General features: G+C 44.4%; 1 protein-coding gene, 1 long non-coding RNA gene and 1 other non-coding gene across 6 annotated transcripts; 2 read left to right on the forward strand and 1 right to left on the reverse strand.

Moving 5' to 3' along the window:
* Positions 1-31972: 31972 nt before the first annotated feature.
* On the reverse strand, positions 31973-45156 carry NR2F2 (nuclear receptor subfamily 2 group F member 2). 2 transcript variants are annotated; one of them, XM_072950714.1, is made up of 3 exons: positions 44507-45156; positions 36216-36743; positions 31973-33457 (listed from the first exon to the last, which is right to left on the reverse strand). In XM_072950714.1, the coding sequence occupies exons 1-3, from the start codon at positions 44547-44549 to the stop codon at positions 33183-33185; spliced, it is 846 nt and encodes a 281-aa protein (XP_072806815.1). In that variant the 5' UTR covers positions 44550-45156; the 3' UTR covers positions 31973-33182. The 2 variants fall into 2 exon arrangements, with proteins under 2 accessions (XP_072806815.1, XP_006211570.3); XM_006211508.3 differs by lacking the exon at positions 44507-45156 and adding an exon at positions 38305-39398.
* LOC107034285 (uncharacterized) lies at positions 43162-98658 on the forward strand. 3 transcript variants are annotated; one of them, XR_012064741.1, is made up of 7 exons: positions 43162-43896; positions 81142-81304; positions 81474-81584; positions 81698-81779; positions 82148-82331; positions 94682-94851; positions 97102-98658. It is a non-coding gene; the product is annotated as an uncharacterized lncRNA (long non-coding RNA). The 3 variants fall into 3 exon arrangements; XR_012064743.1 differs by having other exon boundaries at positions 43162-43659; positions 81474-81779; XR_012064742.1 differs by lacking the exon at positions 97102-98658 and adding an exon at positions 95919-96179 and having other exon boundaries at positions 81474-81779.
* A 12712-nt stretch (positions 98659-111370) lies between these two features.
* On the forward strand, positions 111371-111443 carry TRNAV-AAC (transfer RNA valine (anticodon AAC)). Its single transcript has one exon. It is a non-coding gene; the product is annotated as a tRNA-Val (tRNA).
* Positions 111444-144179: the final 32736 nt, after the last annotated feature.

A 144179-nucleotide genomic window follows, 5' to 3' on the forward strand; every position in this document is an offset into this window, starting at 1 on the left:
GAGCTCCAGGGAAAAGCATCGCCTTGTCCCATGGCTCAGTTCCCTCTCCATCCAGCCTGTTGCTGGCTGGCTAAACTTAGCCAGGGCTCTTAACTTCCCTGAGGCTCAGTTTCCTTAGCAGCAAAAGGGAGACGACAGTAGCACATCTGTCTGGGAGTTGTGGGGGGCGGGGTGCTGAGGCTGTAGAGAGAGAACCCAGGTAAGGTGCTTAGGCGGGCACCGGGCTCCTGCCGCACTTCAATCTTCTTATTTCTATTTTTGTCCAGGTCTTTTCCTAAAGAATCCTTCTAGCTGGTGGCAATCAACTTTGTTGCACAAAGGTTACTACTCGGCAAAAATCACTCCTGAGCAAGGTCTAGAGATGGGAAGGTCAAAACTGCAAGGATGTGGATTTCGTCAGGACCGCGGGAGTGGATGGAGCGCAGTGGTGGGGCGGGAGCCGGGCGCTCAGGAGCCCAGACTTGGCTGCGACCCCAGGTGAAGGTTTGGGGCAGGGGGTGTCTCACGCCCGCCAGACCCACCCAGGCCTTGCTACTGACCATGGCAAGCAGAGCGAGGTTTTGCCCTTGACGCCTTACGGCGCTCTGCAGCCCCGTCTCCCTGGGGCTCCCGCTTTGCCCTGACCCTCGCCGCCGTTGCCACGAAGCCGCCTAGAGAGGCAGGCGGGAACCTGTTCTGTCTCACGGATGCCAATGCGCAAAGCGAAAAGCCCGCGGTTCCCGGCAGAGGAAATTGGGTCCCTACATGGGCAGATGATGGGACCTGCTCTTTTCTCCTGCCCTCACCTGAGCCTTGAAGCAGTCTACCCCCAGCGTTCCCAGAGCCGCTTTCCCCGACACCCCAACCTTTTGGCAGCTACAGGAGGCCACCGGAGGACCAAGAGGCAGGGCATCCTCCTCATCCCGTCTCTTAGCCACATATGAAAGGCAAAAAGTTAGGTTTTGCCTAAAAGTTGACTTGGTGGGGGTGTTATGTGAGGGTGGGGGTGGAGATGAATACACCCCAGCTCTCAGGACCGCAGAGCACATGCTGGCTCTCGTTGCTGGATGCCTCCAAAAGCAATAGACTTTTTGACTCCAAAGACAACTTTATGTCTAGCAAGCCTGGAAGAATAGGAAGCCCGGAGGAGAAGAGGACTCAAATGAGGAGTCACGTCGATGCACGTGGTAGATGCCAAGCCACCCCCAACCCACCCACATCTTCCTCTCATCGCCACCACCTTGCGTGTGCAAGGACGCACACAAACACACCACTTAGGTGGACCCCAAACTAAGGCCATAAAGCTTCCCCACCCAGTCGCTGAGGGCAGGACTCCACCATGCCCCTTCTCCTCCAAAGCGTTCCTCCTTCTAACTTGTTCTGCTCTCTGGTTTCGGCTCCAGTACCCCCTGGACAGTCCTTTCAGCCTCACTGATTTTTGCCCCTCACTGGGCTGGGGGAATCCCACCGTGGCTGCCAGCGTCTCAGCCTTCTATGGTGGAGCTGCAGGGATGTGACTGAGGATGTTCCAGCCGCAGGGTTATCCTCCCCGTCCAGTGGGCTGGCCCCTGCCACACTCTGCCCATCTCCCAGGGCACATTCCCCAGGAAGCACATTCCAGCCTCTAGTCCTCGCCTTCCCCTTTCCCAGCCTTTTTAAACTAGCCATGGTGAGCTCACTTAGGGCCATAAGATGGGAAGGATCCCCTGCACTCCGTCCCCCCTAACCCACTTCTCTCAACCTGCTACTCTCCTCGAGACAGCGACAAAAACTGCGCTGAAGGCTGGGAGACCCTGGGAGTGGAGGGGGACACGCATATGAATAAAGTTTGCTCTCTGCACCTAGAAAGCTGTGTGGAGCCCAGGAGAGGGGCCAGCATGGAGTGAAGGGTGCCAGAGACAAGAGCTGGCCCTGCAGCCACGGTCACAGAGAGGACACTGCTGCAGGGTAGGGGAGGTTCAAGGAACAGTGGGACGGACGAGCAAAGGTGCCGTCGGCCGAGGAAGGAGGCCAGAGGCTGTTGCCGAGAGACCGAGGTGATGAGTCCTGTAGCCTCTGAGGTTTTGCCCCTGGCCCCCAGGGCCAAAATCCAAGGCTGGGGAGGTCGATCAGAGTCTGAGTGAAGTCAAGGAGAGCACAAAACTGGACATCTCAGTATCGGGCCCCAGACTCTGGCTCCTAGCCCTGGGCAGAAAACTCTCCTATTTCCTCTGGGCAAGCAGGTACCCAGAGAGGCCAAGCCAAGGCTAGAGGATGGGTGAAGGGAAGTGGCGCAGTGGAAACGCCCAGGGCAGCAGGCAGCATCGGAGAATCCAAATCCAGTGGAAGAGTGAGGGTAAAGGCCTTGGTGGTGCAGAGATGACTCCCCACTGCATATTGATTCTCCCCGTTTCTGCAATCCCAGGTCCCATCCTCATCCCTTATTCAGTTTCAGCTTTGGGTTCTGTCCCACTTGGGGTCCCAGGCATCCCCAGAGTTTCTGGTCTAGGGACGTCCACTGCCTGGGATGGACTCGTCAGTGGGCCGAGTTCCTCCAGCTCTGCCCCAGGGGCGTGTAACACGGTGTCGCTAATCCTCCTGGGACAGCTCTGCCTGGCGGTGGCTGGCACAGCAGGAGGAGGACAGGCATCCACAGACCGCGCATGCAACTTTTTTGAGACGCATTGCTATCCCCTTGAAAGGTGTTATAACAGCAATTCAATTACAATAAATGGCACACCGCATCCCCGCAGCTGGAAATTCAGAAACTAACTGGTGGACTGGTGTAAAGGAATGCCGCTAAACACACACTGCTTCATTTCCCTCTCCTCTAATTCCCCCTCTTTCCATCTTTTCTCCGCTCTGTATCAATTGTAGCTGGACCACAGGTTAATTAACTCCAAAGAGCTTAGTCTATCTGGATAGAAACACACTGAGAAATTGGCAGGAGAGCCGAAAAGCTGGACATGGGGTCCAAAAGATTGCTTGAAATTCCCCGCGTTTCCCTCCACCACTGCAGCTCTTGCCTTCAAGGAACAGAATTTTAGTCCCTGGGGGCAGGCAAACCACCTGGGAGTGTGATCAACTGGGCGTGCGTGCCGTGATGTGGAAATCCCCATGTCTGGGCTTAGATCATGGAGTCTCATACCGAGAGATGGTGCCTATTAAATCCCAGCAGGCATAGTCTGCGGGCACCCAGGGGGACGGACGTCCGGTCTGCTTCTGGTGTGTTGCCACTTTGAGTTCACTGGACACACTCTCCATTTATGTGTCATGGCACGTGCATTTCAGACTGAACTTTAAAGAGCGGTCCATGAAATCAACAATGTCAACAAAAAAGAGGCAAGGTGATGGGAGGATGGGGGTGGCAGGCGGGCTGAGCTGCCTGCCTTCTGGGATGGCACTAACCACGACTGTACTCCGTATGTTAAAGTCTAGAGGCAGGGCTGGAGGAGGGAGGAGCCCCTCACCAGTCAGTCTGGTATTCATTTAAATAAAGGTAAAATTAACATTCTCTCCTTTGAAGTTAGAGAATGGATGGCTTATAAGCAGATTTTATTTAGTGGATATCATATCAAAATGGGAAGAAAGAAGCTGCCTCGTCTGGAGCTTTTAGTTCCAGGATGTTTTTTAAAAGCATCATTTTAGAAAAGGCCAAGACCGCAGCGTGGGGGTTCCAGTGCTTTCTCGCCGCCCCGCAGGGCGGGCCTCTCCCAGCGGCCATAGGAGGTTTCCAACCCTGGAAACGCGGTTTTCCACCCCAGTGGTAACACAGCCGGAAGATGCCTACGGTCGCCCCACTTCTCCCCACCCAGGACTCGGCTAGGCCCGGAGGTGTTTTCACGTTTCACTCCTGGAGAGGGATTAGAACGGGGCTCCGGCGGGCCGTGGGCGCGCGGGGTCCAGCGTCCCCGAGCCCCCCGCCTGAGCCCCACGCCTTCCCTGCCCTGGGCGGCACCCCCCACCGCCGCCCTGTCCCCGGGGTCCGGCAGCTGCGAAGCGGGCCCCACTCGGGGTCTCCGGACTCGAAGCCGGCCAGGCAGAGGCGCGCGGGATCCAGCCCTGGGTTTGGCCCGGGATGGCCAGGGCTGATCCCAGAGCAGAGCACTCTGTGCCCGCGCTGCTGTAGACACACCGAGCTCCGGCCCATGGGCTGCCAGAAGCGTCTGGGTAGTTTTCGGTTTTGTTTGCTTTAAAACCTAGAGGCGCGGGTTCCGTTCACGCTCCGTGAAGCCTCTGAACTCCAGGTTGCAATTCTCCGATGGGCCCTGACTTTTTGCCCCCTCTTTCTTTCTTTCTTTTAAATACGGCGAGAATAGGATGGCGAGAGGAAGGTTACTCGTGTCCTCACCTCCCAGGGCTGGAGATGCTAGAAAACGAGGACCCGAAGGTCACCGGCAGCCTGTGATTTGGAATTGTCGCCCTGGTCCGCGCCCCAGGAGTTACTAGTTAAGAGGCTGCGGGAGGGGCATTCTGCACCCGTCCCTGGCCGGGTCCCCCGTTCCATGGGTTTCACCTCCCCTCCTGGCCCCAGGAAAACCCTCTGTTGTGAGCAAAGCGGGTGGCCCGGCCCTCAAGATCGCATAGTTATGGTGTTTTTTTGGTTTTTGTTTTTTGTTTTGTTTCCCCTGGAGCCTCCTGCCAGCTCTACATTCTGCAGGGAAGGTTACCCCAAGACCTCCCACGTTCCACTGGAGGAACCTTAAATCTCTCTCCCGCCTGGTTTCGGGGGAAATCGGGGGCACTCGGCGCCTGCGGTGGCATCGATCTTAGCCGAACCCTGGCCCGGCTGCGCCGCCACCCTGTTGGGGCCCGGAGCGCGGCTCCGCATCGGTGGCGGCAGTTTCCGGTTGGCCAAGGGTCCCCCCCTGCCTCCCCTGCTCCCTGCCGGTTATCCCGCTGGCCCTTGTTCCCTCCAAGCGTTTCTCCTGGAAGCCAGGACAGGCCCGACCGTATTCACTGCACAAACCCCCACCTGCCTCACTTTTAAAGCCCAGCTGGGGGCCTTGGTCCCTTGCAGGAGGGAGAGAGCGAGATTGAGAGCCCAGTGAGGGGCCCTCCTGCAAAGACAAGGCTCCCCTTCGTTTTCATCTTTGCCCAAGTTTTGAAAAGTTATACTTAGGACCTGCTCTCTCTTCTTTCACTGTGGATCTGGACAAAAACAATATTGAGGAAGCCGATCTGAGGGTAGGGGCCGCCCTGCAGGCACAGGGCCGCTCCCTTCAAAACTTCTGGGGCCGGAAGTTCTGCCCTGGTGACTGAGGTGTCTGCAAAGGCTTAAATGTGAGACTCCAGGGTCACGCTACTCCCCCATTTCTCACACACACACACACACACACACACACACACGCACATACCCGCCTTCCTTCTGGAATCACCAAAACTGGGGCACCAGAAGCCGAGTTCTCTCATTCGGCCTGGCCCGGGAAAGAGCTGCAGCAGCTGAGGCCCGGCCAGCCGGCCAGGTGGCCACCCAGCCACCCGGGTTCTGCCACTGCACCCCGACTCCCATGTGCTGGCAGCAGGTGCCCCAACTGGCAGAAGAAATCAAGGATTTGAACTTGTAAAACCAGTTAGAACAACTCTTACACTCTTTCCGTCCTGCCCACCTGTTAAAGAACACATGTTATTAACGATTTGAGTCGACAATTCGGGGAACAGAAGACATTCTTTATTCTGCTCTCCTCCACCACTATGGGGTCCCGCCCCAGGAAAGACCTCTTAATACATGCTCTTGAGGGAAATTCTCAGGAATCCAACTTTTGCTCACCTTGGCCTCAGACTTAATGAAACTCAACTATAATTCAGATTATTTCCCAAAAGCACCTTGTTGCTTAAAATAGCTAAGTAAAAATTAAAACTGGCATAGTGATGATCAAGAAGTCCTTTTTTATTTTTCTGCTCTTCCTAAAGTTTCGTCAGACCACTAGAAATCCACTTTAGATGATTCCCATTTTGGCATAATTGGTGTTACTTCTGGTGGTCGGAAAAGTCTTCCACAGCCCTGGCTGTCAAATCAGCTTCTTTGAATCTGCTCAGCCTGGTCCCATTTCAGACTTCCTTAGAACTTTTCTCAAAGAAACGCCTTCCCAGCGTTTTATTTTTGCTTTTATTTTCTTCCCCCAATGGATCAGTCACAGAGACAATTGATTCTTCTGTGTCCTGTCTGAAGCAGAAAGTTTGACATCTTGGTGAGGGGGAGGTAGACAAAATATGAGTGAAGATTCAATCCCATGAAATATGAAGCAGCCAGGCCAATCCCGGTTTAATGGTTCAAGTTGTGTGTGCATGTGTGTGTGTGTGTGTGTGTGTATGTGTATGTGTGTGTCCTTTATCTACCCAAACTTGCATACACTTGTCAGTGGTAGGAATTTTTAAGTTAATGTATGAACGCAAACTGAATGAGAAATTATCTGAATAATCTGGGTAAATGAAGAGCAGATCCAGACCTAAATGTCCAAGAGTAGATCACTAATTATGTCACCCAAAACTGTATTGAGTTCTGGTCCTATGCTTGCTAGAATAAATCCTTTTTCTTTCTTTTATGGGAAATAAGACCCTAAATTCCTTTCAACTGAAAGGAAGTTTATGAGACAAGATGCAATTTTCTCTTTCTTTTCTGACAACTCTGTCATCCAAAGGATCACAGCCATGTCAGGGTGTCTGTCTTGGAAAGAAATAGAGAGAGAGAGAGAGAGAGAGAGAGAGAGAGAGAGAGAGAGAGAGAGAGAGACGGCGCACTGGAGGGAGAAGCATTGCAGCCCCTGGCCATCTTTGCATCAAAATTTTCCAGACCTCTATATTTGATTGTGATCCCACTGATCTGAGTTTGAAATGCGAGCGGAGTGAAGCCCCTAAGCCTTCAATCGTGTGAAATTTTCAAAAGATCTCTAGAAGCAATCTCAGGCTGCCTGACCCCTGACAGGCGCCGATCCCTTTATTCCTCTCTCTGCCAGCACTTCATTTGTTGGAATATCTTTCAGATTTGCACCTCCAGATGACAAACCTGAGTGTTTATTATGTGTACATGAATCGGAAATCGTCAAGCCCGCACCAAAGCACCATCTTAAACATAATATTTAATTTCCCAGCCTAAGTGCCCGCTGCTTTATTTGCTTTTCATTAGCTTAAATATTTTTTCCAGGTCTCCTCATGTGTCACTTTGATATTTAGATGATTCTCTCTTTTAATCATCATTTCCCCCCTTGAAAAATAAAGTCCCCTGCCGCCCGCGTCGGTGGGGCTCACGCGGCAACGCCACTGGGCGGCGGGCAGCGAGGCCGCGGATCGGTTCGGAGCTCGGGGGGGGGGTGCGCCTCTCCGAGCGGAGTGGGGGCCCGTGGCGTTACAGAGAAACGCTTGCTGTTGAGCCGGCAGCCAGGGGTGGGTCGGGACCCGTGACTGCCCTCCCATCTCATTCCACATCTCCTCCTTTAAGCTCTTTTAAATTCCTTCTGGTGCTTTTTAAAAACAAAACAAAACCTCAGGTGGCGTGGAGAGGTTCTGCGTGAGCCGCTGGGGGTCGGCCTCGCAGGTGACATCTCTGATTGTGGGCTCCGGGTTTAGACATTTTCCCCAAATTAGCAAGGCACTGCTGCCTTGGCGTCCCACCCCACCTCGGCATCCCCTCCCACCAGCCTTCCTGTGGGCCCCTACATCCTGGGGCTTGAGGGCACCAGAGGGAAAGGAGATGTGGGGGAGGGCTTCTTGGGAGATGGCTGCTTTGTTAAGATGCCCTCCGTCACGTAATTTCGCGGAAAAGATTTTGCAGGTTGCCTGCCCCTCCCCCAACTTCAGCCCTAGTCAGGGCTTTAGCGTCCAACCCGGCACCCAGGTGAACTGAGCTGGCGCGGAGACGCACCCCACCCTGCATGAGCCAGAGGCGAATCGCCACCCACAAGCCCAGTCTCAGGTCGGGAGGTGGTGGGCTGAAGCCTGAACACCCCTCCCTCTGCATTTGGATGGGCCGTGTTGCTATGATTAACTTATTAAACCCCCTCGTAATTATTTTAATTTGACTCGAAAAAATACTTTGGGCGGTGTTGCGATGTGTTTGTATTTATCCATCCCCCCCATAAAACCTGTGTTAAAACAAATGTTACTTTTCTCTCTCTGTACATAGACCCTCCCTTTTTGAAATAGACCGCAGGGACTGCCATTAGATCGAATGGCAAGTCTTTATGGAAAGTGTTTTGCATAATTACATACCAAAGCCAGAACAGTCACCTCCACATTTTATGGGTCACAAACCATCAACAATTGCCACATTATTGTCCACGAAACCTTAGTCCCTTCATTGATGGAGCGGACTCCACTGCTAATCTAGAACGGGAAAGGATGGAAATTTCTTCTAATAAGAACCCGAGAAGATTACGTCCCTGCTGACAACGTGTTTACATATAGTTATAAAGTTCAGAGGACCGACGAGGAGACGAGAGGAAGTCGGACTAGGCCTGATTAAGAGTGGAGCATCAGTCTAATATAGATAGTGCATCAAAAGGGGCGCCTGAATGCCTCTCCCCTTTTCAGATCCGACCCCTTCCTACCTTTGTCATGCTGTAATTAAGATATTCTTATTTAGACAGACAGCTTCTCTGGTAACTGAATAATATTAGCTCCTTTGATGTCAAACTTTTGACAGTTATCACACCAGCACTGGGCAATTTAGCACAAATGCCCTCCTTTAAAAAAAAATAGAAAACCCCCATCGGCTTTGAAGAAATCTAATAAGTGCGATCCTTATCACCAAATGATCTAAATCGCCGCCGACAGGCCGCCCAGCTATAAATTACATTCGGTGTTACATAATGAAGCCGAATTTGGGTTTTAGTTCATTGAAGCAGTTACTAGTGGAAACTGGGGCGGGGGGCCCACAAGTCCTGTGTCCGCATTCCTGACCCTCAGAGCCTCTGTCGGCTGTGGGAAGAAAACCCCGCAAAGTCTGCGAGGTCAGGGCGGGGATGGGGGATCCGGCCGCCACGCGGGCAGGTGCGGGCAGAGCTCATCGCCCTCGCCCCAGCTCCAGAGTGTCGGGCAGGACCGGCCATCTATTCGGGATGACACTTCGCCGTGGCTTTCTGAGCTTGGCCGCCAAATTTGGGATTTGCCAGATGGCAGGATTATCTTCGCGTCTGTTATACTATGTGTGTGTGTGTGTTGGGGCGGGAGGAGGATGGGGAGTGAAGGCAGGGAAGTCCAGAGACCGCGCTGGTTCCTTTAAAACACATACACATTCTCTCTTCGCCCACTCGGGCTGTCGCCTCCTGGACCCTTCCCCGTGCTCTTGGCATCTCCAAGCCGCCCCGCGGCAGGCAGCAGGAGGGATCCCCGCCACCCCTGCCCACATCCCTGGACCCGGGGCCCGGGGCCCAGATGCGAGAAGCGGAGGGGGATGAGAGAGCCTACCTCGAAGGAGAAATGGCGGGGAATGGGAAAGTTGGAAGGGAAGGGGGCAGAGAGGGCGGGTTAGGAGGGAAGAGACTGTGACGGTGACACCTGGAAGGCATTGTCCTTGCGAGCGACACCTGTCAATCTCCGCTCCGGGGTCCCGGGGCCGAGGGCGGGGAGGCCGCGGGTCTCCGCGGTGATGTCATCGCAGAGTCCCTTCCCGGCGGAGGGCGGGGAGAACCGGGAGGGGAGCAGAGCCCGGCGGGCTGGGAAAAGGGTGGGGGAGGAAAAGAGAGAAAATAAACAGAAGTCGCTCTCGCTCGCCGCGTCCTTTGCTCTGGATTTACATGGAAATCAATAATCCAACTTCAGTCTTATTTCTAATCTTGAATGACCCATCAACTTGCCTTTTCACTGGGGGAAAAGGAACAGGGTTCCCACATCCTATCCCACACAGCCCGCCACCCCTGGGAGAGCCCCGTTATCCCAAAAGCCTCGAGGTGACTGACCCTCCTTCCAGACCCAGCTCCCTCTTTTCCTGGAGGCTGTTCCAAGCTGGAGGCTTCAGGCTTAAGGAGGAAACACTTGGGGACGAGTCGTGAAAGTCCTGCGATATTGCAGGGGGTGAGGGGAGAGTTAATTAACGCCGGGCTGGCTCAGCGAGTGGGAGAGGGGGCGTCGGCGTGGGTGGGCGGGCCAGGTCGAACGTGGGGGTGCGCGCAGTAAGGGGGGCGTGTGATCAGGAGGCCGCAGACCGGAGGCCTCGGCTGGGGTGGGGGAGTGATCTTTGGTGGCCTCCGCGGGGGCTGCTGAAGTGCCCCAAGGATGCTCCTGCTGGTCCTGGGGAAATTCTGATCTCCTACCTACTGAGCTCCCACCCCCACCCCACCGCACTCTACTGGACTCTCCCTCTTCCTATTCTTTTCGGCCTGAGCTAATTAGCAACCTGCCAGCGGCCTGATTTATGGAAACGCTCAGGCGGGCGGAGACGCGCCGCTCGCCGTGTCCGGGCTGCCTCCGGGCGGAGCGGAGGAGTCGTCTCCGCCGGCCCCCTCCGACGAGCTTCCCTCCGCCCGGCCGGAAGCTGGAAGTTGCTATCCGTGCTCCCCACCCTCCACCCCCGCGGGTCCGGACGCCCCCCGCGCCCCCCGATGCCCCAGCCTAGGACGCTGCGAGCCCTGGCGCCAGCGGGGCGGGCAGGGGGCGGTGGCCGCGCAGCCGACCGCGGAGTCCCGGCCGCCGGGTTCCAGCTCTGCTGACCCGGAGGGCGGGCTGGGCGCGGGGAGAGCAGGAGCCTCGTGCCGCGGGTGCGGCGCCTCCTTTCCCACGTCCGGGTCTGCGGAGAAGGGAAATCGACCCGAAGGGGGAGGGGACGCTGCACGAGGTCGGCATCAGGCCCCCAGGCCGCGAGGAGGCGTCGCAGGCCAGTGCGGGCCGAATGGAGCCACTAGCCCAGCTTGCCCCCACGTCGCTAGAGACTGTCCCCGGGGAGGGCGTGGTCCTCCTCACTCTGCCTCCGCCTCACTTTCTCCTGGGTCTCTTCCTCAGAGTCCCCTAAGTCGGAGCCTCCAGACTAGAGTCGAAATTTCAAGCTGGGGGCATGTGGGGCCACAGACCATCTCCAGAGCCACCGGCCAGGCACTTCGCCCCAAACCCTGGCGCTGTCTCCTCGCGTTCCTGGGGTTGCTCTCGGTGGTCCCGGGAGAGAGGAAGCAAGAGGTACTTCCCTCTGTTCCCAGTTGACCCCAGAAGTGAGGATGGAGAGGGAAAGGGGTGGAGGGCTCACAGGACAGCGTGCACAGGACCTGTTGCTGATGCTCCGGCAGACTGGCGCCCATCCCGGAGAACGTAAGGTTCCCGAATTCTCCAAGAAGCAGTGTTGGAGGTGGGGAGCATAGGAAAAGGGGAACACCTCTGTGCCCTCCTCGCCTTGGAGAAGTGTTGGAGGAAAGATACCCTAGCAGACCCAGGGGGCCAGAATCCCTGGACATGCTCCTTTAGGCTCAGGGTGAGATAGGGACATGGGGTTGAAGTCACTGGAAGGGGACCATTCCTCCAAGGCTGGCTTTGACCAAAGTTGCAGTTATGGGGAACTTGAGATTTCAAAAAAAAACAACAACAACAAAAAACAAGACAAAACAAAACAAAACAGAATGTGTCAAGTTTATTTTAAAACACCCCACTAGTTCACCTTTCTTAAAAGCCATATCTGGACCCCCTGACTGGAGGCAGTAGAGAATTAAGACCCTTCTCAACACAAGACCTCCAGATGCCTATCCTAGTCCTTCTTTTCCCCTGTGTTTCCTCTCAGATAAGGGTCATTTGATGTCACTAAGAACCTAAAGCACCCCTCCCCTACAGGGTCCTTGGAAATTTTAATTTCCTGCTCATCCTCCTCACCTACCTCCCCTCCCCTGTCTCCTTCTCCAAGGGTTAGTAAGACTGAGAGTCAGGCAGGCCCTGGTCTTTCCTTGCCTGGCCGAGGAAGTTGACACCCTCAGCCAGGTGGGAGCTGGGCTGATTGACCATCTATATCATAGCATTCAGTAACCCCGGATGGCGGCCCCTTTGAATTTCCAACTGTTCTGAGGGCTGGGGTCACCTGCCCAGACACACGCTGGTGGTCCAAAATCTGCAGCCGAAGTCCAAGCTGAAATGGAGACCTGCACCCTGCCAAACATTGCCTTCAGGCATTACAGGTCTCAGGGCCTCGGGGAGCCCACTGATCCCAAGACATTCACAGGCCAATTTCAGGACCCACAGCCCACACAGCAAATCCTGGCAGTCAGGCGCCCAAATAATATTCTTCGTTCATCTTTTTCAAAGTTGATTTATAGCGATCGACAGGTTAAAGCCTCATCTGACTTCATTACTTTTAAAAGCTGTCTATTTCACAACTGTCACTTTTCATCACTTACTCAAATAAATACTTGAAGAAGTGAATTGGAAGAGACTTTTAGATCATGTTTATAATTCTTGGTCGCCACGTTAACATTCCTAGTGACCTGACCTTCTGAGTTTCTGTAGACTCTTAAACTGGGCCGAAAATTCCTGCATTTATACCAGAAAACTTGAAGGAAGGTGAGGCGGCTGGAAATACGGACTAGAAGTGGTGCAGCTGGCGACAAGTCAGCGACCAGCAAAGCTTCCGTGTGGCGGTGGCAGCCAAGGCCCAGGTCGGGCACCCAAAATCGCTGGGTAGAGGGGCAGCTCTCCAGGCAGGGCGCTCAGGTGGATCTAACCACTGAAAAGAGGGCTCAGTCTCATAGCCGCAGGTGTTACCCGGGTCCCACAGAGCCGGGCACAACCCCACAAGGAAGTTTGTGCAGAACGGAAATGCTGTTCAATGTGACTATTTATTACCATTATTATTTCTAGAATTGTTTCCCAAACTGGTTGTAATGGGCCCCACAACCACAGGTTGTGAAAAACGTTTCCTCCTCGTTGTCTTTGACTTCGAGATTGTGAGATACACACGGAAAGCGAGTGTGGAAACGAAATCGTATGGATGAAAGGACGTTCAATAAATCGAATTAGTTTCTTCTTCAATTTTGCTGCCTTTTGCCCAATGCTGGGTCTTCTAGGGCTGGTGTTAATCTCTCTCTCCCTCTCTCTCTCTCTCTCTCTCTCTCTCTCTCACCCAGCCACCCCCATGGAGCCAGCTCTCAGAAGTAGGCAAAAGAGAAAAAGAGAAGAAAAAGAAAAAAAAAAGGAAAGGAAAGGAAAGGAGAAATAAAAACCTATGATAACAGGAAAACTGTCTAGTATAGGGGACAAACTAATACCGAGTGTATTAGATTATCGTTCCTTTATTTTTTCTTAAGAGAAAGAAAAAGAGGAAAAAGGAAAAGAAAAAGGAAAAAGAAGCGAAGTCTGCCGAGCCCGGGGAGGAGGAGCTGGGCGAGTCTCGGGGTGATCGGGCCTGGCCTTGCGCAATCGGGCCGAGGCTGACCCCGCGCACGGTCCCCGGGCCCCGAGGGCCCCGCACTCTCGCGTCCGCCCCGCCCGGCTCGCACGGCGAACGCGAACTTCGCAGATTCCCCGGAGTCTCGGCGGCGGGAAGGTGCACCGGCCTGGGCCCCGCCGGGCTCCGAGCCGCCGCCAGCTTCCCGATCGTGGCCTCGCCCACCCCGAGGACCGGTCAGCCTAGCGGGTCTGAGCCCTCTCCGACTTTTCGCGCGGGGGCGGAAGGAAGCCAGCGTGAACGATGCTCGGGGGTCGCCGCCCCACTGCGGGAACGCGGCCGCAGCGCTTGGCGCCCGACCGCCGGGCGCGCTGCCGTACCCTGGAGCGCCACCTCGCTGCGGAAACTGGAATTACGCGGCCATGCCGCCCAGCCTCATGCAGCCTAACTTGACCGTAACCGGAGTTTTTCCTTCAGCTAAAGCCTAAGAGAAGCCGAAACGCACAGGCCTCCATCCCACCGGTTAAAACGCATTATGTGTGACCGACCTATCCCGCAATGACTGCACTGGGATAAGGGGAAAATAACAGGAGAAAGAGAAAAAAACATAGGTACAGTTTCACCAAGGCTAAACTATGACGCTGCTTTCATAGAAAAGATGAAATAAATGAGCGATGTCTTCTCGGAGGCGACGGGTTCGGGCCGCCGAGTGTTTGCGGCCACTCACCTGTGGCCCATGCAAATATCCCCCAATGTGGCGGGTGCTTACGAACTCATGCCTCCCCAACTACGATTTTTACCGAAACCCACTCATTCTGATCAGATGGACATCAGAGGGGCTCGGCCATGTTTGTCTCCAGCCCACTGGGACCCTGTACCCCGCAGCCTTCGGTTCTGCTGACAAAATAACCACAACATACGGCCTATAACCTGCACACCTACAGGCCGGTGAAAACCGCAAGGGCGAGAGATCAATCGCACAGCATTTCTCTCCCAGGTGCAGGCGGGCATTTGACCCTATTTTATCCGGTTGGTAGCTTCAGAGTTTTGCCCCACTCTTAAGCCCACACGACTGAAACTATACAGGAATTCAACTCACTTATATGTGGATTTGTTCAATTTATTTTCAAAGCACACTGCCCAGAGATAGGTGTTCTAAGTAAAAACAAATTTCACAAAACAAGATCTTTTCCTGTGAAGATTGCAAACATGGTGATAAAAGTAGTGTCTGTCTTGTGGTCCTGTGAGCATTTGTGTGGTTTCTTTGTTTTGAGGTAGGTACAGAACCTTTTTTTTCTAATGTGGTTTTGACTGCAAGTTTGTTTTTGCTTTTGTTTAAAGAGCTCAGTGGATCCTACATATAATGATGGCTGAACTGGAAACGACAGGGTAGGGGGAAAGTGTGCATGGGGCAGTGTATAAGCCCTTCTGCATTTCCCTGTCTGAGCAAACCCAGCATAGAGACCCTTCTAGAAATTTTGCCCTCCCTGAGTCGGCAGGGTGAGCTCTCAAAGGGGAAGCAGGCAATGGAGGAGAGCTCCTTCTGTCTCTAACTAGCACTCCTTACTGCAGATTTGCAGGCTCTCAGAGAGCCCTTGCTCAGAAATTATAGGGCTGCCCCAGGAAAAATAGCCGGGTTGGCGTTCTGGGTGGTTTGTCCCTTCTCCATCAGGGTAGGAAAGATTTCTAAGAGATTGTACAGGAAAGAGGCCCCAGTTTCCTAACAGGACTTGAGCGAGTATTCCTCATCCCAGCCAGTTTAATAAGGGGTGACCCCGCCCCTGGGAGCCTGGGGGCTTTCTCACCTGAAGGGATGCTAGGCTGCAGGGGAGAAGGGAGTTGCTGAGAGATCCTGGAAACTAAGAGGCAATTCCTGAGAGGGTCCAGGGGTCCACTGAGGAACAACCATAGAGACCGGGGACAGAAACAGAGGAGGGGAGGTCAGAGAAAATGATATATTTGAATCGATGTGCTTATAGTTTTGAGAAGTCTCTAAATTGAAAGGGTTTTTCTTCTCTCTCTCTCTCCCCTTCCTTGCCTCGCTCTTTCTCTTCCCTCCTTTCATTTCTCTCTCCTCCACCTTCTCCACTTCTCATATTCAGATTTTCGGGGTGGGGGGGTCCGCCGAATAATGCCTGGAGATGAAAAATGACTTTTATTGCTATTACACTTCCTACCGCAAGATGCAGTGCAAGGCGGCAGAGTTTGTATTACAACTATGTCACAATGTTTCACTGATGCAAAACATGTAGCCAGAGGGTGTTGCTAATGACTCCTGGATTAGAGGAGATTGAGACGGGGAGAAGGAGAGAGAGAGAACAAGAGAGACAGAGGAAGGGAGAAAAGAGAGGAATTTCATTAAAGGAAGAGGGGGGTCACATAGAATCAGGCCTAATAATCTAATCAGGATATTTTCAGAATTCAAGGTTCTTCCCACGCTTCAGAGTGTGAGCTAGCGAGAGAGCAAAAGCCTTCTAAATACCACAAAGGGTTTTTTTTTTGCATGTTAATAACTATTAATTATGTTTACAGCCAAAGTGACGAGCTCTCCTTTGGAAAGAATCAAACTTCGGCAAACGCTTAATATCAGATTAAAGGCTTTTCTAGGAGCCACCCCGCTTGAAGGGGAGTGGGGACCCGGTCATCACCCTGGGGTGTGGCGGAGCGCCAGGCCTGCTCCGCGCCCCCGCCCGCGGTCGTGCACACACTTGCACACCTGCCTGGGACGGCCTGCTGGGGCTCAGGGAGCCCACCGGGACCGCCTAGGCGCAGTCTGCGGCCTGGGCGCGGCCTCCGCTGGGTCTTGGCAAAAAGGTCCCTCGGGGATCCGAACTCCCCGGCGCCCTCCCCCGGGACCAGCTCTACTTAGGGAAGGTTTCGCGTTTCCTACCGTGGCCCGGGCCGGTCCCACCGCCCTGCAGTCCGCTTCTGCCCCCCGGGGCACAGCGAGGAGGGCATCCCCGGCGGGCCGCGGCCCTTTGAACCCAGGAGCCCCGGGCTCCCGGCCGGCCGCATGGAGCTCGCTCGGGGCCCGGCTGCGGAGCGGAGTGTGGGTGGCGGGTGGGGTGGAAGGGGAGTGGGGGAGGCGGAGGGGGTGGAGGGGCGGGGGCGGGAGCCGGGCGTTAAGCCTGGAAGCTTGGCTGTTTACCCAAACGATTTTCTTTTCAGGCCCGAGACGCCAATGAGACAAGATCAAGCTCCCCTCTTCGCAGTGTGTGTGTGTGTGTGTGTGTGTGTGTGGCCTCCTCCAAACGGGGCTTTGTGAATGGGGGGCTCCGGGACGCCGGCTGGGAGGGACCAGAGGCCGACCCGGGCACCAGCGCCTCCTCCCGGGGGCCGGGAGAAGCCAGGCGGAGGGCGCGGGGTCTGAGCGCACAGAAGGGCGCCCCAGATGCACACTAGTCCCGATCGAGGGAAGAGAGCGACAGGGACACAGGCCGCAGAGAGCTAAGGGCCGCGTCCCCAAAGGCTGAGCCGGGAGACGCCTGGTTGTTTGTGGGATGGGGAGGGGCAGAGGGAGGGGGAGAGAATAATATGAATCACATCCTCCTACCAGTCCCTTAATTTCCGATCCCTCCAAAGCTTAAACCTAGCTCCTTAGGCCACTGATTTCTTCCCGACTCTCTCGCTCGAGATCTATTAGCTGCAAATTAGGCCAAGGTTTTGGCGATTACGGTACAATGCAGGCCGCGTGACACGCGCCGCTGGGCCTGCGTCTGGGTCCCTCCTCGCGCCGAAAAATGATTAGAAAGCAAGAGGGGATGGATGGTCCGTATTGACAAGACATTTGTCATTTTTAAAGGGGTCCACATCCAAGAATATCAGTCAGCCCAGGGGAGTTGGAGGGGGAGGGGAGAGACATGCGGGGGGCGAAGTCCCAGTCGCAGCGCCGCAGGTGACCGCCGTCCTGGGCGTGGTTCCTGCTGCAGCTCCGGGGTGGAAACGTCGTTTGCAAAATAACAATATTATTAGTATTATTGATAATGAGAAGAATCAGGAAGGCGGGGTGACCTGTATTTGAGGTCGTAAGATAAAATCCGGCCTCAAGGAGTCGTACGTGTATTTAGTGGCCTGTCTCCGACAACTCATTTCCCTCGGCCCGGGCCGATTAAAGGCTTCCCCAAGGAATTGTTTCTGGAAGAGAAAGGTGTTATTTTGATGCTTCTGACTCAGCTACCACTGCTCCTCCTGTCTAGGCCTGCCCCCTGTTCCCCCCAAACTGCACACAGAAGGGTCTCTCCTTTTCTTGTTTGTTTTCAAAAAACAAACCACCACCCCGTTTCCCAGGAAGTTCTTATATAAGAAATTCCCTTCCCCTGGCGCTGACTGGGACAGGGCACATTAGGGACCAGCTGACACTTGCTTCAGGCTTCAATGTCTTCTGCTCATGGTGGTCCAGGCCTGGACAAACACGCTGGGGGAGGAATGTCAGGGCCTTGGGTTTTCTCCTGGCATGTTAGGGATGGAGGTCCGTGGCTTCAGGGCTCAGATGGGGGGCAGAGGCAGCTGGTGGGCACCTAGGCACAAGTTGGGGTCTTCAGGACTGCAGCTATGCTGTGGTTGGTCTGGGATAAACGTGGAGGAGAGAGGAGATGCTCACAGAGGAAACCAGATGTACTTCCTCACGATAAGAACCACAGCTAACATTTATTGAGTGCTTACTATGTACCAGTCATCGTGCCCACCCCCTTGCGAGCCTCCAAACCTGAGGACACACCATCATGGACTAGGGTAGGCCTTGGAGTGGGGAGGGTGGGATGGGGCAGGCAGGTAGCCAGCCAAGTGGGATCACATGGCTGGGGGTAGAGGTTTTTCTAGCCCGCAACGCGTTTTCTGCCCAGAGACTCGGGGGCGCTGGGGGCAGCCAGGATCCAGGCCAAGGCATCCTCCCTCCCTCCCTGCCTGTGGTCCTCTTCCCACATCCGGCCTGACCCGCGTGGCCATGCTCTGTGTGGGCCCCAGGCCTCTGGTCGGGAGGAGGAGGACCAACAAGTTCCAGTGCTGTTCCCATTTCTTCGCGCAGGAACTCCGGAGGCAAGTAGACTGGGCCGTGAGGGCCGCAAAGGCCAAGCCCCAGCCGAGGGCGAGCGCTGGGCGCGCCGAGTCCAGGCCAGCAGCCAGGCCCGAGGCCCCGCGTCCTGCGCCTTCTCCTCCCGCCCAGGCCCGGGCGCGTCCGCGTTGTTCCTGGCGAGGTGCTCCTCCCTCGCCGTGCCGGGGGCGCTGCACCGAGCCCGGCGCTCCCGCAGCCCTCGCGGCCCCGTGCGCATCCAGGGCAGGAGCGGGGCGCAGGCCGGCCGCCCCATGGCCGTGTTCGGGCGGCTCTCGACGCCCCACCCCGCAGGGATGCTCCAGCCTCCGCTCCGAGGCCGCTCCGGGAGCCGGAGTTCTGCTCCCTGCACCGCCTCTTCCTCCCATCCCCCTAAAGCAGGGGCTGAGACTCGCCGGTGACCCCGTGCCATGCCCCGCGAGGGTGGAAAAAAGCCGGCGCTGCGCTCTGTCTGGAGACAAAAGGCCTCCGCGCTCAGGCTCCTCCAGGCTCAGCCGATGCGCGTTTCGCACCCGCCTCCACCTCGCGGAGCAGGCGGGAGCAGGTGGAACTGTCGTTGTAGGGTTGGTTCCGAGTTGAGAGCCCTGCTTGATCCCAGAAATTGAACACCTCCGAGTCCAAGGGTATAGGCACGGCCCGGGGATCTGCTCCAAATATCAGTCTACCCCTAGCCTGCCCCGCTAGCCCCCACCCGGCCATCCTTCTATAAAGCGGCTTCCTCGTTGCTGGGTTTTGCTTCTGGTCTTACTGCAAATCACGTAGCAGCTAGGAAACGCTGGCTCCTGATGCCGACCCACAGAGGTTACTTCTTTCCCTAAAAACGACTCTGTTTTTCCTTCTTCTACTAGACCCGAGGGAGAATTCACTGGTTTTAACACTGGGGAAAAAAAAAATCTCTAAACTCTCTTTGGGTGCGAGATGCGGTGGGCCCGCGGAGTTTCCCGTCTCCCCACGCTGACTCCCCGCCGCACCTGGAAAGCTAGCCCTGCGAAGAAGAAATAGCTTTATCCTGCAGTCTATCATTTCGGTATTACAAATAACCACCGTGGAGCGAGAAATACCCCCGGCTTAAGAATATTGATAGATGATAGTAGCGATATTCACAATCGATCCTTTAATAGGCAGACGTCATAAATCATGTTCAATTCCCTGACAGCACAGTACTTCACTTAATAATATAATTAAGATTAAAACTCGAGAAGTATTGGAGGCAGCGGGCATTGATAGCTTCAAAAATGGTATTCTGGGTATGATGGTGGAAGGGAAAAGGATCTTTGGAAAACATAAACCCCCTTCCTGAAAGATGGGATTTTCAGGGTGCTCCAGCCCCGGGAACCCTTTTGACTTTTTCTGCTGTCCGCCTCCCCACCCCCCCCCCCCGCACACACACACCATTTCTCCCCACCAGTCATCCCCATCTCTGATAGGTGAGCTGAGTAGACCAGCTCTTCCTTAGGAACAGTATCTAGGAAGATAAGGAGAAATGGGGCTTGGCTTGGATGAATGTCCTGGGTTAAGGAATCCTTTAAAAATCCATTCCTTCAGCCTTGATCTGGAGAAAAAAAAATATTTAGGAGACCTAAGAAGTGAAGTCATTTGGGTATTTCAATGCAATTCATTTCCTCAACAATGTTTTCAAAATTACATATAAATCACTGACCACAGGTAGGTACTCCCAGCCACTCCCTCCTTGCAGTTTAACTGCCCTTGAGCCTTTCCAGCACTGCCTCCAGTCGGAATCATGGACCTCAGGATGAAAACCAAAACTTCACTTGAAGAGTAAAGCCAGAGGGGCAGGGTCCTATGCAGGGGTGATGATCTGCTTTGTGCTTCTTAAGTAGAGCTGATTGTAAAGTGCGGTGAAAATGATTTCAAAGAGCAGAATATTAATCAAATCAATCAGAGCTGACAAATGAGAAATATTTGAAAGTCAGTGGTAATTTACAACTTTGTTATTAGTTAAGAATCTCCTGCCTTGTAACAGTAATTAATAACACTTAGAGAGGCATGATTTGGAAATCCCCCTCCCATTCTTTTTTTATTTCCCTCTGTCTCTTAAGGAAGGAAAGAGAGAAAGGAAGCAAATGAGTGATCAGCAGAAACAGGAAAAACACTGAGTCGTTTGTGGGGAGAACAAAACTGGAAAATATAAAAGAAAGGGGAAAAAAGATAAGCCCCCTGGGAGGCCATCAGGAAATAAAGAAAATATAGGAGGAGGGGTAGTAACTCAGAAAATGAATTCTGTAACCATACCCCATGAGCAGGCTGGCAAAAGGTTGAATTTCAAATGGCCCAGAAACCCCATCAAAATGAACAGTGCTGCTAAAAAATCTTGAAAGTAGCTCAGCTCTGAATCAAGGCAGAGCTCAGGGCATTGTCTGTTTTGTTGTTGTTAACAATGTATTTCTTTATAGCCCAGGAGCAGACGTGTGCAGGCTCTTTCCCAAATTCCATCCCTGGAGACCCGACTGGCTTTCATGTTCCTGGTGTTAACTCTCTTCTTGGTCACAGACAATCCCCTCCCCCCCAGTCCTACATTGATTATTAGATTGTCTCAGCCCCCACCTAAACAACACACCAAAATAATGACTTGTTGAAAAACTATAAATCATTTCAGGGCCTGAGCTTGGAAAACCACTTCAGTCAACAGGCTTGCTGTGAAAAGGTAAAGAAATCCCCAACCTTCCTCTCTCTGAGGAAAAGCTGCTACTTCCCTGAACTTTTGTTAGATGGGGGAATTTTTCAGGTTGGTTAAAAAAAAAAAAGGATGAAGAGGGGAACAACTTTCACAAACTTTATCTGGTCTTTATTATAAGCCCGGGTCTTGTCTCATTGAGCTCAGTCTGGGTCTACAAAAGGTAGCTAGAGATTGAGATTTATTGGTCTCTAAATGAAAAGATTCATTTGATATAAGAGGTTAACTCCAAGTTCCTATACCGTGACTAGCTTCGGCAAATGCCTCTGTCGAGTCAGCACAAAAGCAGTTCAAAGAAATCTTAAAAACACACACAGATATAGACACACAAACACACTTGCCCACTTAAGCCGCAAATGCAATTCTCTTTTCTTTGTTGTTTCTTCTGTCATTACAAACCTCTAGTTTCTTTCGAGGTGGCTGGGATGGCTGGCTCCCCCAACGCACACGCAGCTGAACTTTGCCATTTTGTATCTTTTGCTTTTACTAGCAGTGAATGAAAGAATAAGGGGAGGGGGAGAGAAAGTAAAAGAGGAGAAGTGAACTAATTCAAATAAAGCAGAATACGTTTGTAAATGAGGTGCATGGAGGAGAGAGAGAGAGAGATGGATGGAGGAAAGGGGCTCTAGGATAAAAATAGGCAAACGGTTTGAAAATTGATGACATGGGTTTTCAGTGATGAGAGTCCATGGACCCAACAGGAACCTGGCAGAACGTAAGGTTGTGAAGAAGGGACCAGGAGAGAGAGCGAATATGCCAGAGACTTTGAGAGGGGAGCCGGGAGGAGACCCAGCAAGGACCCGAGATTCTGTGCTCCTCGGAGCAAACTATGGACATGCTAATGAGGGAAAATTAACCTTCGGGTTGGGTCTGTGACAGGGGCCCTCCACTGAATGCCTGACCCAGGGGCTGCAAGTCGCTTTGCTCTGCACCAGAGAAATGAGATAATCGCCCTGAAATCCACCAGCCTTGGTGCTCACGGCTCTGCCACACTGTTGGGGACACTAACCAGCAGCTCCTCCAAAGAAAAGGAGAGCAAATCAGAAGCAACCAGAACCACAACCAGGCACAGAGGGCAACCCTGTAGATCTGGGGTGAGGGGCACATTTGCTTAACTCAAGGCCCTCCAGTCTGGCACTTTAAAGAAAGAAAGGAACCGGGCCTGGGAAATGAGAAATATCTTCATCTCTCTGGCTCCAGTCTGTCACCAAGGCCCTGGATAACTGGGCCTCGGTGAGGCAACACCGGGGATAAATGGATTTTATCTCCAGGAACGTGGCCATTGGGCCAGAGGATTATTGCTTAGCCAGAGAAAATATATTGGGGGTCAGGGTAGGGGGGAAGGGATAAAGAACAGAGAGAAGTTGAGGAGGACACACACACACACACACAAACAAAAAAAGAAATTCAAAGGGAAAATTTTAAAGTGGCGTGGCTGGGGTTACCCATCACAGACATTGAGACATTAAAACACACACACGGGGATTTTATTAAACAAGCAAGCCAACAATTAACACGCATAAAAAACACATTTGCTTCCGCTGTCCTAGGGAAAGGGAATTTGAAATGATTGTGGGGTTCTGGGAGGGACCCTTCTTGGCCTCCATTGCTGTTCTCTCTCTATCTCAATCTGAGGGTTTTGCAGAAACCTTGACGTGCCCGATGGAAAAGGGGCCTCCCAGAGGTTGCACAGGGAGGACTCCCTGTTGGAGGCAAAGGGGTCAGGTTTCCAAGTAGAGACATCAACAAACCGCAATCTTAGTGACAGTGACAGCACAAAATTATGTTTAACGTTGCAAGGGGGAAAGGGGAAATATAAAATTAGCACAGAGAAAATGTTTCCCAGACCTTCCTCCCAATTAGGGCCACGGCCTACGGATGGGTACAAGGCGGGGTGGAAACAAGAGGCCAGACCCGCGAGGCCACAGCACTGGGTGGAGGCAAAGGTCGCTCCCTGACCAGGAGTCCTCATTGCCTGGGAGGAAAAGGAAGGCTTCTGGGGAGAGACTCCTGACAGCCCACCCTGTCACTTCACTAGGTTCAGAACCTTCTTTTGGAGAAGAGAGGATGTTCTAGGTGTTCCATCCTGGTGGAGATGACAGTTTAGTGACTGGCCTGCTCAGTCCCTTCAAAGGCTTTTACATCAGTGATGAAGTTGGTGAAGGGACAGCCAGCCTGGAAGGCTGAGAAGAAAACAGTGGGGGAGGGGGAGGGAGAGATGTGCAGACCCCTCCCCCCTCCTTTCGAGAACCAGGCTGCCTACAGGGAGAAGATGCTGGGGGAAGTAAGAACTATCTAATCAATTAGCAAGCCCTTCTTTGGAACTTGCTCTCAGCCCTGCCTCTGCTGCTCTGTACAGGCAGGCTGGACCCCACCACTCCCTTATGATGCCCCAGGTCTCCCTCCATAGGTGCACCCCTAGCCCCTGCCAGGGCCAAGGATGGGCAGACTGCCACCAGGTAGTCGAGGGGATTGGCCAAGAGAGAGCCAGGGAGATGGAGGCAGTGGCATTTTCAAGGAACAAGCAGTTTCTTTTCAATGCAGATTATTTCCTAAACTGCTTATTTAAAGAGACAGAAGTGAGAGAGATGAGACAGAGAGAGAGAGAGGGAGGGAGAATGAATCCCCTGTCCCAATCCTGTTGTGGTTATAAAGAACATAATTTTGCCTTTGTCTAGAAACCACTGTATTATTGTGGTTATTAAAAAAACCTGGCTTCCCTTCTTAGTATCAGGCAAGGAGAGGACTGATGGGAGAGAGGGTGAATGGAAAACTCATTTTAAAATAATACAAATTAAATGTATTTTAAAAAACTAAACCTGGCTGATAAAGGCAGGAGAGGAGAGACTGCAGTAAGAGAGAGAAACGAGCTGGAGGGGTGGATATAGAAAATAGTCCAATTTAAAAAAAAAAAGGCTAATCCATGCAGAATAACCAGGAAAAACAACCTGAGGTGGAATAAAGCAGCTACCATTTCCTAGGTGATAGGTCCATGACCTCAGGAAACATGGGGAAGCAGCTCTACCTTGGGGTTATAGTTTTACACTTCGATTTTTAGCAACAAGTATCAAAAGATCTGAACTAATTGATTGTCGAGTTCCTTGGCCTTTCTCCAAAGAGCAATATAGATTTAATTGTATGTTGCTTAAAACTCCATTTCTCGAACAGTGTGAAACATGTAATAAAAGTCATATACCGTATCAGAGATCCCCCCCCAACAAGCATAAATACCCAACTGACACTGGGAAATCTTAGCTAATACTTTTAATGTGTTAAAAATAAGCATCTAAGGGGGGCAGCCACATAATAAAATCTAAACTGTTAATCCATTTTAACTCATTCAGAAAGAACCTGCGGTTGAGGGTGGGATGTTTTGCAGAGGAGGGGGTCGGGGTGAGGACACCCCACGTCAGACAACTGACTTGTTCAAACGCGGTCCATCTAAACCACACTTCCCCAAAGCAAAGCAGGTTGTGGCCTTTCAGAAGACACCAGAATGATCTCGACCCGGGAAAACGGAGCTGAAAATTGCAGCCAAACAGCCTGGCCCGAGCTCTCATCTCTCTCCCCGAGGCTGGGAAGCCGGTCGGCGGCCGTCACTCTCCGCAGGCCTCAGCCCGGCTTCCTCCAGGGAGAGAGAGAGAGAGAGAGAGAGAGAGGGCTGGAGGCGGGCAGGAGCGCTCCAAAGCGGCGCGGCCAAATCCCCCTTCTGGCCCTCCCGGGCAGCCCCCTCCCTCTCCATTGTCCGCGGTTATCCCCGACCCCCAGCGGCTGTTCGGGTCCGAAAGCACCCGCCTCGCCCCCAATCCCGGCCCGGGGCATCTCCGAGAAGAGATGAGTCCCAGCCACGCCTGCGATTTGGTCCGGGATCGGCCGCAGCCGCCAAGTTCGCGGCCGCCATCAAGCCGGCGGCTGCGCGCGTTGCGGGCCGTGCCCTGGCGTGGCCACGCGGGCCGGCGGCAGGCGGAGATCTGTGAAAATCCACGTGAGCCGCCCCCTCCTCCTGCCGCCCGCGGCCCCTGACACGGCAGCATTGAAGCCGGCCCGGAGGTCCCCGAGGTCTCCGAGTGTGACAGTACTCAGCATAGCGGGTAGATGGCACAATTTTCTAACATTTAGAGAGAGGAACCCACGCTGGGAGCAATAAGTCCATTTAAAAGCCCTTTATTTAAAAGGAACAAAGATAACTGACAAGCGAAGTACAGAGACATCTCAATGAAATTTCCAAAGAAGAAAGAGAAATCAGAGGCCAAAGCAAATGCGGACTGGGCTTGATGGAACAGGCCAGCGCTTTCCTCCCCCTCGAAAAGAAAGATAAAAGACAAAAAGAAAGAGGTGGTGGTCACTGGGGTTTGTGCGCATTAATGATCACAGTCCAAACCAAATCTGAAAAATCCACAGCCACAGAAACTTTAAAATGGCCGGGTGGGCTCAGCCAGGGCAGGTGGAAGAGAAGCGGGATCTGTTTAGGGGAAGAGACTTGGAAGTTTTGCCTTCATCTTGGGAGCTACACCCTAATCTTGGAAAATAACCGCCTCTGCTTTGACTTGGCGGGGTCCGGGGAGTCTGGAGAAGGCGAGTAGCCGAGGCACCCGCTCTGGGTACCCTCGGAGGCCCTCCCAGGGCCCGGAGAACGAGGCCTCTGTCCTCCAGCCGCCTCCCCTAGAATGGTGCCCCAGGGATGGGCTGCGGGCCCAGTGAGAACCTCACGACCTAAGATTTGGTCAAAGCCTAGGTACTCAAGAGCCCAGTCGCAGACTCAGGAACAAATGCTACCCCTTGAAAACCAAGAGGGGCGCCCACTGATGTTGCCCGGCGAAGCCAAGACAGCCCACGCTTCGTCGTGTGCTGTAATACTGCCATCCTCCACTCCCCACCTCCAAACCTACAAGCCAGGTCCCCCACGCTCTCCAAAAGACCAGACCCGAAGGCCTAGAGGAGAAAGAGGAGGGGGCGAGAGGCCAGGATGAGGGCGGTGCCCCTCTGGTCCTCCCGGCTAGGCGCTGGCCCCGGGCGACCCTGGCCCGCCAGGCGGGCGGCAGAAGGGGCGAGGTGGCTAACGCCCGCAGGGGGTCAAATGATTGTATTTGGGTGGGTGCTCGCCGACATATTTGCTGAGTAAACCTCCCTCGCTGTGCTGAAGGCGAATCCCCGTTGATAAATCCATCATTACCGTTCGGATTCAGGGAGGCAGCCGCGCCACTAAATTCATCTTACATTTGTAGCGCTTTAATAGACATTTATTAAATGCTTTTAGAGAGAGGCATGGGGCGCGTGATTACATCCTAGTTATAGACAGAACATAAAGACCCACGTTAACACCCATTTGCAGGAAGGAAGGAAGAGGTGGGGAGAGGGTGGTAAGGCAGAGTGATGGAGGGAGGAGAGATGGGGCGGGCGGGGGCACAGAGCCTGGGCGTTATTAGCCAGGGCTGCCTGGCGGGGAGCAAGGCGGGAGCCGCGGGAAGTCTCCGGCTGCGAAGCGGAGAAGTCCCCGCTCGCCTCGCAGTTCCTTGGGCTTCTCCTTTCCCTGCACCCCGCCCCCCACTCCGAGTGGGGGGCTTGCATTCTCCGCCACAGCGCAAGGATGTTCCTGCTGCTTCCGCTGACCCTTTTCGGTCCCCAACCCCCAACTCCTCCTTCACTTTATTCCTGGCCTCTCCAACTGAGACTCTTTGGAGCAAACTAGGGAGAGAGGGAAGGGAGCCCCCGCACTTCTGGACCCCGCGAGAGAGCTCCTTTAAAGCATCCTTTCCGCCTTACCAACCCACCCCCACCCCCAAACCAGTTAGCTGGAGAGCTGAGCCAGGCCTCCCTCAACACAAAGCAGAAGGACGCCGTGGCCACGGGGCGGAATAGCCCGCCTCACTGCAATGGTTCTTTGGCCTGACACGCTCTGCTGGTGGATTCCCTCCTCCGCCCGGCGCCAAGAGGGAGCCAAGCCACCTTTGCACCTCCGACCATCATCCTGCCCGAGGACCTGCCCTAGGCTGGCCTCACGCCCCTCGACCTCAATCTCAGGGAGCTGGGCCTGCAGGAATGCCTGGGCCTCCAAAGGGCCTAACCCCTTCCTGAACGCCTCAGGGCCTCACCTAAAGGCCCAGTCCCCGGGCTGCGTCAGTCCTGCTCGCACCCTCGCTCCCCCGGGGATGCAGCCACCAACCCCGGCCGAGGACAGCAGCGGTCAGGGCTCCTGGCCCTCCCTGGCTCCTGGTAAGGAACACTTCCGCTATCTCAAAGTTGCCATAAGAAAATAAATACAAGTGACACTGTGCTGGGCCAAAGCTCATTAGTTCGTTGTCCAGGCCTAATAAAGAAACAGAAGCGCAAATTACAGAGTTCAGCTTCAACACACGCTCTGTCACCCGATATCAGCGTACAGCGAGCCTGATTCCAATTGCTCCGAACTTGCTGCGCAGTTCGCCCCCCACCCCCTCCTCGCGAGCAGGAGGTTGGGTGGAAAAATATAGTTCCAAAGGGGGTAATGATCATGCTTTTCCTCTCGGAAGCCTGCGCCACCTCATTTCCCATCAGTAATCCCAATAAAATTAACGTCGTGGCTGCAATTGAAAAGAGGAGGGCCCGCGACACTCCTGAAATAACACACTCTCCCCCAGCAAAAGGTAAAAAGCAAAACGGCCCTTTGTTCAGCTAATTAACGAAGGCCCAACTCCGAAAGCAGATGTGTTTGCTTAGCTAATCACAAGCATGTTTCTTTCAAGGAACGTCATTTCGAGGGGGCCGCTCCGGGGGATGGGAAAGGGGGACACAGCAACCCCCAGGCCCTCTCTGCCTCAGGGGTCCCTTACTCCAGACTAAGATCCAGAGGCTGAATCCAGGCGGCCCATCTCTCACACCTCTCTCCCCCTTGGTCCTACCCCAGAGGCCCACCAGGCACCTCAGCGCTTGCCCAAAGGCCAGGCCTGCAAGATGCAAGAGGGGGGAAATTAAAAGTTTTAATGACATAGATGCTGTATTAAGGCAGTTTTACAATTCACTTTGAATAAGACGCTAACTTATTACAAGTGTGTTATCAGAAGGACGATAAGATTTATAACTCCGAGTCAGCTTTTCGCTTTAATGACCATGGATGTTAAGGAGAGGAAATCTGTCCTCTATTAGAGGAGATGTGAGTCCCTTCCCTGTTTGGGGGCATTTACAAACGCGTCCAGGAGGGCAGATACCAAGCCCCTTTGTGTCTCCTTATGAAAAATTTTCCCTTTCCCCTTTGGCTATGAAACCGGGTCTCCTTGCTGGGTTAGCACCTCACTCAGCTTCTGAGCGAGAGCTTGGGAGAGAGGGGAAAAAAAAAAAGGAGAGAGAGAGAGAGAGAGAGAAGGAAAGGGAGATAGAAATGGGGATGGAAATGGAGGGGGTAGGGGTGTTTCTCAGTCCTCTGGTTCTCGCAGCAAAACTATTTCCCCGTCTTTCTTTGCCATACAAAAGATGGCTTTCCCCTAAACCAACACAGTAAGCAAACTTTAAAAAACTGGGGTCCTATTACAAACCAACGCCCAGCACTAACTGCTTTAAAATTACTGCATAATTAGATTTAGTTGAATTTCACCATTAATTAGGCAGCCGCACTGCGGGGAGCCTTTGAAATCTGAGAAAATGGGAAAAATCATCTGAAGCACGTTTTTTTTAAACCCAACTTCAATAAATCTTGACGAGGCCCGGAATTCAGAGAGTACCTCGCTCTCCTCCCAGGCTGGCTGAGGGTAAGGGTCTTCAGGCCTGGGCTGGAGCCGGGATTGGACGTAAGGGGCGATTTCCCCGTCGGCTGAGAGCTTGGCCCGGGCCAATCCACTGCCTCTCCAGCGACCCTCACAAGACCCTCTCTGGACGTCCAGGTCTGTCCCACGGCCGACCTCGCCTCCTCTCAAACCTATTAGATAAAGGGGATCCCCCGTGGCAGAAGCGCTCCTGTCAGGGGTGCCGTCCAAGCCGGCTCACACATTTCTAGGGCCTGCGACCACCCGCCCGGAACCGGTCCTCGGCCCCTGCGTACCCCCAGTCAGCCCTCCCCACGGAAAGCCAGCTTTCCTCTAACTTTGCCATACAAGACAAGCAAGTTGTGATCACGTCCTCCGGCGGGGATCGCGGCCCGGCCCCCATCCCCAGCTCCGGAGGCCCCCATCACAACCCCCAGGCGCAGCCCCTGCATTAATGAGAGCGAGAACTGACCGAGGTCTGCTAATAGTGGCCTCTCCCCCTCCCCCATACCATTTGAACATTTCAGATCTGTTGAGGATACAGACTTTTTGTAAATTGGTTCTTATTGGGAAGAGAGATTTGAAATAAACTCTCCTGGTTATCAGGGGGGAGGGGGCGAGGAGAGACGGGGACACTGGGTTACCAGTATGTTCCCTACCAATTCTGCTGCTTTAATTAGAGAATAATCGAGGATCACACTCAGTCGCCAGCAAGAGTTTAAAAGAGGGTTTTCTGCCTGCAGATGGAATGGCCTTTAGCCGCCCCCCCCCTTTTTTTTTCTTTTTGGTAACCAATGTGTTTTCTATTACCCGGCCCTGCCGTGCCTGGCAGCCCGGCGCTCGCGGTGCAGTGGGAGACGCCATGTTGGCTCAGCTCATAGGACCAAGTCAAAAGCGAGCTTCGAGGCAGAGTTTCACACGCTCGAGCTCCCCCTGACCGCCCCCCGCCCCCGCCCCCCGCCCGCCGCCGCTTAATGCACATCCCAGGAGTGCAGCTCCGCGCGCCCGGCACCCCGGACTTTCCGGGGGCGCTGGCGGAATTCCGCCGCACGTAAGTGGGGGGCGGGGGCTGGGGGGCAGGCACTTTTCCGCAGCTGCTGCCAACTCCAGGCCCCCGTCCCTGCAGCCGGCCGGATGCTCACCCAGCCGTCTCCGCGGAACCAGCCCCGGACGTCGCCCGCTAACTTTGAGCTCCAGCCCCTGGCGGCCCGGAGAGAACTAATGGAGAAAGGCCGAGGCAGGGCGACCGCGAGCCGAGCGAACGGGCTAGAATTCCCGCCCCCCCCCAGCTCAGGCTTCCCCCAGGTTTGTTTGAAAGTGGCGAGGAGCAGCGATCGCCCCTCTCTCTCTCTCCTCGGACTATTGTTGCATTTCGCGTCTAACTGGGTTCTCTCACACCCCCGAGCGCCAAGAGGAGGAGGGGGAGTGGGGTTGGGAAAAGAAATAAAGCGAGCTCAGATCAGATGGAAAAAAAAAAAAAAACAGCAAGGAAAAAGAGACACTTAAAGGGAAAGAGTCGCCATGTTTAGCAGCTTTTTTAAAGATCTCGTCAATTTCACACAGAACGCAGTCCCTGGGTCCCAGCCCTCGTCTTTTGTCCAATTCAGTCGCAGCAAAGATCTTTTGTTCTAACTCAGCGTGAAAAGAAAAACTTTCTTTAAATGCAATAAACTTAAACCAAACTCAAGACTCTAAACAGATCCTCCTCCGGCCACTCTAAACATATACAAGGGATTTTGTTTTAACCGTTTGAAAAATTTGGGGTCCTGTTTTTTCTGCCTCGCAGACCCCAAGCTCATTGCTGAAACTTAGAGAGAGAGAGAGATTTCCAACGTCTAGAACACATGCTTAAAGCATAATAAAACAGGGACTGTCTTTTGCTTTGAAAATCATAAATTATAATTTAATGCCAATAATAATTTACAACAAATGGCTGTTTACAATAAACTAACACAAAACAAACAAGGAAAAGGGCCTGTGTTTTACTTATTAGAGAAACTTCACACACTCACATAGATAGCACTTGCAAGAGGAGAAAATAAACCTACAAAACCTCGATCTAGAGGTCAGCGATGTTCTGTCATAAGAACACACTTATATGTATGTATGTATCTACAGAAAGAAGCTGAGGGTCAGATGGAGAACTCTGCTCAAATGCACAAATCAGACAGATTTTTCTGGTCTACATGTATTGACTGGAACTGAGTATCAAAGTTTAATACACTTTACAAAACAATCCCTTTTCTTTCCCATCCCCTTACCCACCCCCTTTTAAGATTAAACCACAACATAGTGATGCATGGTGGGGGGGGTGCTGGAAAGCCTCAATCAGAACAAAAATTGCAAGCTCCCACACACTGAGCTTCCTCCAAACCAGGAAAAGAGAAAGAGGAAAAAAAAAAGATTCCAAAACAAAATAGTGACTACTTCCAAATCCGCACACCCTATAAAGTTTCCTTCTTTCTTTCTTTCTCTTCTTTTTCTTAATTTGGCTTTTAAGGACAAAGGATCCCAAGAGCGGTACAGATTGCATCTACACATCTGAAATGTCAAAATGTCGATGTGTTTTTATGTACATAACTCCAATGGAAAAGATTCCCTTGACCTGTGGTCATGCTTTCACAGAATGAACGTATGGGGGGGGGGAGGGGGGGAGGCAGGCCAACTGCAAGTTATCATATATACATTAAAAATAAACCCTTCAGCCACTCTAAGCTATATCACTGAATTTTAAATCCTCTCAACAACCACTCTAGATGAGAACCACAGAATATTTTTAAAAATCACACCTACTCAAGGAAGAACTCCTTGCAAACAACTGCCTTCTATTTACAAGGCTGTGATTAGCTTGCTTGAAAGGTCTTCTGCATAACTGTCAGAAACGTACAAAACAGTATTTTTTCCTGATCATAAAATAGATACTGATCTCAAGATTTCTAATACTTTTCACAATACCTTCCCTAAGCAGGCACTTAAGTGTGACAAATATAAGGGCCTTTTTTTTTCCTGGAAAATCCATTTTTAATTAAAAGAAGGATTAGGTGAATGGGGGTGGTTTACTATATCAGTATGGCACTTCCTAAACCATAGACAAACCATTAACTTCAGCTCCCCCCACACACACACCCAAATTAAACAGGCAAATACACTAGTCTACCTTTGAACAAACTGGCTGAGGGGAGCAAACAAATTCAACCCCCCGGCCCAGCTCAGCGAGAGCTCACAGGGGCTTCTCCATGGAAAGACAGTGGGGACAGCCAAACAGGTTTCAGATATCAAATAATATTTTAATTTCTGAATACTTTCAATTTTCCTTGGAATATAACACACAAAGACTCGACCAAACAGTTCAGTTATTATAACTTTTACAGTATACAGAAATGTTGCACTTAAAAAAAAAAACCTTCAGTTTTTTTTTAAACACAAACTGTAAACTCTAAGATACTGAATCAATCACGTTACCTATAAGTGCCAACAGTGTTATTTTGTCATGCTGATTTCAATGGTATTTTTTAAAAAGGGAAAATATCAACAATTATAATACAAAGGGCTTGCAAATATACAAACAGATATAGGATTTTCATAACAATTCAAGAACTAAGCGGGACCCAATTCAAATTACAAAAGTTCACTTTTTATTCAAAACCTCAGCATGTGTCTTGGACACATTCCTTGGCTGCCAATAAATTCCACAGTTCATTCTCTTTCTTAAAATATTTTTAAAAAGCTAGGTTTGTCATGGTGTCTTTTCTGGGGGGGAGGGGGCAGGGGAGGGGAAGTTAAGTGTTGTATGTGGTTCCTCCAGTTCTCAAATTAAGAGTGCTCAACTTCACCTAAAATTTTTGGTCACCACTTGTAAGTGCGTTTCCATCATCTTTGAGTTGCCTTTTAAAGTTTTATGTCTTCCTATGATATTTTCATGGACTCAGTTTTAATTCTTGCAGAACATATATTTTAAGGATACACAGTTTTTAAGAAGCCAAGATTATATCAAAACTTATTATAGAACCACAGAATAAACTGGTTTGGAACCAGAAAAGTACAAAAAAGAACAGCTAGAGGTACATAGACACAGGACAATTAATAATTTGGAAAAAAAAAAAAGACTTACTTTCTCCATTCTGCTAATTTTCTCCCAATCTCCTTAAATGCACTTTAGCAATATTTTTCAAAAATTTACCAAAAAAAAAAAAGAAAAAGACTAATTTCCTTTTTATACAAAAATGATAAGGAGCAAGTTATTCTGACCGACACAGGAGTTTTTCTTTTTTAATGCATTCTGTAAAAGTTCATTTGACAGTCTTTTTTTTTTTTTGGAAATTCACAGTCCATTAAATTCTTCCCCTCTCTTCTTTTAGCAAACTTGTAACATCCTTTTATATCCTTTCTTAACAGAAGGAATTTAAGCAAACAAACCAGTCTTTTGCCTTTTCTTTCTCTCTGTTTCACTCCCCCTTCTTATTTTGATTTATTTATTTATTGAATCGCCATATACGGCCAGTTAAAACTGCTGCCGGACAGTAACATATCCCGGATGAGGGTTTCGATGGGGGTTTTACCTACCAAACGGACGAAAAACAATTGCTCTATGACTGAGGAAGAGACGGTGCGGAGGGAAGGGAGGCGAAGCAAAAGCTTTCCGAATCGCGTTGGTTGGTTGGGGTACTGGCTCCTAACGTATTCTTCCAAAGCACACTGGGACTTTTCCTGCAAGCTTTCCACATGGGCTACATCAGAGAGACCACAGGCATCTGGAAGAAAGTTTAAAAAAAAAAAAAAAGAAGAAGAAGAAGGACAAGGAGAAGGAGAAGGAGAAGAAGAAGAATTCAGTCATCAGATTAAGAGGTCTGAAATGGGTCACATGAGGTGTGTGTACAGTGCTCTGTCAAACTGCCCCGACCGGAGTCAGAGCAAATGCCTACATACTGAAAACTTGTGGGGGGGGTGGGGGGGGGAGGAGCAGCAGAGTGCAAGAGATGATCCTGGGGCATTTGCTTTGAAATAAAACACAGCTCCACGCATTGCAGGCTTTCCCTGTCCCAGTCCTCAGGCTGGGTCACTGAGAAGGCCCAAGCAAAGTGCACTGGGTGAATCTGGCTCAAGTCAGTAAACAGACAGACAGACAGATGATACCAAAACTGCCAGTGCTCCGCCCCCTCCTCCTCTGTAAATAATAGTTTGGCTTATAATTATATAGTTGGGGGGGGGCAACAACCTGGCCCAGCCCTGAGTAATGGCGCCCACGACCCAGCCTCAGATTCTCCCCAAAGAGGGCGACTCATTTTTCTCCAGTCTTTGAAACTGATTTAAGTGGCCCTTTAAAACTGATCTTGTCAGTTTAGCCTATTGAAGGGCAGCCATGCAAACTGTGATCTCTCTGTTCATTTGAGCTGTTTCTTTTCCCTCCTTTTCTTCTCTCTCCCTTTTTCTCCTACCCTCCCCACTTCATTTTTTTTTAAACCCAAGTCCCTCCAAGAAGAAACCCCCTCCCCGTTATCTTCAGGAAAACACTTTTCTTTTTCGGATACGTGAAAATACAATAAGTGCCTTTGAAATGAGAGGCTTCTCAGTGAAGGCGGTGCAGGTTGTGACCTGACCTTTTGGGGCTCCCCAGGCAAGACTGGGGCTAACACATGCATATTGTGAATCCTTAGAACAGATATTCAAAAACAGCCGACACCAAGTCCACCCCAAGAACCAGAAAACACAAGCAATCTCTTCATGTATGGATCTAGCACTATGCATGCATGTCTACAGACTGCATAGGTGTCTGTGATCAGGAATTAAAAGATCTGTTTGCATAGAATTCCTTCCCTCTACATCCTGCGGTCTCCCTCAGACTCAGATAACAGGAACCTTTATCTCTTTGTGAGGCAATTTGCATTTTCCACACAGGCCTCTACATTTTGCAAATTGTAAGAAACTAAACTATTAACGACAGTAGCAGGTATTTCTTTCCTTGAAAGACCAAGGGTAAGTCTAAGAGCTAACAATGATATCAAGAAATGAACTGCCACCCTGATGGTCTGGGAACGTGGGCTGGGTGCCGGCTCATGGGACGAGGGCAAGGGAAGAATATGCTTGTAGGTTTGCATCAGGCAAATGTTCTAGTTATGACAGGTCCCCTGAAAAGAACAATCCAGACCCAAGCCTCTGCATACAGCCCTTCCTTGCCCAGACACTGCCCTTTAATTGATTACCTTTGATTACTTTCAAAGGCAGATTTTGGGGTGGGGGGAGATTTTATGTGAAAAGCAACAATGTATGAAAGACAGTGGCTTAAGGATTTAGAACCCACAATAGATTCAGCTAAAGACTTGGGTCCCCAGATTTCCTTTCAACAATAAGGAAGAGATTGTGGATCTTTTTTGTCTGCCACCTGAACGACACTGCTCTCCTAGTGTGTCCTGATTACAGGCTGCAAAAACTGTGGTGGGTGACTCGGTTCCAAGTCCCACTAAGGTCCAAATGCATGTTATCCTGAAATGGGAACCCCTTCCCCTCTCAACCATGACAAAGGGATCAGCTGACAACTTAGAACAAGAATGTGGAAGGGGTGATTTCCACCCACCTGAGCTCTGCTGAACTCAGCCTGGAGGCAGCCAAAAGGCTCAGGTGTGGCCCAAAGTGGGAAGCCAGACACCTTCAAATATCATTTGGCCTCAAGAGTTAACTAATATTAGATCTATTAGTCACACGGGTTAAACTACCTGCAAACTAATTAGATTTCATAATTGCAGGCAATGATGGTTTTGTATCTCCAGCAACACTCCTATCCTGCCCAAGTTGGCAGACACTTTGGGTTGTCTGAAAATTGCCTTAAGTGTTTGCCTGGGCAGGGGAAGTGAGAGGCTGGAGTCTTCAAACCCCTGCAGACATTCTGAAGAGTTGGGCTGGCCCCTTTCTTCCTCTTGCCCCTTCCTGACAGCCCTTTCCCCTCTCCTGGCAGTCTACACTGTTTTCATGAAAATATGATTTTGAAAATTGCTGCCCTCAGGCTGGGTTTGCCTGGAGCTCCAACTCCTACTGAGTTAGCAGGCTAACTTCCTCCCCACCCCTCCCCGCAGGGGCCAACTTTCCCCTGCAGGGATGATACCAGGATGTTCCTGGGCCTAGGGGCATCTCCCAGAGGCTCAGCCAGGGTGACAGAGAAAGCCATGGGGCAGAGGAGATTCCACACGCTCAGCTGGCCCCACAGGCCTGGGCTAGGGCAAGGAGCAGGAACATGCCTCTGAGTCTGGCAGGAGGGGAGCAGGCCTGAGGCTTTTCCATGGCCCATTCTGAGAGTCTGTGTCCCAAGCATCCTTCCTGTAGCCCAGCCTTCCTCTTCTCTCCCCAGAACAGGCCTGGTGGGGCCCAGCAGCTCTGCAAAGTTCCCATTCCAAGTTGGCACTCAACAGTTTGGCTTTTTAAGGGGGAGGCTGGGCTCGCTCAGGGGGCTCCCAAGACCTTAGGCCCTAACTCTGAGCAAGGAGCGCTTGGGCATGAGAGGGCAGGGCTTCATCCTACCTGAGGTGAACAGGACTATGGCCTTCAGGCAGCTGTACTCGGCGGAGTCGACGTGCAGCGCTTTGAGCTTCTCCACTTGCTCTTGGAAGATCCGTATGTGGTCCATAAAGGCGACCACCCGGTCGGCGGACATGGGCGAGGCGTGGAGGCCGGCGGCGGCCAGGAGCGGGGCAACGTGGAGGGGCATGGAGCACTGTGCCGCATTCAGGACGAACAGCTCGCTCCAGGTGAGGCGAAGCAGGGCCACCTGGTCGGTGATCTGCAGGTCAGGGAAGAAGGGGATGTTCCGGGCCCACTCGACGGCACTGAAGAGCATCCGGGCGGCCAGTTCGCAAATGTTCTCGATGCCCATGATGTTGTTGGGCTGCATGCACTGGCTGCCGAAGCGCGACGTGGGATAGGGCTCGGCGCGCAGCAGCAGAGAAATATATCCGGACAGGTACGAATGGCAGTTGAGGGGATCCCCGTTGGTCAGCGCAAACTGCCCGTGTGTCGGCTGGGTGGGCGGCATCCTGCCCCTCTGCACGGCTGCGGGGAGGAAAGGAGACACTTCTCAGTTAATGACCAGTCTGGGTCCCCTGCTCCAGGCAGGGTCTGCCCCAGCCCGACCCCCACCTGACCCAGACCCTGGCGCCGCGCAGGAACAGGCAGGCCTGCCCCTCTCACCAGCGCGCCAGGGCCACAGACCTGGGAGTCGCCAGGAGCCCGGCAGTACTGCTCTCAAATCGCCACCCAGCCAAGCCCTGGCAGCCAGGGCAGCACACTTGCCTCGGAGGCCCGCTCCGGGCTGGGCGGCTGAGGACCCAGAATTGGCCACTTTGCCTCGGGGTCCCCAGCACGGTGGGCGGGATGGAGCATTCTGGGGACATCTTTCTTCTTTGCTGCTAAACAGCTGATATTTTTTTATTGATTGGAGGAGAGGGAGCGGGAGGGGCGAGGCTGGGGGAGGGTGAGACGCTTTTGCAAAAGACACAAGGGTTCACCCCGGACGGCCTGTGGCCACCCCGGAACGGGTTTCCCCCAAACCCCGAAGCCCCAGCCCCGTGGGCAACCCCCGGTGAGAGACGAGCTGAGAGCCGAGGTCTGGCGGCAGCCTAACCAGTGTGCTCGGAGGAAGAGAGACGGAGGGAGAGGGCGGAGAGGCAGGCCGGCCGAGGCGAGAGGAAGCTGGGGAGAGGCGGGGAGCGGGCGGCCGGCGCAGCCTGGGGAGGGCCCGGGAGGGCCGGGGAAAGCCGGCCAGGCTCGGGCACGAGCTGCTATCTGACGCCGGACGGGGAGAGCGGCTCTCGCAGAAACACAAAGAAAGCCCGGCGTTCGCTCGCCCCAACCCGGAGCCCGCGCCCGGCGCCGAGCGCGCCATTGGCCGAACACGGCTCGCGGCGCTCGGTGAATTTCATATCACAAAGACTCAACTCGCGCAGGGCGAAAGCAGCCGCCCAGGGCCCCTCGCCCACCCTTTCCCTACTCCCGATCGCGCTCTCCTCCTTTCAAAAGTGAAAGGAAAAAAGAAAACAGAGGTATTTTTTTTTCTTTTTAGCAGAATGTTAATCCACGGAGGGTCACATGAGCGCTGCCCGGGCGGCGGCGTTAATACGGCGAAGTGCATAAAATTGCCATTTGTAATTTGAACCTCCTGTACAAAAGTACAATCTCAGGGTTTTTTTTTTTTGAGAGGGTGGGGGCTGGGGAGAGGGGTGAGGAGGAGGGACATATGTTGAACATGCAGGAAAAACAAGGAGAGAGAAAGGGAGAGAAACAGAGGAAAGAGAAGTAAACCAGATTTTAAAACAACAACAAACAACAACACCCCATCCCCTGCAGAAAGGCGAACTCCAGTGAACTGGCAATCAATGCAAAGAAAATGAAAACAGCCCGAGGAGAGAGTAGAGGAGGAAATCAGTCGGCCAAAGCATGCGGATTTGGGGGTCTGGGTTCCAGTGCAGAACTTGCTTCTAGTATAAAACCCCCTTCAGCTGCAATACGGAGAGAAGAGCTTGGGGCTTCTGTGTCCTTACCCAGAGCAGGCTAGCCAAACGCACCCAGGGCCCCAGGACCCCAGGCGAGGGGGTTAGAAATGAGAGGCCGATACCTTCCCGTCTCATGCCCACTTTGAGGCACTTTTTGAGGCGGCAGTACTGGCACTGGTTGCGGTGGTGCTGGTCGATGGGACAGTTCCGGTTGGCGCGGCACGTGTAGCTCAGGTTCCTCCGCACGCTGCGCTTGAAGAAGCTCTTGCAGCCCTCGCACGTGAACTGGCCGTAGTGTTTGCCGCTCGACTTGTCCCCGCACACCACGCACTCGATGTGCTGCTGCTGCTGCTGTTTGTCGCCGCCCGGACCGCCAGGGCCGCCCTGGCCGCCGGCCGCCGTCTGGGCCGGCGTGCTGGCCGGGCCCCCTTGGCCAGGCGTCTGTGGTGTGTGCGGGGCGCCGGGCGGCGGGCCGGGCACGGGCGGCGCCTGCGAGGCCTGGCTGCCCTGAGAGCCTGGCACCTCGTCCTGGGGGTCGCGCCACGTGCTGACTACCATTGCCATATCTATGGGGGCCGCGTCCGGACTTCCTGCTCCCCTGGCTGCGGGCGGCGGCGGCTCCCGGGTCTCGGGCTCCGGCGCGCCGCCTTTTGTGTGTGCAAGGGTGCGAGAGGGCGCGGGAGGGCGCCCCGGGTGGCTCGGGGGCTGGTTGGATGAGGTTGGTTAGTTTTTCCTTTTTTGTTTCTGCTTTTGCAAAGTTTTGTCGATTGCTTGTCTGGCCCGGTATGTTTGTTTTGTTTGTTTCCCTCGGTTCAGCTTTGTTGCTTTCGGGGGGCTTTCCGCCGGGAGGGGAGGGGACGGGGCCAGGGGAGAGCAAGTGGGAGCAGAACGTGGAGAGAGAGGGAGGGGAGGGAGAGCTGCAAGTCGATTGTCTGGCTTCAAGACAGAAGTAGGAGGCAAAAAAAAAAAAAAAGATCTCTCCAAAGATCTCCCTCGCTCTCACTCTCTCCCTCCCTCTCTCGTTCACTCTCTCGCTCTCAGAGCTGGTGTGCAGCCGAGGAGTTGGAGTAGGAGGAGGAAGAGGAGGAGGAAGAGGAGGAGGAGAGGCGACTGTCCGGGGGCCAAGTCCAGGGCAGCCCACAGTCAGCCATTCAGGAAAGCCATCGAAATCAGGAGGACTAGGAGAGCAGAAGCGCCGGTCTCGGGCGCGCCCAGAGAGCCGGGCAGGCCGGGGCGGAGGCCAGCGGCCCGCGGAGTGGCCGGAGCGCTGCCCGGGTCCGGGGGAATCAGCATGAAAGTGGTCCGCGTCGGGCGCTGCGCGGCGTCGTCCTGGCGCTGGGCCGCCGCCGCCGCCGCCTCCTGCCCCCGGCGCCCGGCGCGCGCCTCGCTCGCTCCGGCCGCCGCCGCCCGCTTTCGCCGGATAGAGGCCGCTCGCCGCTCCCTGCGGGCCGCCTGGGCCGCCGCCGCCGCTGGAGCCGCCGCCGCCGCCGCCGCCGCCGAAGCCGCCGGGTCGGGCCCGGAGCCGCCGCGTCTAGCGCCGCCGCCGCCGCTGAAGTCGCTGCTGCCGCTGCTGCCGCCGCCGGAGCCGCTGCTGCTGCTGCTGCCGCCGCCGCCTCACACACATAGGGAAAGAGTCAACTCGCCGGCGGCGGGGGAGAAATGATAAAAGAGAGAGAGGAGGGCAGATCACCACCTAGAAGCACATCCTTCGTGCGCAGAGGGGGGAGAAAAAGACGAAGAGAAAGAATGAAAGAGGGGAAAAAGGCAGCACGGCACCCGGAGAAAGAAGGCAACTCGGGGAGAGGAGGAGGAGGAGAAGAAAACACACACGCGCGCACGCACACACACACCGCGGAGAGAAAAGAACAGAGAATCAAAGTGATCAAATATGCTAAAAAGGGGGGCGCGGGAGGGAATGCGATTTATAGGCGCCGGGGCTGGCAGAAGTGGCTTCTCCGCGATCAGCTCACTGAGCTCTCTATATAGTGAACTTTGACACGACTGCTGCAACTTAGCGCACGTTGCCATGGCGACGGCGCGCCTTATAAGGCAGCAGCCGGGGTTGGCCTGGCCAGGCGCGCGCGCGCCGCCCCCTCGCCGTCATTGGCCGGAGCGCGGCGGCCCCGCCATGGCGGCCGCGGGCTCAGCCCGGTCCTAGCGCGAGCGGCGTCGCGGCCGCGGCGCGGGGCGCGCGGGGGGCGCGCGGGGGGCGGGGAGGGGGCGGCCGTGCCGCCGCCGCCGCCAAGCGGGGGATGGGCCCACGCCGGCCCCGGGTGCGCGGCCACGGCTCTCTCCGCACCCCGCACCCGAGGTTTCCGCCCCAGCGGGGAGAGGAACGCGGCGCGCACACACAACGCCTCTTAAAGGCTCCGCGAGAGGCTTTGGATGGAATCGAGGACTTCGCCTCTCGCAACTTGGCAATGCCACGAAATCCGCCGCTCGCGCACCACCCGGGACTCCCGGCGCATCTTTGTGCCTACGGTGCCAGAGAAAGAGAAAAGTTCCCCTTTCTTTGCAGAGGGGTAGTGAGTGGGGTGGGGAGGTGCCTCGAACCGAGCTTGCAGGCATTTTCCAAACGAAAGATTTGGTCAAATCGGCGTGATGGTAGACCCTTCCCTTAATCAACTTTGGTCACTTGCTTGGTTTGGTGGCTATTTCTTTTTCTTTTTCCTTTTCGAGAAAAAGAGCCGTTCAGTGGCTGTCTTTTCCTTGTAGGGTTAACATTTCACAGGTATGTGGCCTGACATTTTAATTGCTCAAATAAAGCATCTCGGATGCTGAGAAGCAGAAGTAGACTTCGTCTCATTGTCATGACGCAATTAAAATCAATTTTCCTCAACTTTATCCTTTCTGGTTAGTTTTAGCTAACTCGCAAGCCAAGGTCCTGCCACACACCCAGTCGTGGTGAGAGGTGAAAAGACCTTTCTTCTCGCTGATGGCCAAGTGGAGGCAGCCTCCCAGCCACCCCTGTGCATACCCTCTGTACACACATGTAAGCGCACATGTATCAGATGCACATTTGTCAATGTATACAAAGACTTTAGCGACAGTGCTTCTAGGTCATAGAACAGTTGAGTACGACTTCATTGTTCCTCAAGTTCCTTTTAAGCATTCATACAATCATTAAAACACACCCAGAGATTCTGCCCCAAATTGGGAATAATACCAAGTACAACTCACAAGGACCACGCACAAGCCATATTCTACCTCAAGAGATTCATTGCAATGAGAACAACTTCATTGCCTGTGTCATTCTGCTCAATGTGCTAAAATCATCAAGCCGGTGGTGTCCCTGAATTCCAGGGTGTTTGGTTTGAAACATCAAACATCTAGAATTGCACCTCAGCACACACTATGTTCCAATGCAGCAACCTTTCTGTTCGATTGGGACCAGTTGGTGAATTATGATTATTGAACATTCATAGAACAAAACTGTGACTCCATCATACATGCTTTGCACCAAGAAAAAACTGTAGACTGGTAATCCAACCAGGTTTGTGAATAAGTAAGATATTTTATACAAAACACACTGCGCTTCAAGAAACATGAACACATAGAAAGAGTAAATTAATGACCACAGAAAAGCATCCTTGATAGTTTAAAAAAATCGACGAGATGAAGATTAAAAAAATAAACCATACATATCATTGACATTTGTAGACTGTACTTTGCATTCAATACCCTTTATACACGCAAGCAGAACACAAGGTAGGATCTAAGTGCAGATGGAGGCAGATAGGGGCTAGTTTTTAGGGAAGGAAAGTTCCTTCTTATGTTTCATTCTTGAAACCTTCTTAGCCTTTTACCCTTTCTCCGCTGAAATCACATATTTCACTAAAGCTGCAGGTGCTGGGATGATTTGAAAGTTGTTTAAAAAAAAAACCTATAGTGGACACTGAACTATCATAAACCTGGTGTGTAATGAGACTGCCACAGAGCGAAGCCAGGCTGAGAATTTCAGGTTGATTAGAGACACAATATAACTTTCTCCCAAAGAGGACAAGCAGGATGGAAAAGAAATCATTTCAGAGAAGGTTTTTTTTTCCTTTTCTTTTCTTTTTCTTTTCAACCTCTCTGATGCGAGGAATTGCTTAATGCTACAAATATCAGTAGATTGGGGGCAGACTCAGCAGAGTTGTGGTAGGGCTGGGGTTGAGACAGGAAATCTAATGAACATCCCCATCCCAATTTAATAGAAGATAAGAATAATTGATTATAGGGAAATCCTAAACTTGCCTTTAGAGTGCAGATACTTTCACAGCAAGATGACTTTTACAAACATGCAGTGGGAAAATTTTGAGGAGGAAGAGCTTCGTCAGTCCATTTAGAGATTTTAGGCATTTGAAGTATGCTCTGATGGCCTCAGATTTAAAATGTAGGATTTCCCAACCATCAACTACAGATCTGGAGCCTACGAGGCACACGAACACAGGGCTGCCATGAAGTTAAGAGGTGTTTTACTCTGTACTTTAGGATTCCTTCAGTTATGGGGATGCTATTAAAAAGCAAATAAATAAATAAATAAACACACCCCAAAACAACAACAACAAAAAGACCATATCAATTATAGTTAATATGATGGTATAGAAGAAAGAGGGCTGCAGACTGAGAAAAAAAAAAGAGGGGAAAATATTTTAAAATGTCTTCTTCAGAGATGTTTATTTTCCTTGAGTAAAACAGCTCTAAGTCTAAAAGATAAATATCAATATGTTCTTACTGTTTTTTTAAATCCAGCTCAGTTTTTTTATTGCAGATATAAATTTATTTTAATAAGAAGAATGGCGAGCTTTAATTTGGCCAGAGAAAGTTGGAAAAACATTTGTCTTACTGTAGGAGGAAAAAAAAAAAAGCCACCCAGGAATATGATTTTCTTGCAGAAAGTGGCCTGATGGCTGTAATTCTCCACAAATTAAATCACAATATGAATGCAGACCCCAGCAAATGCCGAGTTTAACTCTGAACTCAGTAGAAACCAGTTCTGTCCACCAGGATTCATTGAATTCCTCTTTCCCCTCAATCTAGTCCGTGTGTGTTTTTCTCTTCCACCACACTGGAGCTCCATGAATAGGGAAAGGGGCTTCCATTGTGTACCTCTGAACTTCCAAGTCAATGCAATTTTTAACCACTGGCTTGTGGTACTTTGAAAATCACCAGGGGCTGTCAGAGTTGGGTCCTCTGAAAAATTTACAGTGCTAAATCAGAGCATATGCTGGGAGGGAAAAAATTGCTTAAGATTGGAGCAAGTACAGTATCTGTCTGCCCCCTAGTGTAAGAGTCCTCGCTGCCTAAAATTCAACTTTAAAAGAAAAGAGCTCTTAAAGGGAAACGACTTTGTGCTCACGTAGGCATAGGAGAATGAAACTTCTGTACATTTTAATCTGAATAATTCTCCAGGATTTAAAATTAATTGGCTCTGGCTTGGTTGGACCGGACTCGGATCTCGCCACCTCTGCGTTTCCCGAGTCCCTGGCGGAGAGGTGATGATTTTTTTTTTTTCCTGAACTGGGTTTATGTGCGTCCCCCTCACCCCCTCCTCTCTTTTTCTTTCTCTCTGTCGTCTCTCTCGCTGGCTTTTTAAAAATGAGGAACCGTTCCTTGAATGTTCTGGACAGAGCACAGAATTGCTTAAGTCAGCCCGACGCGGTTGTAATAGACAGCAAAAAGGTAAACGTTTGCCTGCAATCCGCACGCCAGCTCCACCACCCCGCCCGATGGTGAGTACCCTTCTCGTCGCGATTCTCCTCCTAGCTTAGCCGAGCGCTCGCCTCCCCGAGCCGCGGCCGAGGGCGCCGGGCAGAGCTTCCCTGCCTCCCTGCCTGGCTGGATGTCAGTTGCACAAGGTTGCAAAATGCAGCGCAGAGGCAAATCGAACAGTAAATTCTGACACTTAGCGCGAGCCTAGCAGCTCCTTTGCTAGAAAACCGAGTCGTCTATTGCTTAGAAAAAAACATGCCTCTAGGACTGGTTTTTAGTTTGTTCTAGGGAAGGAAATGAGTTTGAGGAGACAGGACGAGGAGATGGGAGGCACCGCAGTCTTTACGCTTCGGTTTAATCATATTTTGGCAGCTTTGCAATTGTATTTTCCCTCTCTCCCCCCTGCACCACTTCTCCTACCACACACATGTAATAAAATATGGCAATGCATTGAATTGACTATCCCCCCTTCCCCGAACCCCTTAAACCACAGTCCTAGGCATTTCATACACGTTAGCAACCCGATTTTTTGAAAAACCCCAAGTCATCCCCAGCCCCACAGAGCACCAGGAGAAAAGTGAGAAAGGAGAGAGAGAGAGAGAGAAAAAAAAATACTGTAAGTAAACATACCAAAACCATATTTGCCTTGTTCAAGGTCCCAAACCGCTTGCATCTTCCTTCTAAACTGGAATAACTCTCCTTTAGTTTGGCGGGTGAAATAAACGCTTTGTTGGCCCCCTGAAAAGATGTGTCTTTGATAATTAAAGAGAATCTCCTCCTCGGTGTTTATCTAAGCGATTGTGCAAACTGATAAAAAGTAGGCACTAGCCTGCAGGGAAAAAGAGGAAAGGTGAAGGGAGAGATCTTCCACCTCAAGGAAGTGCTTCCCCATGTATTAGGCGCTCTCAGCCTTGGAAAGCCCTGCACAGTAACTTTAGAGAGACGAGGTTTCAGGGAGCTTTGTACATAGCTGCTGAGGAATGCAAGCCTCGCCTTTAAGAAAAAAACCCCCAAACCGTAGGTAGGAGATGTCTGGAGTGATCCTTGTCTCTCATCTCATTCCTTAGAAGGAAGAGTGCGTTGTTACACCTTGTTTGGGGCTGGAAAGACGAGACTTTAAAAACACCCGTCCAATTGAAAAAAATCTCCCAACTTAATGAGTTTAGTCGGAGGCTGGAGCAAACGGCTCAGCCTTAGCAGAAAACCGCCAACAACTAACTACAGGCGATATTGCAGAGCAAAGACGACCCAAGGCACAGCCAAATTCCACTGTTTGGGGTCGAGAGGGATGGAGGCTAATCCTAAAGCAAGTTGGAAAAAAACAGAGGTGGGAGAGGAGGGGGAAAAAGCAGCAGCCTCGAAGACTGGCAGACAGGCTTCCCTCACACGGGATCAAAGATAGAATTTGAAACAGGAGGGCAACATTTTTCCTAGGAATCTGTTGGAATCCTCATTTTCTACTTTTGACTCAAGTCACCCCTCCCAGCGATTTTCCCCTCTGCCCTGCAGATTCATGCCCCCCATTTTCCAGTTCCCATTCTAGAACTTTCCTGAAGAGGAAACCTATTTCTTTGGGGGGAGGGGTTCCCCACTTCATGTCTTCAGATAATGAATGCTTCATTCACCCCCTCCCTTCATCCACCTCCCCAAATGCATAAAGAAAGCAGGAATACAGTAACTGGGGAAAATTGAGAATAAACTATACTGCCTCTTGCAGTTTAATACAGTTTTAACTAATGGATTTTTTTGTTTTGTTTTGTTTTAAGAGAAGAATAATGGGGAAACACGGATCTTTTATTTTAGGAAACTGTTATGGTAAGATGTATGTCAGACTTGACAAATGGAACTAACGCTCTTCGCCTGCTTCTTGTCCTTGTCTTAAACAGGAATTAAGTTAAACACAGTGCTGAATGTTAATTACATGTTTACTGGCTAATGAAAATTACAAATGGTTTTGCCACCTCAAACAATGATGAAAACTCTGAAGACACTGTAATTATATACTTTGAGGGAAATAACTCAGAATATTGATCATAAGAAGTGTAAATCTTTTTTTAACTATTCATTAATACCATAAATATGGGCTACAGAAGTTTTTCCTTGCAGTTTGTCTCATCAGTTACACCGAGTGGATGGATGGTGAGGCTCCTCTGGGGAGGTGATGAACTCATTCTCGTATAGAAGGAGGCCACTTGTGTAACTGGGGGTGCCCCCCTCCCTTTCTCCCCTGCCCCCTTTAACCCCTGAAGAAGGTTGAGGGAGAGTTGAACAGGGGGGCTGGGCTCAGGGCAGGTGAAGGTGATCACAGCCCAGCCTCTTCCCTCCCCTCCCCTGCTCTCCTCTCTCCTCTCCCTCCTCCCTTTCCTGCTAGGTCTGATCGATGACTGCCTTCTCCAGCCAGGGCGGGCGCCTGTCGGATAACCTGGCGTTCGGGTCCTAATGGAGGACAACTCATCGCCACCCAGCCACGCAGCCCTGACAACCCAAATTCTCTTCTTTAGAGGTGGCTGGGGCAGTTCATTACAAAAGAAGAGAAAGAAGAAAAAAAAAACAGTTGAGGGTGGTTATTGGGTAAGGTGGCCTTAGGCAGCCGAACCAGAACTGGTTTCCCTGGGTTTGGGAGTAGAGAAATATTTTTCTGTTCTGTCTTAACTTTGGCCTGAGTTGTAGCTTTGCACTCTGCAGTGTGGCAGCCACTTCGATCTTGGGGGTCAAAGGTGAGGGCTGCACTAACCCTAAAAGGCTGGTCTGGCCTGGCCAGAAGGCCGAGAGGGGCGGAGGAGTGGGGGGGGGGTGGGTTGTCAGCTATACCGCCTGACGTGTTGGAGGGGGTGCCTGTGTAACCCGCACGCGGGGGGCACAACACTGAGGGCGGGTTTTAAGTGCAATATTGAGGATTTTTTTTAAGTGCTCTAGGCTTGTGGGACTGGAGTCCTCTTTTTCCCTGAGAATTCCCAAGGCACTGGTCTTTGTCTTAGAAGGAATGGAGTTTCTGAATGGTGTGAAAGGGACAGAGAGGGTCGCTTCAAATCGATTTTACTTGTCCTTTCTGTCTTTTCGGATCAACGCCCTTCAATGGGCACAGAGGTGCTCTTTCAACCAAAACCTTGTGCTACATTTTCTGCCTGTATTGGTGCTAAATACAATAAGCACTGGGCAGATTTTTTTCTTCGCTCTCCAAAGCGAGAAAGCACCCTAATTAAATTGTTTTATATGGACAGTCAAGACGGACCAATTAAGTATGCATTAGTATAAAGATATAGTCTGCAGATAAGGCGGTTTGGAAAATCACGTGTGGGACAAAGGAGAGGGCGCTAGCTTGGGGAGGGGTGGCGTGGACCAGCCAGGTCGCTCACCTCCCTCCCCCGGCCTCGGGGGAATTGCAGAAGCCCGGGGCTCAGGTGAGAGGAGGATCAGGCCCGCTAACAGGTGGGCAACAAGGCTGGAGTCTTTCAGGCCCGCGCCCCCGGCTGGAGAGCGGTGGAGCCCAGGGGTTAGTATCCATCACATATTCCTACGCGGACAAGGTAGCATCCAGGGGTGTAGGAAGGACCGAGACCATGCCGTGCTCTACTCCGGCTCGGGCCCATTGCCAGGTGTCTAGGTCCAGGGCGCGGCCCTGAAATAGGGAAAGAGTGTGCGGCCCGGTGAAGGCCAGGAGGACCAGGGGGCGCAGACACCGCCACTGCCGCGGCCGCAGCCCTCTGGCAGCCAAGATCAGGGTAGGAGGCCCCCTTCCAACTCCTCCAAGCTAAGCGCTTTTTCACTTCTAGAGAAACGGGAGCTTCTCTGCAAGGAAAGTAAAGTTCCCGCCCGACGCCATCCAGCTAGAGGGGCGTCGAGGACCGGCCAAACAAGTGGGGCAATGACCGAGGGTCAGTGGAAAGGTAGCGAGCAGAGCGGCTCCTCTTGGAGCTACCGCAGCTCTGGGCTTCTCCACCCCTCGGAGGTGTGGGCGGGCAGAGTGCATCTCACCCAGAAGGCGACGACCCCTAGAGCAGGGGCCTGGGCCTCCCCGCGTCGCGGCGCAGGGCTGTGATAGGTGGTCCCGGGCTGCGGGGGCGCGAGCTCAGCGCGCTGCCACAGGAAGGGCGCGCGGGGCGCACAGGGCGCCCTTGGTACGGGGCGGGGAGGGGGGAGTAGGGGCGAGAATTAGAGCCTGGGGAGGTGGCTGAATGTCAAAAGTAAAAAAGGTCGAAAAGCCAATTTTTTCCAGTGCGCTTTCGCCCCCCTTTGCTGGTTGCAGAGGCCGTAAATCAGCGGTCGGCGGCGAGGGCGGGAGGAGCCCCCTCGGCGGGCTCGGCGCGGCCCCGCCCGGACCGTGCGCACCTCCCGGTGGGCCCCGAATCGATCAGAAGCCTCGCTGAGGATGTCGCCGCACTAAATATTTACTGATCACACACAAATAGCCGGGGCTCGAACGATTTTCCTCTGTGAGGAGAGCGCAGAGAGAAGGGTAAATCATTTTATTAGTGTGGATAAAGCCCAGAGCACACTCCGGGCTGGAGTGTTTTAAGATGTGTCTTCAACGGGATGAAAAGAGTTAGGGAAATCGATACGGAGTGATTAGAAGCCCCCGGGGTGACGAAGGGGGCCGGGGCTTTCAGGGATTTGGCGAGGCTGAGAGGGGGGAGCGATCCTCCAGGGGGGCGGCCGGACCACCGCCAGGGAGCTCCCGGGCGCAGGCCTGCGTCCTTCCCTCCTCGACGGGCGACGCGAGGGCGGCAGCCAGCGGCCGGGAGTCCGCCGCGGCCCGGCTTGGCGGGGCCGGCGCGGGGCCGAGTGCTTAGGCGCCACGGGCTTCACGTCGCGAGTGGCAGTGGCTAGGTGGCCACGGGAGGGGATCGCAGGCCCGGTGTGGGGATGCTGGCGGGTTCCCCTACAGCGCGGGCTCTCCAGGCAGCCTCCTGGAGCAACGGTGTGGCCCAAACCGGTCGCATTTCCCCTCCGCCGCGCCCCGCAGCATCCTCGAACTTTCTCCTGGATGCATCTCGGCCCTTCATCTCCTCTAGTGTTTTTAAAGAGGACGCAGCGGCCCAGCCCTGCTGGCTGCGTCTCCCTCCCACCCGTCCAGTGTCCAGGGCGGCCGCCGGGTGGCGGAACCCGCTGCGGACCGCAGGGCGAGTGGATTCCAGGTTTGGGGCTCCTCGGCAGGTGGGAGGACGTCTGAGGCCAAGCAGGAAGGCAGAGGCGCGGTGACAGACACCAACGTCGGCCCCAGAACGTCTCAGTCCTCCCCAGGGGGGGATATCCGCTTTGGAGGTCTCAAGCCACACTCCAGCGAGGGAGATGGGTCGGTGGCCCCAGGGCTGGGAGCAGGAGCCTCAAGTGCGGAGGCGCAAAGGCTTGCAGGGCTCGCTGAAGTTAGCAAGGCTTTGGGGGGAGTTTGCTGGGAAGGAGAGGAAAACCTTCTCCCCAAACTCCAGCAGCCAAGTCCTGGCTCCAAAAATGACTTTTCACTCCTGGAAGCGGGAGCCTCGCTCGCTACTGCGAACAAACCTTGAGGTTCGAAACAGCTGCAAATAAGAAGGCACTAATTTCGGGGGGAAAAGGGGAAGCGCAAGGTGAGGAAAGGGAGGAATGTTTTTCGTTTCTTTTTCCCGTTCCCTCTCTTGACCTTTTCCTAAAAATTTGCACTTCCTGAAGAAACTGATAGTTTGCTTGCTTATTTATTTATTTATTTATCCTCTCCCCAAATCGCTCGATTTCCTTGGCAGCTTGAGGAATTCAGTTCATGCTGCCCTACTTGGCTCCTCGGTGCAACAGGAAATATAACTGCAGATCCAATTAACCGTTTTGCAGAAGGGAGAAGGGTGTGTGTGTGTGTGTGTGTGTGTGTGTGTGTGTGTGTGTGTTTTAATATGAATCCCACTGGACTGGAGTGGTGTGTTCAGGTGTGAGGCGATTGGTGCCTCAAATTCCTTCCTTGGTAATCCTCTAATTCCTGCAATGGAAGCTGAGAGCATCACTGACCTGCCAGGAGCTGGATCTCCATTAACCCTTCTTGGTCTCGGCCAGAGCGAAGGTTAACTACACTAATATACCAAAGGGGCTGCAGGAAAAAAAAAAAAAAAAAAAAAAAAAAAAAAAAAAAAAAAAAAAAGGAAGGACGGAAGAAGGGAGGGAGGCAAGGTAAATTCACTCTATTTGCAAGGATTTTAGAGCACTCTCTCTCTTTCTCTCTCTCTCTCTCACTGGTCCTCCCCCACCCCTACCCTTCACCAAAAGCCCAGTTTCCATTCAGGGAGACAACTGACTCATCCATCAAGGCAGCTCACTCCACAGAGATGGACTTTAGGGAATAAGAAAACAGTGTAGTGAAATATTTTCTCCCACTTACCTGGCCACCTAGCTCACTTTAAAAATAATTCTAACATCTATAGAGAATAGAGGGGTGGGTGTTAAAAAGAAACCACCCAAATCCTAATACATATTTTACCTTCTTTCATTTAAGTAAAAGCTAATTTAGAATCTTGTCAGTAGCCAAATTATAGCCATAAAATCTAGATGAGATTAGGAAAATACATTCTGCTGGTTTCACACCTGGTGGCATTTTAATGAGTATTTATGTAATAGCCATGTAGTCATGAGCATGAAGGCAGATGCACATGGGTGTGTATATATTCATATGGTGTTAGAAGTTCCATGATGGCGTAAAGGTTCATATACTCGAGCACTAGATAGAAGTTGTCACTCTTGTGTTCATGTCTGGCAGAGAACAGTGCAAAAAAAAAAAAGGAGTTTTGAATGAGTTCTTTGGAATCACTATTGTTGAAATACAAGCTGAAGCAACTCAGTAATGGTAAAGCTATTGTGCCTTGCAGAATCATAGACACTTCAAAGTAAAAACATCAGTTTTCAGTTTGGAATCTTTGGCAGGGCATTTAAACAAAAGGTGAGCATCTTTTGCCTGATACATTTATTTAAAAATTCAACAACTTGCTACTCTGTTTATTTTACTTTTCAATGAACTGAAGAATTAAAGGAGAAGAGGCTTTAGCTGGAGATGATAGCATAAGGGTTTTTTTTTTTTGTCCATTTAACCAAGTCTGATGTGGGCTGTGCATGCTTTTAATGTTATATTGTGAGCAACTCCTGCTGAGAAAGTTTTAGACATCTAAAGCCATGTGGGCAACAGTTCTTATTTAGAAGTGGACAGAGTGAGGAAAGGTGGTCTGATTCTGTATTTTTTTTTTTCTCCTAAGAGGCTGGTAATGAAATCTTTAAAACAACACTTCATTCTTGGTATGTCAGAAAAAAACATTAATCAAATTGTACCAAGTGATAGCCATTTAAATGTGAAGGTGTTAGGAAGGCAAATATCCAGATAAATTAATATTGTTAATTAGTTGCATCAGTGTACTTAAAGAAAATACAAACAGAACAACAAAGGGGATTTATCTTGTTTAATTTCCTTTAGCTACAAACTCAAGGTGAATTTCAGAAGGAGAAAATAATTGAAGGGCTAATTTCCATTCTATTGGTTTTTAGATGGCTAAAAAGCCCCAGTTTCAATATAAAGCATGTAATTAGAGAAGTAAATGGACAAAGACAGACATACTGCCATAAGGAAAAAAAACCCATAATGTGTGAATTTAGAAAACATATTTAATTAATAACCAACTGCATATCTCCTCTTAAATGGATGGTTTCTTAAAATGTTGAAGGTATACGTTAAAAATAAAGGACTTCCATGCAAAATTAAGAGGAGGCTGCTTAACACAATATTCAGCTTTTTTTTTTTTTTGACTGTAGGAAGTATCAGCTTGAGGCTTTACAAAGTGTAATGGTTAAATAAAATTTACACTGATCTTTTTAGTTTGAATACAGGATAGAGAAAGGTACCTTTCCTATCCATTACAATTTATAATAAATTAATTAACCTTATCAAAGGGATTACAATGTACTTGACTAAGGTAAATTGACTGAGATGATATCACGTAAAATAGCTTAAAGCAAAAGTGAAAATATAACAGGGAGAGAATATTGACTTCAGTGAAAAATGTCACATTGGGTATTTCTTGACAGGATCACATCACATATCAGGGAGAAGTTAAAAATTTAGGCAATGCTCTTTCTTTGCAGGATGCATGATAATAACTTATTTAGTGACTCCAAAAGTTATGTTGCAAATTTTCATTTCGCATATACTTTGATGCCATATTGCCTTACAACTAGAAAGAAGGTAGTAGCATTGTGAAATGTAAGTAAAGGGGGATGGGGGTTAAAAATATTTTTTCTTTATGGTCTCCAAGACTTTTTTTTCATAGGATTTTGATTAATTCAATACCTTTTAAACCATATACTATTGTGTTGAAGTTTACATTGAAAACAAACTCAAAGACGTCAGATCTCTCTCAGAAGGTACAATTGCATGTTCATCCATTGAAGAGCTACTATTAAAGTTTCCTAGATTCTATTAAAGATAAACACACTTACAAACACCTAAAGTGATTTCTTTCTTAACAACTCTTAAAATTGCAACTGGCATGCTGTGGATGAGTATTCTATATAAGAACCTTTAGCTCTCTTCCTATTTACCCAAGAAATGCCTCAAATTTGTCATTTATGCTTAAATATTTAAAAAAAAAACATTAGTCAATATGCAAGAACTATTCACCCTCTTTAAAAATAGTGCACCCAATTACAATTATAGAGAAAAGGTGTGGTGTTTACTTGGCCGTTTCAGGAACATATAAAGTTTTCTTAATAAACTCGAAGAAACTCTATCCTAGATAAATTTAAATAGGGCAGCGGTTGGATATTCGTGTCCTTCTGCCTTCTTGCTATCGGCACTAAGGTATCTGGGTTTTTGTCTTCACACACTGTCTATTGTTAGTGGATTTCTGAGATTAAAAAAAATTCAAATTGTCTTGCTTTTATAGCTTGATGCATTATTAAATTGGAAAATAATATTCACCTCTGTGTTCAAATTTGTATGTTCAGACAGTAATGAGGAGGCAAGATTCCCCACAACCCCCCACCCCACCAAAGAAACAAGAAAAAAACATTACTTACAGAAACTAAAGAGAAAAAAAAACAACTTAGGAGTCAGTGTGTTGGAAATACAGGCACACTATTTTTTTTTCTTTTTTTACAATGGAGCTCTTTATAAGGCTTTTTCTTTTCCGTCTTATCTACCAAGATGGGACATTTCTGTTTTATATATAATTTTGAATTTTGAGCAGGTTCAAATAATATATCATCACAGGGTTTTTGAAGTGAAGGAAGATTTGAAAAATAAGCCTCCAAGATAAAAGACACAGATAAGTGACAGGGCATGATGGCTTGCCTCTGTTTTTAGGGTGTTATAAAAGTTTTACTTTAAGAATTACAATGACAAGCTTTTTCACTGGGTGCAATGCAAGATGATTATAAGGAGGAAAAAAAAAAAAAGAAAAAAAAGAAAGACTCCCTTCTATTCTTCACCAAAAAACCAAAACCACAACAAAATCCAGAAACAGACCCCAATTCTCACCCTTACATAAGAAGCCCCTTCCCACTTGATGGCAAGTTTCTGTGAAACTGTGGGTCCTGCCCAAGCACCCAGTTGGTCTACTTTTTAAACTCAGTGGGCAGTGGTTAGACTTGAGTCAGCAGTCTGGCAGCCTCAGGAAGGAGGCAGATTCTCTGAGCTCAACTGCAGATGACCTACCACTTAGAAAAAAACTTTGGAAAGCAACTGTTGAAAGTGAACCTCTCCTTTCCAAGGAAGATTTTCAGAGGCAGGACGGTGAGAAGCAGATATAACCAATTTTATTATTTTCTAAGGCATTCCTAACTTTTATGATTTCCCCCCTCCTTCCTTTACTATCTGTCTTTGTGCCTCCAAGGCCAGTAAAAGAGCAGGGCAGATTCTAGATTGCTTTCAGAGTTTGCCTTCTCTGATGATGGATTACCATGTCAATTTAAATGGCATAGGATTAATTTGTTTCAATGATTTCTCTTTAGGCTGAATGCCAGCCGTTTCTCTATCTCTCCTCTTGCTCTTCAGAACAACAACAACCAAAAAAAAAAAAAAAAACCCTTCTTTCCATATTCTAAGTTAGGAGACAATAATAGAAATAGACAAGTTAGGTGTAATGTTGCAACACAGTTACAGGTCTGAGTGTTTTTATCTCTGCTTAAGAGGCTGAAACATACAGTCAGCCACATTAAAATGAAATTGAACTCAACATTTATTCAATAAATACCTGTCTTGTAGATAATCCAGTGCCGAGTGCTTTTGATACATAAGGACTTAATTTGTCTTGGATAACAAGTTATTAATATGGCACATTTAAACTTGCCACCCACGATAAGATTTTTGAGATCTATAACAAACTCAGATGATCATTGTGAAAAATAATTTGAGTGAGGGATGGAGATCTTTTTGAGAATGAATATCTATTATATATACACACATACTTACATGCAGACATATATGTATGTATACATACATACATATACACACATGTACATTTCAGGTCACTTATATAAACAAAAAGGTTCGGTAAAGTTAAAAAAAATCCATTCGTTATGCAGGTATCTCTAACCTTTCCAAAGTAAGAATGTGTCAGAGAGTTTTCTCTTTTGAATGATTTCTAAAGTGCACAAGGAAAATGCTGTTCAAATCCTATTTCTTTGCAAGACCAAACCCATTATGAGGATGAAACGACAAAAAGAAGTACTTAGTTGCAATCCAAAATCAAACACCCCCTCCACATTTTTCACCTAGACTAACCTTGCAGCCAGATAGAGCATGTTGCTGGTAGATAAAGGCAATTTAAGTGAAATAATCTACCCTTATAGTGATTATTGTACTTCTTTCTTTAATGGGAGGTCCCCCAGCAGATGCAAAGGAACAAGAGTTTTGTCCTATAGAATGAATGAATATGTTGAGGACGTGTGGCTGTTAGACCACTGGGCTTCTCTTTCACTTTTTTCCGTTTTCCTGATTGCTTCTCCTTTTCCTCAGCATTCCTCCGCACTGAGATTAAGCTTCAGAGTTCAGGATAATAAATTGCATTCTGAATATGAACACAATGGATTTTTTTTTTAGCCTTCCCCTTTTCCTAAGGTCACTCAAGGCACGGGCAGCTTTATTTAAGCCAGTTCTACTTTCTGAGGGCATAGGCAATCAGAGGCCAGTGACGGTCAGATCTGGAATCTATGCAATTTTAATTTGTAAAAAACAGTTGTTGGTTGTTAACCTTGGGGGAGATTGTGCATCTCTAAGAAACCAAATCCTTGAGAACTCTCCCGGGGAAATGTTACACATGAGCAGAAAATCCAGGCAAGAAAGGCTAATTGAATGAAGAGAGAGAATTAGGTTAAAAAATAGACTACAATCTCGTATCACATTTTCACGAGTGTAACTTGAAATGAAGGTGTCTTCAAGTCGCCAGTGATGCCAGAGTATTTAGATGTTGGCCACAGATGGGAACACCTATTGAAATGTGTCTGAAGAAGATTAATAGGGCTTGTCACTGTTGGGAAAGCACTGCTTTGCTGTAAATTTCTACCAGCACAAGATGAATTACCGATGAATGCTCACTTATCAACCCCATCACTATCGTTCGACACTAAATCAAATTGAGAAGTTATCTGCAATCAGAAAATTTCTTTTTAAAATAGACATACACCTTTAGGCCCTAACTCTTTAATAATCCCACTCAGAAAACAATTCCCCTTGCCCTGGTATTTCTTTAGCTTAAACAACATTGTATCTCAATAATGTATATGTTTTTAAGTTCATCTGGAGTGGACAGTGGATCGATGGCAAAGTTTGACAGTATTTTAACAAGGGTATGAAAGCTTCTTGGAAGCGCTCATTTAAAATTTCATAAAGTGTTTTCTTTATTTTGAGGTATTTCTCTCCCTTCTTTGGAAGGCACCAAAGAGAGTGGGTTTGCTGTTTTCCTGTTCTAAACCCTGTCCTGCAAACTAACCATCCTCTAATTTCCCAGTAAGATACAATTATGAAAGAATTGCAAGTTTAGGTAGAGAACAGTAGAAGAGGATTAAATGGATGACAGGGATACCCAAGGAAATCCATTTATTCTTTTATGATTTCATGGTGTTGCATGTATCTCATTTCTAAGATGATTTATCTGAGAAACAAATCAGTGGCATTATCTCTTTTATCATCTGTTAACCAGTACTAAGCATGTAGAGGCTTTATCACCTAGGAATAATAATGTTTTAATAAAGCCATCAACCTTTGTATTTTTATAGAGTTCTACCTGTTTAAAAAGTTATCACACATGCAATGTTTCATTTGATTTTTACCGAAATCCTGCACAGGCTGGTATTTTAAATTCCCATTTCACTGATGAGTAAACTGAGGCTCGGAGACTCATTTGAGGCCATGGGAGCTAATAGGGGCACAGTCAGATTTCATCTCTAGTTTTTCTAGGATTCTTTCTGGGTCTTTTCACTATGTAAGTGAAGAAGAAGAAGATGATGATACTAATAGCAGCCAACATTTACTACATAACAGAACTATGGTAAACACGTGTTATTTAATCTCTATAACTCTCTGAGGTAAGCATTGTTGTTAGTTTCATTATCCAAGAGAAAAAAAAAAAGTCATCCAAAGCTAATGGAGGTTAGAGACTTGCCTGAAACTCACATTGCTAGTAAGTTAGGGATATGTTATTCAAATCCTGGAAGTCTACATTCAAAGCCACTGCCCTCTCTAATGTTCCTGTGTCCAATTGCAAGGAGTCTTCAGTCGTACTGAGTGGTCACAATATAAAAATCCCTCGGGCTCTGAGGCAGTGTGTCATAGCAGACTAGATTCTGCTTTGGAAACAGGAGACCTGGGTTTAAATTCTAGCTTTACAAGTTACAACGTATGTGACCTCTACTTCTTTGACCTTTATTTTCTTCACCTCTAAAATGGGCTGATTGGGTCAAAATGAAACTATGGACATCACTTTCCTCCTGTCATGGTCTCTAAGAGGGAGAGTGAAGAACAGAGAAGCAGCAGCCATCTCTAAGAAGCGAGTGAGGACAAGTGACAGGCAGGATACTTTGAGAAGGTGTGGCTTCCATCTCACAGAGCCTGGCACTGGGGATACTCAGCACTGGACGGGGTCTCTGTTTTCTTCCTCTCTGCCTCTGGAGAACACTGAAGACTCAAGACAATGGTGGTTCTTTACAAAACCATAGAACTTAAAACTTCCCAGGAAAGCTTTACCTCCTTTACTTCTCAGATAAAGGCAAGGAAAATACACCTGAGGTCTGGAGGGGTTTGGTGACTTATGTACATTCTCCCAGCTGCTTGGTGACAGGGTTGAAAGTGGTCCCCCAATGCTATGCTCCTTATTCAATAAAAAACATACTTCAGATGATCTGGTCATGTCCCTATTATAACTATTTCTCTATTGTTTGATATTATACTCTGTGTGGGTTATTATTGGGTGTAATAGGAAATCCTCCTAAATCTCTCTCCCAATAATTTTTCATTAAATCTATTAAGCTAACCAGCCAAATAATTGCAATGAAAAATCACCCAATAATAAAAAAAAATTCTGTAATCTCCATTAGGTTACTATAATATTCCAATCTGTATTTATTACAACCCTCCTCTGATGCCTTACATAACCAAAATTGCTAGATTTACATTCTCTAATGGTTCCCCAATGAAAAAAACCTGTGTTTTTTTTTTTTTTATCTTCCTTTTCCTGTCCCAAATCACCCTTCCACATACATCGGCTGCTTTGGGAAACCCTGTCTGGGTTTAATCAGAAGTTGCAAGACAAAATGTGCATTATTAAGAAATATAAATATTTTCAGAAGCAATCAAAGGGATGAAAGATTGATTCAGCATGTAGATTGGACCTAATTCAAAGCAGCTTTTTTTCTAATGAGGGCTACCGGGATACAAAGTCCAAAGCCATTGTGGCCACCAGTTGGAAATTGTGGCTCATTAGAATAATATGTCAGGACTTCTCTTGCTAGGTATGCTGATATATTTTTTGCGAGGTGTATCCTCGAGTCTCTGGGCTGAGCCACCTCTCCTGCCACCCTTAGGGACTTGCAGCAGTTATCTTTGAGAAATTATGACTAATTCCTTCTTCTCGTTAGATCCGCAAGTGCCTTCCCTTTCACAACTCGGAAGCTGGCTTAGCATTAACTTTCATAAGAACATTTTGGCCTGGAGGCATCCGTATTACAATTTCTTTCTTGGCTTAATAAAAGGTATCACATTATCTACCTGGTCAATCTCTATTGGCTTTCAAAATAGAGACATGGAAAAACCTAATAAGCCTCATTAAGATATCTGCTTTAAAAACAACAGGCTGCCTCATTTAGCATGTTGCTTTGAAATGTCTTAGCAGAGCTGGGTGGTCATTGCATGAACACAGGTATTGCTAACTTGGGATCTTTGTTAGTCGGGTAACTCTGGGAAAAAAAAAAAATCAAAAGCCTGATGCGTAGGTGGAATTTTAATACACAAGGGAGCAGACCCCGATTGTTGTATTTTGTTTCCGTTTTCTTTCTTTCTTTCCTTTCATTCCACTTTTTGTCCACACGGCCATGTGTGAGAGATGGCCTGATTCTCTTGATATGGTTCACCCATCCACAGCTGGAATTCCAAAGAGGACTGAAAATGTCTTTAAAATCAACACAACTCAGGGAGCCTGCGTGAACAAGTTTTCCTTTGTTATAGGGGATAGTGTTATTGGCTGTAGGTTTTTTGATATACATTCTAAATTAGGCCTGCAAAGGCATGCTTCATCTTTAATTCATCACTCTCAGCTGAAAGAGATTAGCAATGTCTAGCACGCACCCCTCGTATGGTGCTGACCTCATCAAGTATGGCCTGAAATTAATTAGCCTCATTCATTCCAAATGGAAAAGGATAATGGAGCAGCATTTTAGAGATGACCATCACAAATTGTATGCAGCATATTTAAAAGGCCCCTATTTTCAAACCATGTAGATTAAAATTCTTTCCAGGGCTTACAATATGCTAGAGTTATCAAGGACCCAGAGCGAAGCCTGGTCAGGTTTCGTGTGTATGTGTTTGTGGGCGCGCATGCCCAGTTGTTCCGTGTCTGAGTGTTAAGAGCCTGTGTGCTGATGCGTCAGTATTTAACTGGTTTGCTGTCTAGGATGATACCTGGAATACCTGATGGACAAAAATCTGACGTTTAATACTGTTTTAAATGATCCTGTAATAGAATCCGTTAAGTGGATTTTTTTGTTGCTGTTGTTACCGTGAAGTGGGCACACCAGCACAAACTTTGCTGCTATTTTCCAGTTAGCTGCTGTTCATCCTCTAATTTAGAAACAGAAAAGCCTCTTAAAGAAATGCTCGATGTTTCTGTTTGGAGTTATTTTTGAAACTTTTTATGGCTTTTCCCAGTCCTTACTGTTTGATCATATTTCAAAACATGATTGAGGACTAACTTGGATTACAAAATCACTTAAATTTACCATCTTTCTAAGATTAGCTGATTTTCCCCCCCTTTTGGGGATTGACTAAGGAAGGCCAAATTTTTGAAAATCAAAATTGCTTTCTTTCCTAGCCAAAAAAAATTTTGACCGAGGTTCTTTGGGATTCTCAAAGATGTTGTTGTAAAGTTTATTTTTATGACCAGTCATTTGGGGACTACAGATTAGAAGAAAAACCCATGACTTCTTCTCTGTGTGTTTTTAGGTTTCAATTTTTTTAATAATACAAAATATGATTAATTTATGAAAAGTTATCAGTAGTATTTGAGGGAAATTTTATCTTATGCACATTTCTTAAGGGAATTTTTTTTTAAACCCCACAGTAACTTTGTTTAGTTCAATTAAAAAGTAGATATTCAAAGTAATGTAACTACAAAGCTTCTACTTAACTATTGGAGTGAAAAATGCACTTTCAGGCAAATAGTCTTTTTAGAGCTCATTGATATATTAATCTCTGTATGTAAGTTATTTAAGATTATTTTGTCTTATAATTAAACAGAAACTGGAAGCGTGTTGCCCATATCTCTGCAAATGTAGGATTTGGAAATTTCTCTAAGCTCATTTTTGCCTAATCTTCTCATCCCTTTGTCTAATGGGCATATATCATCTATGTGTACAAGATCATCAATCACAAACTGTGAACCTATCATTTTGACATAAAAGATCTGTCCTTAAATCTCCCTAAACCTCTAGCATATAATTTGAGGAAATTAGCTAAAGTCTGGGCTTCTAACTTCTGGAGGATGAAATGTAAAAATGGAGAAAGCTTAAGTTATACAAATTTGATTTTAAAGTCACAGTTTAACTGAGGCAGGGATTAAGAAAATGATGCAGTGCACATCTATAAATGTTGACAGAACAGGTAATTTTGTTAATTATTATCTGGTCAACTTGGATGAAATAAAAGGGGAAATAGTTTGACTCATTAAAGCATATATTACCAAAATTATATTTTCCTCATAATGATTTATTATTGAGACAGAGAAATCCATAGGTTCTAAAGTACTGCAATTTGATCAAATATTGAACAGCATATCTCAATTTTTATTTAAAAAAATTTTTTTAGCAACTGAGGTGAAAATGGCAGAAAAACCATAAATATGAGGATTAAGGCTGCATGAAATTTGAGTTCATTCAAATGACAAACCCAAAGTAAAACTCAGATGAACTTACCAATTTCATTTGGTATCCACCTGAAACTATAAATCCTTTTTTGGCATTTGAGAGTAGAAACGAGGTTCACTTGAAATTCAAACCAGGTTTTCCTACAGTTTACCCAGGCTCACTCACTTCGACATAAACTATAGTTGTGTTTTGGGTTCGTAATAAAACTTTTATCCCACTTGAGCTAATGATGAATAGAAGATGGGCTAGGGATGAGAACTAGATGTTTTTAGAATTGCTCTTTTGTCCTATTTTATTTCACATTTCCTGTAACATTCTGAAGTAGGAAGAAAAGTATATGGAGCAAATTTTCAATGCTATCTGTGGAAAGGTGACCATATAGGAGAGCCCAGAAGGGGAATTGACAGTTAAAAATACATAGGATTTTTTAAAAAGGAGAATTTAAATGAAATATCCTTAACCAGCATGTCTTGAGTACTCACCCTAATCAGGCACAGTTTGCATGTATTAACTCAACTTAGTTTACTGTAACAGTCCGAGACAAACACCACTATCTCCATTTTGCAGATAAGAAAGACTAGGCACAGGGGAATTACACAACTAGCCCAAGGTTACCCTGCTCCTAAAAGGGATTTGAACCCCAGGATGTCTGGTTCTAGAATCTCTGTACTTAAGTACCATGATATACTGCCTCCCTAGAGAAAATCTAATTGCAATGTTGTTTGGAAAACAAAGTGCTACAGATTATGCATGAAAGAAATCATTTCCCATTTTTAACTACTGAGAACAGTAGTCAATTTAATGAGAGAAGCCAAGGTGGAGTAAGCTCATTCTCGTCTAATCTTTTCCCAGAAGTGGGGAACTGAAATCTGCAATCTCCCTGAAGTCTCTGCTGGGCTTCCCCTTGGAATGCTACATATGTAGAATACCTTAATGCCAGAGAGATAGCGATAAACAGAGTGGAATTCAAAGAAAAAAAAAAGTACAAAAATGACAGGGTGAGAGATTGACTTGGGAGGAGAGATCAAAAGAACCAAAGAAGTCAAACTTGGAGAAGCAATCATTAACTTAGAACTCAATAGCATTCTAGAAATAATTTAGAAGGAAAATGAAGGCTGACAAATGTCACCAGGGAGATTGGAAATAGGTAAAGAGGAAAGTCTAAGAGAAAAACAAATGAAGAGAACATAGATTTTGTCACTGTCTTGCAAGACTCATAATGAAAGCTGTATTTTCTTGGACGACTGAAGCCCAAGCCAGAGATTTCCTGGGGCGGGGTGGATAGTGTTCCCCATCTTGTGTAGATTGAAGCAGAAAGATAGGCTTAAAAAAAAAAGGTTTAAAAAATGCTTTTCATCATAGTAGTATGTGGAATGCTCATTTCATTCTCCAGATGCATTTGCAAACCTTATATGATTAGTTCCACTTTACAGATACGAAAACCAAGGCTTATGGAGGTGGTGTCACCTGCCTGGGGTCGTACAGCCTGTAGTCCCCCCTGAGTTGTCCCAAACCTCGTCTACTCCCAGAGCACCACACTGTCTTCGCCCAGAAGATGATGTCACAAAGCAACTAGTTTTAGGCCAAATTCACTGCAGTGCATCACCCTCAAGGCACATACTCGTAAGAACACGTTACACTGGAATGGGCCATAGCTTGACTTCTGATATCTGGCAGGCATTCTCTGTGGGGGTGGCCTGTCTGCTTAGGGCTGGCAGAAGCTGTGCATGTCAAGTAAACCAACCAAAGTTGGCCTGGATGTCAGAGCAAACCCTAGATGGAGGAACATTCAAAACCGGACTGGAACTCTCGAAGAAGGCCCCTAGCCTCCTGTGTTTACAGGCCCCCAAATGAAATCACCTGGCTGTTTATAGGAGTCTGAGTGCTGATGAAAAGACTGAGTTACACTCCAAACTTCTCCCTGCCAAAGGAGAAAAGTTCCAGGTTCTTGAAAAAGTATGTAAAGCATCTGATCTGAAAAGTGGCAACAGCATTTGGGACCAATTACCCAGATTAAGAGGCAACAATGCTCTGTTTACACTTTGTAGCCGTTTGGCTCTGGCCCACGAGGTGGAGATTGTAAATTACAGAAATTTCAGCCCAGCATTGCCTTCTCTTTTGACCTGTGTGTCTGAGGGTGGAGAAAAGTGGCTGTGGTTACTTGCTGCTCTGCAAGGAAAGCCTGCATTTTCTCACTCAGGGAAGGGTCTGATTGACTGTGGATGCGTGTCAGGATGTGGTTTTCCAGTTTGCCACTCCCAAACATGATTTTTGCCAAAGAAGTTAAAAAATAAAGGCTTTCTGACATCTTCTGCTAAATGACTGTGGCACTCCATTTTTAACTCCACTTTCCAATCTGCTGTGGATTAATCAGTAACAAATGGGAGATATAGGAGTCATGACCATGAGTGCTAAGAGTGGTTAGACATAGATCGTGGTAAAGCAGCCATCGTGGGCAAAAAAAGAGGCGTCGTTTTGGCAGAAACTTGGGAGCCGAGAGGGGTTGGAATCGTTCGGGACTGAAATTTTTATTTTCTCCCTTTACTCAGAAGGACCGGTCCGCACTTTGAGTAACCCTGATAATTCCAGAAGATATTTTTTTGGGAAATATTCTTCTTTCTTTTAACATAATCCTGATGTTAAGGGCTTGACCTTGCCAGAGGGAAGGGAACCACAGAGGTCAAATGGCCAGAAGAGATGGGAGACGTCTATTCTCAGGCACAGGCCTGCCAAGCACAGTGGTGTGGAAAAGACAAGCCCTGACTTTACCAATAGCTGTCATGCCTGTGTGTTCAGAGTTTTATAATTCAACCACTTTCAAGACAAGCTGGAAATATCCACAGGCAGGGTCCAAATTCTCCTGCTGAAAGTTCTGTAGGTTAGATAGTCATTTAGATGGAAAAGTGATTGGAGTTGTGATGGTGGAGTATTATGGGAATCTTGGGGTTGGAAAATCGTTTTACTCAGTAATCCACTGTCCACTTCATGGAGGGCTGTCCTCCGAGGCAACTGATATTTGATAATATTCCAGTATACTTTCTGATGTAAATATATATATATATTGACAAAAACTGATCAACAACCAACTTTATTCAATTTTGGATTTTTCTGACCCCAGTCGCCCTCAAAAATTTACCATTTTCTGCAATGTCAGAGCTCCCTGACATTTACAATTAACTCACAAATTAACTTAGAAATGATAGTAAGCTCTCAGCTAAATGATACAGTGGCCACTGGGGACCAGACCAATTTTCTAGAATAAGGTTAGGACTGCATTGCTCTGTAACAATGCTGAGGTTGGCTGTGTAGAAGTGGTTATTCAAGTGCGAGCAGGAATCAAGGTGTGGGGGAGAGACGTTATCTGCAGATGTAATTCTGCTGGTTACTCAGCCCTCTGAGATTTCTTCGTCTATAAAACAGGGATAACCAGTTTTAAAAACAGCATGAAATTCAAGGCTGTATAATGGAATCAAGAAGTCATGGGATGGTTCTGTTGGAAGGAGGCTTGGAGAACATTGTTGGTCCAACTTCCCTCTGAAGCCAGAGGTCTGGAGGTGGGTGGGTGGTCAGGCAGACCTTGATTCAGCAATTTTCAGGAGTTGTGAATTCCAGGGAGGTAGTGTAATTGTGTGAAGGTCCAGGGTGAAGACTGCCCGTTATGCCCAGCCAGCCACCTAAGAGAGATGGGAGGGGCAGGGCTCCCTCTCCCCAAGGCTACCACGACCGGGAACTTTGCTTTAGAAAGTTTTGTTCCTTCTGTGGGAACCAAAAACTGTCTCTGGAGCATCTGTATGAAGCTGGAGTCTGTCCTCAGAAGCAATACGACTGAACCCCATCCCTGCATGGCAGACTTTCAAACACTTTAAAATAACTTTCATTCTCCTCCACACATCGAGCCACTGATTTTGTTTTATTGTCTAAATTCCCCAATTCCCCATATGACATGGACTCAAAGGTTTTGTTTTTCTAAGTTGGCCTTAGTTTGCCAGTCTCTTAAGGAGCATCCAGAAACAAAACACTCAGAAGTCGCGTGACCTGTACTGCCTACCATATCACGTGACTGGCTTGCGACAGAGCCCTGAGTCAGGGAGGAGCCCCCCCACCATGGAGTCAGATCTCAATCAGCTAGGGCTTGTACAGGGGGATTTGTTGCATTTAAGAACGCCTCATGTTTATCCCCATTCAAATTGCATTTTGTTTTGGCTTTTGGGTGGCTTTTTGAGTCCATCTCTCTCATCTTTTGTGTCTTTACAAATGAAACTAGCATGTCTTTTACAGGTTTGCCCAGTCATTGATCTGAATATTGTAGAAGCCAGGGTTTCTCAGGTTTCTAGGGTCTTTGATGTCACCAGTAATTATGTTGAAAATAGTTAAAGGTTTATTTTTTCAATTAGCTCCTAGGCAGTGGTTAACAGTAGCCTCTCCAAAATTAGATTTGCCTGGGTTTAAATCTCGGGTCTGCTGATATATCAGGTGTGTGGCCTTGGGCATGTTATTTTATGTGTGTCTCAATTTTCTCATCTATTAAATGGGAACAATAATGTCACTAACACCTATGGTTGTTTTGATGATTAAATGAGTTAATATATGAAGCAGTTAGACTAGTGACAGGCACATAGCATTCACTATTTATAATACAAAGAAAAGAAATCAATACAAGGTCCCTAAGGGCAAGCATGGTATCTTAGTTTATATCTGTATCTCCAGACACCAGGACCATGCCTGGAATATATTTGGTGCTGAAAAATTTGGTATATGGACAGTGAGTTTCCATAGTGTTCTAGACAGTGGATGCAGGCAGATAAATATGATCAGTGCTATGGTTTCCAATGTGAACAGATTTCCAATACTTTTATTAAAAAAGATGTGTATGTTCAACCTCAGGCCATCATTGGGTGGTTATTTGGCCCCTCATTTTTCCTGTGTACGATCATCATCAGTGTCAGCCGTGTCTCTATTGATGCTAATTATTAGGTCTCAGTTTAGCTTGGAAGAGAGAAAAATCACACACAAGTTGACTCTCCACTCGGAAAAAGAGGAAGGATTGTGCTTAGTTTGCCTACACCCAACTGAGAGGCGATGCTGTCTATCTTTAGCACGAAAAGGTGCTTCACCAAAGAATGCTGGTGTTCCTGAGTCAGATCTCCATGTGTCACCGTTTGTAGATTTTCCAGCCACAGGCAGACTCATTCAGAAAGACATGCCAAAAAATTCAAATGCAAACATCATCCACTGCATGGAGGGTTTCCGCATCTCCCAACCTTTTCATTAACCCCCAGAATGAAGTGCTGACACCAAGGTAGGTCTTGATTTAAGTGCTCAGCCACTTAATGCCCCGCTCCCTCCCTGCCCTTGGTTCAGCTTCGGTGTGTGAAACCCAGCTCCCCTCTGGTTGCACACTGAAATCTTTCAGAGATATCTTTTACATATAATTCCCCTTGAACTTCCAGCCGTGCCCATTCAGACACGTTGGGTGTGTTTCTCCTTCGATATTCGTACAGTCGGGCTCAAAGAAGGAGACCCACCAGTGTTTCCTCCTTTGTGCGTGTTCAGTAGGTACCCCTGAAGCAATTACCGATGGGAGATGGAGGAGGAGCCACGCTGGGAGAGCCTGGGGAGCCACCGGTCATATGATCCGTGGTTGTTGTGTGTGCAAAGTGCTAACGCTTTTGACAGCCACCGTCCTAAAGGGGTGTAGCGAGTCATTTGAAATTTGTACACAGACTGCCCTCTCCATTACACATCGCCCACATCATACCCGTAATCTCCCAAGGCAGAGATGCCATTACACTCAGCGGGCCAAGGGCTGCCCGTGCGTCTGTGCACGCAGTTCCCACCGACCCCGCGCCACCGTGGCACTTCAATGCGACTTGTCAGCCGCATAAATTTAGCCCAGGATGGTCACAGCCGCAGCGGGTGCAGCTGAACAGAGAGACCTGGCTGTGTGTTAAAAAGGCTGAGGGAGAACAAAAAAGCCGCCAGTTTTCATAAGAAATTTTATCCCTGGAGCATTAAGAACTGTAGCTTGACACTCACCGCACTGCTCCCCTCCCCCGCCCCCAACCTGCCCATCCCAGGCTGGGACTTGGAAGCGGCTAAAACAGAGGGGGTGTGAGAAAAAAAAAATGGCCTGCTACAGGGCATAAAACCGTGCTTTGCATCCAATCTTGTTATGTGAGGGAAAAATTCCCTATAGGTGATCCTCAGAACATTTATTTATGAAAATTTAAAGGAACATGGGAAACAATGACCCTCCTTAAATATAGACCATGAAATACGTCAAACAAGGGGACAAAGATGCCCAGGTCTTGGAGGCCACTGGTCTGTCTGTAGAATCACAATGTATCAGGGGTGGTTATATATAATATAGCTATATTGTCATGCTAATGCGAGAATTATTGTATTAGTTCTTTTTTATCGCTTTAGAAGAATAGTCGTAGTTTGGAAAGTTGCTCACAACGTATTGTGAAGTAAAGAAAACAAGTTGCACAGTTTTCTTCACATTTTGTGTGAAGAAAAAAGTATACATTAATTATATTGAATTTAAGATATTGTCAATTATTAAGTGCACAATTAGTTCTTTCATACTTTTTTGTTGTTGTGTTGTCTATTATTCAGTTTCTTAAAGTAACTTTTTAAACTTTTTGGGAGAGGTAGGTAATGAGGTTTATTTATTGATGTAATGGAGGGACTGGGGATTGAACCCAGGACCTCGTGCATGCTAGGCACGTGCTCTGCCACCAAGCCATACCTTCCCTACTATTGCTGTGTTATCTAATGTAATTCTTTGGGAGGTCTTTCTTGGCCTTTCAGGCGACCCCCGAGTCATCCCTTCTGAGTGATCAAGTGTCACTGACCTCAAGCTCAGCCTGCAGTAAACTCCAGGATTTAATCTATACTCCGAGCTCTCACCCCTGCAGACAACGACGTCTATACATAATTACTGAGGTGCTGTAGTTTAGCGGGCAGAGTCTGGGTGAGAATCCCTGCTTTGTGACACACTAATTGTCTTGGACATGTTGCTTAATGTCTCTAAGCCCCAGTTTTCTCATCTGTATCTTGAGGTTAACTAATTCTTCTTCATCATGCTGCTGTGTAGACGACACCAGACAAGATGCACGAAACACTTAGCACAACGTAAAAGCTCCGCGGGCTGAATGGGTACACATGTCATACCGTATGGCACATAGTAGGCACTCAAGAAAAGCTTCCCCCTCCTTCTTTTGCCTCTCTTCTTCCCCAACACAGCCTAATAAGTTACTGCTCATGCACACCCATGTCTATTAAGAAAAATACTGCCTTTAAAAACCATAACTTAAATATTATCCCACCATTGACAAATGGCCACACATTTAACAGAGCACATTTAAAGCTATCCTCATCCTTTGCTTGTTGTTACAGAACAGATAAGAATGATCTATTCAAAAGGAAAATAAAAAACTAAAGCAAGGCACCAAATTCGACAGTTAGTCAAGTCTGATTAATGACCACTTCCAATGAAGGGTTGAGCTGGGTTCAGGATCCCTGCCTCTCTGACTGTTAATGTACAGTGGCGATCATATTAACATGGTGACCATATTAAGAAACCAAATGCATAATTCATTCCAAGTTCACATAGATTGTCTTTGTTAGTTTGGGGAAGACCGAAAGTCAAGTGCAATTTTGTTATTGCTGTAAGATTAGTATGTTCCATGAGAATAAATTTAGGTATAGAAATCTATCTTTTGCCTGGATAATTTTAGCTTGTCATTTCTTTATTTTTTTATATCCTTGTCATTTCTTTATTTTTTTTTTCACTATTTTCAATGTGAGGACACTAGTTCAGAGTAGAATTAATCATGTTAATCATGTGTCAAAAAACTGCATCACTCTAAAAGGCTTCTACTCATTCTAAAAACGGTAGTCTAGGTCACATTTGAAGCAGAGTGCATTCTTGAACAAGAAAAAGTGCAGTAGGTAATTTTGAGAAGTAGGAGTCATCAGCAATCATACATTTCTTTTGATATGTTTTCATATATAAAATGTTGCTTGTCATTTTGTTAAGTAACGCCCACTGGCACATGTAACTCCCTGAAAGCTGTGGTAGGAGATGCAAGACTATGTTTATTGGAAGAAAGTAGCAATGGAGGTTTGATAAGTTCAGAAAGAGCACATGCAGGTTTGTGTGTGTGTAGGAATTGACTCTTTTCAGTTCACAAAGTAATCTGCTCCGGTCTGAAGTTGCAGTTAGAAAATGTTGAAAGTGAAAAAAAAAGATTGAACAGGATTTGTACCGAGTTTAGAGCTTGTGTGTAAACACTTGGTAGTGGTGATGACAATGTATCCATTTCTATTTATTTGTGTGATGAAATCAGAAAAACTACAGGAGTTGCTCTAAAGCTAAATTGAGGTAGTGAATCAAACTCTAAATGGAAAATGAAGCTGATATACACACATCCAAATATGCATGACAAACTCTTTCAAGTTCTTCTTCTCTCATCAAAGATCATAGAAAAATAGTAAGTGGCTGGAGGGATAAATTGGGAGTTGGGGATTTGCAGATACACACTACTATCTATACAATAGATAAACAAGAAGGTCCTACTGTATTACAATACCTTGTAATGGATAGCCTATTATGAAAAAGAATACGGAAAGGAATATATATACATATATATATATACACCACTGTTATATATATATACCTGAATCACTATGCCATATACCAGAAATTAGCACAACCTTGTAAACTGACTCTAATTTGAAAAAAGGAAAAGAAAATACAATTCTAAGCTGCCTTCTGCCTCCCAATATCCCTTCCTTTTTTGTGGGGCTGATGGTAGTGGCTTCTTAAATCAGACTAATTTTGTGGTCAGTGAATCTTGTTGAACAGAAATTCTTCCTAAACAACAAGGCTCAGCCACACTTTGCCTCCACGTGAGTTAGCCCTCCGCTCTCCCAGGCAGGTCAGATCAGAGGATCGCATCGGTCGGCGTCAAATCGATTTAGGACACGGGGCATTTCCTCTGAAATGAAATTCCCCGGGAAAACGTTAACAGGACCACCGAACACCATCAGGGCCAGAAGTTGAGCTCAAATGAAGGCCAGATCGTTGCTATCAGGGAGAAGGGGAAAGGGGTCAGAGAGAAAGAGAAGTGAAAGGAAAAGCAGGGCAGGAGGAGAGACAGGAAGGAGAGGAGGGACCCAAATTAGAACAAGAGGCTATGTTTATTAATAACCTTGCTGACCCACGGGCCCCTGACACAAAATACATTAAGTATTGTCGGGACACGCTGCACTGTCACTCACAGGAGAAGCACGTAAAATGGTGTTGGAAGCTGCAAACTTTTCGAGAACAGACAGAAAAGAACAAAAAGAAAGGCCAGAATAAGGTGAAGGCACAGACTCACAAGGTGGAGAAGCTTTATTCCCCTGCAGCATCCTATCTGGGCAGCCTGCTTCCTCGGTCTACGCATCTAGACGATTAGGATTTAATACACACACGAAACAATGCTTTTCTCAATTGCAGAAATAATACTATGGCATATAAAAATATGTCTATGGCAGGACATTTGGAAATTATGGAAAAGCACTAAGAAGTCAGTAAAAATCGCCTATAGTCCCACTGCTCAGGTATAATCCTGGTCAACAATGTGGATATACATTTTCTAATCTTTTCGCCCTATTTCTTTACACGTGTGTATTTGGGAAAAGTAAGACTGTGGCCCTGCTGTGATCCACTGTTTTGTAATCTGATTTTCCCATCTGACAAGTCCTAAGAAATATTTGCTCGTGTTGCTAAAACTATTGGCAAACATGATTTTTAGGTTGACGTCAGACATATTTCCTTATTCGTTAGTATCGTAATTCATTCAACCTCTAGTTAGATATTCATGTTGTTTGTAATTTTTTGCCTTTATAAAATGTTTCTGTGCATCTCTGTCCCCTCTGGAAATTACTGAGAGCAAAATCCTGGGTCAGAGGCTTTTTGGGGGGCTAGGATTTGCAGAGCTGCCCTCCAAAATATTTATGTCCACCTGCAGTAAATGAGAATACAGAATTCACAGACCATCATTAATTCTTCCCAAACTAAGATAAGAAACTCAGAACCCACTATAATTTGCATTTCCTTTTTTTTTTTTGGTGTTGCTAACTTTCTTCATGTTTCTTGGCTGTCCTGTTTTGTGTGCATGTTGTTTTGCCTGTTATTTTAATTTCTATTTATTTAAAATTGTAAAAGTGCTATTAAATGTTTCAGCTGTGTTACTTCTTTACATATTAAGTTGTAAATGTTCTTTGCGCATTATTAACCCCTTCAACTATTGCACATTGCAAAGAGTTCTTCATTTTGTCATGTGATTTTTAATTGCGAATGGACTTTTAAGGTATATGTTCGTGAATTTAAGTACATCAATATTTTCATTTATCCTTTTTTCTTCTTCTTTTATGTTTTGAGAGGTCTTGTGCATCTCATGGTCAGATAAAGCCTATATTTTCTATTAGTGCTTTTGTGGCTCTTTTTATTTTTAAAAACGCTAATATCTCTCATGTATTTGGAGTTTATTTTGGCCCATGTGATGAGAATCTACTTACTAAAAGCTCTTGTCCTCAGTGATCTAAATACTATGTATTATTGAACTTATTTCTGTATTTAAAAATTTTATTCATTATCTTTCTGTCTCCATCACTTCTATTGCCAAAACCCTCCCTTTTTATTATCACAATTTAAGAATATGCTTTCGTATCTAGAAATGCAAGATTTTCTGCATTACAATTAGTTTTCTGGGTTATGCTCCCCTATTTGTTAGCCCCAATAAGAACTAATCAAGTTTAAAATGTGAGAATACACTTGATACACTAATGCATTAATGTGTGATGATTTCGGGTCTTTAATAGTGGGTTTTCTCATTTGGAAGTAAAGCATGGCTTCTCATTAAGTTTTCATAGAAACTTCTGTTACAGTTGCAGTTTCTTCATGTGGTTTCTCCAAGTGCAGTGTCTCAAATTTATTCATTGCTATTGTGAATACCATTTCTCTATCAAACCTTATACCTGTTTGCTGAGGAAAGTTATTGACTTGTGCATTTTCATTTTGTATTTTGACACTTTACTGGTTTCTTCAAGTAGCTTGCTTATTGATTTTTTTTTGAACCATCTAAGTAATGCAGATAATCTGCAGATAATGATAGTTTTGTCTCCTTTCTCCAAATTATATACTATGTTCATTTTTTCTCATCTTATTACAAAAGTTAAATTACTTAAAATGTTCTTTATTTGGAACACTCCAATATTTCACTACTAAATATGATGTCCTGAATACAATATATTATTTCAAAAATTTTTTCATTGAAGTACAGTTGATTTATAATGTGTTAGTTTTAGGTGTACAGCAAAGTGATTCAGTTATACATATACATATTTATATATATATATAATATATATATTCTTTTTCAGGTTCTTTTCCATTGTAGGTTATTATAAGATATTAAATACAGTTCCCTGTACTATACAGTAGGTCCTTGTTGTTTATCTATTTTGTATATGCTAGTGTATATCTGCTAATCCCAAGCTCCTACTTTATTCTTCCCCCACTTCCCTTTCCCCCTCTTCTCCCCCTTTCCCCTTTGGTCACCATAGTTTTCTATATCTGTGAGTCTATTTCTGGTTTGTAAAATTCATTTGTATCATTTCTTTTTTAGATTCCATATATAAGTGATATCATATGATGTCTTTCTCTGTCTAATTTACTTCATTTAATATGATCATCTCTAGGTCCATCCATGTTGCTGCAAATGTCATTATTTCCTTCTTTTTTATGGCTTAGTAATATTTCATTATATATACGTATGTGTATATATATGTGTGTGTGTGTATATATATATATATATATATATATGTATACAATAAAATGTTGATGGATATTTAGGTTGCTTCCATGTCTTGGCTATTGTAAATAGTGCTGCTATGAATATTGGGGTGCATGTATCTTGTCAAATACAACATATTTTTGAAGAGCTCTGGCTTTTAGAATGTGTTTATAGCTTCAAATTTCAATCTCCCTTCCCTGAACCTTCTGTTCATCAATCCCCTTGTGTATCTCCCAGCCCTCTCTGCCTGGTCCTAAACACGTCTCACCCATTTAACACACAAGAGTTTTCTATCTCTATGAAGACAACCCCATCACTTACCTACTGATCCTTCTTTTCTAGTTTGAACACCCACATTTCACTGTGGGAGGGTTCATCTTCAATCCTCAGACTGTCACATGACCAATCTGAACCTCTCTTGTTTGACTTAGTGCGTCCCTGGAAACTACCAGGCTATTTTCCTCCAATTTAAAAGTTAGAGCCTTGTGTAAGATTTTTTTTTTTAATGTTTGCATTTGAAGAAAATGCTAAACTATTTTCTCACATAGAAATTATCATTTCATTTGAATTTGCTGACTTTTTGCCAGGGAAAGGTAAAAATAACCTGGAATTTTGAATATGCTATGCAGAATGGATTAGTTCCCTGGGTTAGACCCGGTAGAACAATATGTGAAAATAGACGGAAGGAAAGAACACCAGTGATGGTTAGCAACAGTGCTGGGGTTCCTGCGGGGAGGAGGGTGAATGCTTGCAGGGTGGGAGCAGGTACTAGTCTCTGGATCACTCTGAGCCGCCGTTTCTTCAACTCTAACTGCAGATTGTTACCTGCCTTCCAAGCATAATGTAAGAATGGAAGACAACGTAAGGCATCTTTGGAGGATACTGGCACCTAGCAGGCACTTACTAAGACAAGCTGTCAGCTCCTGGCTAGATCTGAAGGCAGGAATAGGGGCCCTGTTATAAGTAACAAAATGGAAAGAAAAGCCCTTTCTCTACTAATTTCTACAAAGCGTTAACCACAAGCAAGCTCAAGGATTTTAGGATTTAGCCAACAGGCAGTGCTGTACCTGGGGTGTACTTCTTGAATCCCCCAAGGCAGTGGAAACTCTTAGTCCTTTTTTTTCTTCTCTGTCTGGCATGGACTTTGCCGGGAATGCCAAATATCACTGGAACCAACTCTTGGTCCCACCCTGATGGTACATGAGCTCTGAATGTTTAGATTTCCTCTTCCTCTGAGGGGAACCGGACGGGCTCCTCATTCTGATAATACAGTAAATAGTCCTTGTGGCTATGTGCCTGGCATTTGAGAACTTCCTTGTCAGCACGCCTTAATTTTCCCGATTTGTTAGCCTGGAAAATACCCTTTCGAATATCAAGCTTAGGTGTTAACAAGGCAGAGTGAAAATTTCCTTCTGTCTTTCCCAAAGTAAAGCTAGAGATCTGAATTTCTTTCTTTCTTTTCTTTCTTTCTTTCTTTCTTTTTTTTTTTTTTTGGTACATGGTGGGAGGTTTCTGTATTATTATTGTATAAAATCAATTTCCTTTACTCCATATTCTTTTCCTGCTGTTTATTTTATCTGTCTTTCTCTCCCAGAGAGGCAGAATTAAGGCCCCCATTTGGTTTTTATTAGTGTAATCAGTTAATAGCTGTTCTATAATGCTTTACTTATTGTGTTAATTTTCTGTACTTATGTCTAGAGGCGGCTTCCTGGAAGACCACATTTAAAAAAAAAATAGAAGATCTAACTCCTTCTTTAATGGGCTCAGCTACCATTTATGGTTTCAGCTGAGATTATTGAACACTATTGCTTTACAAGGTCACTGGAAATATGTACAAACAGCAACGACTATTTTAAATATATCTATGGCAAGCCTCAAAAGCCCATTCGTATGGTAAAGGGACAAACACTAAGCTTAGTGTCTTGGTGGCCATCGGCTTAACACTCTAGATCTCCAGGTTTGTCTTGAATATGTTGGAAGAAGTATGGGTATGTGCGGTTCCCGAGCACATCGTGCCAGTCACTGCAGGCTGAACTCTGGGGCTCGCGGTCAACTGTCCAACTGTCAATTGTCCACAATCCATATGGGGATTTTAACAGGAATGTGCCTCACCTGTACCTTAGTATTCATAAGACTAGTCCTGAAATTAAAAGGGGGCTTCAAAGCAGAGCCTGGGGACAAACTAACTTACCTAAAGGGTAACAAAGGCGCTATCTGTGATCAGTGTGATAGGTTGGGCACCCACGTTGGGTTGCATTCTGAATTAGATGCATGTGCTGAAGCGAAGAGGACATGGCTCAGTGATTAGCATCATGGGCTGTAGACCTGCCTGACATGTGAATTAGCTCTTAAGACCTTTAGGGGCCACTGTTTCTTCCTCTATAAAACAAGACGTTGGGATGAAGGTTCTAAGAGTCCTCCTCTTACAGTCTAGGTGATGTTCAGTCCAGGCGGCTCTGTGCATCAACCCAGGGAGGCGAAGTCATCAGCAGGTGATTAAATCAAGAGTGTTACGCTTCCCATTCGTGGCTGAGTCTCTGGCAATGGGCAGGCACTTGGCACGAAACAAGAGCCCATCAGTGAGCGCTTTTATAATACGCTAGTTTTTATTGTGACGCCTACATTCTGTTTGAGCAGTGATTCCTACAGGGCCACCGCTGTGAGTGACAGCGGGGAGGGCATCAAGCTGAAGTCATCAGGGCCAGCTCTATGGCCCTGGGCTAGTCACCTCCTCTCTCAGTCTTTTCTCCTTCATTGGTCAAATAATGGGCTTGAAGATGAATCTCCAAGGTGGCACCTAAGAACGTCAGTGACCCTGTGGGAATTGCCTGCCCGGTTAAGCAAAAGAGATGGTTGAGGTGTGCCCCACATCCAGCGCCCACAGCATTCTAATCCTGATCCAATCACCCGCATGTACCCATGGTTCAGTGCTCCCTGAGAAGACATACAGGAGCTTGCTATGGGGATGGGCTTGGAAGGAGAGGATGGACAAGGGGACCTGGATGCTAAGGGTTGACTGGGAATTCAAGGCAAAGAAGGAAATGAGATCTTCCATAATCGCCTGCTTTTGAGCTACAGAGTCTATCAAGTGTTGTTTTTAAATCGGTGCAATGCTTGACCCTTAGCCCCGTGCCCCACCTGTTTTGTCCGTTCCTATATCGCACCGATGCCAGTGGTGGTGATGCTTGAGAACTTCCCTTTCGGGCAGCGCCATCAAAGAGGGCAATGGCAGGCGACCCAGCACAGTCAAAGCGTATTTTAAAGGAAGAGGGAAGAAGCCCCTATACATTTCAATGGAAGTACTTCAAGGCATTTCAAGTAGGAGTCTGAGAAATAATTACAAAGTTTAGAAGGAAAGAATCTAAACTTTGATCTGATTTTCTACTGTAAAGCAATTAGGTATCTAATTTTTCAAGTGCTAAACTGAAAATTCTAATGGCTGGACCCAAATGCTTTCATTTGTGTCTTGGGACTTCTATAATTCTCCCCAAAAAAGTAAAAAAAAAAAAAAAAAAAAAAGATCGAGGTGGTGGTTTTCCTTGGGGATTAATGCATCAAGCATCTGCTGGTCAGCTCTCATTAAAAACTACAGCAGCACAGAGTAGCGAGATTTAAATCATGCAGAAGTCCAGTTAATAGCGCCGAACTAAGAAATGCATCACATTGTTATGATGGAGACAAACTGTCGAGGCGCAACTGGAATTTTCCCTTCCAATTGCTGTTGGGAATTTTAGTGGGAATGAGCCCTACATAGTATTCATGGGAGCAGTCATCAAATTAAATGGGAGCTTCGAAGCAGAGCATTGGGACAGACTACCTTACCTGAAGAATGACACAGGAGATAATGTACTAAAAAGAAATGTGATAGATTGAGCCCCAATATTAGGTTGCAATTCTCCTTTAATTGTTAAACCTGAAATCCTTTGTAATTCTTATATATATAAATTCTAGCTATTCTTTGATGACAGAGAACGAGTATCACTTTTTTTTTTTTTTGCTTTCCCTCACTGGTAGTTCTTAGCACATAATATATGTCCATTAAATGTTTGTGAAAGAGTGGGATAAAAGTACTTTTTAATTAAAAACAATGTGTGGCATTATCTTCTCCCCAGTAGCTAGATAGATTGACCACTTGTGCACCAAATAGGAGGCACAGGAGAGGTGGCCTCCAGGCTGAATTTGGCCAGAGTTGTCCAACCTTTAGGAACGGAGAGATTTCCACTTCATCTAACTATACAGATTTCTGGATTCTTTCAAAAGTTGGAAGATGTGGCACCATTTGGGCCACAGTTGCACGTGGTGACAGTTCTCTGGGGTGCAGGAGCAGCTTCCTCCATGACACAGGGTCCCCTTCACAGTTGCCACCATTCCCCGGCATATGGCTTCTGGCCGATTTCACTTTTCTATTTACCAGCCTGATCCAGGGAACAGGCTCTCCGAGAAGAAGAGAAAATTTGGTCTGCATTACATCAATGCTAGATTCAAATGAGTTAAAGATCTAAGTGTGAGCTTAGCTGTTTCCTCCACGCCCACAAAAAAGAGAAGGTGAGACTTTCAGTACCAGGCTTGGAGGGAGTCCTTAGGGTGTATTTTCCTCCGACTTCAATGTGCTCCAGTGGGAACAGAGCAGACTCTCAGCTCTGCATAACCCTAAGGATATCCGGTAGGGGTTCAGCCGGGAGTTGTCCGAGCTTGTCAGAGCATATTAAAATACAGTACCCTCCCAGCATCAAAAAGGGTACAGCAGTCCATCGCTCCATACCTTCCTTTCTGATACTCCGTTTGTGCAGAAACCTTTCCAAATTACGTCACCTATCATACTCCCTTCCTTAGAATCAACCCAAATGGGGAAAGGATGGGGAGAAGATCAGAGTAATGCACAACGGTGAAAGTCCAATAATTGAAATCATATTGCTTAAGACACCATTGTTTTAATCAGCTCTATCATAAATCAATGCTTTTCACAAGTGAAGGCTTAAAATAAAGTGCCGTTCAACAAATTGGGTCTCTTAAAAGGCATGATGCAATCGGGAAGCTCCGGAAAATGGATAAAAAAGTGGTTTCTGAATGGATACACTGGTTCTAGTGTTTTATCTTCCACTTAATTAAAAAAAATATTACCTGGTCCTTTCTTAGAAATTACATATTGGAGGTCTATAATGGCCAAGCCTTTAACCCATTAAAAAAATTTACTCCCAGGAACAGTTAATATTTGACATTTAATTGCCTTTTCTTGTTGGAGAGGAAAATCTGTTTCTTTCCTTCCTTTCTTGATTGACATTTCAAAGATCACCTTGTGAGCTATAAAGATGGAGAGAAGTAATTGATTTTCAAAAACGCAAGTGCACACACACATAGTCACATATGCATGTATGTGTACATAAAAAATCTCCTGTGTGCTGGGAGCTGGGGTTCTCCTCACATAACTCTGCGAGCAGTTACTGTCTCCATTTAACAGAGTAGCAGCAGAGGCCCAGAGAGGTTCATGGCATGCATAGGGTCACACAGCTAGAAGTGGTGCGAGGCTGAGTCTTTATTCCTTCTACCATGTTGCTTGCCTTTAGCTGTGCTTCATACCCGGGTGTGCAGACATCCACAGAGTCAGGACAAAACATCATGGCAATGGTCCCCACCTTTGAAGTAACTAATCCTCTCAGCCTGTTTAACCAGTACCAGATTCTGGAATTTAACAAATAATGCTACATCATCCACAAGTGTCAAAAGAGCTCAACTGTGGCTTAATTTCCAGACTATGCAAACAGCTCATACAATTCAATAGCGAAAAACAACTGAATCAAAAAGTGAGCAGAAGACCTAAACAAATACTTCTCCAATGAAGATATACAAATGGCCAATAAGTACATGAAAAAATGCTCAATATTGCTAATTATCAGAGAAATGCAAATCAAAACTATAATGAGGTATCACCTCACACCAGTCAGAATGATCTTCATTAAAAAGTTCACAAATAACAAATGCTGGAGAGGGTGTGGAGAAAAGGGAACCCTCCTACACTGTTGGTGGGAATATAGTTTGGTGCAGCCATTATGGAAAACAGTATGGAGATTCCATGAAAAAAACTAAAAATAGAGGTACCATATGATCCAGCAATCCCTCTCCTGGGCATATATCCAGAGGGACCCTTAATTTGAAAAAATACATGCACCCCAATGTTCATAACAGCACTATTTACAATAGCCAATACATGGAAGCAACTTAAATATCCATCAATAGATGACTGGATAAAGAACTTGTGGCATATATCTATATATACACACACACATGAAATGTGGTACATATACACAATGGAATACTACTCAGCTATAAAAAAGAATGAAATAATGCCATTTGTGGCAACATGGATGGACGTGGAGATGGTCATACTAAGTAAAGTAAGCCAGAAAGAGAAAGAAAAATACCATATGATATCCCTCATATGTGGAATTAAAAAAAATAATACAAATCAGATTATTTACAAAATAGAAACAGACTCACAGACATAGAAAACAAACTTATGATGGCCAGGGGAGAAAGAGGAGGGTGGAGTAAAATTGGGAATTCGTGATCTGCAGATACTAACTATATAAAATAGATAAACAACAAGGCCCTACTGTCTAGCACAGGGAACTATATTCAATACCCTGTGGTAGCCTACAACGAAAAAGAACATGAAAGAGAGTATATACGTAATAACTGAATCACTATGCTGTACACCAGAAATGAACGCAACATTGTAAATCAGCCGTACTTCAGTTGAAGAAAGAAGAAAAAAAAAATGATCCTTACTGAGATTTGCACCTTTTATGTGAATACTCCACCGTGGCTGAGCTGGGAGAAGCAGCTGAACCAGCCTTATAAGTGACAGCGTCTTAAAAGAGATTTCGTATCAGAGAGTTTGGTGTGGATGAGCAGGGAGGTCAGATGTTTTCTCGTGAGGACAAAGCCCACACAGATTGCAAATAAAATTTTGGGGCTCCTCAGGACTTGCTTAAAGAGAAAGTGGGGGTTAGCAGCCTACTGATACAGAAAGGCTAAGGGAAAGCCTCTCTTTGATCAACTTGAGTTAGAAAATTTCCACTTCAACGTTGTCCGTCCCTCATCTTTCACATGTAGTAAATTCACTATCAAAGGCCAAAGTATTCTCTTTCTTTTCTTTTTTTCCCCTCTCTTACCACAAAACCAGCTATTATTTAGGTCTCTTGCAAAGCTGCACAAACCAACTGTTCCTCCTCAGATTATGCCTTTCAGAGCTCAGGTGATACGCCTCATTGGGTTACACCTTCCATGTTTTGTGGTCAGATGTGGGCTGTGTCATTCTACGCTATTTCACCTCGCAAGAAAATATTTATGTATTAGCCTCACCAGGTCCCATTTCCTCTGGGAATGGCCCTGTGCACAGGGTCTTCATGCCAGCAGCGAGCAGTTGAATCACTGGGTTTTGTGGGACCACTGGACATCTGGCAGAAAACCAGGAAAGCACTCCTTTCGCTCTGCGACTTCACTCAGCTGGAAAACTACAAGATGTGTGACTGCAGATGTGTGACTGCAGGAGAAGTTTCTGAGAGGTTGAGTATGACACTTTGAGAAAGTGCTTGGAAGGAAACTGGCTAATGTTGAAGGAATGGAAATTTGCACCATTCACAGAATTCTTTTTTTTCCCCCTAGATCTGGTGATACAACAGCTTACTTGTACAAGTTTTTCATTATTTTTAATTCCTTTCTTTTTATTCCTGGTAAATAATAATTCCCATTATTCCCCAAAGAGCAAAACTGATACCCTTCTAGAGCTGTGGTGGGCTACAATGGCAAAAACCTTCAAGGAAACTCATTTGACCTTGTGTATCAACAGCCATGCAAATTTTTTATAACCCTTGACCAAATAATTTTACCTCTAGGAATCCATTCTCAGCACCAAAAAGATAATGTTCGAAGATGTTCATCAAGCTGTTGTTTACAAGAGTTAGAACTTAACATAAACCTAACAATAGGGGAAATGGAACTATAAAATATTTTCTTGATGCTTATTGTTATGCAAACAATGTAATAATATTGAAATAGGTTATGTACTCTTACTGATTACAAATACATAGGCAAAATATGCACAGTCATAATAATAAATAAAATTCATTGTCTGCTTAATATATGACAGGTGATGTGTCAGATGCTTTACGGACTTGTCTCCTTTAACCTGCCCACCAGATTAAGGCAAATTTAGTATATGTCCCTTGTACAGGTGAGGAAAAAGAATCTTAGGAATTGGTTTATCTGAACACTGGTAGATTGAAATTTGAGTCCCATCCTAATTGTCAACAGAGCTTACACTCTGAATGTGTAATTCCTAGTGATATGCGGTTAATTTTGAGTGAAAAACAAACATCAACTACCAAAAAAACCCCACAAAACCAAACCCCAAAACAACCCAATACCAATAAACAAAAATCTGACAGCCTCTACTCTTATGCTAATCACATGAAAAAGTAATTAGAAAGTCTTATACCAAGAGAAAATAGCCAAAATTGAAAAGATTAATCTTTCGCCAGTTAATAAAATGACTGGAAGCTCTCTGAAGCAACACTTAAATGTCTAAGGTCTTTTCCTTTGGATGGGAATTGGTTACTACATGTATGATCTTATACTAGGAGAATCTAAGTAATACGATTTTGCCAGTTTAAGGAAGCAAATCTTACAAGAGCAATTCTATCACATACGTGGAAAAGACTGTCCAGAGGGACTTGAGAATTTTCTCGTGGACTGGCTCCTAGACCAGTGACCCTTAACTTATTTTTTGAGAACGTATTTGAAAATACTAATGGCAACTATGATCTCTCTTTTTCTCTCTCTTTCCAGAAAAAACACAGTCTTTTCTCGGTGTCCACTTGGGATTGGTTCCTGGACCTCTGAGGGTACCGAAATCCGAGGAGCTCAAGTCCCTTGTATAAAATGACGTAGTACAGCTGGCCTTCCATTGCAGTGGGTTCTGCGGATTCCTCTAACTGCAGATCAAATTTTGGTTGGTTGAATACACAGATGAGGAATCCATGGATAATAGAAGATCACTGTATTAACATTTATACAACATTTTCTTGTATATCTATCTATTTTTATTCTTCGAAATCTTTTAGGTTCATTGCTGGTTTGAGGATTTAAATTAAAATTTCCTTTCCTGTTTTGGTTTGCAGAACGTTCTTTGTCCTACAGTTTTGGGGGTAACATTCTTAAATAGTTCAAACACTGATACAGTTTCTTCTGAGTCTTGTCTACACCCGGGTAACTAAGATTTGTAATATTACGTAAGTAGAATGAATAATTTAGTTTCCATGTCCTCGTTTATATGATAGCATGTTATTATGGACACATATTCTGATGCAAGGCTCACAACTGCCTTTTGGGTTTTCCATGTTAGGATGAAGAAAAAATGGAGGATGTCCATCGCTAAGAATCAAAGACAGTGCCTGGCTGTGTAACAAAGAGAAAAGCTTTGACAGGTGAGTGGACAGCTTTATGAACAACTTTCCTTATCACACCTGCAAAAACGCACTTTCATTGAACACATACATGTTAAGTGCACGTGCCTAAGGCATTGTATTAGATGGACACGAGCGATGAGTGGATGCTGTTGTGTGAGATTCTCCCAGAATTCCAATGTGCTGAAGTTTGGCAGTGCCCGGGCTGCCTCCCGGTGCTGCTGGCTGTGTCGCTAATGAGATTCCAACTAGGGCATGATTTCATTCTGTGAGTATTTTCCTCATCAGGAAACAGCAAATTCTTTTTACCAGTTCTGTTTTCTGAAATGGAAACATTTTCAGGTACAAATCCCAGAAACGTTTCTGTGTACTCTGTACCTTCTACTCAGGACTGGGCAACCAGAAGACAGAAATAACCACGTGAAGAGGTCATTGGCCCGACTTTTCCAGAAACTTGCCCCAGGCAGTGGGCTGTACGTCTGTTACAGAAGACTGCAAAAATACCAGCCATTGTGCATCTGGCCAATTATGCAATGCTCTATCACAAGGGGAAATTCCTTCCTCACCCAGCTGGTGAGCAGTTATGCCCTGGAGCCCGGGACGGACATGCCTTGTAACTTTTTAACCTAGTTAGTGTAACTGCCAATATTATTCCTATTCATATAAATGTCTAATCCTTTCTTGAATCTTGCTAGACTATTTGCCTCAATAATATCCCGCGGCAGTGAATTCCACAGGTAGATTATACGCTGTTTTAAAAAGTATTTCCTTTTATTCGTTTTAAATTTGTTACCTGTTAATATCACAAGATGGCCCTTGTTCTTGCATTAAGTGGCACAGGGTACAGGCATTTCAAACTGAGCTTTAATTCTTCCAAGCCCTTTCTTCACCATTATTAGAACTCCATCTTCTTCATCCATTTTCTATTTTGGCACATATAAAATGGGATGATTGATGCAGACGGTCTCACACGGCTTTGGACACATCACAGGCACTGGGAAAAAAGCTCTCTTTGATATTCAATGTCATTTCTTGGCCAGATATTTTTTAAGCACCTATCACGTGCAGGAACTGTTCTAAGCACTAGAGAGATAGCTTGAATCAGAGAGGGTCCCTGCCCTGAAGGACCTCATTTTCTAGAGAGAGAAGGCAAGCAGTCAAATAGTGAATAAGATATGAACTACGTGGTTTCAGATGGTCTTAATGTATTATGAGAAAATTAGACAAGAGTCGTAGAAAAGGATGATCTGGCCACCGTACAGTGTGTGGACAGCTGAGACTAACCATCATGGAGTCATCTATGTGACATCCCCACGAAGGTGAACTCCAGCTCCTGGAACAATGTGCGGCCCTTGCTAAGACTCAGTTGTTGTTGAGTGAATCAATTAATCAAGGCTAAGGACAGCCGTCTTAGTTACAGAAATCATCAGTAAGTTACTCACAGACTCAAGAGGAACGTTTCTGGAATCCCTGGGTTCTGTAGCTCTAAAGACTGTTAGAGTAGAAGAAATAGAGGGGTTAGTTAGTGAGACTCAGAGTTCAAGACCTGCCCGTGTCCTTGAACACCCAACTGTATGACCTTGGACAAGTCATCAAATTTCTCTCATCCAAAGTGATCTCAGTCATAACAATGGGAATAAAATGTCCATCCTTCACGGAGTTTGGAGGACTGGAGGTAAAGTTAAATGACAGTCCTTTTTGAATAGACAAATGATGAGGACATGTTGGCCATTCTTGCAGGAACCTGTCCTTCTCAGCACTCTGTTCTTTTCCCTCGCCTTTCGCTCTTTCCTTCCTCCAGTCCCTATCTGTATTCTAGCCTCAGCCTAAGGCACATCCAGGATCCATGGTGCTTGGCTTTCTGCCCCAGAGGTGGTTTCAGCAGGGGTGAGGGTGGGGATGGGGGTGTGTGTTACCTTTCTGAAATTTTTATCTATTGCTTAAGGACTTCAAAGGTAGAATCAGATGGAGCTGGTGTCTGTTGGGACGGTGGACTGGAGGAGTATTTCCAATAGTGATTGTTTTTATTTTGTTTACTGCTTCATCTTCTGGGGTCAAGTTAACCAAACTTCTGTATATAAGGGCAGAGGTCTTGCCTGAATTTCTGAGGAACTCCTCCCCTAGAAATGGAGACTCTGTTGGAGATGATCTGATTACCTGCTTGGAGCTTGCTTTTGTGTTCCAGCCTGATAGGTAGAGACCATTTCCTCATATTTCCTCTTGTTATTTTTTCTAATTGCCCCTTCATTTACTTTTTTTTTTCTTGCCTGCTTAGGCAATTTGAAGTTGTGGTCTGCGCGGCTCTGCATAGTAATGTGTTATAAAGGCATTTCAAGGAATACATGATTAAAATTGTTTACATGCATGGTTCAAATTTATTGGCAAATTGCTCAGGCCTCGGTTTTATGATGTAGCTGCCAGCTCTGTTCCTTCTGGGTAAAAGTCTGAAATAGGAGAAGTTTCCTTTTGGTCTCCCTCACCCACACTTCCTTTGCCTTGGTCCTCTCCTTTCAACACCTCCCTCCTTCCCTGCCCCCCACATAACTCCCGTGGAGCTGTCAAGCCTTTTACACCTTAATGTGAAGACACTTCATCAGTCCCTGCCCCCACCCAGACCGGCCCCCAGTGAAAGTGAGGTGTGCAAAGGAATAAATCTTCAATGGTATAATTTTAGACCCGATGGCAACTGGGAAGGGAGGCTATTTTGGGCTGCGGGGCTGTCTCCTTGACCTGAGATGATATTTGACTGCTGTGGGTAAGCTGGGCCAAACCTGCATGCAGTTCGCCGTTGCTGGGGATCGCTTTTTCATATCTCCGTTGAGCAGTTCTCTGCTCCTCCAGGCTTCTGTGCATTTGTGCAAGATCAGGACTCTGTCAGTGGGCACCCGCCTCGGCTTGTCACAGGTGACATTTCGAGGTAGGGGTGCAGGCTACCCCCGAGAGGCAGCACAGAGGGAACCCTCCCCCTTCCACATAGAGGTTTGGGGAATTTTCTGGTCTAGTTTTCACCCCTTCCTCAACCTTCGTGCTTTATCAGCTGCTCAGTGGCCTGCCTCTCTGAGCAAGAAGAGCCAGGCTGGTCTCCAGGTTACAGCGTCTGAGCACCCTCCTGTGAGGCCGCCTTTGAAGCTGCACTGGGCGTCCCCACCGCCACCCTGACCTTCCCACTCAAGCTCCTGATGCAGCTGCTGCCTCCGGACCCCCCGTGCTGCCTGGGGAACCGAGTCAGGACTCCTGCAGCAAATGGGCAGGGCAGCTAGCTGCAAGGAGATCTGAAAGTGGCCAAAACAATGGTGTTTTCCAGATGAGGGTGAGGTTCCAGCCAAGACCATCACCAGGTAGAGTATCTTGTTCCTAATTTTTACATCCTAAAAAGTACACACAAGACTCAAAGATCATTTGGGAAGGAGGGATAAAGTCAGTCAAGAACAGGAAAATGAGAGAGCCCTGGCTCTCTGGATGGTAGCTCCCTCTTCTCCAGGGATAAATTCTGGATTTGCAGAGAGAGAGAGATGGAAGATATAAGGAGAGCCTGACCAAGGAACAGAAAATAATGTAAGAGAGTAAGACAACAGGGGAGGAAAAGATCAAGAGACAATGTTCCCTTCTCTTATTTTCTGTTGCATTAAATTGAATAGATATTTGTTGGGAACCAACTATGTCTGTTTCAGTGATCTATTTCCTTATGACAGGCTCACCCTAAAATTTACTGACTTGAAACCACAACAATCATTTGTGATTATCTGTCATGGTTCTGAGTGTTGGCTGAGCTCAGCTGGGTGGCTCTCAGGCAGGCTTTCCTGAGATCTGATGGTGGCAGAAGCCGGAGTGACCTCTGAGGCTTCCTCACCCTCACATACGGTGGTTGATGCTGGCCCTCCCTTGCTGCACCCTCAGCTGGGCTTTCAGCTAGAATGCCTGGTCGTTCCATGTGGCCTGATCATCCTCACAGCATCTCACTCTTGTGCTCCTTTCCTGGCCACTCATGGCTCCAAAGATGAGCATCCCAAGAGAACAAAGCAAAGACTGAAGCGTCCTTTTTGTTCTAGCACAGGTACATATGCTATTGGTCCACCAGTCACTAGGGTCAGCTCAGATTCAAAGGGCGATCACACAGGACACTCCTCTGACTTTGAGGAGCATCTTAAAACCGCTACTATCCAACCATAGTATCAGCTGTTCCCAACCTCCTAGTCTCCAGGAGCCACCTGTCTAGTTGGAGATGTAAAAATCAATGAAGTAATTAGTGAAAAGTAATGAAAAATCTATTCTCCAGAAGAGCAAGGCAGTAGGGGATCACGGACCAGGTAGAATAGAAGATGAGCGCATGTCTACAGAGAGACCATAGGCAGAGTGCAGTTAGAGGGGCTCATAGCAGGTTATCATTTGGGGAGCGTTGGAGGCAAATAAGACAGCAGTGGTCAACATTCCCCAACTCTGGAATCAGTGCTCTGGCAAGCTCTATTCAAGCCCAAATATGTGTCCTCCAGATCTCATTTTCTTGTTACCCGTCTTCTCTTCTCCCACCCCACCTTGGTTTCACCAGCCTTCTTTGATTTCAGCTATTTTATTCTTCTATGTGTTATGCCTTCTATGGTCCTAGGGTCCCCATCCCTTTATCTCCCCTGACATCACTTTATCCTTCCTCTCTGTGCTTGAAAAGGACTCACTTCCCACTCTCCTTTCTCCCCTATTGCAACTCCACTGTCTTGTTTCAGATCAAAGAAATATTCCTCCTCTTCCTTGCCCCATTCCTCATTTGATTGCTTGAAATACATATTTCCATTTTGGTTTCCTTTTATGGTCATGGTTTCTTGTCTTCTAAAACTCTATCTTATATTCCATGTAGCTCATGCCTTTCTTCTCTGCTCTGACTTGTCTTATCCTAGGAGCCATTTGCCCAGCACAGTGTCATGGCACAATGGCCCTGGTGCCCCCAACACCCTGCATCTCCATCAGTACAGCCTTGACATCCTCATGGTGAGGACTTGCTCCACCTCCAAGACTTTTTAAGTGGGGTCTGCTGTTCAGCTACTAACCTTTCTTTGGTATGAGTTTCCTACACCTTAACATCACTAAGGGTACTTTTTTTCTCTTTCTCTCCAAATATCACCGACTATAGACATTCACTTTCTAAGTCCTCATAGAAGTTGGGCCCCTTTTCTCCCCTCATACAAAAGTAATTTATAGTCACTGTAGAAAACTTCGAACACATAGGGAAACATAAATAAGAAAACAAATGTACATTTAAATACTGTTAATAGCTTGGTGTGGGTCCTTCCTATCTCTTTTTCCCCTCCATATTTATGGTTTTAATTTACAAAAAAACAGAATTACTACCTAGACGGGCAGTGCTTTCCTCCAAGCCATTTGCTGTTTTATAGAAGCAGCTGTTACAGGACTCCAGCCCCTGGCCCCAGCTAATTGGTCCAGGGTGAACATTAGGCCCCAGCTGGGTTACACTGAGATGCGGTTATTGAAGAAGGTGGTTTGCAAGAGACGAGTAGAAGACATACAGGATGAGAAGCAGAGGAATAGATGCCCGGAGTCTAGAGGCATCCCTTATCTCTGGCATTAATTCCACAGTGCCTTTTGCGGGATAGCCTTTAGTCTCACCTCAAAAGCTTCTTTAGTGGTGGAGCAGTATCTGAAGGATTCTGATATCTTTATCTAGCAATGCCTGAGCAAGATGACACTTTTTTTTTTTTGCAACCTATGTTTTTCACTTCATAATACTTCATAAGTTTTCTTGTATCACCCTATACCCTCCTAGATTATAACTTCCATGACTGCACACTGGCTACAGTGGATGTTGAATATTTGTGGGAGAACAAGTACTGAGTTCAAATGCCTGTGCTGACCCTTATTTGCTATGTGATTTGGGCCAATTATTTAAACACTTTTGCCTGAGAGTCCTCATCTGTAAGATGGGTAGAACAACATGGTTAAGTGATACAATGATGCCAACATTCCCAGCACATGATCTACCACATAAGTAAGGGTTCAGTAGATTTCACTTATTGTTGTTACTAATCATAAGTCCTCTGTTATTGCTCATATAACAGCCCCCATGTTTTTCAATATTACAAAGCTTCAATGAACATACCTACAGCTAAATATTTATGCAAGATTATTCCTTGAGAGAGGTGCCTAGAAGTTGCATCATCAGATCAAAAAGGACATTCAAAACGTTAAAACAAAAAAAAAGTATTGTCATTGTTTTTACTGAGTCTTCTAAGTTGTCCACATCCCTGCTTTTACCATTTTCTTCTTGTCCACGGTTTCAGAGACAACGTGTCTCTTTCTGGTCCGGGATTTGCTCTATGCTCACTTTCTAACAAAATTAAGACCGGGTCACATCCGACACTTGAGTTGGGGATCTTTCAGGGAGATTTAATTCATTCATTGAGTTATTCACTCACACGCCAGCTACAGACTAAGTCAGCATATAGACTGAGTTTATAGACTAGATTAACATTTCAGGGCTGACTCCAGTCTTACTAGCCATGGAGTAGGCTTTGGAGCTTTGTAGGAAGAGTTCCAGACCATTCTAAGGAAGTTAGATATTGACCAAGGCTTACGATATCTATAAAATCTCTCCTCTTTAGAAATCGAGACATTTGGAGTAGGAATGCCTAGCTTCTTTGACCTGCCTGGAAGGACCTCCCATCTGCAGATCCTAGTCTGGTTTTCAGAGTCAGGAAATATTAATACAAAATTCACTGAGATTCTTTTTTGAGCCATCTACCATGCTGGACATTGGAAAGACAAAGAAAACCCAACATGCTCCTTGTCCTTCTTGGAGAAGTATGTGGGCAAACAATTATTAGACAAACTTAAATTTGCCAGAATGGAGGGGGTGCACCTGTAAGGAAATCCCTGAGTAAAGTGATCCAAGAGCCGAGGTCTGTCCACAGGTGGCCATTTGGTCCCCAGAGGATTTTGTTTGGTGCAAAGTTATAGCACTAAAAAAAAAAAAAATCAAATTTAGTTGCCAACTGTTAACAACTGGAGATTTCAGGTAAAAATGCAGATTTCTATGTTACCTTGAAGAAATAAAAGTTTCTGCAGTACTGAGTGATTTCATCATGCAGCTTTCAGCAACACTGAGCCCTCATTTCATCATGGCAACAGTGATGAGTGGCTGACCCCTCGTAGCCAAGGCATGAGTTCTCCTTTTTGCAACAGTCCCCACCACTCCCTACTGATTACCTTGTCCTGCTCCAGTCTATGCTATCTGTATGAGCCAAGAATTTGTGACCATTGGCCTAGTAAAGGGAGCACTTATTTTTCACAGGAAATCAGGGAAGACACAGAGAGATCCGCTGCTGAGTAGACCTGCAGGGTCAGTAAGAATGCGCTGTGTAGCTAGGTGGAAGGTAAAGCGTCCATGGCATGTGCAAAGGCACGGGGGCTGGAGCACAGAAAGCCTATCGGACAATGACAAGTGGACAAGGGTGGGAAGAAAGTTGGGGATTTGCGGGAAGGGACTGAGAGAAAGTATTGGAGAAGCAGGTATGCCCCAGCTTCCTATCACCCTGGCTCCCCAAAAATAAGGTTGTTAGATTTCATCCTATAAAAGCTAGATCTGATGATTGATAGAACAGCTAAAAGAATTTCTACCAATAGTACCCTCACTTCATGGTGGCACCTAGCAAAGCATGTTATGTGCAGACTTCATTCAATCCTGACACCAAGCCCGTGAGACACGTGCTTTTGTAATCCTCACCTGACAGAAGAGAAAATGCAAGTGGGAGGAGGTTGGCTAAGGGAATTCTGCAAGGTTATAGCCAGCACATGGCAAAGCAAGATGTGGACCCTACAGAGCCTGCAACCTGACTTGTTTCCTCCATGGCATCAGCACTTTAGAACCACTGTCCCAGCAGCAAAGTCACGTTTGTATTGGGAGTGGGTGGGGGGAGGCAGAGAGATCTGGGAGATCACGGCAGGGGCCAGCAAGAGTGCAGACGGCCTTCCCCAGGGCAACAGTGGTGCATGATGCGGAGGATACTGGAGACCCGGATGAGGATGAGTCAGCGGGATGCTCCTTCATGGAACCTGCTGGCCACAGGCGTTTTCTCTCCCTCCTTTGAAATCTCAGAGCACTCTGCGTCTCTTTCCCAGGGCCTGCTTTGGCCATGTCCCCATCACAGCTGTATGCATCTTATCACGTCTTGTATATTTTAAGTTCCTAAGGGGCAGGAGGAATTATGCTTTATTTGCCTTAATAACTTTTTTTTTTGCATGGCTGAGCACAGTGCTTTCGCAAATGAATGAATTCCAAAATTATCTTTTTCAGATCCTTTCTCCTTATGCATGCATTTTAGAAGTTTGTAGCGAGTGAAACACTTTTTCTTTAAATATATGAAAATCATTTCTTTACACCGACTACTTTCATACGAGGAAGAGGAAGACTGGGAAGTTGTTTAAAAGCAGCAAACCCTTTAAGAGTCAATGTCACATTTATTGCTATAAAATATTTTTCTCTCTCGGTTAGACATCTGGTTCCCATTACATACAGTATTGGGTACTTGAGTTCACCAGCCGTGGTGCATACCAAGCAGTGTGCCTGTAAAGTCCCCACTGACATCCATCAGTGCGTGTGTGCACCGTGTAATTCTTACCTTACATTTACAGACAACTCTTCTATCACCAACTTCATTTTTACCAATACGCTTCCAAGGTTATTTTGGTCATCCTTACCTTAAGGACCAAATTGCCTACGTCTGAGAAATGCAAAACTTCAAAACCATGGAATCTTTGCTTTAAATGTCATTGTATGGTCCAACTATCTATAATCTAGCACTGAAGTCAATGAAACATCTACATCTTAAGTCTGTATTTCCTAATAACATTGACCCAGAAATGAGAAACACAATATGGAATGTTGGCTAATGAGTCATGAATTTCATTATAATTGCTTCCACATTCAGGATAGCTCCCTTAAACCATCTAATCTCGACATATCCTGCAACAATCCCATGTGTTGTAAATGATTTTGTTTTATTTCTTAGGTTACTGTTAAGGGCTTATTTTATGGTTCATTTCATTTTCTTAAAGAAAACCACACACATGCGCGTGCATGCTCATCCCCTCTGGCATGTGCACGCGCACGTGCACACACGCGCGCTTCATAGAGGCTTCTGCCTCCATCTGTACTTTTTTGAAACAAAATAATTACAAAACCAAAAAGGAGCCCTTGTCTTTCGGTTTGGAAATAAAAATAAACATGGTTAGGAAAAAAAAAAGTTGAAATATGGTCTATTTTAGATTTCTAATTCAGTCTATGAGAATTGAAACCAGAATAGGACAATGTCCCCAGACACCGCTGGGCTGTCCCTGCTCTCTCTGGACTTAAGAATCTATAACTGAATAGACGGACACAACTAGCATGCAGTGCAGTAATAATGGAAAATTAAACATGACTTTAAAAAACTGCCCAAATTATAAAGTGATCTATTAGCATTATAAGACTTCAGCACTTAAAGTGACTGATTCTAATTGCATGATCTGGCCCATGGCAAGCGGTGGTAAAGAGCTGCAGAATCTTGTGGGTATTTTATCTCTTTTGGGATGTTTGAAAGTGAATTTTCTTTGGAATAAAGCTTTGTTCCTGTCACACAAAAGGTTGTGTGGAAGAAATCTTTCAGTGCTGATAGAACCAGAGGTAATTAGAGTTTCTTCTTCTTTGATTCACGAATCAATAAGCCAAATATTAAAAAACATTCTTGCATCCCCCCAACCCCCGTTTCCTTTATTAAGTGAAACTCTGTCTTAACAGCTTGTGGGTGTTATCCTGAAGAAGTAAAGATGGATGCTCTGGCTAATGAGGTTTTCTAGCCTTCAGAGAAGCATTTTTTTCTGGCACTTGGTTATCATACTGTGTCTTTCCGAATCTTTTCTGGGCAAGCCCCTGGGTGGGCTAAAGTGACATCGAGGTGCCATACCTTGAGCTGAACTTAATTTAAATAGGTTGTCGCCAAACCACAGGGACTTCTGTGCAGGTACCCTTCATAGATGTACCTATTAAAGGGCTTTCAGGGAAAACAAAAATGGGGGAATGTCATTCTTCTTTGAATCTGACTTTCTGTTTATGATGTCTACAGGTTTTTTCATAATTTTCATCATATGGACTCCAGGAAGCTTATTAATTGAATAGTATTAGAAATTGCAGCTTTTCATGCTGAGGAAGTTCTTGGGGGGAACTTCCACGTTTAAGCAGTTTAAGATAAACTGCAATTTTACCTTAATCTATGTACGTATGGATTTTTCCTTGGTGGTTTTCAGATCTCCCAACAGCAGAAAAATTGCCTACTATGCTTCAGATTTTTGATATCGTGACCCACATGGTTATCCATGTAAATGACAGTGAGGTCTTGAACATGTAATTTAAAAACTCCAGGAAGATCATTGGAGCAGACACACCAAATATTTATTTCAAGTATCTTTTCCTAAAATTGACGTTAAAAAAAGAAAAAGTATCTACAATGCTAAGTTGAAGGAAATTTAAAGGCATTCTGGCTTCCTATGAGTTTTTCACTAACGGTTTCCCGTAGCCTGTAATTACTCTGTCTCTTCCAAAACCTGGGCTCTGCAGAAGGGACAGAGATACTTGATATTGACCTGAATTAGGCTAAAAGGAAAAGAGAAGAGAAGATCATTGCCATCGGCACTTTGTTTATGAAAATATCATTTCTAGGATGTGCTTGAACCAGGCAAAAGTAATGCATCTCCTTACTCTCTGAGTGTATTTTACATGCCACTCTGGCCAGATCACAATAACAGTGCCCAGAATTAGGGCATTTTCTTTTTTGTATACTGGTGTGGTGCTTGAGAGCATCAGTGAATGATTACAACTTTTTCTCAGCTATTCTAGAAATAGATATGAAAATAAAAGTTATAGATATAAAACTAAAAAAAGATATAAAGATGTATGTATAAGAGGAAATATTAATTTGTTTGTTTTTTAAGACATTGTAATGTTTTACTTTAAAATAGTTTTTAGGACCCACAGAAGTTATAAAAAAGAATTCAGACATCCCTGTTCCCTTCACTCAGTTTTTTCAAAGATAACATCTTACAGAACCACAGTACTTTGTCAACGTTAGAAAATTGATTCAATACTGTTAACTCAGTTATCGACCTTATTTGGACTGCAGAAATTTTTATATGCCTCCTCTTTTTGGCTGTGTATTAATATATAGAAATGTATTAACCACTAGTCTTAAGGGAGCATCTTTCACCAATGAATACCAATGGTAGGTAAGTTTCACAGATGATGAGGTTTTATACCATCTGTGGCTGACTAAGAAGAAGGCAGAGTTGGGGGCATTAATGAAGATCCCTTATCTTACTTGCTTTATCTGTACATTAATTCATTAAACAATTAATCCTGTATCAGGTACTAACTGGAAATATAAAGATGGGGACGTTGCTCTCAAAGAACTTACAGGGGGAGATTAAAAAAAACAAACAAACAGCGACAACACAGTGTTGCAGACCATAGTATAAATGAGACAAACAACACTACTAAGCACCTACATGTGCCTAGCACTGCACCAGGCATCAGCGACTAATCAGTGACCAAGATGCACGCCTCTCCTGCTGTGTGGATCTTGCTGCTGCATGGAGGAGACAGGCCATTAATAAGTACTGATGGCAGAGTACTCTAACTGGGGGGTTCAGGGTGGGTAGTTCCTGCCTGGGTCAAGGGGTGCAGGGCAGTGATTCATGTCACGTAGCCACAGTCAGCCTTCCGAAGTGTTGAGAGTGACTGCTTATGGACACTTTGGACCAGCTCCTACTCCATTTCGTCTCAGCCAGAGTGGACCTGGCGTCTTCCAGCTCTGCTGCATGGCATTTGAGCAGGTGGCTCGCTGTCACAAGAACAGTCACTGTTGCATAGGATTGATCCAAAAATCAGCCTCGGGTGTTACCTGATGTTCTAGATCTTCCCCGCTCAGCACCGGCGGGCCTGGTACTGGGCTCACACAGGATGTAGGTTGGAGAGAGGTCTGTTTCCTAGCAGCAGAGGGGAAGGGGTTCCCTAGAGCATGGTTGGTAGCTAGGGCTAGAGGGGAAAAAAAACCCTTGTATATTTCTTTCTTAACAAATTGAGGTTCCTTATTCAAACTGTGTCAACACCATTACCCTCTAACCTTCTGTAGATATGATCTGGAGCTCCTCCTGCCTAGAACCCCTCAGTTGCTCTACAGCAGACTTAAGGCGGCATCCAAAGTTCTCTCTGTGGTCTCCAAGGCCCTACATAGTCTGGCTCTCCCTCAGCCTCATCACGTTACTCTTTACTTCCGGTTCCTAGCGGTCCAGTCTCGCTGGCCTGTTCAGGGGCTCTTTAACTTGCTGAGCTATGTTCCACTCCTGGGCCTTTGCACATTCTGCTTCCAGAGATGCCTTCCCCCCTTCTCTATACTATACTTCATCTATAACTTTATTCTTCAGGCTTCTATTGTAGGATTTTCTATATTGAAGCACTTGTCTTTATCAAGATCCCACTAGGAGTCCCATTTTATCCTTACTGGTACTCCCTGTATGTATTTTGGTATGCCACCTTATCTTAAATGGTGTGATTATATATTTCTCTCTCCCACTAATTGTGCATTCCATGAGGGTAGGGCTGAGGTCTGCTTTTGCGATGACCCCTTCAAGACTCAATGAGGAGTTGTTGAAGGAGTTATTGAATGGAAGGATGGATGACTAAATGAAATAATAATGATGCATCCCCTCATTTCTCCTATGTGTTTAGGTAATGTCACGTCTGGGATTTGGACGTATTTATACACTGTTTTGGCATCATTTATTTTGGGCTCATTTCTGGTCTTCTCTTTCTTCAGTTCAGGCAGGAATAGTTTTTCATAAGAAATCATGACTGATGTGATTTTGTCATTAACTTTTGCTTACTCTAGTGGCTTCTGCTTTGGAAGTCTTACCTGATGCAGTTGTCTGTTTCAAGTCTGTTTCTACAAGTGGCAAACATGGGTCAGCTGCTGTCCCTCATCAAAGTGGTGGCCCTTCCTTGGCAAAGAACAGCCCAGAACTGCTTGGCTAATCTCAGGGCTCTCAGCGTGGCACTTTGGTATGTTTGGGATCTTAAGAATGGGAGGCACTTCAGCAGCTAGGTCCAGCACACCCTTGAGAGTTTGTATTTGCTGGATATGGATCCAAATCCTGTCCTCACTGGCTTCAAGGTGGGAGATGCCATTACTGGGATGAAGGAGGCTGATGTGTGGAGATCAAATCAAAGAGGCATGTGGGACCCGAGTAGAGACAGAAGTCAGGAACCTTTTCTAAAGAGGAGTGATCTTTGAGCTGATTCTAGATTGAGGGTTGAGTTAGTCCTATGGGAATGTGTGACAAGGGTAAGGGCAGGGCAGAGGGAGCAGCATGTGCAAAGGTCTCGGAGAGATATTGGTGAAAAGACACAACTAAATCACTGGAAAATTTGTAGCTCTTTCATATAAATTACATCTTGTAAAAAAGTAGTTCTCACTTTATCCCTCAAATTTGAATTATCTAGATAATTGCTTTTATTTTGTAGCTGATATCCCTCCAGTCTAAGCATATGTTTGTAATCAAGTATATACTATGCAGCTCTTTTTTGAGGGGAGGGGTAATTAGGTTTATTTATTTATTTATTTTGAATTACAAATTTTTTAAAAATTTAATGGAGGTCCTGGAGATTGAACCCAGGACCTCATGCCTGTTAAGTAAGCATGTGTTCTACCACTGAGCTGTACCCTCTCCCCAAGATGATGTATCTTAAATTTAAGTAAGGAGATAACCACACAATGTGAATTCCTTTTCTTCCCCCGTGTGGGTCTCTCTTTTTTTAAACACCTTAATTATGGTATGATTCCAGTACAGTAAACTGCACAGGTTTCAGTAGAACAATTTGATGAGTTTTGATAGATGTATACACAAATGAAACCACCACCACAATCAAGATAGAGAACATTTCTATCACTCCTCAAGAGGTGCAAATTTCGAATTCCCAGTTTATCCCTTCCCATCCCCTTTCACCTCTCCAGTAACCCTAAGTTTGTTCTCTATGTATGTGAGTCTGTTTCTGTTTTGTAGATAAGTTCATTTGTGTCCTTGCTGTTAGATTCCCACACAGTGTGAATTCTATTTCTTTCTTTGTAGGTGTTTATCAAGGGATGTATGTGAGTGTGTGTGTTTACACTCATTTGTCCGTCTTGCCCACATATAAGCAAAGATCACAAGGCTTGTTTACAGTAAAAGCTGTGAGATCCTGGAGAGCTGCTGCCTACAGTGACCGTGAAGCTCAGGATAAGGGGGTGTGGCCTCCCAGAAGGAGCTGAGATTTTAGAGTTCAAGGACTGGGGACAAGAGTCAACTTTGCATTTATTGACTTGTGAATGTGGGCAAGTGACTTAAGCTCTCTGAGCCTCAATTACCACCCCCTCCTAACTTCAGGGTCTCATTCATCTCATGGGATTATTTATAAAATGTAATTTATATGAAAGAACTGCAAAAATTATGAAGCACTTGGTAAATATGAGTCATTATTGTTATAGAATCAATGCATTCTTTAAAAAAACTGTGACAAGTTTCAGCAAGTAAGGGCTGTAAATGTAGAGGAGACCGTCCTAAGGCTCAAAGTCACCTGAAAGTTTACAGTAGTTTACAGTATATTTCCAATACGTCAGCACTGTGGTAGCTAGACAGTCCAATGTTTCGAAGAGCAATGAAAATATACATTTATTAGGTTGCAGGTTTATAATTTACACAGCAGTTCGTGTTGTAAAAATTAAGGAGAAAATCAGCCCCCAAATAAAGACTGGGAAGAACTTTTGACTTTTAGCAAGAAAGGTTTTAAGTGAATTTTCCTGAAATATTTCTAAGCAGCTCATTTCTGGTTATCGTTGGAAATTATGCAACATTAGAATCACTTTCCAGGATATAGTAATAAACTTTCCCCAAAGGTTTTGTTTAACCAGGAACTGGGAGGAAATGCAAACACACTTTATATGTAATGATAGGCTAGCTCAAACATTAATTTTAAAATACAGCAATCTAAACATGCACGTCCAATTCAGTATTTAAAAATTAGTGATACCCCTTGCTATAAAAGTAATTTTCTGAAAAAGCAAACAGGGTTTACATCAAAGAGGAGAGGCATGGGTGTATTCAGACTACACGAGCCCAGGAAGTATTTGGTGGGTGGCAGGGATTTGGAATGTGGAATTGGAACAGTAATCAACATCTTGATAAGTAACCCATCGTAAACCATTTTCGACCAAGCTAGATTGTTTTTGTTTTGTTTTGTTTTGTTTTTCCTTCTTTTTTATTTCTATCTTGCCAGCTGGGACACTTGTTTTTTCCTTTACTCTTGAGACCCTCATGAATGAAAAGAAAATAAATATTAAATTATTGCGTATGAAGAACGCACATGGCTTTGGAAAGGCACCAGCTACAAGTGATCGCGTTCATTGGCTCGCTGGTTGAAACTTCGGTCAGCTGGTGCATGTAGGAAGCTGAAAACTGTTTTCCTGACAACTTATGAGATCAAAGTTTCGGATCTTGAAAAGGCAAGACTTTTTTTTGTTGGGGGGTGGTTTGCAATTCACTTACAGATAGCTATACAATACACGGTGCGGAGTTAGTATCTAACCACCTGAGCGTTGAGCATTGGTGTTTCAAAAGGAATTGGGGGAGGTGAAGCCCACATTACAGTTCACTGGAGTCTCACTAGGCAAAGTCACCACAGGACTCTGCCAAAGAGCCCCTGGGTCTTCACTGATTCTGAGGGCTGCCATGCCTACTTTCTCACCTCCTCCATCTCCTCCACCCCAGAGCTGCCCTGCAGCTAGACGGCTCTTGCATATGAGACTCCTGGTCCCACCACTACCTGGGAAATTCGTTTTTCTCCTTTTGACTACATAGAGCGTCTTTTCCATGAAGGTTAACCCACAGTGAGAGGTTACCTAACTCAAGCCTCAGAATGCACACACTGCATCTTTAAGAAATAGTTTACATGTGAATCAGTAAATGTCCCAGACAAAGCAGCCATTACTTATGCGTTCCTGCCTACCCGGCAAGGTGCAAATAATAGAATAAACATCATATACTTCATTATGATATCGGTTTACACTTCCAGGGTACACAAAAAGAGGCCATTTCATCAAGCTAATTGCCTGAAAGTAAAAGAGAGAGAACTTTAGCTATTAGTCTATTATGGGGCTTTTTTCTTAATCACAAATAGGGGCCGTGGGTCCCCAGGGGGATGTGGATTCTAATTTACAATTGAACTACAGATCAGAGCAATCAATCTTGGGCAACACTTTTACAGTGTAATTGCTGCAACATAACAAATAATAACAAACAAACAAACAAACAAACAAAAAAACAGAGAAGCAGAAGCAGAAGACGAAGAGGAAGGTCCGAGCTTCAGCTCGGGGTGGAGCTATTTCTAGGCACCAGTTTGGGGAGGGAGGAGGTAAAGGAACCTCCTCACACATGAATATGCGATGAAGGCTCATTAGCGGTCTCGTGTTGCCATGACGAATGGCATGATCCCCGGCTTGCTGCTGCCTGAACATGGATTTTATAACGACCCATTTATCATGACTTGTCATGGGCTTCTATACTGTACTTTCTGCCGGCTCCCACACCTTTCCCTATTCGGACGCTGGAAACCTTCCCTCTGATGATGATCGTTTCCTTTTGTGTTGGTTTCCGGCTCTTCGCAGCCGGTGTTCCCAGAGAGCTGCGTGGGGATCTGTGACTCCAGCAAGTTGAAGAGCTCTGACCTGATGACACATCCCACCTTCTCTACAGTCACGTAACTGAGAAAAAAGTAGGGCTAAACTTTTACAGGCATTTCTTCATGTCTGAGCTTTTTTTTTAACCATAGTGTTCTGGCACTGCAGAGGTTTTTTTTTTTTTTTTTTTTTTTTTTTTTAATTTAAAATTGGGGGAAAGGTATAGCCCAGGGGTAGAGCGCATGCTTAGTGTGCACGAGATCCTGAGTTCAATCTCCAGTACCTCCATTAAATTTTTTTTAATTAATTTTTTTAATTTAAATTAACACAGGTGTCTTCCTTCATTTATTTTATCCTCCCCCTACTTTTTTTTTTTTTTTGTATTTCGGGACCTTTCAATATCTTAAAAGTAGAACTCAAAAGTCTTTATGGTTTTTCCTTTCCCCCCAGATCTTGGCATCATGACAAAAAAGTATAAGATTAAAAGGCTTGAAAGATTTTTAGTGCTTAGCGGTTTACAAGTTCATGAGCTGATTTCTTGCCTAGAAATTTTCTTCTGTCGTGGGGAGGAAGGTTGGCCTGCTCTTTGATGACAATTTCTCAGGACTTGTATGTTTTGCTAATAGCAAACAAAACAAAACAAAACAAAACAAAACCAAACCCTGAAAACCATCTCCCTTGATAGAAGCCGTGAGGTCTTTTTGAATATTTAGCAGCCACAAAATAGCGATATGCAAGTTTGAGTCTTTGCCATTGGCCAGGAGGGTGTGGGAGTCCATCAAAGTGAAGTGGACCAGTGGGTCCAGAATTTGGTTCTGGATAGGCAGATTCTGTATGGGCAGATGTGCCCTATTGTAACAGATACCCAATCAGTGGGATCTATGATTAGCCTATTTGATTACTATTAACAGAATGTCCCTAAAATTGTTTCCTCCCTCAGCCAGCTGAAGGGCAGGAAGAGGGTAGGATCATAGGGGCTTTGAATCTGGTGTTGTTTTGCACGTCTAGGAATTAAATCCCCATTCCTGTATGCAATTTGTAAACAGTAAATAGTTGGCTTTTTGAGTGTGGCCATCTCTCCTGGGCCCCTGGATTCCATATGAACAGTAACAATTCTTTTACATTGTAATATTTCAACATTAATAATATGTGAAAATAATTGTAAAATATTTTATCGTCAATGTCCGATTTGTATTTGCAAAGCATTTTGTGGTTCCAGATTTTTTTCCTTAGATCCTCAGTTTCCCTGGGGGCAGGGTTATTATTCCCATTTTAGAGAAGAGAAGATTGAGGCTCAGAGCTTAAGTGACAAGCTCAGGGTTACTCAGAAAATGGCAATGCTGGGGTTCAACATCAAGTCTTTCAATTCCTAGGTCAGTTCTTCTACCTGCCCAAAGCCACCAGAGCCAACATTATTCCTAAAATGTCATCTCTTCTGGAATTTAGTAAGTTGGGAAAGGAACCCCTTGAAAAGATGGCTATCATTTACACTGGAGAGCCTGCGACTCTCCTAAACTCCTTACTAGAGTTGAAATTAGCACATGCTGGTCAATTAAAATTAAGTTGCCATTCCGATCACTTAAGCTGAATTACCTTTCATCATTTCAAAAGGCAGATAGGAAGTATTTTTCAACAGAAAGACCTAGGCACCACATTCTGGCTGGTGTTCCTGTGGTATGAGTCTGCTGGGCGTTATGTTTTTTGCTTCTGAAGAAGATGTCTTTGTGTTTCCCCCCATAAATGAATGAAACAAGATTTTTTAGAAATAATTTGGTGAAGAAAGGATTTAATATTGGCAGATGATATTAAAGAAGACTGTGATTATGACTGTACAGATTAAGACTGTGTCTGTATGACACCAAACATCTGGAAGAAAATAGAAAAAAATAGTAAAAAACCTTGATGTTTTGTTTACTTGATACCATGCATCTGGATCTCTAAAAACATCTGGGCTTTTGACTTTTTTTCTCCAAGGTTTTATCTGGATGTTTGGCATTATGTACAGAAAGGTGAAAAAAATTAATATCATTATTACTGAATTAGATAAAATTATTGTATGTCATTAATCTGCAAATATTAACTAATTATTCTGTTTAACATAACATTTAATGAGTAAAATTCTCCACCAGGCAAAAAAATACAGAAAGGAAGATATAATTAGGTGCTTTAAGAATGAAACTTGGCTTCAGGCTTATTTAAATCTTGGTCATAGTTTACTGACAGCAATTTCCTTGGGCAAAAATTTTTTAGGTCCTCAGACAACAACTTTCTCTCCTGGGGAGCAGTTTCCATGTGTTACGAGGATCTGTTAATTTACAGTGTGTTTTGACAATGGTAAAATTTCGTAAACACTTGGTAACATATGAGATACATCTAGTAATAGACGTTTGCTTTGCCAAGTGAATTACCCAGCCTGATAAAATCAGTGTAAGCCCCCTCTCTAAGCCTTCTGACATGCTCGAGGCTGCACCCCAAAGCAGAACCAACTGAAACAGACTTCAAAGACTTCATTGCAATGAAAAGCACCTTATGTGACTGACGTTTTCTTTTTTGTGATCTCATCTAAGAAAAAGTTATCATAATTATTGAACATTTCCTCTGTAGCTTATTCTCAATCCAATCAGTTATAATGAAAATAGTCTGCTTGCTTTTTATATTCTCAAGTTTTCAAAATGATTAGTGCTTCCTTGAGATCGCCCATTAATTGGACACACAAGCCAGATGAAAAGCTTGAAACCCAAGAGTATATAAAAAAACATAAGGTTGTTGCAATTTAAGTGCCTTCAAAAGATCTAATTTGATTTTTAAAAGCAATTCTGCAGATGTGAAAATTAAAGGCAGGCAGAAACAAGATATGGTTTAATGAGTATGTAGGTAAAGAACATTTAGAGGTTTCAGTAGCCTTACTGTGAATTAAAAAAAATTTTTTTTATTTAGCTATTGGGTTGGAAAGATTGCTCCCACAGCACAATAGAAATTGCTGAATTTTATGGGTGGCTATTTCCTTACCAAATTGCACCATTTTTCTTGCCCAGCATATTTCTGCAGCAACTTGGTATTTCTGTGTGTAGCCTTTCAGTCCCAGTACCTGCCAATCAGATTTCAAACTTTAATAAAGTTGAAGGGTCTCTCTACTTGGTCTGTCTTAGCTGCTTCATTCATGAGCCTGTTTCCCTCTCACCAGGAGCAAATTGTGCACTTATTCTCACTTAAAGAAAGAAAGAATGAAAGAAAAATTAAAAAAAAAAACCCTTCTATTGGCTCTAATGACATCTTCAGTCATTAATGAGTTAATAAAAATCTCAAAGTCATCTGGGGCTAGATAAGGAGGAAGAAAGAAAAGTATTGTACTGTAATGACAGGCTCCCTGGCTGCCCTCTGAGATGTCATGGGTCAGTCATGTTAAGAATGTGTACATCCAATCATCTCCTGATTTTTATCAGCAGGCCCTCCAGCGGGAACTGACAAGGGCCAGTTTGGGAGTCACAATGAATAAACAATGACTTTTTGGATTGTTGGGGGCTGTGTCATAGAGTGAGGGGTTTACATATACTAAAACATGATGACATTAGCAATCAATATACCAATTACAGGACAAGTTATTGGCTGAGGCATTCACAGGTCTTCAGCCTTCTTGTACTTGGAAGGGGTCTCTCGAGCAGGGAGGCTCCCTACGTGCAGAGGCAGGCAGGGGTCCAAGACCCGAGGCCCCGGTGGAAAAGGCAAGCCCCGCTTCTCTGGCTGAGGTGGTCCGGGCCTGGATGTTTGGAACGGCTTGCTGTGTTTACTAAAAATGCAGATTCCTGAATCTCCTTCCTAGAGATGCCATCTCAGGAGTCTAGGGGGAGGCTGCCGCTTGTTGCCTATAACAAAATTTCTAGGTAACATTGATTAGGTTAAGTTCGGGAGCTGCTGGATAGCTGTAATTTCCCAAGTGTGGTCCTGGACCAGTAGCATCACCAGGGTGCTCATTAGCGATGCAAATTCTCAGGCCCCTCCCCGGACCGACTGAAACAGAAACTCTGGAGATGCAGCTCCAGGTCTGTTTTGTAACGCAGCCTGCAGCCTTGCAGCCTCAGGGTGGTTGTGGGGCTCCCTATAGTTTGAAAACCAAGGCAAAGATCCCTGCTGAAGGGGAAGGGTATGGCTCAGTGGTAGAACGCATGCTTAACATGCATGGGGTCTAGCTTCAACCCCCAGTATCTCCATTAAAGAAAAAAATAAAATTAAAAAAAAAAATCCCCACCGAGAGTTTGTGATACAGCCCTGTCTATCATCCGGCTCCTCCGGGGTGCCTCATGGGTAATTTTTTACTCATGCGCATGAAGAGGCTGAAGTCTGCAAATGATTTACCTAAAAAAAAAGAATCAAAGGAGGGTAGAGCCAAGCTTATCTCTACAATCACGTCGCTCTCATTCATGCGCACACACCTCTGGATTTTCTTGAATGATCTCGATGTACGAGTGATTCTGATCGTAGAACGGGAAAGGTAAACGTGGCTTTTGTCTTATTATTTAAAATAGAAATGGAAAGTGGGTTTGTAAGTAATCAGAGACAAAGAGGAATCTAAGAGAAAACAAGATAGGGGAAGCATTTATTTACTAATAAATGCAACTAATAGTCATCTGGGCATTCAATGCCCACGGGCACTTGCTCAGATTAGATGAGATTTGCTTTAAAATATACATATAATTTATACAGCCATAGAACATGCAACGGCCCCAATTAGGACAGGAAAATGTGCAGGGCTCAAAGCTGAATATCACAAGGCGGAGGACCTCTTGCAGTGAGGTTAAGGATTTCTCTTGCTTTGGCCAAAAGTCTAACCGAAGGGGCAGTTAAGCTTAGAGCTTGCTAAACTTTCAAAAGAGGCGGACTGGTTCACCAGACGTATAGTAGGTTTAAATCAGTGTTTCCCAGAGTATGTTTCAAAGAGCAATTCCAAGGTTCTAAGCATTAATACAAAAAAAAAAAAAAAGTCCGTGGTCAAGTGAGAAAGTCCAGGTAAACTGAGTTAGAGAGGATTGTTTACAGCGCCTACCTCTTAACACTCCTATGCGCTGTGATTCTCCAGAAGAGTGTTACCCAGTGGATTTGATCAGCAAAACCCTTGTATAAAGGGTAATCTTGGAGAATTAGTGTTCCGGGGAGTAAACTTTAGGAGACATGCATTCACGTCTCTGAAGATGGCAAACACCTGTGGGTAGAAGCTAGTGATTCTGCGTTGTATAATCAGGAATCCCTTTCTTTGTTATAATTTATTAAACCCTCTGTGTCTGGTATCAACATTAATTATGTGGTGGCTTGAAGCCAAAATGAAGGTTCATGTAGCCATCACCAAAGAGTTAAGTAAGTTGTCCAGCTGTTGATGGTCTGGTTAAATCATCCCTGAATTGTTGGCATATCTCCCAGAGCAGGTACTCATTAAAAAAAAACAAAACACACAGAAACTTGAATTTTACTACTGAGATTACATTGTGTTTTCACAAGTGAGATATAATTCCATTGCAACACCTTGCATGTACCCTGAAACTTTGTACAAAAGCAGATGTGGACCTGGGCTGATGTTGGAAAGTCCTTCTGCCCTTCCCCTACTCCCCCACCTCCCACTGACAGCATTGCCTTGATTTTTTCCCACCATTCTGGGGTCCGGATGGCTGTGGCAGCATCTTGGTCCCTACACTGGCTATCCCTGAAGGTGACAGGAGGTTGGGGACGTGTATGACAAAGGTCAGGCCGGTAGGGATCTTAAGCACATCTTTGGTTATAAACGTTTTCTCTTGAAGCTTTTGCTAGAGCTGTGCGTTACCGCCAAATGTTAATTCTTGCTGGGGACATGATGTCTTATAAATGTTATGAAAGAATATCATTTTTCCTGTAGAAGTGAAGGTACTTTTAAGGTCATGTTAAGAAAAGGATTAGTTTCCCCAGTAACATCTGTAGGTCACGTGCTTGCCTATAAATCGCTGCTTTGCTAAAATCCACCCCCCCAACCCCCACCCCCGGGCATTGTTACACATGAGTTGGAAGGAATTCTCACACGGGAGAAAGAATAGAACTTAACTGACATTTGAAAGATGTCTAAAGATTAAAAACCAACAAACAAAAACCCTAAACATAAAACAATCACACCACCCGCTCTAGTATCTGTCATCTTTTCTACACAGTCCTTGCAAGTCTATGCATGACTTCGGAACTCATTAGGATGTGTCTCTGAACTACAAATAAGAGAGCACATTCAGCTTTGGGAGGTCTTAGAGCCCCCTTTTTCATCTTCTTTGTAAATAGATCCTTGTTGACACCACATGTGCTTCCCAGCTTTGGAGACACAAGGCGTGAGGTGGGAGGGGATGCACTCTCCCCTCTTGTAGGAAAGAGCAGAAGTTCAGCAGAGTTAACTGAGGTCTACTCACCACTTGTCTGCCTTGTTATGGAGTTGAATATTTCTCCCCGTTCTATTCTTTGAAATGTTTTGAATTAAAATAGCTTACTCAAGGTCACTGAAGGCATATGGTCCTGCTCAAAACTTTAAACAAAACATTAGTTTTTACAACCTTTTGTAATTTGGTATTGTATACAACATGGTTATATGCGGAGTTTCTGTAATCTTTTCAGTGGGTGACAGAAATATGAGAAGCAAATTTATAAGCCATTTAGTGAAGCATTTAATCAATTTCATGCATAGGAAATAACTCCGATTGCTCTGCTTGATCAATCTTTCTCTCCAGGAGAACTCCAGACAACATGATCTCCAAACACTGGCTGGGGGTGGAGGTGGGGGTGCGGGGGGCGGCGGAGAGCAGGGCAGGGGTGGGGAGGGGTGAGAGTGGGCACAAAGCTTGCGATGCACTTTGAATGTCAGGGTTTGCCTAACAGCCAGCATCTCTGAGCCTTCTGGAGGCTGTTAATGTATTTCAGAAAGAAAGCACAGGTCTAATGTCTAGAGGACGTTTTCAAGGAAGGCCTTTTATTGCAAAATTACTCATTAAACACCCTTTTTCCAGAGTGACTCTCTTGTGCTCAGTATAACAGACTGTGTTCAACTTTAGGCTCAAAGAACTATCCAGGGGTTATCCCTTCCAAACACGTGAAAAATAAAATGACTCATATGAAAAGTTGCTTCTGAGAATTAAAAAGTCAAAGCAAGGTGACCAAAATAACTGAAAATCCACCAGAGTGGACTGTTACAAGTAGACATGGTTGCGCTTCTTTCAGAATACTTGAACTGTCTTTTAGGGTTCATGTTCTGATTTTCTTTTGAATGGCTTAAAAGATTAACCCAGCTCTTGACTACGTAGTGGGTTAATACTTTCTGTTCTGTCATGTGCTAGAATCCCTCTTAGAACACTTAACCCCAAACACCACCAAGTTTTTAAGTGAAAACGTCCTAAGGGAGCAAAAGATGATCTTGTGATAATCAGTACCTGCTAAACTATATTAAAATTGCATTAGCTCTATCTTGTCTCCAAAATTGGAACAAAAATAAAGGCACTGTAGACATCATTTCTAATTTGGAAAATAATTTGCTTCCGCTTATTTCTAAACTGAGAAAAATACTTGCATGAATGCAAACCAATCTAGATTATTTAGTTCCGATTTGAAGCCAGCTCCATTCCTAGATCTCATTTCTGGAGAATGTGATGTTTCATGTCCCCTTTTAAATATGACATAAATGAGGATGTCCCCACATCGGCAATTCAGTGGCATGCCCTTTGATGTTTATTTTGCCACATTATTTAAGCCGTGGCAGCTGTGCCATTACATTGAACAGAGTTGCTCTGGTGAACCTGAATCATAGTGGGAGCTCTAAGGGAGATTGCCAAGGGAGGTTCGCTTGTCTGTCTGTCTGTATCTATGGCTATTAACCATTAGCACCTAGATTAAACCTCACTTGACTTTTTTTTTTAATGACTTATTTTACAGGAAAGGTGTCTTTGGTATAAGATCTGATGTTTGATGGGAAGAAACAATTCTTTAGGACCAAGGTATTTAAGTCTTTCAAATATATTTTTTTCTGTTTTTTTTTTTTCTACTTTTTTTAAAAAATGGAGGTACTGGAGATTGAATCCAGGATGTCGTGCATGCTAAGCATACACTTAACCACTGAGCTACACCCCCCCCATGAAATACATTTTGAAATGCAAAACAATTACCATGCACTTATTCTCCTTGTAAATATTACAGTAACAGAGGGCAAGGCTAAAGTTCTCCTTGCTACGAGTGCTGACCCTAATTGCTTTCTCCACCTTCCTTGATATGATTTATGTTAGCAAATGTGTACACCTTTCTAGTCCCTTTTCTATCCAAATGAACCTCTGAAACATGCGTCATGTTGTAAATACCACTATGCATGTGCTATTGTCACTCATCAGTGTCTTGGAGAGCTTACCTCCTTAGTGAACAGATACACATCATTCTTTTTAACTGCTTCTAGAATATCCCATGTTATGGCCAGTAACACAGCCATATTATTCCCACAATTTACAGGTACATTTTTGCTACTATAAACAGCACTGCAGGGAACACCTACTTCCTTATGTACTGAAATATTTCTCATATGTTCATATGCAAAATATTCATATGCTATGAGTATATTTCTAGCATGGTTACTTAGAGTGAAATTACTGGATATGCATATCTTATGTTTTAATAGTTACTGCCAAATTATCTAGCAATTTAAATTTTTCAATGAAAGTCCTACCAGAATCTCTGATACATCTTTTCTCAACTCTGCTTAAAACCACATGTCACTCACCACTCTCATTTTTTCTTTAAAACGTTACTTTTACTTCTCCAAGGAGATGGAGACATTCCAATGGGACCTTTCCCATTGAGTTTTTTTTTTTTTTCCTTCCAGGGCAGGTAGGGCTGGGTAGCCTAATAACTCACCAGATGCTTAGAAATTGGGCTGCTCATGTCTACTGAGGTGGCAAACCCTTCAGAGACTGGGCAGCTTCAATCAAAAGGCCAAACCAAACCAAATCTATTGTTCCTTTTAAAATGTGGTCCCAAAGTCAATGACACATTTCCCATTTCCATCACAAGACTGATGGCCAGGTTTAAACAATTGTTTCAGCCAGTTTGATACCCAACACCTACAGATTTTTTCCTATTGTAAAAGATGGCCTTGGGAAAAATAGTGTTTGTTTAGGACTCAGGGCCCCAGAAGAAGTTGTCCTGGGAGCATCTTGCCAAGAATGACTTCCCTTGCCCCCACCCAATAAGTTATGTTCTTCTCCATGGTCTTACACCCATGTACTCTTTTCATTTTTCTTGCTGGCTCTTCACCCAGACCCTTCCTACTAGCTCTCAACCACCTGTAGCTCCCTATTTACGTAGCCTAAGCAGGCCCTTCACTTTTCCATCCATTTCACTCAGCTGCATCTTTACCAGGCACCAATCTGGTTTCAAATGTCTCTTGCTTGAAATAATTTCTTATTACTCAGACACTTTTGTCCTGTCATTCAAAGTCCTCCACGATTTGTCCCCCAACCATCTTTCAAAATTTATTTCTCCTTCTCCTTTCTAGATCTTCCAGTTAGCAAAACAAAATGGTCATGCTCCCCTCCACAATTACCCTTCTCGTGGCCTGGAATGCCAGAGGAGACCTTGTCTTCAAAGTTGGGCTACTCCGTGTGGCTTTTATTGTTTTCCTCATGCTCCGTCAAAACGAGTGTCACCATTATTCAGGGGACAGTGACAGGTGATAGAACAGGGAAGGGAAAACAGAAGTCGAATGTTTGGCTAGTTCTCAGTGCAGTGACTGGACTGAGTATAGTCTAGATAAAGGTTAAACAGATTCTGAGGGATGGAGAGTAATGTGTTTTCAATTCTACACTCTAAAACAGAAAGTGAGAATGTAATCAAATTACAACTATATTAAAATGTTAGGCTACAGCCAGCCTCTTCTCCGATACAGGCATCTAATCAGGAAATGGCCTGCCATGTAACCCACGAATTGTTTGTAACTCAGAACCTTTAAGTGCAATGAAGCTAAAGGCACATATATTAATAACATATTCAGTCTATATTATAGATAGTAATTCATTCGTGAAAATGATACTTTGGGGTCTTTTAGTAGAACGTGTACATTCAGCTGATTCTTAAAATAAAAGGATCAATTTTGTATAGTTTTCTTTATACTTTTCTGCCTGCTCCCCCTTGTGACTAATGACATACACTTTTGAGAAGGCTAATGGAAGTTAGCAAAGTAATCCTGGCCCTGGGCCAGCTTTTGCTTTTCTTTAATGATAATTGTTCAGTATTGGGATTGAATCTCTAAAATCTCTAAAATGAGCTTTTAGAAGTTATTTCTCATAATGCAAAATTGGAAACCAACTCTATGTCCAAGAGTAGTAGATTAATTCCATACCCATAGCATCTCAGGACTGCAGTACTGTGTAAGCATTAAATGCTTGAAGTCTATAGCAATATCAAAAAATGTTTTTGACGTACTCTTAAGGAAAGTTAAAAAGCAAGCCCCTATGTAAACTTAGCTTTATATGTCTATGGACCATGAATCTGTCAGGGTGGGTAGACTTGCAAGTCATTTTAGTTCTTTAGAATTTCTTTTAATGTTGCAATAATACGTGGATATCAAAATCCAAGCATTACACTAATTGTACCGGTTCTGGCTGAGCGGTGAGATTTGGACCGGAGAAGGACAATTCCTCCTTCCTTTATCCCAGGATGCAGGCTGAAGGGCTTTCCCCAAGCAGAGAAGAGAACAATTGCAAACAAGGAGAAATTGCCCCAATTGCACTCAAGGAGCCAGGTTTAAACAAACACTTGTCAGAAGAAGCTGAAGCTTCAGCACAGGATCGAATTTATCATGGTTTCCCCGCCACAGTAAACACACCCGTGTCTCTGGATCTTGATGGAGTGACTGTCTTAGAAGGGGGCAAAGAAAACTAGCAGAAGGGATTGTCCGAGTGCTTTACTAGCCCTCAAGGAACAGTGGGAAATGGGAGTGACTGGACATTTAGAGACGGGCAAATGGTGATTCACTTTCCAAATACTTCCAAGGTGAATTTTGGAAATGTTTGAAATACACGATAGCTCAAGAATTAGGTGCTGAATTTCTACACAGTGTGAGAAAATTCTGATTGGGTTTTTTGTAATCCTTTCTCAGAGGGTGATGGACAACGAGAAGCTCTGCACTGGGAAGGAGGTTGGAGATAAAAGCCGAGCTTGCTTGGATCCCTCCTGGGTTCACTAAGAACAGTCTGGGTCATGTTGCCTGATTTTTTTCTAATCAAGGGTCAATGTCCGATAGGAGAGGAATGTTGTAGGGCAGTGCTCTCCAGACTTGGATGTGGAGAGGAAATCACTTGGGGGATCTTGTTAAAATGCATATTCTGATTCAGCATGCCTGGCTGGGGTCTGAGATTCTGCATTCCTAAGGGGCTCCCGGGTTCATTCAATGCCACTGATACACGGACCCCACCCACTTTGAACAGCAAAGTTGTAGACCATGGGCTCCCCATATGGCTTGTTAAAAAACCAGGTTCCTGTGCTCTATGTCCAAAACCTTCTGATTCAGTAAGCATAATACTCTATTTGTTTCATGATTCCCAGGTAATTATATTGTGCAATCTCATAAAAAAACAACAATTTTAGACACTGTATAACCACTGAGCGTATCGTTAGAGTGTGGATTACAACACAGGTGTATCTGTAACTAGATGGATCTGCATTCCATCCTAACTGAAATTAATTATTTCCGCCTCTGTGCCCCTTCTTTGCCTTGTGTGTACTTCCATTATTGTGTTTCCCATGTTCTATTCTTGTATGCCTTTCTTCCCGTGCCCTCCTCACTCACACACCCCCACTGGGCTTTGTATGCCCACTTACTTCCTTTTGAACGGAATGAAACACTGATTTGTTCCGTGTCCCCGAGCTTCAGGCTCTCATTTGGACATGGACTTGGTAAAACCTTCTCTCTTTCCTTTGGTGAGGATCAAATTGGGAGAAGCCTGAAAGACTGTCCGGAACCTGATGTCAACCAGTAAGCTTAGTGTTCCAGGCTCTTTGTCAAATCTGATTCAGACACCCTCTCTCTTTCACCAACAGCAAAATGGTTTTAAAAAATCTGGATATTTAAAAATAGGAAACGTGCTAAATAAACTTGGAAGAATTTTATTATTAGCGGTAGGAAAAGGCATGACTCTTTAATTTGGCAAAATTAACACCTAACGTTAATCAAACAGCCTTGATTCATCTGTCATTGATCTTCACATGAATTCTCCCCATTAGCAGTGTTGCTTATGAATGTCAGTGAGAGGGGTCCGGGATGGAAGCCGTGCTCCCTGGTAAGTGATTTCTACCTGGTGCATAGGCTAAATTTCCATCCTCCGGCATGATTCAGTTTGGGGACCATACTTTGCCAGGCTTAGCTGCTGCTGAGGTGGGTGGGGACCACTGCTTTCCGTGTTGTGCAAATCCATCGTGAAAGGACAGTGCCATCCGCACCGCCTGGGTGTGCCTCATGAGAATGATGGTTTCTGACCCTCTTTGGCTTCTGCTAGAGAAAGAAGCCAGTAAAAGAAGCCTGTTGACTTTGCCTGCTGCTTCTGGGGCCACCTTATCCCACTGGGCTGTGAAATCGGCATTCCTGTGATGACTACCTCCTTTGTATCTTTCTTGACCTAAACATTCTTTTCAATAGTGGATTTCAGAGAGAAGAGACACAGACAGCACTTAAAAAGAAAAATTGTTTTTAGGGATAGTCTGCCTAACTGAAGACTTTTACTGAAGAAAGTCTAGCTAACTACACTTAAGTATTACCATCTTAAGGACCCAGAAAATGGTGAGCTGCAAATGGTAAAGGCATGAGTGATCTGATGGGTTAAGAATACAGGCTCTGGCTGGGGAGGGTATAGCCCAGTGGTAGAGCGCGTGCCTAACACGCACGAGGTCCTGGGTTCAATCCCCAGTACCCCCATTAAATAAATAAATACATAAACCTAATTATCCCACCTCCAAAGGAAAAAAAAAGACATCTAAAAAAAAAAAAGGAATGTGGGCTCTTAAAGCCTGGGTTTCTATTCTGGGTTTACTGTCTTTTTGCTGGGTGACCTTAGGTAAGTTAGCTCACCTGTCTTAAGAATAAATGAGGCAATTGGTTCTGATGGAATCTATCCTGGTAGGAGCAGAGATCTTTGATATGTCCCTAAATATACTCCAAATGCCTACAGACCTTTCCTGCGCATAGTAGGTGCTCAGTTGATGTCCCTTGAACAAATAGCTTCCTTCCAGAGTGACAGAAAATAAAGAAGCCTCTCTCTAAGTTCCTTCAGAGTGTTTCTGAAGGTGCTGCCTCATTGGCACACGTCCTTGCTGTTCTGTGACAGTTAAATGGCCCCAGCACTTCGTTTACCCTGCTAGACAAAAATAAAAACAAAAAACAACGGCCCAGTTAAAAGTCTAAACAGTCAGTGGACTTTCCCATCATCCAAAGTGTTTACTGACATGAACTGAAGTAGATGCAACCATCTGAATCTTCAACCAAGTTGAGTCTTTTTTATTTTACTGTTTACAAAACAAGATATTTTATGCATGTAATTTATACATCGAAGAGAAGAGGGCTATTTCCAATATTATTTTTATCTTCTAGACATAAATAACAAACAACTCCAGTAATCAAAATTTACTACAATTGTAATAGGTTTTGGCAGAGTTTATGTATCGTATGCAAAGCTAACAGAATGCTGATGTCCAAGGATGGAGGCCAGGATTTCTAGTTTGGCTATGTGAAATGGAAAAAAAAAAAAGTATCCACTACTGTATTTGTAGTTTTTACTACATTCAAGAGATTGATTTTTATAAATACAGCTGTTTATACCGGCTTCTAATCAGAAAATTGAAATTATCTGTGGCAATGTAACCACTAACAACTTGTATACTATGAAAATATTTCAATAATTAATGCATGCTCCATCTAGAATAATTGACAGGAGGTCATAAATGTAATGGACCATCTGTGTTTGATTTGTCCATGAAAGTGCTTAAAGAGATAGGCAGGTAGTTCAAGCTTCTCTGGCAAAAGATTTTTTTCCAACTTCTAAGTTGCAGAGTCATGTACTAGGTTTTTTTTCTTTCTTTCTTTTCCCTTTCTTTCTTTTTTTCTTATTCTTTTCCAGATTTCTGCTTGAGTTCTGCACTTCTCACTGCCTCTCCTTCCAATGCAGCACTGTCATGTGGATGTATACATGGATGAGGGTGTCACAGTCACCCTCAACAATCCTACTCGTTCTCCTACCCATTTCAATAGCAACTTAAAAGCCACATGTGCCATGAGAAAAATATCAGAGGCTCACTCCCGTTTACCTATCATTGGTTCTGCTCAGTCTGACCACTTCAAACATTTATTTGGCAAGTTCTTCCTCTTCTGTCAGTGAACAAACAAACAACCCTGCTTATATCTGTGAACAAAGAGGATTAGGACCACTAGGAATCTGAGTAACATTTTTGTAATTCATTCCTTTGGGAGTGGAACAGAATCACTCCCATTTCTCTATGTAAAATGATCTTGGTGGACAGCACAGGAGTTTGTAGACTTTTCTGGGCAGGGAAACCAAAGAGCATTGAATAACTGCCTAGAATGCTGTCCTGAGATCTAGACCCGATTCATCCAAGAACACGTTTCCAACTGAAATTGACTGAGCACTTATCACCTCCAGGTACCATGCTGAGCAATGGTTACGTTGAATGACACACGTCTGACTGGTTGAACCAAACCAACAAGGGACCTGTCCTCATGGCTCTTACATTCTAGTAAATGCAACTTCTTCCTTTGATATTTACGGGTACTATAAACTCTACGCCTAGGAAACTAAATGTGCCATCCCTTCCGACCATCCCACCCCTCTCCATCTGGATTGACTATATGAGGAAAATGTGCCCCCATCTACCAAGTTGCCCAAAGCAAGAACCTACAACTATCCTAGACTCTTCTCTTCCTCTTTCTTCTTCACCAAAGCAATTCACAGTTTCTGTCACTCTCCACTCCTTACCATTGCTTGACTCTGCTTCTGTCTGTCCATCCCTACAATCATCTCCTTAATTCACGTGTGGATCATTTTCTGTCTGGAATGTGGTAATGGCCTCCAGTATTACTTTCTTATGAACCTATTCTTCATACTGTTGCCAGAATGATATTTCAAACATTAAAATGCTAATACCATTATGTCATTTCCCTGTAAAAAAAAAAATCCTTGTGGTACGAATTCTACAATTGCCTCAGAGACGAGACCTAAACTTAATGTGGCAGAAAGGAAGACCTGTGCTCACCTGGGCTGGGCCTGATTTGGCAGTGCCCCCTCCTGCCACCTGTCCTGCTCTCTAGTCACACTGAAGTGCGTTCTCTGAGCACATCATGATACCTTAGTGCGTTGAATGTGCTGTCTCCTCTCCCTGGAATCCCTGAAATTCTTTCTTTTATTCACGTGGGCCACCTCTTCATCCATCAAACTCAACTCAGAGAGATGATTTCTTTTGTCTATGCAGCTTCTCTTCCTTGATGCTTGCCTGGGTTATCAATGGCCTGTTTGGAGGGGACATTCCAGGTTCCCTCTATGGTGGCATGGCTCAGAGCTGTGTCCCTGCTTCAGGAGGCTGCCAGTGCCTGTTTGTGGGAGATGGGTTGAATACGAGGTGTTGAAGTCTATTCACTGGGTACCCATCAGGAACTATGTCTGATCCGAGACATGGCAGGGTTTAAAGGCAGTTCTCATGGGTTGTTGCCTTTAAGTGGGGCTGGCATCAACATGGCCACTCTCTTCTACCTCCCATCCTGTTATTTATTGGGAACAAATTGTTGAATTACCTCTATTCTTCTCTTCTGCAGGCTAACTTTTCTTAAATGTTTTTACTTTTTGAATACTTCTTAATATTTAGTTATATCAGTTCTTACAACTCTTATTTACGAATATATGCCCTTTGAGGGGAGAGTAGAGCTCAGTGGTAAAGTGTGTGCTTAGCATACACAAGGTCCTGGGTTCAATCCCCAGTCCCTCCGTACATTCATAAATAAATGAGTGAACCTAATTACCTCCTCTCTTCAACAGCAAAAAACCAACTACCAACAACAAAAACACAAAAATGAAAACCCCCACAAATATATGCCTTTTAGTAGTCTTAGCCTGGGCTCTTCATGTTTTCCAAAAGCCTCTGAGAAAAGTTCAATAAAACAAAAATTCCTCTTTTCCTAATTTTTGAAATGAGATTTGTCAGCTCCACTGTGGCATTCTACATAATGCCAGCTGACTAAATAAACATTAAAACAATAAAACGCAATCTGACCACCCAATTATTCATGTATTTGACATTGCAAAGGTATAATATCTGGATGTTTAACCAAAATATTTACTTTTTCAGATGCATGTTTGTTTTTGAATAGGCACAACCCTTCTTTCTCTCCTGAAGAAGTGAAGGAATCACCTGCTACTCTTCCGATTTTAATCCAAAGATATAAATATAAAACATAAATTCAATAAAAATATAAATTCAGCTTTAGCTATTTTTCTGAATGTAAGTTCATTATCTTTTAATAAAAGAACATGTACTCGAAGAGTGAAAAGATAAACATGAATCTTGAAAATAGTTAACGAATGTGGTTAAGTGGATGTATTGAAGCAAAGGGGCAGTATAAGACATTCCAGTTACACCAGGAAGAAAATGCAGTAGACAGTTAAGGAACCTACATCTGCGGTCGTTTTAAACCCGGCTGAGTGTGCTGTGCTCTGTACGATGAGGCTGAAAGGGGACAGAGGACGGTGACATGGGTCTCCCTTTGTTTCCCTTTATGCACCAAGCTTAGAAGGTTGATTTTGCCTTCAACATATTGGGTTAGTTGTTCTTGATTCATCCTAATGATCAGAAGAATTTTAATGTATTTTTCTTCATATTTAAACACTAAAAAAAAACCCCAACAACAACAATATTAGACAGCTATGGTCCTTGCCACCCAGATGTTCAGAGTTCAAAGCAAATAACAACATGACAGGCCAGAGGCACCAGGGCCATCTATCAAACGAATGCACAGCCTGATGAGACAGCAGATTAAAAGGCTTAACTGAGGATAGTTTCAGCTGGTGGAGATAAGTGCCCAATTGTGTTTTCCACCAAAAAAGTAGTTTTTTTCCTATTATTTTTTGATGTTATAAAAGCAATGTATATTCATTACAGAGAGAAACTAGAATACACAAAGTACAAGTAAGAACATCCCCAAAATAAGTTTTCCCTTTCACCACAAATCAGCCATTGGGATTGCACTGCTATACATGCTGGTAGATATATAAAATTACACCTTATTCTACATACATGTCGCAACCAGCCTTTTATGTTTAATGTATCATCAAATGTATCCTTATTACTAGACCTATTTACTTAGTATCATTTTTATGGCCTCAAACTATGCCATTTCTGGATTTACTAATGTGTATTTAAACAATTTATATTTATGAAACATTCAGGTTGTTTCTAACTTTTCTCTATTTCAAGATATTGCTGTAAAGTCTGTATAGTAAGATGGCTTGATTATAATCAACTCAAAGGTTTATGTGTTTGAATGAGGAACTATTGTTTGTCAAGAAAGCATATTACCTGCTACAGATCAGTTCACCTAACTCCTTTTGAAAATCAAAACAGGTGGAAAACTGAGAATAAGATATAAATACATCAAGTTAATATGAGTCTGTATTTTAAAAATTGGGAAGATATGTCTTATAAACAAACCAGTCTGGTCTTTTAGAGGGATGGTAAAAAAAAGTCTGGAAGGTGAGGTGGATATTTTAAGGATAGTAGGGTAACAGTGGGATTTCGAGGGAAATGGACAGCTGATTGAATCTCAGCTTTTTGAATGGGTCTGCCATGATCACTTGAGCCCTATTTATGTGCTGGTGAGAATAGCACCCCGCAGGCTGGGGAGTTGTCAACCATTTAAATGAGATGGAAGATGTAGGGTCTCAGAATACGAGGAGGGGAAATGGAGACAGGGTGAGGGGGAGATGGCAAGATTGTAAAGGAAATGCTAAAATGATTCTATGTGCCTGAGAAATGGGGAGAGAACTTGGTGATGGAATGAGGAGAGAGAAAATGCCACCAAGTGCCATACTGCAACAGAACATAAGGATGATGATGGTGCTGTTGGTGGTAATGATAATGGTGATGATGATAATGATGGTGATGGTGATGATGGTGATGATGGTGATGGTGAGGATGGTGATGGTGAGGATGGTGATGAGGATGGTGGTGATGATGGTGGTGATGATTATGATAACAGTAGTGGTGAGGATGGTGGTGATGGTGATGATGATTGTGAAGATGATGATGAAGGCAGCAGCTAATATACTGCATTTACAATAATAATGATAACAACAGCTCACACTTAACATAGTATTTACTATACGTCAAACAACAAGGTCTGTAAGCACTTTACTTATACTTTAAGTATATTCACCATTTAATTCTCACCACACCCTGCTGACCTGCCTCCTACACCTGTTGTAAATTAGATAGGTTAATATTTGTAAAGCACTTAAAAGTGACCTATGTAAATAAACATTTGTAAATAAAGTCCTCCTTTTACTGAAGCATAGAAAGGTCAAGCGCCACACAGCTAGTCCATGGCAGGAGTGGGATTAGAACCTGGCCATCTGGCACCCCAGCCCATGCTGCCTTGGAGAGATCTCTGGCCAAGCAGGACAGTGATGAGTTGCAGCTGCCCCTGCCCTGACTTTATTTCACTCACAGAAGAATGGCAGAGGGGAGCTTCCTTTCGCCACATGAATGACTCTTAGAGTTGAAACCTTCCAATAATGGCACTCACCGGCCAGCTGTGACTACGTTACTGTCACCCTGTCCTGCTTCCTCCCACCCACTCCATCCTTGTGGGCTTCGTTGGGGTAGACTCCTTGGGGAGGGCACTCTCTTGAGACGTTTGGTGTAACATTGTTTAGCAAAATGGGAACAAAAATCAGCTTATAGAAATGTCACCATACAGGGAAAGGATTTCAAATTTCCTTACATAATCAGTGTTTCTAAGACTACCAGACTAAGCGAAGTTCCTCCCTTTCTTGTCCTTTTCCCATCTCCTCTTCTCCTTCGCTGTCTTCTGCCCCTCAATCATTTCCCACTCCATCACTCTGTCCTTATAGAAACAATAATGGTACTAACAATAATGCTGCAAGCTCATGGTTATGGAGCTCTTGTTCTGTGCCAGGCACATTCATGCATTATCTCATTTAATCCTCCTTACAGCTTTATAGCAAAAGAACTGTCTTATTTTAACCTGCTTTATCTGTGAATAAACTGAGGTTCAGAAAAGGCACATCTCTTGGTTGGTAAGTGGACAGGTTGGAGTTGGAGCCCAGCTATGTCTTGCTTAAATCTGATGTTGTAACTTCTCTTTTTATCCCCCAGAGTAACCGCACCACCTCCCCAGAGCATTCAGTTTTTCAACATCACCTAATTCTTCAAGATAAATGGATAAAAAGTGCATAGATTTCCCTGAGTTAGATACTCCAGCAAGCTTTAGACCTTCCGTAACTTATTTTCATTCTACATGTATTTAATGAGGCTCTACCATGGACAAAAAGCTGTGCTAAGTAATTTGGGGATACAAAGAATTATTTAAAGAAGAGACCATTTTAATCTTTGTGAGATAATATATACACAAAAGAGTATAATACAAATATGGCAACCATGGAGTTTCAATGCTTGGTCAGCTACAACAGTGTAGTTATAATACAGTATGAGTGTATACTATATGAGACATTCAAGCAGACTTTGTTCTCAGATAAAAAGTTATATCTTGAAATTATCTTTATTTAAAAAAGTAAAGATTAAAAGTAAACTTTAAGGTACTCAAATTAAAAAGTAACAAAAAAATAGAAATAAGGAGGGAATTTAGATGGACTTGATAAAGATAAAAGCTAAAACCAATGAAGTAGAAAAAAACCCATAAAAATGGGCAAGTAAAACCAAAATTATGTTCTTTGAAAGATTAATGAACTATATACATCCCTGTAAAGCCTGATTCAAAAGAAAGTGAGATTAAATACAGCATTGTAAAGGAAACATAACCACAGATATGGAGAAGATGAGAAAACTTACTGATGGATATTGTGTGCAGTTCTATAGGAATAAATTTGAAAACCTAGAGGCAATGGATAATTTCCTAGTGAAAATAAAAACTCTAAAATGACCATTTAAAGAAACATGAATAGATCAATTATCATAGAAGATACTAGAGAGTAAAAGATCTATCACTAAAAAAGGCACCAGACCTAGATGGTTTTACAGATGAATTCTTTACAGTCTTTAAAAATCAATTCCAGTGTTACAAGAAATCTATTCAACCATAAAAAGGGAAAGAAACTATAATCATTTTTGAAGAGAGCTTCTAAAGACAGGACAGAATTTGAACACCACTTTCTACAAAGAATTATAAACAAAATATTGGCAAATCAAATCCATCATCCTATTAGGTGCAAATGACTCCAATACTAGCTAGAATCTATTGCCAGATTGCAAGAATGTATCTTAATCATTTCAATTTTATATAAACTGTGGGAAGGTTTCTAATCCTTTGTAGTAAATGTGAGAGTGGTCAATGAATTCTTTTTTGGGGGGAGGGGAGGTAATTAGGTTTATTTACTTATTTATTCTTGGAGGAGGTACTGGGGATTGAACCCCGGACCTCATGCATGCTAAGCATGTGCTTGCTCTACCACTTGAGCTATACCCTCCCACCCTGGTCAGTGAATTCTTAATGTGTGATTCTTAAACCCTGATTCTTGAATAGCTTGAGGATTGTTGGTAAGAGTAGAAGGTGAATTATGGGGCAGGAAAGGAGAGTTATTTAGTTTTGAGCAAATGCATTAGTTATTTGTGCTTATTTATTTAATTTGTAGGTTATGCAAGTTGAAGAGAGGTGTAATAAATAAGGAATGAACTTGTGAAGAATATCTACCATGTTCCAAACCCTTGGCTACATGCTCTGCATACAGTTGCCTTTTAATCTTTCAATCAGGTCTGGGTTAATATGCAGAATACACAGGTATATATCAACAGAGTGCCTTCTAGAAACATTCATTAATTGAGGAACAAAAACCAACATATTTTTAAAAAGTTGATTAGGTGGCTTATACATAGAACATTATTATTGAAATTTGGCCACAAATAAACACTTCAAATACTTTGCAGACAGATGTCATTCACGAGGTAAGAGAGGCAGCAGTTTTAGCTGACTTGTGAGTTCATAGGTCTCGGCATTGCTTTATAAGCTCGTTAGGATGGTTTTGCTGGTGGGAGTCATAGATACACTAATATTCATCCTGCAAAGACATCTCTGCTCATCCTGACTTTCTCAGGTGGTCTGAATAGGGTAAGTGTCTGTGGGTTGTACCATCTCTGAATGGAGAATCTTAGAATCTCACACTGTCAGAGCAGGAGATTTCTTCTTTCTTTTCTATCCACCAGAGCTCTATCTGAAGCCCCTTGGGATCCTGGGGAGGTGGGTGGGTCCCAAAAGGAGGGAGGAGAGCTCTGGATGTATTTTTGCCATGAGGCGGTCTCCCCATATGTCCCTTTGAGGTTGAGGATGCTTCTCACTTCATGTGTCTCTGGCTTAGCCTGGGGGCTGTTTTCTAGGTTTCATTTTTCTGTTTGCCTTGAGAAAGCAGATTCTCTCTCTGCTACAGTTATCCGCCCTTGCAGACCTGGTGCCTTCCTATGGGGAGGGGAGTACTCTTTCTCTCAGTGCAGGAGAGCAACAGAGCAGAGCTCTGGCTAAAAGATATTGCAGACCAAATTTAAACAAAGTAAACTACGGACACCTCAGACACCAGACTTGGTAACTTAACAAGTTGGAGTAATAACTATTAGGTCAGTGACTGTAAGTCTATCCTATAAACAATGATTATAAGAGTTAAACAGGGCTTTGGCTCCCAACAATTATGTCAGCAGCCCGCGGTGATAGCTGTGGACCTACCCTGTCTTTCTGCTTCATCACTTAAAATGACAGTATCCAGCCTTCCACTCTGCATCTATCATAAAGACACATTGATTTCCTTTCTGGAGAAACACATATTTCTTTTCTCCTGCTAAAAAGATAAATCTGACAGATTTTAATCAAACGTAGTTGTTCACAACTACAGGAATGCATTCAGCGCCACATATGAAGACAAAAATACGCCAGCAATGAAAGAAAGAGTTTTGTGGCCAAGTTTATTTGTAGAAAACACTTGTATTAAAACACATCCACACACACACTCATTAGGCAGTGAAGCCTGAGAGTGAATTATTTTAATAGTCTTCATGATAGCATATTTGTTTAGAGTGACATCAGTAGATGTTGGTCTCAGTTAAAATTTTTGCTTAAACTCTGCTCTTCAGATTCTGTTTTAACCGTAAGATTCTGTAATACTGGGCTCTGGTCTTTAAAATGAGGTCTTTCCCAAGGTGAAACTTGGCTTTCCAAGGAAACATCCATTGAAGATACGATATGGAAGGATGAAGATTCTTCACGTCTGTATCCAACAGGCTCTCATAATGGTACTTTTTGTTGTTGTTGTTGTTCAGTATTTGGCTAGGATTTGACAAGATGTGCTATAGAGTATTTGCATTATTTCACAAATTTATATATGAATTCTGAGTAGCTCATATTACTCTTTTCATTGTATCTAAGGAGAGCCAAGATATTATATATGACTTTTCTTCTGAATTTAGACATTTAAGTTGAATTTTCTTGATTTTTTGGTATAGTAAACTTGGTGAGGGAGAGAAAGTCAACACGCCTTGATGCTTTTCTGCATCTTCTCCATTGATTAAGTCAGGCCATCTCATTTTGGGTTGCACGTACACCGATTTCTAATGGTACTTTTCTAAATTGTTGAGTTGTTGGCATATTTTGTCTTTCCTTCTCAGTATAGATATGACTGATCACATTTTTATGAGAGTGAAGAGACTGGTTGTCTCTTGTTCACACCTTGTGGCAATTTCCTGCCCAGATTGTTTTGGCATAATATACCTTATTTCAACTACTTTACAGAAGTGAAAAAAAAAAGATTCTACATCATGAATGAAAGTGTGCAGATACAGTTTTAATTGATCATCAATTGAATCCTGCCTTAAATAGTCTATCTTTTCAGTAAAGTTTTTCCCACTCTGTCCTTATAATTTTGAATATTACAGTAAGATATATGATCCAAGAATTGTATTTGGAAAGAAAATCATTGGAAGGCAAGTTATTTTAATAATCCCCCATAGTGATTCATAGTGTATATACATATATAATTCATCACATTTCAGTGGGCAAAAACAGAAAACTATTTCTTTTTTAAATGTAAGCTTTAAAATTTCCTGTTAGTGTGCTCCCACTGTCATTTCTAAGTTTGGAAAAAATTAAAAACGTTATTATTTATATGATAAAGTGCCCTATAAGTGAATTGCCCTGCAGTGCATTATTGGGTTAATTCTGACAACCACTTTTGTGTAAAAAGAAGCTCACAATCCTGATATTTATTCTTGATGTGCCATTTAGAGATGTTTTTCTCACAAAAGCAGAGGGTGATATGGGAAAGAAGGAAGATGAGGAGCGATGAAATCCGAAGTTACCTTGTAAGAATAATATTAAAAGAGGTTGGCATTTAAATTGGAAGGGGAATAAATTAACTTCTTACAGTAAAAAGGAAGAAACGGAAGCCAATAAAAATGGATGAACTCATTCATTTGAAAATCATGGTGCCCTCATTAAGCCTCAGACAAGAAACTGGTGGTTAAAGATAGGTACTGGTGTCACTTGGAAGTTTAACCCCAAATGAATGACCACCCTGACACTGGAAATGTGCAATTCTTTCTTGAAAGAATATTTGTGATGTTCCAAACTACAGTCACTAGAAGACATGAAGGCAAGCACAGAATATTACCTGGATCATGATTTATACGTGTGGAACAGACAATAAACTCACTACCCTCCTTTGCCCACAGAAAGTGCTATTGGCTAGCTGTAACTCCAGCACGGTATTGCAAAGCCATATTTCCCAAAGTTTTTTTTTTCTTCTTCTTATTTACAAAAGAAGCAATTCATTTTGTAGGACATTTCAAACTGGCAAACAGCCAACGACAATTTTGACCAAAGCAAGTGCAAAAGGTATTGCAAAACACAAAGCGAAAGAATATTTAGGAAAGACGGAAACAAAAAGGAGGATTATTCATCCTTCCATATGGTTTTTTAAAGCCATTTACAATCATGTACCGTTTATGGGAGTTTCTATAAAATGTTTTCCATTGAGAAGGCAGAAGACTGAGTAAGTTTTGTGAATGCACCACCAAAGAAAGAGAAGACATTCAGAGTGACAATGGAATTTAGCTGATTGTTTGAGGAGCTGCGGGTGATAATGACACTGTTAACCAGGAAGAATGCAGAATGTGATCTCATTTGTTTTTCCAGAAAGGGATTTCAACAATTTAACCAGAAATTAAAGTTGCTCACGACTGTGTGAAACGTAAGCAGTAACAGTCCTATCACAATTATGCATCTGATTGAAAAGGTGCAGTGTATCAGAAGTCTTAGAGGTAATGTTTGTTTATCTGTCTGGTGTGCATGGAAATGCACTTCAAGAGAAAGGATCAAGTGTGGCGTTTGCTCAAGATGGATTTAGATAACTTTGTACCATACACAGTTTAGACCACGTGCCATGCCACCAATTCATGTCCTTGGCCTCTTATGTAAACTGTAAGGAAATTTATAGACATTTGTGGCTAAATGGGATTCTTGGAAGTGTCACAGTCTATTCCACAGCTGCCAAGTTGAGGCTTTCTTACAGAATTCCGGCTAAATTGAAAGACATTTTATTTGTCAAATTACTCGCAGATTTTCATAAACAATCCCACTCCTTTAACACACCACCACTTGGCAAGTCCCAATCTTCTGTCTTGGAGATAACATTTGCAAAGTCCCTCTACTGGGGCTGGCTTTCCATTTGTTTCAGAAACATTTCTTAGGACCCTCTCAAAATTGTCTGTAGTCCCTAAAGTGGAGAAGTCAAACCATGGCATTTCCTAAATAGGAACATGGAAAGACCCAAGGTTGAGTCTCAGCTTGGCCAGATGCTAGATATTTGCCCTCAGACAAGTTGTTAACACCTTTAAGCCTTAACAGTCTCATACGGAAAATGGGAATGACAATGCGTACCTCATAGAACGGCCTGTGCTGATGCGGCTCACGTGCGGAGAGCACTGGCAAAGAGAAGCCTAGTAGATAATAGTGAGCTAAAGACAGAAGTGGAAAGAAAGCAGGAGAGAGTGACTTGTGGCTTTTAGTTTCCTCTCCATCATTCCTACCCCATCATTTCTGCTAATTTTATCAACAACGCTGTAGATGCGAACACTTGCTAGATTCTTCTGCTTGTTCCTTGTTTTTTCCTGATCTACTTACTCCCTGCTCATCTTACTACAGACCACTCCACACGGGGAACCTCGGAACTTCAAGAAATTAAATCTTCTCTGTAAAAGAGGGATGTCTACAGGGGAAGCGGCTCTTGGGTGTTCCATTTAGTAAAGCGCTATTTTGATGCAATAAACGACACCCTCGAGAATGGAAGTCGACTTCTGCATCCAAGGCGCCCAGATCTCCCCAGGATTACTCACTTGGCTTGTCTGTCTCACTATGCAGCTAGTAATTCAGAGATAATCGTGTTACCAAGATGCCATTTAATCTGTATTTGGCATATCTCAAGTTTTCATCTTCATTAATAGAGCCATCAAAGTTTCATTGGGCCTGACTGGTATTGGACACACTCGTGATTCACCCAGAGGAGGGGTTTGCCGTTTGCCTGGAGAGACTCTGCTTGCCAGATGGCAGCTGTTAATCTGCCTGTGTCAGGGGCGCAAGGGGGGCTAGGCTCGCTTGGCCCCCAGCCAACGGGGCTCTCCCTCGTCTCTGATTACACAGCACTGCAGGCTCAGGCTAGGGAACCTGGCCCTTGTAACAGGGCGACTCTCCACTCCCTGCAGGTCTGAAGGCCCCTGGGGAATGGATGTCTGACGAAAGGCAGGGATGCTTTTCCTGGCCCACTTCCTGTCTCCTGCTACCTCTCGCAAAGGTCATTGAATCAGAAGATCCCGTGGAAGGCAGGTTGGTACAGTGGGAGGATGCAAGCCAGGAGTCAGAGAAACTTAGCTTGGAATCCAAACTCTCTACCACTTAACTAGCTCTGTGGAGTTAGTTAGGTATATCCTTCAACCTCTCTGAGCCTCAGAGACTCATTGGATATGAATCTGATACTGTCGCCACTGTAGGCGCTCCATAGAATAGGTGGGACAGGAGAGCCAGATGGAGCCCCCCTTCAGTCTCACTCCTAGGCATGGAGCCCAGAGAAGCTGTCATACAGGTCCCTGAGGAGGCTGGACTGGGGTGCTCATCATGGTGATGTTAGTGGTGCTGAGGATGGTGGCTACCTAGGGGTTCATCCCTCGGGGGAAAGATAATGCGATGAGAAGGAGGCTTACCATGCAATACCATGCACAAATGGCTTGAAGGGTCTAGGTAGGTCTTAAAAATCATGCTGGGTTAAAAAAAAAGAGAGAAAGAACAAAGTCTATGGACATCATTTGTAGAAGTTAAAAATAGATACACACAGCACAAGGAAGTACCACGTGTTTTAGGAGGACACGGAGACATTCAAGGATATCATCAAAGCTAACGGTGCTGTTGCTGATTGGTTGGGGAGGAAAATGGAAGAGGGAAGTGGGGAAAAAGGCAACAAACAATGAGTGAAGGGCCTGGTACAAACTTATAATGATGGTGGATTATCAGTGGATTATCAGTAGAGGAGTGTGCTTTATTCAGTGTTCTGCCTCTGGGTCTATAGAAGAAGGAAAGATAAAAAAGTCAAGAGAAGGGAGAGGGTGTAATAGAGAAGTGCTGAGGGGTTTTTGGATCAGGGCATGAGGACCGCCGTCGGTGTGGCTGCAGGGTGTCTCGCTGTCTCCCTCTCTCTCTCGCCCTCCCTTGGGTGGGAAGAAATCTTAGGGGACAATGTGAGACTGGAATGAAGCAGAAGAGCCTGAGATACACATTTGCCCTCATCTGAACTCTCAGTCTCCACAGACCCAAGTTGCCCGAGGCACGTCCCCAATTTTCCCCAATTCTCATCATAGGCCCAATTTTTGTGACTTGGGTACTGGAGAGCTTTCAGAAGGTGTGGTGCTCATTCTTGTTAAACCTGCTGTGAATTTCCTGGTTCCCCCACCCTCTGGCCCTGCACGTAAGTGTAGCCACTCTTCCAGTCAATGAGACCTTTGTGTACCATATGGCAGGAGGATGTTGCTGTGAGAGAAGGGTCCATTGGGAAACTCCCAACGTCTTCCCAGAGGCTGAGAAAAATCTAGAAATGTGTAACTGGGCACGCTCTGGGCTATTCTTTTGTTAATTTATGAACTGGGAGATGAATGTGGATTTATTGGAATTGTATAATTAAGTGTCACCCTGGTACAGATCATAATCATCACTGAGCATCAGGAAGCAGGGAAAGAAACGAATTTCCCTTCTCAACGACATTGTCCACACAAGCCTTGGCCTCTTCAAGGCTCTGTGCCCATCACCTCTAAATATAATAACTAAGGTGGGCAAAAACACGAAATGTAATTTAAAAAAGGAGGATAGAATGACCTATACTTCATTTTCTTTCTTGGAAGCTAAATTTTTGAGAGAACACTGAAGTGAAAAATTCGCAAGACATCTCTGGACTAAGAGTGGCTACTCTTGTGTCACACATCAACGCATCACCATCATCATCTCCTCTTTCCCTCCCTTCCTCCTCCTCCTACTTCTTGGTTGGCCAATCAGATGCCTTATCCCTCGAAAGGCAGTGATTAGTTCAAGGATGGGAGCATGATCTAGGCTGTCTATACCAACTCAAGGCTTCCCTGGGACCTTGGCTGGTGACACAAAGACAGAAGTGCTGTTGTTTCTGAAATCATCCTATATAATCCAGTAACTGCTGGTGACGAGATTGAGAAGGAAGCCAAGGAAGAGAAAGGCAGTGCAGAGCGGAGCAGCACAGGAGTGCGGTGGACAAGACGTGCCAGCATCCAGCAGGGCTGGGAGACACAGCCGTCTAGACTCTTCACTGATGTGAACTGGTCAGCTCCTCTTTTGCTTAATTCAGTTGGTTTGAGTTGGCTTTTTGTCATTTGCAAACCAGGGATTTCTGAATACCATGCTGGGCGAGTAAGTTCCCACACATGCTTGTTTATCAAACGTTTAGGACATGCTTACTTTCTGCCACAAAAAGCCTTTGCTTAGCAAAATCTCGTGACTCATTTGAACCATTTTCAAATCAAGAGAACATATCTATGTGTTAGTTCAAGAAGACCTGGCACATCCTTGGGTCTCTGAATAAGTGTCTGTGTGTGTGTGTATATGTGTGTGTGTGTGTCCTTTAACTTCAATAACTAAAAAGTAATGACCGTAAGTTGGGTCACCTGGATCACATAAAATAACTAAACCTAATTCATGAATTCTCTGCCAATACTTTATTTGCAGGAAGATCTACTTTAATGCTCATAAACTGAAGAGCTGTGTGACCTTAAGCAATCTCCTTAACTTCTCTGAGCTTTTGGTGTTCATCCTATTCTCTACATCACCTGATTATTGTGAGTCACAAATAAGCAGATACATGTAAAGCGCTTAGCACAGGGGCTGGCACAAAATAAAATCACTTAGTAAGTGATGGCTATTTTTATTAATGTTACCATAACCATCATCTTCATCATGAATGAAGCTTCACAGATAGTTTGAATACTTTGCATGCAAGTTGTGTTTAATTTACCGTTTCCAAAGTACTTTCATGTGCATCACCCAGTGTGATATCCTGAGTCTACCCAGCCTCACCATGTCCATTTCACTTCAAGTTAAGAGCAATTTTCTTCAAAGTTTTCCACATCTGCCAAGGTCCATTGAATCTGGGATCATATATGAGTGACTGAGAAATGTTTCAGCAGCAGAGTTAAAAAAAAAAAAGGAGGACCTTTTTTAGCACAAATGTGGCATGGTCCAATATCTTTCATCAAAATTGGAATTTTTAACTGCATAATAAGACTTTGGTTACACTTGTGAACAGACCTAATCAGCAGAGAGGAAATATTATTTTGACAAGAGTGTCTTTCTTTTTTCTTTCCCTACTGCATTATTGGTCCCAAAAAGAAAAGTCTGAAGCAAACTCATTTTTCATGTCCTTGGTCATTTACAATATTCTCAAAGTTGGACCTCCTGGAAGACTTTCTGTGCTTCGTGTTACTAACATAAGCAGATTGTTGAATTTGACACAGTTCAATGTTTTGTTTATGGAGTTTTTTCACGAAGGCAAAATGCTAAAGTGTGACTCTATCATAAGATCTTTTTTTCCACAGGAAAATACTTCTGAATTAACAACTGGGTAAAAATCTTCAATTGTATTGTTTAATGGAATGTTACACTTTTGATCTTATGCAGATTTCTCAAATAAGAAAAAGACTTAATTTACTAATTTAGCAAAGCTTGCTAGTGGTTTCTTTTTGTGCTGGATCTGGATGTGGTTTTATCTAATTCAGGGAAAATACAGCTTCTTTATTAACTGCTAAGGGGACAGTGGTGATGTGGAAAGGAAAATTCATACAATTTTACAAGTATAAATTTTAATAATCTCTTGCATAAAATCCCCAAACAAACCAACCAACAAACTTGTAAAACAAAACTTTCTTAGGTATTCAGATTATTTCCTCTTTGTCAGAGCTCCTGCAAGAAACTGGAAGAAATACTGAGTTCTGAAGTTTTCTGTTCTATTTAGGCCACACATGTAGCCCTGTTACTATGTGACTTCTGATGTCACAACAGTAAAAAAATTCAAATGCTCTTTGTTTCCTGTCATTGATCCACTGATCTATTCTGTGCCTAGATTGTTAATTTATCAAGAGGACTTAGTTCTACATTCACTTATTGTACATCACAAAGTGAATGTCAAATTCTAGACTTTAATTATTATAAGAAGATGAACCAGAATATTTAGGCTTCATGAAACTGAATGTATTTTATTTTTTAAAATTTATTTAATTGAAGAATAGTTAGTTTACAATGTTGTGTTAATTTCTGGTGTACAGCATAATGATTCAGTTGCACATATATATTCCTTTTCATATTCTTTTTCATTATAGGCTATTATAAGATAATGGATAGTTTCCTGTGCCATACAGTAGGACTTTGTTGTTTATCTGTTTTATATACAGTAGTTAGTATCTACTAATCTCGAACTCCCAATTTATCCCTTCCCACCCTCTTCCCCCACTGGTAACTACAAGTTTGTTTTCTATGTCTGTGAGTCTGTTTCTGTTTTATAAATAAGCTCATATGTGTAATTTTTTTAGATTCCACATATGAGTGATATTGTATAGTATTTTTCTTTCTCTTTCTGGCTTATTCCACTTAGAATAATGATCTCCAGATCCATCCATTGTTGCTTTAAATGGCATTATTTTATTATTTTTTATGGCTGAGTAGTATTCCAGTGTATAAATGTACCACAACTTCCTTATCCAGTCATCTGTCGATGGACATTTAGGTTGCTTCCATGTCTTGGCTATTGAAAATAGTGCTTCTGTGAATATTGGGGTACGTGTATCTTTTCAAATTAGCATTCCCTCCAGATATATGACCAGGGGTGGGATATTATCACACAACAAAAGGAAAAGCAAAAAGAAAAGGAAGGGACAAAGAAGAAATACAAAATCAACTAGAAAACAAGGTTTAAAATAGCAACAGACACACATCTATTAATAATCACCATAAAAGGACTAAATACTCCAATCAAGAGACAAAGAGCAGCATATTGGATAAGAAAACAAGACCCCACAATATGCTGCCTACAAGAGCTCCACTTTAGGGCAAAGAGACACACACTGAAAGTGAGAGGATGGAAAAAGATACTTCACATAAATGGAAATGATAAGAAAGCAGGGGTAGCAATACTTATATCAGACAAAATAGGCTTCAAACCAAAAGCCATAAAGAAAGATAAAGAAGGACACCATATAATGATATTAAGGAGCAATACTGAATATATTTTGAAGGCCAGGGAGCTGGATTCTCCTAATTCTTAAGCAATTGCTTACTAGTAAATTAGGTACCCTTAGAAGCTGTATTAGATATGCTGCAGATTTGTTTGGTAATAATTGATAAATAATTCATAAAAAAGGTGTGTTAGTGTGTTGGTGGAGAGTGTCTTAAAGAACCACAGGGACAGGTTACCCCATTCCACTCCATATCATCAATGAACATTAGGTAACTTACTGCTAGGTATTCCGGAAGTGATGCTCAAATTTTAAATTGACACTTAACAAATATTGCCTAACGGTTTCAGGTGGGTAATGCGTGTTCAGCTCAGTATTCCATACACAAAGGGAACCTCCATATTTCTAGGTCTCAATTAGGTGACACACATGAGGTCAAACTAACATTAATAGTTCTTGAGAGCCTCCCCTGGACACCACCAGGACCTCCTGTGCACTCCTGGTCCCTTCCATCACTCCATCTGGGCTCAGCTGGGCTCAGCTGTTCTCCAGAGCTGCTGTGAGGTCTAGGGGTGGACTGTGTGTGTGGGAGGTCCCTCCGTCTGTCTGTCACACTTCATCGCTTCAGCCTGGAGGCAACACAGTTTGGACCCGAGTCTCACAATGGCTTTTTTTAAAATAGCCCCTTTAGCTTCATCCTGCCACGTCTCGATAGAATGTCAGACTGTTTCCGGCACTGCCTGGGAAACACACAGCATCCTGCTCCATCTACCTGGCTTCCCACATCATTATGGATGCCTGTGCTCCCAAGTTCTTCTCTTTCAGTTCAAACTCCCAACCAATGTTGGACATGAACTTATGCAGATAAAGGGTTGAAATAAATTGGGTAACAGGAGAGGGAATTTCTGGTTCCACAAATCTCAGCCCTTAGTTTTGCTACTGTTAGTATATTTCATTTTTAAATTAAAAGTATTTAATTTATTGAAACTAAAAAAGAATAAAAACAGCTCACTCATTTCTCTTACCCATCCCCTCCCCCAGCCCACCTTTGGCAACCATGAATCTGTTCTCTGTATCTGTAAGCTTGTTTTTGTTTTAGTTGTTGCTAAAGATTCCACATATAAGAGAGATCATACGGTATTCGTCTTTCTCTGACTTATTTCACTAATCATAATGCTCTTGAGATCCATTCATGTTTTCACAAATGGCAAGATTTCATTCTTTTTAATGGCTGAATAATATTCCACTATATATAAACATATATGTATATACCACAGCTTCTTCATTTATCCATCAGTGGACACTTAGATTGTTCCCATATCTTGGTTCTTGTAAACAATGCTGCAGTGAATATGGAGTTGTATTCGTCTTTTTGAGTTAGTGCTTTCATTTTCTTTGGAAAAATTCCCAGAAGTGGGATTGCTGGATCATAGGGTAGTTGTATTTATATTTTTTAAAGAAAACTCCATACTGTTCTCCATAGCAGTGGCACCAATTTAAATTCCCACCAGCAGAACACAAATGTTCCCTTTCCTCCACATCCTCACCAACACTTTTTATTTTTTCTCTTTTTGATGCTAGGCATCCTAACAAATGTGAAGTGGAATGCCATTCTAGTTTTAATTTGCATCTCCCTGATGATTGCTGATGTTGAACATCTTTTCATGTACCTGTTGGCCATTTGTATGTTTTCTTTGGAAAACTATCTATTCAGATCTTCTGCCCATTTTTTAATTGTTTGGGTTTTTTTTTGCTATTGAATTGTACTTGCTCTTTATATATTTTGAAGATATACATCATTTTCATAGATCATTTTAGAAGAAGGCTTCAGCATAAAGTAAGTATTGTCTCAAAAGACAAATAGACCCAGACGTTTTATAAAAACAGCTTCTTTTGTGATTTTCTCATTATGACTGTATTGACTAAAGAAATTAATAGCTGATGGTTGTACATACACAGACCATCACAGAAAGTGAATAGAAATTTAAAGAAATCTGTGAAAAATCAAAATAACAAGATTGCCATGATGATTTTGTTCGGGGTGGCTCAGATATGGAAGAGATGTGGGCGTTTTCAGTAGTCAGTGACTCCTGCATGATATTTGCATAAAGAGAACTTTAAAAAGGTTACATTTTTTTTTCTACTTTCATATTTACTCCATGTTAAGGTTATAGGATCTCATTGGCAATGTTGCTAATGCTATTTCGGTAAACTCTAAGTCTGTTCAAATGTAGTAGGATAGAACATTTGAGCTACAGTGACAATAAATATATTTTATGTCCCAGGAACACTCAAGTTGTAGTATGTTTGAGATTCAGGGAACGTTGTCTTTGCCTCAAACTCTGAAGGGAGAAACTCTTGTTTATAAATTGTAGAGATTCTTGTCTTTGCACTTAACACAAAGTCAAATGTAGATATAATCCACTTTAAGCACTTTTGGCAAAATGTCAAATATGCCTGTTTTTTTTTTGATGAGGGGGAAAAAAATCAACTCTTCAATACAAATCCTCCACTCTGTGTATGACTTCTGTCGGTCCAGCTGTGATCTTGTGAATTTACAGGATACTGATTCTGTACAGGAAGTAAGAGGCAGATATGTAATCTGGGACATCTTTCTATTCCATTTTGATTTTGTCTGCTTCAGAGCTGACGTATATAGAGTTTCACATAAAGGACCCTGTTTATATATTCTTTATTCTTCCCTCCTAAAAGTGTAAAGTTTTTTATGCTTACTTGAGTGAAATGGTCCAAAGCTATTCAAAACCAATCCAACACAGATTATTTAATTAATGCTTCAGTGTGCCTATAATGGACTCCTTACAAAGATATTTGATAACATAACAACTGTATGTGTGTTTATAACTTTTTTTTTTAACTCACCGTGCTTGGAGGTGTGTACTAGACTGTAAGTGCCTTGAAGAGCAGGGCTGTGTGGTTTTGTTCATTTTGTTTACCTTGTAAGACCTAGTGGAAGGCTTTGGAGAAATAGACACCAGTTTATAATTGTACAGACTGTACCTTCCTTGAGATGTCTGTGAACTGCCATGGTTCTTAAATCCACCTGGTAAGGTGGATTGGGCAAATCTTATAATCCTTGCTTCACAGATGATAAAGTTGAGTCTCAGAGGGAGCAAATACTTTGAGATTCCCTCCCTGTCTCACTGCATCCATTTCTTGTGTCCCACAACTGGACACTTTATGTCAAGTGGAAAGAGTGTGACCATAAATGGTGTCAGGGAAAAGGCTGCTGACGAATTGTATGTTTGGATTCATGCATCAGGTCAGTAACAGTTGATAGAAGTCTCCCTACAAAGCCACAGGGCTTCTTCAGCACTGGCATCTCACTTCCAGGGTTAGAAGGAATATCCAACTACATTTAAGATACCCATGAGCAAAACCTCAGTGTGATTGGCAAGGAGGTTTTCAAATAATAGCAGTGGAAATGCGTCTCTTTCTGAAAGTGGTCTCCAGCATGTAGAAGTTTTCCCTTAAGCTTCAGGTTCAGCCTTTGAGTTGCTGGACCATCTTCATCTAATTTTCACTTGGTCTCATTCACTGTAAACTGAGTTATCTCTCAGATAGGCAGGATATTGTATTGAGAATGGGTCAGTCACAATAAGCTCCACTCACTGGGCACATGCTACCTTATATCTTCAGGTTACAAATATTCATATGACAAAATGTCTTATCTCTCAGAGCCCCAGTGAGACACAACATTTAGCTGAGTCTTGCACATAATTCAGGGATGGATGATGTAACAGTTTGGCTTGACCCTTAGCATTGTGCTACATGCTGATATATTTCTATCCAACTCAACCAATAGTTTATTGCGCACATACTACATGCCAGGGGACTGAGCTAATTCTGAGAATATTGTGGAAAATGGTACACAGTTCTTGCCTTCATGAAATACATAACCTGGTGAGGACAGATGAGAAGAAAGGAATGGCAATTGGATTAGTGTGACAAGAGAACAGTCCCTAAGATGGGAACAGCGTTTTCAGAGGGCTGAGTATGCTGGAACTTCCTGGTTATCTCAGATCTTAGATAGCCTTAACTTCCTCGTGTCCTGACAAGTATGGGCTCTGGTCTTCATAGTTGTGAAATGCCTTGAAAGTTTCATGACCCTACTGAGAATGTAGTTTCATCATCTGTGAACACATAGGAATTAAATTGGATGGTTTAAAAAGTATTTTCAGTGAAACACTGAAGACTTTCCTTTAAGACTGGGAATGAGAAGAGGGTGCCTACTTTAACCACTCCCATTCAACATGGTTCTAGAAATCCTAGCCAGAGCAACAAGGCAAGAAAAAGAAATAAAAGTTACCCAAATTGGAAAGGAAAAAGTAAAACTGTCCCTGTTTGCAGATAATATAGTCTTATGTATTGAAAATCTTAAAGATTCCACCAAAAAACTCATACAACTAATAAATAAACTCAGTATGTTTCAGGAAACAAAATTAACATACAGAAACCAGCTGTGTTTTTAAACAAAATATCTAAAAAAGAAATAAAGACAACAATTCCATTTACAATTGCATTAAAAACAATAAAATACCTAAGAATAAATATTCAAGGAGGTGAAAAATCTGTACATGGAAAGCTATTAGATTTTGATTAAAAATTGAAGAAGTCACAAATAAATGGAAAGATATCTCTTACTCATGAATTGGAAGAATTAATATTGTTTAAATGCCCATACTATCCAAAGCCATCTATAGATTCAGTCAATTTTCAAAATTCCAATAGTACTTTTCACAGAGATAGAAAAAACCCCCCACAATTTGTATGGAGCCACAAAAGACTTTGAATAGCCAAAGCAATTCTGAGAAAGAAGAACAAAGCTGGAGGCATCACACTTACTTATTTCAAACTGTATTCCAAAGCTATAGTAAACAAAACAGTATGGTGCTGGGCATAAAAGCAAACACATAGGCTAATGGAACAGAATCAAGAGACCAGAAATAAACTTTTGCATATATAGTCAACTAATATTTGACAAAAGAGACAAGAATACTCAATGGAGAAAAGCTAATCTCTTCAGTAAATGGTGTTTGTTGAAAACTGGATAATAACATGCAAAAGAATGAAATTAGACCCCTATCTTACACCTCTCACAAAAATTAACTCAACATGGATTAAATACTTAAATATAACACCCCAAACCATAAGACTTGAAAGAAAACATAAGGATAAGTCTTCTTGATATTGGTCTTGGTAATGATTTTTGGAAAAGACAGTCAAAGTGCAAATAACCAAGGCAAAATTAAACAAAATTAAACGTCAAACTAAAAAGCTTTTGCACAGTAAAAGAAGCAATCAACAAAATGAAAATGAAATGGGAGACAATATTTGACAAACCATGTATCTGATGATGAGTTAACATCAAAATATTTAAGAAACTCATAAATTCAACAGCAAAAAAAACCCCCAAACAATCTAATAAAAATAGTCAAAAGACCTAAAGACATTTTCCCATAGAAAATGTGCAAATGGCCAATAAGTACATGAAAAGGTGGTCAACATCACTAATCATTAAAAAAATGCAAATGGGAAACCATAATATTACCCCACACCTGTTAGGATGGCTATTATCAAAAAGGCAGGAGATAACAAATGTTGGTGAGGATGTGGAGAAAAGGGAACCCTTGTGCACTGTCGGTGGGAATCTGAATTGGTACAGCCAATATAGAAAACAGTATGGAGGTTCCTCAAAAAATTAAAAGTAGAAATACCCTATGATTCAGCAATTCCAATTCTGGGTATAGATCCAGAGAAATGAAATTAGGATTTTGAAGAGGTGTCTGCACTCCCATGTTCATTGCAGCATTATTTATAATAGCCAAGATATGGAAACCACCTAAGTGTCCATCAATGGATGAACGGATAAAGAAGATGTGGGATATATGTATCTCCTTAGTGGAATATTATTCAGCTATGAGAAAGAAGGAAATCCTGCCACTTGAAACAACACAGATAGACCTTGAGAACTATGCTAAACAAATTGTCAGACAGAGAAAGACAAATGCTCTAAGGATCTCACTTATTATATGTGGAATCTTAAAAAATCAAACTCATAGAAATAAAGAGTCGAATGCTGGTGCCAATGCTGAGGGCTGGGAGAAGCTGGTGAAAGGATACAAACTTCCAGTTGCAAGATGAGTAAGTTCTAAGGACCTGATGTATCCTCTCTGGAGTTAACAATTCTGTATTATATATTTGAAAGTTGCTAAGAGAGTAGATCTTCAAAGATCTCACCACACATAGGTATATATTTTGCAACATACATGTGTATCAAATCATCACATTACACACTTCAAAAGCACACAATGTTACATGTCAAGTATATCTCAATAAAATTAAGAAATAATCAAAAGCCTTTTCAGCCTGAAAGCGTTTTTGTTGTTGTTGTTGTTGAATTATTGCAATAGTTACCATTGATCAAAGGTTGAATATGTACCAGGCACTGGATGGAAGGCTCTTATAGGCATCATTTCATTTGATAATAAGCACTTTTTGTGGATCTACTGCATAAACGTGGCTGTAAGTAGCACCTAGTGTAGTATCGTGAGTGTTAGATAACCATGAAGGAAACAGATTGTCTTGCCCAGACATCTTCCTGCATTTAGATATTTGATATCCTTGTGGGAGGGATTTGTATCACATATACCTATAAGCATCTATGTTCAATTTATATAATATTTGTATGTAAACTTTTTGCTCATGTGAAAACCAATCCATCTGATGCCTCACATGATTAAAAAATTCTCAGGACAAAAAAGCAGTTTTCAAAGCAAAACAATGTCCTTTCATCTGGTCTAGCCATTTATTTAAAAGGGGAATTTCATTTAAAATGCTTCAGAGCCACCCATCTCTATCAAGTGTCTCCTTTTGCAAAGGTGGTTAAGTCTTTTTGGAAATATCTTGTGCTGCTTTCAAATGTTATTGAACGTATAGAGAATGAAACGGAGCCTCAGCATGGTGCCCACCAAAGCGAGATCCCATCATCAGGAACTGGATAAGCTGGCATTTGAACCCAGGTCCATCTCATTCCAGATCTTGGGTTTTTAACTTCTACGTGGCAATAAGTTAACACCTTGATGCCAAGATTCCTTTCTAAGGGACAAGGTAAGTCAGTTAACTCATCTTTAGTTCTATTAGGATGGAAATGGATCTATTATTATTTGGACGTTGTCAACATTGGAAATTCTCCTAGAGTGTCAAACAACTGGAAAAAAGTGACGTCATGTGACTGTCACAAACGTTTCCCAGATTAAGACCTCACTCTGTGTGTTAGAAGAAAGAACCTATCTGTGGGGTTGGCCTGCCTGGGGTCTGGCCCCACATGGCCAGCTGTGGGATGCTACCCTCTCTGAGCCTCAGTTTCCTCACTCATAAGGCTAAGCAAAAAATAGCCACTCCGAAGGGATGCTGGAACCACTGGAGATCATAAATTGCAAATCTGTAGGGTTCCCAGCAAGGAAAGAACAATATTGTCCCTACTCAATAAATGTTAGTAATAACGATCATTTTACTTTCCTGTTTACAAGCCACCAAGTTCTCATGAAGTTTTTGGGATAAAACTCTACCTCCTTGACTGGGCCTAAAAGTAACCCTGCCTGATCTGATCCCTGCCCATGTTGCCAGTCCCATTTTTAGCCATTCTCCTGTGAGGGAGAGTGGGTTTTTGATTGCTCAGATGGTTCAAGCATTACCCTTCCCAGGACCTTTGAACATGCTGTGTCCTTGGCTTTCTATTAACTCACTACTCTTTCTTGTCCTTGAGGTCTCAGCTTAAATGTCACTTCCTCAGGGGAGTCTTCCATGAACTCCAGGAAACATCAGGTCCCCTCTTATGCATTCCCAGAGCGCTTTCTTATTTGGGATTCTCCCCACAGTGATAATTAAGTACTTAACTCATCTTTATTTGTTTACTGTCTGTCTCTTCATTAGGATATAGTCTCCAGGAGGGCTCCAGCTCCTGTCCCTGGCATAGCTAGTGGTCAATGAGTGTTCACTGAATAAATGAAGAAAAGAATCAATAAATCAATGAATAAGGGACTGCCTTATTATAAGGATTTCTCATCGTTTCCTGACCTGTTTTGCTTAAAAGAAGATATGAGTGTGAGCCACGGAGGTTTTTACCAAAATCACAGATTTTTTTACCCAAAGCTGTGTCCTTTTCACCCCCTATGAGACTAAGACTTCCTCTGGGACTGTTTGTTACCTGTGGCACGGCTGGCAGCCTTGTGGACCAAATGAGCTGCATCCACCCCGACCAGAGTGAGACATTGGATGTTAAAAAGATATACCACCTCCTGGAAACAGACGCTGCATTTTATGGTGAAAGCAGAGAAGCCGAAGCCTGCAGGTGTGGGCTGGGCTGACACAGGCTCTGTGGAGCATCATTAGAGCCTCCTTAGAAATGGGGATTTACTCTGTGTTTAATCAGGCACGGGCAGAAGAAATGGCTTCATTTCAGCTCGATGAGAGGCAGATCACAAAAGGAAGATAGATGGCCAATCCGGTTCGTCACCACAGGCATATTGCCTTAATTTGAAGGAGCAGCCTGGCACCCATGCTAATCAAGAGGAAAGGGCAAGCCAGCTCGCGTCGAGGGCCAGCCAGTTTATCTCTCAGTGTGTCCCTTAAAGAGAAGCTCTTATTTGTTTTCTTAATTGATATTGTAAGGAAGGAGAGAACCAGAAAACGCATTATTCAATCACTTAAGAAGTTCCCCAGCTTCGAATTCAAGATGCTTAAAGCAGGACTTGTTATACCCGAAATGTCTAAACCTCTGCCTATAAAGAAGTTTCACAGCCGATGAATGAAGTGTCTCAGGAAACACAATCAATTTGCTGGCTGCTTTTTAGTACCTGATCATGATTGTAGTTGACTGGGAAAGAGCTACAAATAGAGACCATGTTGTGTCTATGGTGTGGTTACCTGCTGGTCATTTGGAGGCTCTTGTTGGTGGCTCGGTCCTCTGCTGGTCTTTGGTCCTCCAGAGCAGGCATGTAAAACCTTGGGGAGGCACGTGAAAATGGAGGTTCAGCTCCGCTCAGCCACAGCTTCCCGATTGCCTAAAAATGCCAGAAGAGGGATTTGAAGCTTACGTGGGAGCAGTCACACAGATCTGAACTCAGGGTCCTTGCCAAACCCCATTTATTTGAAGTAAAAGCAGATAATGGGCAGTTTGGGTACTTACCAACCCGTGGATGTTTCAGAATCATCTGGTATGTGTCACATCTGGGCTTTCCTGAGATCCCCGGAGCCTGAGCACAGAGAGCTTTTCCAGCTCTCCCCACCCCAATGACTATTTTCCAGATGTTCTGAAACAACATCAAGTGGCCCTGTTTACCCCTGGGAGGTTTATAAAGGTGCACTGATGGTGAGGCTGGCTGAGGGAGGCTGAGATATTCACTCAACAGCTGAGTCCTAGAAAATCTCCATGAACGTGGCATCAAATCTTTACCTAAGGCACACTGAACGACGAGAAACACTCCTAACGTGAAGAAGAAACTTAAGAAGCTTAACTATGGACATAGAAATATTATCATCAGCCATCATAGTAATAGTATCCAGTCACTCCCCACCTACAGGCACAGATTTCAGCTTAAGCAGATGTGGGAGCACTGTGTGGTCTTAAGAGAGTTTGAATATCAGCCAGTCAAGGGGAAGGACTTTGTTACCATAAAACCTGAACACTTGTCTTTTGTTTTTTAAGCTAAATATGATGAGAACACAATCACAATTGCAGAAATGAAGAGTCTACAGAGAGGCATGCCCAGGTATTGTACAAACCTTCACGGGGAAACAATAACATGGAAATAAGAGGAGCCATCATTAGCAGAAAGGAAATTTGTTTCATTCTCGACACATGGGCAGCAAATGCCAGAGCAGCCCCTGGGTTCAGAACCCAGGTCTTTGCCTACGTAGTGGAGGTGAGTCATTCTCTCAGGGAGAAACAATGTGTTGCCGTCTACTCAGTCACATGAAAAGAGCCACCAGTTCCCGCCAAACATGAACAATGGGTCAAAATCTGGCGAGAAGGTGGGATAATTCCCCCACGGCACACCTGCTACATGGAGGCGACATTCAGTGAAATAGGTTCTCCCAGTGCCCCCAAAGTAAGCAACCTCCCAATGCTTTGAAAAGTGCTTTGTGTTCTAGAGTCTGTCAATTACCCAGCAGCTGCCAGTGCAGAACGAACAACCTTCCTAGCACGACTTCCATTGTCACTGGCATTGAACTCATGGCAGTCATTCTGTTAAGGTCCTTTATACAGGAAAGGGGAAGTGAGGACGTGTAAGGGGCTCTCACTCTGCAGATCTCAGAATGCCTGCTGGTGGCCCTGCTCTTGAGCAGGAATTCATGGGAGATTGTTCTGCTGTGACATGGCACCAACTCACGGATGACAGTCCTTTCACAGAGTTCCAAAATAGATGCCCCCCATCTATTGGATGGCTGGGAATCTTGGCCAGCTCTGACATGTCTGTCTAGCTCAAACTCTGGTAAAGAAGCGGAACTCCAACTTTAGTGGAGACATGGATGCTCCTTTGAGTGAGATAAGAGGGCTGGCTACTCTTTGCTTTGCGAACGTGTGGTCGGGAACAGTAACAATTAACCCTCTTGAGTCAATTGTCACTGCTGGTGCTTTTTGATTCCTTCAAGTGATCTGTTCATAGTTAGAAACATGAGTTACATTACCCTTATCTTAACATCCTTAACCATCAGTGTTGTTATTGGTCATCAAATTAGCCATTTCCTCTCATTTGAAATCGAGTGACAGTTCTGGGTGGTTTGAGTTGAGTGAGTTGGACAAGGGGAAATAGGCGATTTCCTCTGCCTCTTGTAGAGTTAATCTCTCATCCAGAGACTGCTTCAAGCATCTCTTTCAACGGTGGTCTTTATTCCTAGTTTAGCAGCATAGCCGTAAAGAACAAGTTTCTTCTTTACAATGCTGCAACTCAAAGTCTGAATGATAGATGATTTCCTGATCCTGAAGAAGACACTTAAGCACTTATATTTCTTTCAACAATTTTTTCCAGTTTGAACAAGACAGTCCATTTCTCATTTAAGCATGGAGCAGGCAGGTTATGTGTGTGCAAACAAAAATGTCTGGTCTCCATTCCAGGGCTGGGTCAGAAGAAGGACGTAGAAAAAATATTGTGGGCCACAACAGTGTTTTTTTTTTGGGGGGGGGGTGCCCATTATTCAATATTTGGGACTTTCTCTCCTATCTGCATCAATTTCCTCTGCTCTTAAATATCCTATTTGGATCTGCTGAGAGAAGAAATTTTCTTACCATGGGTCTTTGGCTATTTTCTTGGTTCACCCTGGTGGCCCCAATAAAGAAACTTCTGGTTCTTCATCTTTGCATTCTCTGTTGTATATCTTGGTTATATATCACTCTCTTTCCTCTGACACCCCCACCCTGTCCACCCATCAAATAGCGATGCGGGTTGCTCAGCTAGTCAGGCTGGCTCCAAATCTAGACTCTTGAAAGAATCCATCATTGAGCTGGACAAGTTTCTCTCTCCCCTAAGTAAAAACATTTGTTTCAACTAACACGTTTTGTTCAGTGTGCTGCATCTTCACTGTCAAAAAGTCCCTTCTGTGGCAATTATTTCCCCAAGGAGACATTTGTAAATATCTTCAAAAAGGAGTCCTCCTTTTCACTCCAATGAAAATAGAGCTAGGTTAGCATGTGTCTTTCTAAAATCCTTTTCTTCATTTCTGCAAGTCATCCCTGCCCTACCCCCCGATCTGCCAGGAGAGGTGAATATGCCCACGTTCTCTACCCAAGGGTGAAGCACGATACATTTTGCCATATGTACTTGGCCGACAGAGGCTCAAAGGGGCTATAACACCTTTGATCATAGTCATGATTTTAGTAATCTTGTGACAGGCATTCCATCTGGCAGGTCTTTGGGGAACTGAAACCAGTTTTTCCCATGGGTGTCTCTCCAGGGATCAATTAGGATCGGAAGCGATTGATGAATCCCTCCTATACTCACAGTAGGTAATGAGAGTCCGAGCATCCAGGATTCTCACCCATGTGAAACCGTCCTGGAAGGCTGAGCCATCCTTAATCTAAAGAGGAATCACTGCCACTCAGAAACTTCTATCAACTTCCCTCTGTGCTGTGTGAACATAAGACCCATCTGAGTAAAGTGTTATGAGAAAATTCATGCCCCATCACAAAGAGACAGCTGTGCATCGCCACAGTCACTAACTCTTGAAGGATGTGAAAGGAAGGTGTCTGTTTCTAGACAGTCACTTCAGCTGCAGCTCCCCATCCAGATTTTAATATCCCAGTGCCTCCTTCTGGTCCTTCAAGTGTTATCTCGTTTCTCTGATGGGAGTGGGGAAGCCAAGACCAGTAATTTATGGCTCCTATTAAAAGGGTTGGCTGGACGTGCAGACAATATGTCAATAATTATTTCTGGTGGGGCCCTAAGAGCAGAGGAAGTGCCCCTGTAGAATGGCTTACTTTAATAGAAGACAGATATGCCTGACCTGGGTTTTATGACAGATGTCAAATATATCGAAGTGTGTTGTGAAGCAGATCGCCTTATTGGCAGAGAAATGGAAGACCCCCAGGAAGATGGATGGGAAACTTTCCTCAAGGGTTTTCCTGTCTCTTTGTGCAGGTGCAGCATTGGTCCTGGTGGAGGACCAATGGGCAGGTGACAGTGGAAACTGCTGTGAGCTGTCTGAACTTCTGCCTGTCCACCAGGCGTGGCAACGAAGCCTTCAGCTGTGGAGGGTTGATGGGAGAGCGCAGGGTGGGATGGAGGAGCAGGGTGGGGGACGAGGACCACCCTGAGAGCGAGTGCCTCTTCACCTGTGGCATTGCAGTCACCTCCTGGACCTGCTCAAGAAATGTGGGCTCTTCAGCCTTCCTTCCTGAGTTCAGTTTCACAAATGCTTCCTTGAGAGTCTACCATATACTAAGAGATGTGTAAGGCACTGGTGATTCGTGCTGATGCCACTGGTTCCAGCTCTGACCCCACCCCCATCACAGAGCTCTTTACCTTCCTTCTCCTGGCTCCCTCTACCTTGGGAGGACGTGGGATCACTTATTAGCTGTTGTGTGGCCTGAGTAAGTTGATTTGCTTCTCTGAGACTTGGACTGGACTCCTGCCTCATAGAGTTGAGAGGACTCAACACAGCAGCATGATGATGCTTTGCTGAAAAGACCAGACATAGAAACTGTAAAGGGGGAAGTGATGAGCTAGCTCCCCACTGTTCATCTTTCATCTCATCAAAACTGCTTTCCAGGTACTTTATGTCACCTTCCATTGAAATTATCCACCTTTAGATTACAAGCTCCCTGGATCCCTAGCCCTGAGCTTCTTTAGTCAGATATGGTTACAGAAAACTGTACCCCTTAGGACGAATGAATTATAAAAAGGCCACTTTTCCTCCAGGGTGGGTGTAGCCAGCACCCATGTGTTCTGCTTAGTTAGAAAAGGAGCTGAGTATCAGCTGCCCCTTCATCCCGGCCTCCTTGTGCTGTACACAACCCACACAACCATCCATGGTGAGCCTGCTAGCCCTTCACGTGGTGCCTGGCCCGATGTTCACGCTCAGCAAATGTTTGCAAACTCAATTTATGACAGTTATGGTTGTGCCTAGAATGATGGCATTCCATTTTTAACAAGGTTACTTTAGTCATTAGAAAGGCATAATGGACAAACTAGGGATAAAATGTAACAAGCCACCACAACAGAATTCTTTTCCCCTCTAGAAATATTTCTTCTTCTAAGTCAGTCATGAAAACATATAGTATTTCAATCCTTCTGGGTTTGCTGGACATAAACTGGTATGTTGTTTTTTTTTCCCTTTTGTGACCATGAACTACAGGGAATTAACTCTGACATGAATTAGGAGAAAAGTGTGGAGAAACGGAGGTGACACAAATGATAAAGAAGAGTAAGTATGTCTTTATATCGATGAGATTCCCCACGATTGGGGAAGGGAGATGAAGGAGACACATGGAGAGCAGCTTGCAGGGAAAGTTAGTTGTGCTACAGAATATTTGTTGGTTTAACTATTTTTCTTTGTGTTTATTCTGCAGAGAAAGTTCAGATGCTAAAGTAAAACCCTTAATAGTTGAAAGAGCTGCATGGACTTCTGTTCTGAATTTTTATTTTGTCATGGTTTGTAGTAGTACCCCATGGCCAAATCTTGAGGATGCGGGTCTTGTTCACTTCCCAGATTTTCCCCATGATCTCTGACTTTGGACCATGATTATCGAGATGGTGTCAGAGGGGAAATAGACTGTGAGTGGTTTGCATAAGATTTCATCCTCCAAACCAGGTACCAAGGTGGTTAGGTGCTTTCTCTATGGGGCAGAAAATGCAAGGCTCCCTGGAAGGAAGAAAAAAAAGCCAGTTTTATGGAAAAGACAAAGGAATGGGGGTAAAAACTAAACTGGAAGAGAAATTGCTCCATATGTGGGACAGTTGTCTTTAGTGAGATCCTAAGAATTAGATTTGGGCGCCTAAGGAGGGAGGTGTTGCTGTGAGATGTCTGTCTCTTAGGACAGCTTGAGGTACCAAAGGAGAAATAATTTTTTTTTTTCATTTGAATCTAGAAAACGTAGACTCTGTCACTGGGC

The sequence above is a fragment of the Vicugna pacos genome, chromosome 27 (genome assembly GCF_048564905.1).
Source record: "Vicugna pacos chromosome 27, VicPac4, whole genome shotgun sequence".
NCBI classification, from domain to species: Eukaryota; Metazoa; Chordata; class Mammalia; order Artiodactyla; family Camelidae; genus Vicugna; species Vicugna pacos.

What these genes read in the sequence shown, in the direction of transcription:
- NR2F2 (XM_006211508.3), bottom strand. Translation starts at nt 38,746, where the DNA reads ATGGCAATGGTAGTCAGCACGTGGCGCGACCCCCAGGACGAGGTGCCA. An exon ending in AGTGGGCATGAGACGGGAAG is followed by an intron (nt 36,744 to 38,304) that starts GTATCGGCCTCT and finishes TCCTCCCCGCAG; the next exon opens with CCGTGCAGAGGGGCAGGATG. An exon ending in CATAGTCCTGTTCACCTCAG is followed by an intron (nt 33,458 to 36,215) that starts GTAGGATGAAGC and finishes ACTTTCTTCCAG; the next exon opens with ATGCCTGTGGTCTCTCTGAT.